The sequence below is a fragment of the Sus scrofa genome, chromosome 5 (assembly GCF_000003025.6).
Source record: "Sus scrofa isolate TJ Tabasco breed Duroc chromosome 5, Sscrofa11.1, whole genome shotgun sequence".
NCBI classification, from domain to species: Eukaryota; Metazoa; Chordata; class Mammalia; order Artiodactyla; family Suidae; genus Sus; species Sus scrofa.
In genome coordinates, this window is record NC_010447.5 from 30,516,289 (window position 1) to 30,660,467 (window position 144,179).

General features: G+C 41.6%; 2 protein-coding genes across 3 annotated transcripts in view; both read left to right on the forward strand.

The window, feature by feature from the left end:
* IRAK3 (interleukin 1 receptor associated kinase 3) lies at window positions 8,416-84,779 on the forward strand. Its single transcript, XM_021091960.1, has 13 exons — window positions 8,416-10,810; window positions 38,677-38,859; window positions 43,840-43,904; window positions 44,532-44,586; window positions 46,085-46,236; window positions 51,179-51,243; window positions 55,290-55,404; window positions 56,122-56,240; window positions 78,076-78,274; window positions 78,603-78,665; window positions 78,754-78,918; window positions 82,148-82,667; window positions 82,801-84,779. Exons 1-12 carry the CDS (start codon window positions 10,252-10,254, stop codon window positions 82,664-82,666), a joined length of 2,259 nt encoding a protein of 752 aa, XP_020947619.1. The 5' UTR covers window positions 8,416-10,251; the 3' UTR covers window position 82,667; window positions 82,801-84,779.
* Window positions 129,090-144,179, forward strand: part of HELB (DNA helicase B) — a 51,111-nt gene continuing 36,021 nt past the window's right edge. The window contains exons 1-6 of one of the 2 annotated variants that reach the window (XM_003126364.4): window positions 129,090-129,572; window positions 131,749-132,159; window positions 133,266-133,435; window positions 137,070-137,948; window positions 141,587-141,761; window positions 143,321-143,462. In XM_003126364.4, coding sequence (XP_003126412.1) covers window positions 129,368-129,572; window positions 131,749-132,159; window positions 133,266-133,435; window positions 137,070-137,948; window positions 141,587-141,761; window positions 143,321-143,462 — 1,982 coding nt within the window. In that variant the 5' untranslated portion in view covers window positions 129,090-129,367. The remainder of the gene's footprint in view (window positions 129,573-131,748; window positions 132,160-133,265; window positions 133,436-137,069; window positions 137,949-141,586; window positions 141,762-143,320; window positions 143,463-144,179) is intronic. The other variant, XM_013997699.2, reaches the window with a different exon arrangement.

Sequence of the window (144,179 nt, forward strand, 5' to 3'; positions counted from 1 at the left end):
TAGGGCTGCACCTGTGGCACATGGAGATTCCTAGGCTAGGGGTCTAATCAGAGCTGTAGCCGCCAGCCTACAACACCGGATCCTTAACCCACTGATCGAACCTGCAACCCCATGGTTCCTAGTCAGATTCATTAACCACTGAGCCATGACAGGAACTCCTTAAATTGTGTTTTAAAAAGTGAAAAAAAAAATGTTATTTGTTCCCTCTCAGTTTAGATAAGAAAGTTATCTTATGATGATAAAGCATTTACTTACAGATATAGAATCTGCATTTACTTACAGATATAGTGTCTTCTATTTCTCTAAAGCTGCAGTTTCAGGGAAAGTGCTTTGTAAATAAAGTTACTAAAGAACTTCTCCAGGGGTTTGAAAGACCTACCTGCATCTTTCTATTCCTGCATCTTTCCTCCTCCTTCTGACCATCTCTTCATCTTTCTCCCCTTCTTTTCATCTATTATAAACCTATTTATATTTACCAACTCCTGGCTAAAATCTCTTCCAGATTATTCTTAGACTATAATAATTCTATCCTTATTCCTGGACTGACTAGAAAATACTTTTTTTTTTTTTTTTTTTTTTTTTTACTTTTAGGTAATAATCTGCATTCGACATCCAAGGAAATGAGAACTTAAGGTACTACTATCTTTAAAAAATTTTTTTTTAATTTTTTTAATTGAGTTTTATCTACAACTCAACTCTAGGGGCCAGAACAGTGGAGGTTTACAAATCTCATGTATTATGGAAAAAGAGCACAGGCTAATTTGAGTCTGAATCCTAGCTCAATCACTCACTATCTTTCAAGCACCCAAACACATGTCTCCGGGTCAAGGTTTTTTTCCTAAGCATCAGAACACCTCAATTGTGGGGTTGTTGGAGAATTAATATAGGTAAAGTTGGCGACAACATACATAAAGCCCTTGGCTCTGTGACAGCAGTTGCTCTACACCCTTTCCCTCACTGACCTAAATAGGTAGGACTTGATAGCTATTGAGGAATGGGGAGAGTATTAGAAAGAGGAAGGAAAAGAAGGTGTCAAGAATGGTCCAAGAGGAGTTCCTGTCGTGGCGCAGCAGAAACGAATCCGACTAGGAGCCATGAGGTTGCAGGTTCGATCCCTGGCCTTGCTCAGTGGGTTAAGGATCCGGCATTGCTGTGAGCTGTGGTGTAGGTCACAGACGCAGCTCAGATCTGGCATTGCTGTGGCTGTGGCTGTGGCTGGCTGCTGTAGCTCCTATTAAACCCCGAGCCTGGGAACTTCCATATGTCACAGGTGAGGCCCTAAAAAAAGGCAAAAAAAAAAAAAAAAAGAAAAAAGAAAAAAAGAAAGAATAGTCCAGGATAAGAATAAACACAACCACCATGAACTAGACTTTAGAAAAACTTTATTATGTAATAGAGAGCCTCTCAGGTTTGTTTGTTTTAAGGAAGTAATGTGATGAAATCTCTGTTTACTGTAGATTAATTTGGAAACAAAATGGATTGAGAGAAAACTGGGTTAGAGAGGCAACCTAGTTTTGAGATTAAGCCTCAGTTTCCTTGTCTGTAAGATGCGGATGGCACTGATCCCTACTTCACGGAGTCCTCGTGAATATACATGAATATATATGTGTGGGATAATAAAAAAAAATGTATTTTGACTTCGTTCTCAGTTCCTGACACAGAGGTTCGAAAACCCTTGGAATTTCTGAAGTGATCAGAGCATCTTTTGTTATTCACAAAGAGCCCCTTTCCTCCATATTTGAATTAATGCTAATTCATGAGGTGACTTTTTGGTGGGCCTTGAGATAGTTATAAGGGAGAGGCTGGCCATGCCCAAAAGATCAAGCATGGGATTAGAAGTTGGAACTTTTAGCCACATCCCCACCCAGATCTTGAATTTAAGCAAGTGGTCAATGTCATCAATCATGCTATGTAACAAAACCCTACTTTAAAAACTTTGACACAGCATTAGTGGGCTGGGAGGATGGTGCACCTGGAGGGGACAGGGAAGCTCGGGACCCTTCTAGACCTTGCCGTGTTTATCTCTTCATCTTTCTATTCATTTATGCCCTTTATAATAAAATGTTCATCATAAGTATAGTGCTTTCCTGAGTTCTGTGAGTTACTCTAGTGACTTATCAAATTGTGTGTGTGTGTCTAGAATTCTAGGAACTCTCAAATGTGTCAAATATGTCAAATAGAAGAACTGGCAGCTTGAGGATACCTGAGACTTGCAGTTGGCATCTGAAGTGGGGGCAGTCATGTGGGACGAAGCCCTGAACTTAAAGAATTTGTATTAATTCTGAGTAGTTAGTGTCAAAAATGAAGGTCTTTGATCTTAACCTGTGGGGTCTGTGTTAACTCCACTAGTGAGTGTTAGAATTAGACTGAACTGTAAGAAACTCAATTGTTATCAGCATATTGTGGTTTGGAACACAGTATATAAAGTATTGACATACTGCCCAGTACACAGTAAGTGCTCAGTAGGTGATAGCGGTAATTATCATTGGCTAGAGGCAAAGTCATCACTATTTTCATTCATGAGATATTTCTTGAGTAATTGCCCTGTGCCAAGCAGTATGCAATGTTCTTAAAGATGACTAGGACTCCCCCTCTACGCTCCAACCTTCAACAAGCCCATGCATATACAAGAACAACAGCAACCAAAAAAGCTAGGATAGAAATAAGTACTGGAATTTTCTTGTGGTACAATGGGTTAAGGATCTGGCATTGTCATTGCAGTGGCTTGAGTTGCTTCTGTGTCGTGGGTTCAGCCCCAGCCTGAAACTTTCACATACCACAAGCATGGCAAAAAGAAGAAAGAGAGAAAGAGAGAAAGAAGGAAGAAGGAAGGAAGGGAGGGAGGGAGGGAGGGAAGGAAGGAAGAGAAAGAAAGGAAGGAAGGAAGGAAGGAAGGAAGGAAGAAAAGAAAGAAAGAAAGAAAGAAAGCAAGAAAGGGGGAGGAAGAAAGGAAGAAGGAAGTACTGTTATAGAATCAAAAAAGAAATGATCAACTTTGGAGAGAGTATAAATGGCTTCACAGAGGGTTTTAGTTTGCTATGGCTACTGTAACAAATTACCACAAACTGGGTGGCTTAAAACAATAGAAATTTATTCTCTCACGGTTCTGGAGGCCATGAGTCTGAAATCAAGGTGTCATCAGGGGTAGTTCCTTTTGGAGGCTCTTGGAGAGAATCTGTTCCATGCGCCTCCAGTGGCTTCTGGTATTTACCAGAAATCCTTGCACTTTCTTGGTGTGTGGCTTCATCACTGCAATCTTTGCCTTCATCGTCACTAGGCCTTCTCCCCTCTGTGTCTCTCTCTTCTTATAAGGACACCAGTCATTGGATTAAAGCCCACCCTCATCCAGTATGACCTTGTCTTAACTTGATTGCATCTGCAAAGACTTTATTTCCAATCAAGGTCACATTTACAGGTAACAAGGGTTAGGATTTAAACACATATTTAGAGATTACACAAGTCAAGTCACAGCGCAGAGATGATTTTTCAATTAGTCTTAGTGGATAAGTAGGGTTTTATTAGGCAGGAGACAGCTGAAAAGATGCAAACATGAAATAACTAGTAAAGACAAATTGGCAAAGACTCAGACACCTACAAGGGGCATTACAGAAGAATCAGATTTGGTGCCTTATTGAGTATAGGCGCCTAGCACAATGTCTGACACAGTAGGTGCTTAGAAAATTTTTTGAATCACTCAATCAATTGAAATTATTAAGCGCTCCCTTGGCCCATGTCACTAGAAACAAGGAAGTTGATTTTTCAGAAAATAATCTGCTTGACCCATGCTGATTTGAGAGGAATGCAAAAAACTGAAATGAATTTTTTCTATAAATACTGGAGGTGGATGTGAGAAGAGCATCTGTAGGAGAGGTTAGGGCTGAAGACACGAATATGAGTATGGTCCTCATAGAAATAACAGATGAAAATGAGGTTATATGAAGTCTCTAGGAACTGGAATAAAAAGATCCAAGAATTCAGCCTGTGGGTGCATAGTATAGACCAGAGGAGGAAACAAGTAGGAAAACAGAAGAAACAATTAGGAACATAAGAAGAAAATACCAAGCATCATCATAGAGGGAAAAAAAAGGCAAAACTTCAAGAGAGATGGTGTGATGAGGGCCTAATGATATGAAACTATCAGAATAAGCCATTTGATCTGAAAAATTAGTAATAGCTTTAGACTCAAATATGCTGGATATTTTCACATACAGACCTTTTACTGCTTTCATCATCAAGGCACCAGATTAACATCCAAGCCTTGGAATTCCTGTCATGGCTCCACGGAAATGAATCCAACTAGGAACCATGAGGTTGTGGGTTCAATCCCTGGCCTTAGAGCTCAGTGGGTTAAGACTCCGGTGTTGCCGTGAGCTGTGGTGTAGATCACAGACACAGCTTGGATCTGTCATTGCTATGGCTCTGGTGTAGGCTGGTGTAGTCTGGGAACCTCCATATGCCGCGGGTGTGGCCCTAAAAAGAAAAAAAAAAAAATCCAAGCTTTTACTTTTATTTTAAAAGTTCAGAACAATGAAATAAATTCAGTACAAGAACAAGAAGAACTATGACCACTATGAAAGACTGGAAGATGTGGATAACTGATTACCAAGTACTGTTAAGATATGTACCCTGAAACCTGATGATGGGACATAATTTCTGGAACTTATGTGCAGAGGGTTTGTCGTGAACTGGTTTGTGTCATCCCCTCCACACCAATTCATGTGTTGAAGTCGTAACCCCCAGTACTGCTGAATTTGGAGAAGGGGCTTCTAAGGAAGTAATTAAGGTTAAATGAGGTCACAGGGTGTGTTGGAGAACGGAGGGGATGAAAAGGACCCACTGAACTAAGAAGGCATCTTGGGACTGAAAAATGAGTCAGGAATCCCCATACAAGGGATGGATCAATAGATTACAGGGTAACTTACTCACAGAGTGGGATCAGTTGGACAAGAATCTGGAATCATTCAAAACTGCATTCCACAAAGCTGAGGGGCCACTGGGGCAATGTTATAATTAGCTTAAGTGCTTAGAAACAGGACGTGCCCTCCTAAATCAAGATTTATGATGAGTATCTAGTCTTGTGGGCCCAGAGAATACATCAGCAACAGTCTTCTTCATTGTTCAGGGACTGAAAGAGTATAGAGGCCACGTAGACCTAATGATCACTAAACAATTTCTATTAACTACAAAGCCATTGATGACAAAGAAGAGATTTACTGCTCAGCACAGTTCCCAGGAGGGTCACTGGTTGAACTGAACAGGCCCAAGATGGCCCAGTGTGCCAACAGCCACACACAAGGTGGAACTGGAGCTGCAGCTGCCTACGCCACAACCATAGATAGCAACATGGGATCCGAGTCACATCTTCGACCTACACCACAGCTCATGGCAATGCCAGGTCCTTAACCCACAGAGCAGGGCCAGGGATTGGAACCACATCCTCATGGATACTAGCTGTTGGGTTCTTAACCCCCTGAGCCATGACAGGAACTCCAGGTTTTGGAGGCTTTGATGCCTGTGCTTAGCTGGGGCGTGGCCACTGACAATGTCATTGTCACCCTGGCCTTCAGTTTTCCTCAGTGTCTCTGTTCGTCTTTGCAGTACATTAGTCTCTTACCTCCAGCTGGGATAGAAAAACGTCCTTCTTCTGGTGTCCACAATTTGGTGAGGGGGAGGGTGGAGTTGGGGAGTATCCCATGGCAAAGGGCTGGGTCACATGGTGAAGGATTCTGAGGTTCCACAACAGCCCTCTCTTCAGCAGAAAGCAGGTATGCTGGCAGTGGGTAGGGTGCGGTGCAGGGTCTGGGGCTGGGTGGATTCTAGGGTACTCTCATGCACAGCTAGAAGTTCACACTGCTTCCACCCATCCTGGCAGAATCATTCTCTACTAACATTTACTTTCTCTCAGGGGCCCTGCTGTCTCTCTCCACAATCCAGTTTCCATGCCCGTCTCACATTCCACAGATAGCGCTGTATATATACACTTGAACTCCAGTTTTGGATGGAGGAAGCTCGTTTCCTTCCCATAGGTTTTATAGGCCCTCGACAAATTAGGGAGTATTACCAAATGTCTCTTCAGCGAATCAGTTAGAATGCATTTAGCTGCAAATGACAACACCCCTGGTTTAAAAACTGACTTAATAGGAGAACTTATGTCATATAATTACAAATCCACAGGCAGGATATTCTCTAGGCATAGAACAAATGAGTTGGCTAATGATCTTATCAAGGGTCTGTTTTTTTTCTCTCATTAGACCATCCCCAGGACTCACTTCGTTCTAATAGTCATCTCTGTGTGGTTGCAAAATGGTTCCAGAGATGGCCAAAGCTGCTGCCTGTTCTTATTCAGATCAAGAGAGAAAGAGAGGGAGAGAAATCTGAATGAGATTTGGTCTCCAGAGCCATAAATTATTATATTATAAAATCAGTATTCTTAGGATCATTGCCAATTCCAGTCACTTATTGCCAATTCCAGTTGCATGCCAGCCTGAATATGAGTACATGGACCATATAAATTTTAAATATGGAAGTCAGGGTAGACAACAGTCACATGGTAAGAGAATTCCAGGCAAGAGAGTAGCAAGGACAATTGATCTAATGTGGGATTCTGCCTGGTGTGTTCCAGGATCAGCAAGGAGTCATTGTCGCTACGCAGAATGAACAAGGAAACACCATCAGAGGGTAACAGAGTGGAGGGGGAGTGGGAAAGAGAATGCAGATCATATGAAGAGTTTGATCTTTCTTCTGAGTGATATTAGAAGCATTGTTGGTTTCTGAACAGAGAGCCATCATCAGATGTGATTTGAAAGGCTCAATCTGGCTGCAAGGTTGATTAAAGCCTGTAGGAGGCGATAGTGAAAGCTTTTAGTTAGGAGACAAGGACAGTAACCTGGACAAGACCGGTGATGGCTCAAACCAGAGTGGCAGTTGTGGAGGTGGAGAAAAGCATCATCAGATTCTAAATGTATTTTGAAGAGAGTCACCAGGATTTGCTGGTGGATTGGACATAAGCTGTGAAGAAGTGGAGGAGTCAAGGATGTCTCTTCTCTCTATAGTTTTTGCTTCAAGCAACTGGAAGGATAGAGTAGATGAGGAAGAATGTCAAAGGGCAGGTCCAGGAGGCATGATCAAGGGTTTGATCGTGGACCTGAGTCTGAAGCTCAAGAGAGAGGTCTGGGCTAAACATGGGTATATGGCAGTCCTGGGAAGATAGTTGCTATTTAAAGTCTCAAAACTGGCTTAGATCACCAAGGGAGTGGGTGTCAAAAGAGAGAACTATGAACTGAGCACTGGGGCATGCCAACACTGAGTTATGGGAGAGCGCCCAACATTATAAATCAACTATACTTGAATAAAAAATGTTTTAAAAGTGTTCAGGGAGAATTGGAGGACCCAATGAAGGGAAGCTGAAGAATAACAAATGCAGCAAGAAAAAATGTAAGAGAATGTGGAAGACAAATGAAAAAAGTGTCCAAGAAGGAAGAGGTGATCAACTGTGACAAAAAAGTACTGGTAGGTCAAATAAGATGGGGACTTACTTGACTATCTTTAGTAATGATGTGGAGATAGGTGACCCTGAAGAGAGTAGTTTCAATGGAGTGAGGGACAGATGGCTTTAGTTACAGTGGGCTTAAGAGAAGATAAAAGGAGAAAAATTAGAGACAGAATAGTCAACCCTTTACTATAAATAGGAGAAAAGAAATGGGATGATTGTGGCATCAAAGAGGAAAATGGCATCAAAATTTTTTTTGGTTTGTTTTAAGAAGGAAAAAATAACAGCATCTTTTCATGCTGATGGAATGGATCCAGAAAAGAGAACTGATGACTTTGCAGAGCATGAGAGAAGATGGGATCTAGTGCCCAAGTAAAGGGATGAGATTTGGGAACCTTGATAATTGATCCACAGAAAAGGGAGGGGGAGGATGAGAGTGTATGTTGACACAGATGATAGTAGGTAGGTTGATGTGGTAAGATTCTGCAAAAGTTTTTCCTGATGCATCAGTACTCTTAAGATCATCAGCCAAGCCTAAGCATGAGGGAGAAGTTTAAGAGATCAAGGAGAAGAAATTGGGCATAAACGACTTATCAAGGAGATCAGCAGAATAAATGAACTAACAGCACTGGTGTTACTGCCTGGCAGCATAAAGGACCCACTTGAGAAACATGGCTTTGATTTTATTTATTTATTTAATTTTCTTTTTGTCTTTTCAGGGCTGCACCCACGGCACATGGAGGTTCCCAGGCTAGGAGTCAAATTGGAGCTGTAGCCGCCGGCCTACACCACAGCCACAGCAACGTAGGATCCGAGCCACGTCTGCAACCTACACCACAGCTCACGGCAACGCCAGATCCTTAACCCACTGAGTAAGGCCAGGGATGGAACCCGCAACCTCATGGTTCCTAGCCAGATTCGTTTCTGCTGCGCCACGACGGGAACTCTTGATTTTAAATTGAGTCCAATTAAAAGATTTTTTTTCCTCCCCACTCCCTCCCAGCTATAATCAGGTGTGTGTGTAGAGCCAAAAACTGGATTTTATCAGGATGATAGATTTGCCAAGAGTTCAACAAAGTGAGGGGGAGCAAGAGAATAGAGAGCATATGCAAGGGAGGGATTAAAATAATTGAGTATAGACTTGATGGATAAAGAGAAAAGTGAAAATGTCCAGAGGGTGGGGCCAGAGAAAAGTTGGCAAGATTTTGGATTTGGAATCCTGGTGGGGGGGTAGGGGTTTGGGGGGTTAGAGTACTAGAGGGAATGCACTAGAAGGATAGGATAGATGTGATCAGAGAGCAGATTGATGAAATAGAATTCACACGTGGGGTGCAGTTATTGCCAATGACAAGTTCTAGTGGACGAGTGAGTGGCTGAAAAAGGACGGAGGACAAAACCACTGAACAAGACAAATCAAGGAACTTAAATAGTTCCTTGTATTAGAAAGATCATCATTTATCTACATGTATTTTAAGTCACCAAGGATTAAGACAGCGTTTGCACTTGAAAGAATTACAGTAAGCAGGAGCTATATGGTCTAAAAATGAGGAGGCAGAATTGAGGAGGGGGAGAGCAGTGGATGACCGCAACAGTGAAGAGTGATGAGTGATACAACCTGATGATATAAAATTGAAAAGTCAAAGGCAGTTTCAGGGAGGGAGCATGATCTGCTACTAACTGACAACAATGAAAACACAAGAATATGCAGTCTATAGAGATTTCACATAATCAGGCTTTCACATAAAATTCTTGCTTCTCTGTAAATCAGAAGATCTGGAAAAGCAGGTCTTGCTGACGGATTCACTCAGCCACAGTGATTTCCTAGCTCCTTTGCGTATTTGAGTTTGGCTCCCCTGTTCCAGCAATTCAAGTACTTAATTGCCTCTGTGTTGCTCAGCTTGTACAAAGCAGTATAAGGTAGTCCCTTTGAGGGGTATAGGGCTTCCTAAGCGTGTAGAGATGGAAAGGAATTTGAGCACTGAAAAAAGGGATATAGAAATTCTCGCCCAAACGATATTAGCTTTACCAATTTCCAAGTATACTTTGTGGAATACTTTGGGTGAGAACGACTAGGAAATTTGAGCAGGTAGGAAATGATGGTGCATCATCACTGTTGACCTCTAGGGCGCGCCATCCTCCCAAGAGTCCGAAATCTGCAAGGTGGCCAATAGGTGTGGCTATTTTTCAGCTGATAGCCATCATCCCACTTTTCATTCCTTTAGGTTGGGATTCTTTTCACCACTGAGCATCTCCTCTTTTTGTCAGTAGTATTTGCATCATGTCTGCGGTGGGATATTACAGCATAAACAGTGGAAGATTTCAAAACAATAGCCAATTTTACTTAAACTCCCTGTTTAAAGCAAGAGGAAGATCCTGTGAAGCACTTTGAGGAAGGAAAAGATGGTTGAAAAATGTTTCATCAGGAAAGCCCGGGGAGAAAAGAAGGTGGTAAAACCAAACAGCAGCATGGAGAAGGGACAGCCTCGTGAAGAAAACGTCCACAATTTTATTCCACTTTATTCTCTCTTCTGTTTTTCCGTTGTTGGTATCCAGGTCCATCTCTTCCAATAATCATTAAGACATGCACATTTATCTGTTTAACTTCGGTGAAAGTTGGGAGGGAAAGGTGCCAAACGTTTAGAGCAGTTGCCTTCAGCTGAATGAGGCTGTAAGTCATTATTTTCCTCTTTCAGTTTTTCTGGGTTTTCCAAATGTTCCTCAAGGAACAGGGTAAAACGAAATACGTTTTTTAAAAAGACGTCATGACAGGTCATCTCATATCCATCCAGGCCAGGCCGAGAGGGTGGCGGACTCTTCATCAGTTCTGCGCTTCTGGTTTTTCTCCAGCTCTCACTCTTCGCTTGGCCTCGTCTGGTCACGTCCCAAAGCCGCAGGAGCGAAAGGACTGTCGAAAACTGAAAGCCCGCGAGAAGGCAGAAGCCGCGACCGGGCGAAACCGCCGCCGAGCCGGCGTCCGCGGGGGCTCTCCCGGGAGCGACGCTGTGCGTCACGGGGGGCCCGCCCCCCGCGCGGCCGGGGCTAGGCGTGTGCGGCTGTCTTGGCCGCCGTCGTGGAAGCAGGATTTCCGCGGTTGTGTAACGGCAACGCGCGGCCGCGGAGAGGCTAGCGCTCCCCATCCCTCCCCGGCCTGGCCCCTGGTCTCCAGCGGCGCAGCCATGGCCTGGACGGCGGCGGGGAGCGGCGGGGCCCGCGGCGCGCTCTCGGCGCACACGCTGCTGTTCGACATGCCGCCCACGCTCCTGGGCGAGTTCTGCGCGGTCCTGGACAGCTGCGACGGCGCGCTCGGGTGGCGCGGTCTTGGTGAGTGCGGCCCGGACCGAGGCTGCGGGGGTTGCGGAGGGCGACGGGGAGCGGCCGGTGTGGGGGCGGGGACGGCCGGGCGGCGCCTCGCACTCTCGGGCCGACGTGCTGGCCGTGGGGCTTGGCGGGCTGGGCGCTGTCCGGGATGGCGCGGCCTCCAGGGGGCCGGGTAGTGAACCTGCCCTCGCCTCGCTCGCCCTGGGAAGGCGGCTGGTACTTCCCGAGACCTACCCCCAGAGTTCCCCCTTGTTTGTCAGAGAAATTTCGAATTTTTCTGGAAGATTAAAGTGAGCAGAGCCTTGGGAAAACAAGCTACTCGCGTGAAACCACCTAATGTTGCCTGCTTTGTTGGTTTGAATATTAATAAGAAACGCCTGTGGGATATTTTCTTGTCATTGCAAAATGACCCCCAGAATATAGTTTTTGTATGAAGATAATGTTTATACCTTTATCCTGTGATGCTTTCAGTGCACGTCCCTTAATTACCTTTCAGGTGAAATGCTAGAGTAAAATATTGTTTGTAATTAACGTTGTTCACAGGTTTCTTATTTAAATATGTCTTGCTTATTTACCCACTCTGGTGGAATGAAGGTTTAGGCTAGAGAATGGCTTTGTAATTTGGAAAGTTGGCTCTGAGGAGTTCCCCTTGTGGTGCAGGGGAACCGAACCGGGTTAGTGTCTATGAGGACTCAGGTTCCATCCCCGGTCTCGCTCAGTGGGTTAAGGATCCAGCGTTGCCATGAGCTGTGGTGTAGGTCCCAGACGCCGCTCGGATCTGACGTAACTGTGGCTGTGGTGTAGACGGGCAGCTGTAGCTCTGATTTGACCCCCTAGGCTGGGAACTTCCATATGCCGCGAGTGCGGCCCCAAAAAGCAAAAAAACAACAAAAACAAAAAGGAAAGTTGGTTCCAAGACTCCTTTTTATGCAGACTTTGGAAAGTTAGCAACTGCCTGTTGGAAATGATCGTCAGAAATAATCCAGATAAAAATCTCTAAGTACATGCAGTTATGACTCAATTTGATACTTGATGATGTCACATGTATTGTTAGTTGAAAATAAACACAAATAATGTCAAAACAACTTAGCCTTAATTTTTCGAAGTACCTGTTCTTCCAAGAATAGCAGAAGACCAAGAAGGAAAAAAGTTTTATTTGTTGTTGAACAATATGGTCACACTTCTGGAATGAGGCATTGGGTTTCTAGTTACTTAAAGATTGTTTACATATTAAAAGCGCTGTAATTTTATGTTATAATCCTTAAGTAAAAAGCAAAACACCGATTTCTGGAAAGCATGGACATTTGCAGTATGCATTTGAGGGATAAGATCCCGCCCACCCTGGATCTTTTAGAAATGGATGATGGCATGGCAGTTTTTGGACCCATTGGTTTTCCTAGAATTACTGAACTTGTGAGAGAAAAATGTTTTATTCCACTCCATGGTTACTGCATGGGCTGACTAGGTACCATAAGTGAGTGAAATAGGTTGGTGTAGACCATGCAAATGGCAGGACGTATGTCTCATCCAAATGGAGCAATTAGTACTCAACCCCAAGCCACAGCTCCTTTTTAGGAAGTTCAGCCCAATGTTGCTGGATCTTTTTTCTCCCACCCCTCTTCTTCCCTCCTTCCCCCCTCTTACGCAGCATTGAAATTGAGATATTCATGCATTACATAGGTTTTCTCATAAACCTTTCTAAGGCCCCTGTCAGATAGGTGCTATTATAATCATCAGGTGAGAAAACTGTTGTAAATTGGTTACAGTAATTGGCCCAACTTGACAGTGCAAACACATGCAAAGCATTTGGCCTGGAAAGTGCAAAGTAAGAACTTGAAGCATAGCCGTCTGGCTCCAGGGCCTGTGCTACCGCCACTTTGCACTTCCCCCCATGACATCCTCGGGGTCACAAGTACTCTGTTCTTTCAGCTACATCTCATAGCCTCCCTAAAGTACAGCCACTTCTGCCATGGAAGTACCATTCACTGAGCCATTTCGAACATGCAGCCGCATTTTCCTAGTAGTGGAAATAAATGAAGACCACCCAAATGAGAACAAGCAAAGGCTATTTATTCAAAGCAAGGGAGTCAGCCACCATCTCTCGTGTTTGACAGAGATACAAAGGCAAGCAGAGGATTGGAAAAGCTTTATAGAGGAAAAAAAGCTTCAGGTATGCCCTGATCGGAGGCTTTGGGCATGGGGAAGCTGTACACAGACCAACCAGAAGTGGGGTATTCTGTGTAATTATTTAAGGGTACATATTTGGCTTTCTCTCCCTGGCCCTAAGTTGAAATCAGGGGCAAAAATTAGGAAAGCTGTTAGCTATTAACGAAGTCCTGACCATTTGGGACCAACTTCTCTAAGGGTTATTGTTTGACTTCCCAAACTGATTAGATAGTACATTGGCTTCCTGGGCTGGTCGATACACTCTTATGGGTCAGAGTTCTATTTTTACATGTAGTCTGGCCATTTTTCCTTTGTATGTTTGAACTTTTGTAGAGGAAGAATCTAAACTGTTTATTCCTTTATACTGCAGCAATCATTCATTGTGCAGGGGTTGTGCCCCTGACTGTCTGGACCACAGTTCTGAAAGGAGACCTGGAACGGATCAGCTGCTTCATGAGTTGTTGCCTCAGCAGAAGGGGAAGGCTGGCTCAGTTCTGGGTGGTTGGGGCAACTGTCTGGGTGACATAGGCTCAGTTTCCCTGTTGGCACGGTAAAGGAAAAAGGAAAGAAAGAGATACAGGGAGGGAAAAGTTGACCTTAGAGGGTGGAGGGAGAATGTCAGAGGACTGAATCAAGGAGACAGTTTCTTTGATGCTCAGGACAGCCTATTGAAAATTCTGTATAGAAAACAGCTGCAGAGTTCCTGTCTTGGCTCAGCAGAAATGAATCTAACTAGCATCTATGAGGACACAGGTTCCATCCCTGGCCTTGCTCAATGGGTTAAGGATCCAGTGGTGTAGGCCAGCAGCTACAGCTCCAGTTCAATCCCCAGGCTAGGAACCTCCATATGCTGTGGGTGCGGCCCTAAAAAGACAAAATCAACAACAATAACCACAACATAAACAGCTGTAATAGTAGTAGGCAGGAGTAGAGAAAAGCAACAGAAAAGATTAACCAAACTAAGCATTGGTTCTCACTTGAGTTAATCATGATTTTTTATGGTGACTATTGAGCTATGTTTACAAAGGTGGCTCTGACAAAGGCAGGTCATATGGTGGCCTATGTGGCAATATCAGTGTATACAGGATAAGGTAGACTGGTCATTAACAAACAGGAGTCACTTGTGCAATCTTTTAAAGCTACAGATGCTCAGGCCCCACCCCTGGAGCTGTTGATTCAGTAGGTCTGGGTCAAGGGTCCAGCATCTTTCTGGGTTGTTGTTGTTTTTGCTGAGCCCCAGGGCTAAATGCATAGCCTAGTTTGGGAGCCCTTTGCAAATTTCTCTTCTTTAATAGCATCTTAGCATCACAGTTACTTTACTATAGTCTTTCACTACTTCGCTTAATTCTTTCTATCCTTAAATACATTTTATATATTCTTTAAAAATTTTGTATTTTTTTTTTTTTTTTTTGTCTTTTTGCTATTTCTTGGGCCGCTCCCACGGCATATGGAGGTTCCCAGGCTAGGGGTCTAATCGGAGCTGTAGCCACCGGCCTACGCCAGAGCCACAGCAACACAGGATCCGAGCCGCGTCTGCAACCTACACCACAGCTCACGGCAACGCCGGATCATTAACCCACTGAGCAAGGGCAGGGACCGAACCCGCAACCTCATGGTTCCTAGTCGGATTTGTTAACCACTGCGCCACGAAGGGAACTCCTGTAATTTATTTTTTAAAGTATAGTTAACTTACAGTGTTGTGCCAATTTATGCTGTACGGCAAAGTAACTCAGTCATATATATATGCACATATATATGTATACACACATACGTGTGTGTGTGTATATATATACACACACACACATACAGTCCTTTTGTTATATTATCTTCAATCATGGTCTATCCCAGGAGACTGGATGTAGTTCCCTGTGCTATACAGTAGGACCTTATTGCTTATCCACTCTAAATGGAGCAGTTTGCAGCTACTAACCCCAAGTTCCCAGCCCATCACATTCCCTCCTCCATCCCCCTTGGCAACCACAAGGCTCTTCTCTATGTATGTGACTTTCTGTTTTGTGGATAGGTTCATTTGTGCCATATTTTAGATTCCACATATAAGTAATAGAGTATTTGTGTTTCTCTTTCTGGGTTACTTAGTTTGAGAATCTCTGGTTGCATCCATGTTGCTTCAAATGTGTTTATTTCATTTTTTTATGGCTGAATAGTATTCCTTTGTATATATGTACCACTTCTTAATCCATTCATTTGTTTATGGACATTTAGGTTGCTTCCATGTCTTGGCTATTGTGAATAGTGCTGCTGTGAACATGCAGGTGTATGTATCTTTTGGATTTATAGTTTTGTCCAGATATAAGCCCAGGAGTGGGACTGCTGGATCATATGGTAGTTCTATATTTAGTTTTCTGAGGAACCTCCATACTGTATTCCATAGTGGTTGTACTTATATTCCCACCAACAGTGTAAGAGGGTTCCCTTGGTCAGGTTTATTCCTAGGTATTTAACTTCTGGGGGTGCAATTTTAAAAGGTATTTTTTATATTTCTTTTCTAATATTTCATTGTTAGTATAGAGAAATACAACTGATTTTTTTTTTTTTTGTGCAACCCATTGCTGAATGATAATCTTGTATTCTGCTACTTTGCTGAATTTATTGAGGAGTTCAAGTCACTTTTGTGTGGAGTCCTTCAGGTTTCCTATATATAGTAGGATATCATCTGCATAGAGTGACAATTTTACCTACTCGCTTCAAATGGAAAAATGGGCAAAAGACCTGAATAGACTCTTCTCCAAGGAAGATGTACAGATGGCCAGCAAACACATGAAAAAATGCTCAACATCGCTGATTATAAGAGAAATGCAAATCGAAACAACCATGAGATACCACCTCACACCAGTCAGAATGGCCATCATTAATAAGTCCACAAATAACAAGTGCTGGAGAGGTTGTGGAAAAAAGGGAACCCTCCTGCACTGTTGGTGGGAATGTAAACTGGTACAGCCACTATGGAGAACAGTTCAGAGATACCTTAGAAATCTATACATAGAACTTCCATATGACCCCGCAATCCCACTCTTGGGCATACATCTGAACAAAACTCTACTTAAAAGAGACGCATGCACCTGCATGTTCATTGCAGCACTATTCACAATAGCCAGGACATGGATATCTTTTATTTCTTTTGTTTGTCTGATTGCTGTGGCTAGGACTTCCAGTATATGTTAAATAAAAGCTGTGAGAGGAGTTTCCGTCGTGGCTCAGTGGTTAACAAATCCGACTAGGAACCATGAGGTTTCGGGTTTGATCCCTGGCCTTGCTCAGTGGGTTAAGGATCCGGCGTTGCCGTGAGCTGTGGTGTAGGTCGCATATGTGGCTTGGATCCTGCATTGCTGTGGCTCTGGTGTAGGCCAGCAGCTACATCTCCGATTAGACCCCTAGCCTGGGACCCTCCATATGCCACGGGAGCAGCCCTAGAAAAGGTAGAAAGGAGGAAAAAAGAAAAAAAAGTCATGAGAGTAGACATCTTTGTCTCACTCCAGATTTTAGCAAGTAGGCTTTCTCCATTGAGGATTATATTGGCTGTGGGTTTGTCATAAGTGACGTTTGTGATATTGAGATATGTTCCTTCTGTGCACACTTTGGTAAGAGGTTTTTTTTTAAATCATAAATGGATGTTAAATTTGGTCACATGCTTTTTCTGCATCTATCAAGATGATCATGTGGTTTTGGACTTTTCTTTGTTAATGTGGTGAATGACATTGCTTTGTGCACATTTGAACCATCCTTGTGAACAAGGGATGAATTCCACTTGGTCGTGATGTATGATCTTTGATGTGTTGTTGGATTTGGTTGGCTAAAATTTTGTTGAGAATTTTTGCGTCTATGTTCCTCCAAAATAATGGTCTATACATTTTGGAAGTATCTTTGGTTTGGGTATTAGGGTGATGGTGGCTTCGTAGAATGTCTTTGGGAGTGTTCCTTCTTTTTCAGTATTTTGGAAGTGTTTAAGAAGGACCTATATAAGTTCTTCTTTGATGTTTATTAGAATTCACCTGTGAAGCAATCTGGTCTTGGGCTTTTGTTTGTAGGTAGTTTTTTTTTATTGCATCTTTAATTTCATTTCTGGTGATTGATCTGTTCAAGTGATCTGTTTCTTTTTGATGAAGTTTTGGTGGACTGTGTGTTTCTATAAAGTTGTCCATTTCTTCTAGGTTATCAAATTTGTTGGCATATAATTGTAGTATTCTCTTATGGTTTTTTTCTATTTCTGTAGTATCAATTTAGATTTCTCCCTTTTCATTTTTTATTTTGGGTTTTTTTTTTGGGGGGGGGGTTCTCTCTTCGTGGTAAGTCTGGCCAGAGGTTTGTCAATTTTGTTTACCCTTTCAAAGCACCAGATCTTGGTTTTATTGTCTTATTTACTTTTAAAAAAACCGCTTTTATTGATTTCCTCTTTGATCTTTATGATTTCCTTCTTTCTGCTGACTTTAGGCTTTGTTTGTTCTTCTTTTTCTAATTCTTTTAAGGTTAGCTTGTTGATTTGAGATTTTTCTTGGTTTTTTGAGGAAGGCCTGTATCACTGTGAACTTCCTTCTAAGAGCTACTTTTGCGGCATCCCATAGATTTTGTATGGTTGTGTATTCATTGTCGTTTGTCTTAAAGTATTTTTATCTCCTTTTTGGTTTCCTCATTGACCTATTGGTTTTTAGTAGTGTGTTTTTTAGTCTCCAGGTAGTCAGTTTTTTCTCCTTTCTTTTGCTGTAGTTGGTTTCTACTTTCATGCCATTGTGGTCAGAGAATACACCAAAATAATTTCTATACTCTTAAGTTTGTTGAGGTTAGTTTTGTGCCCCAGTATGTGGTCAGTCCTAGAGAATGTTCCATGTGCACTTGAAAAGAATGTATATACTGTTTTGAAGGGATGGGGATGAAATGTCCTGAAACTATCAATTAAGTCTAACTGTTCTATTGTGTCGCTTAGGATCTCTGTTGTCTTAGTGATTTTCTGTCTAGAAGATTTTTCCATTAATGTGTGGAGTATTAAAGTCTTCTACTATTATCGTATTCCATCAATTTCTCCTTTATGTCTGATAGTATTTGTTGTATGTGATTGGGTGGTACCATATTAGGGCCATATATATTGACAATTGTAACAGCCACTTGAATTGATCCTTTTACCATGAAATAGTGTCCTTTATCTTTATGGCCTTTGTTTTAAAGTCTGTTTTATCTGATAGTATTTTAACTCCCACTTTCCTGTCATTTCCATTCTCATGGGATATCTTTTTCCATCCCTATGCTTTTAATTTATATCTGTCCTTTGCCCTAAGGTGGGTCTTTTGTAGGCAGCATATTGTCAGTTTTGTTTTTTTTTTTTTTTTAATACAGTCTGCCATTCTATTTCTTTTGATTGGAGCATTCAGTCCATTGACATTTAAGGTAATTATTGGTAGATTTGTGTTTATTGCAATTTTAAACCTTGTTTTTTAGTTGACTCTGTGTCTCCTTTTGCTCTTTCTTTTTTTGTTTCTTTCTTTTGACTGGATGATTTCCTTTTATGCTTGTTCTCTTCTTGGTTTTGGTGAATATATTTGTTTTTGATTTGTGGTTGCCCTGTTTGTCAAGTATGTTAACCCCTTCCCATATCTGCTTGCTTTAGACTGATAGTTATATAGGCTCAAACACATTCTACCAAGAGAGTCTAGATTTTCTTACTCTCCTTCCCCACATTTTATGATTTTGATGTCCTTTTTTAATCTTCATATCTACCCTTTTGCCATTCCTTGTGTTTATCATTGCTTTCTTTTTCTCATTAATCTTTATATTGGCTTATTTCAGTAATTACTTTCCAATTTTGATTTTTTCCATCCTATATCTTTTTACTTATTTCCTATTTAGAGGAGGCATTTCAGTATTTCTTTTAAAATGGGTTTAGTATTGCTGTATTCTTTTAGTTTTTGTTTGTCAGAGAAATTCTTTATTTCTCCTTCTATTTTCAATGATAATCTTCCTGGATAGAGTATTGTAGATTTTTTTCCCTTTTAGAACTTTGAATATATCTTGCTACTACTCTTTTCTGACCTATAGAGTTTCTGTAGAGAAATCAGCCGAGGGTTCCCTTATAATCAACTCTCTGTTTTTTTCTTGCTGCCTTGGTAATTCTCTCCTTTAACTTTTGCCATTTTTATTATAATATGTCTTGGTATAGGTCTGTTTGGGGACCTCTGTGCTTCCTGTATCTGGATGTCTGTTTCCTCCTTCAGATTTGGAAAGTTTTCAGCCATGATTTCTTCAAGTACACTTTCAATCCCTTTTCATTTTCTTCTTCTTGTCCTTCTGGAATCCTATTAGATATAGATTGGCACCCTTTATATTATCCCATAGATCTCTTATGCTGCTTTTCATTTTTTTTTTTTCTTCTCCTTCTGGATTCTGTTATGCTTAGATTGGCACTCTTTGTATTATCCCATAGATCTCACACTGCTTTCATTTTTTTTTTTTCTTTCATTTGTCTTTCTCTCTGCTGTCCTGATTGGGTGATCTCCATTATCCTATCTTTGAAGTCACTTACTTGTTCCTCTGCATTATTCATTCTGCTGTTCAGTGCCTTTAACTCAGCTCGTGTCTCTGCAAAATTTTCTGATTTTTCTTGGCTCCTTCTTATAGTTTCTAGTTCCTTTTTAAAGTAATCTGCATTGCTTTTGATATCTGTTCTTAATTCCTTCAGTATTTCCATTGTCTCCTTTTCGAACCCAGTGTCTGTTAGACTGCAGAGGTCTGTTTCATTGTCTGCTCCCTCAGGGGAGTTTTCCTGTTCTTTTAACTGGGGATGGTTCCTGTGCTTCTTCATTTTGCTTATATTTTTCTTACTCTGGGTTTAAGAGAAACAATCATCTACTATAGTCTTAGAAGGCTATTTCTATGTGGGACTGTCCCTGGGTAGGTTGTAAGGGCTTCCTTTTTTTTTGTTTTTTTGTTTTGTTTTGTTTTGTTTGTTTGTTTGGCATGAGGGATGCTTTTGGTTTGGATGCTTGCTGTCTCTTTCCTCCGTGTGTGCAGGCTGTTATACCCTTGATAAGGGGCATGAAGGTGTGTAGCCTGCCTGTGCTTCCAGGAAGTGGGGGCAGTGGGAGGTGTCTGCAGGCAACTGCTTGCTGGGCCCTTGACAGTGTTGGGGACCCATGGGGAGGTGGGGTGACAGGCTGCTCCTGATTGCAGGGCCCTCAGCAGTGGCAGTGATCCTCAGGGAGTAGGGGATGGTGCCCAGAGCCCTTGGCAGTGGCGGCAGCATGGAGTGTGCATTCATAGGGAGGTGGGAGCAGTGAGTGGTGCTTGGTTGCCAGGCCCTCTGCAGCAGTGACCCCTGAGGTGATTGGAGCTGCAGCCAGTGCCTGTTCGTGAGACCCTTAGTGGTGGTGGGCTGCATCTACCTCGGGAATCTGAGATGGCTGCAGCAGTTGGCACTTGCCCCTGTAGCCCACGCAAGAGGTGCCCTGCTTCCTGAGAGCCCAAGGTGCACAGAGAAAGATGTTCTTATGGGAGTCTCCACACCCTGCCCCCGGCATTCCCCAACAATGGCACCTTGCTTCCCTGGAGGGCCCAGGCTTCCTCCTGCACTCCCTTGGTTGTGATGCACTGTTCCCTGGCCTCCTTTAGGCTGTTTCCACTCAGCCATCCCTAGTCTTCATCCTGGAACTGACCTCTGAACCAGAGTCTGAGGGCCCAGCCCCGGCCTGAGTGTCTCATGCTGTGGTGCCCTGAATGGTGGTACCATCATCTGTGTGGCTCTCTCGGCTTTGCCCTTCTCAGCCTGGCTGCTGCACTTTTCCCTGAGACTTTGAGGCTCCCCCTCTGTCCAGGTTGATCTCTCCAGCAGTTAGGTGAGCCTCAGGGTATGGATTCCTTTTTTCTTTCACAGCTCCCCCTCAGGAGTGCTGGTCCCATCCTGATTGCTTTACCTCCTCTCTCTCTCTTTTTTTCCTTTTGTTCTTCCCAGTTATATGCAGGGTTTCTTCATCTTTTGGAAGTCTGAGGTCTTTTGCCAGCATTCAGTAAATACCCTGTGGGAGTCGTTCTACATGTAAATTGTTTTTTTTTTCTCTTCTCTTGATCTGTTTGTGGGAGAAGGTGAGCTCTACGTTCTTCCCCTCAGCCATCTTGATCCCATCTTTACGTATTCATCTTTAAATCCCTTTTATTTTATTGTTGTTAAACATAGTACAATCGCATAATGTGTTCTCTGGCTGATGTTGATGATTTTTTGGCGAAAACAGAAACCCAAATTAGAAAACACTATGTATCCGCGTTCTCTTGTGGCACAGCAAATTAAAGGTCCAGCATTGTCACTGCTGTGCCTTGGGTCACGACTATGGTGCAAGTGTGACTCCTAGCCTAGGAACTTTTGCATGCCGTAGGCATGGCCAAAAAAGAAAAGGGAAAAAGGTATTTATTTTATACTACCTCAAAGACATCATAACATATATACAGAGCTGCCGGCAACAGCTGATTTCATTAACTTGCACTGGTATTTAAATTGTTTGGAGCATCTTACACTGTAAAACTCCTCTCAATACATGATACAGTAAGAAATGAGAGAGAAGCCCTTCTTACAGATATTATGTAATTATTACAGCTATTATGTAATGTCCTTCCTCTCAAAAAAGAAAGTTATCATAGAAATTTTTGTTAATCACTTTAAAACAAAATAAATGTAAAAATCACATTAAATGTGTATTTGAATATTTAATAAAGATTTAAAATAATAGTAATAATATTACTAATAATTGCCACCCTCTTTGAGTACTTACTATTTGCTAGACTCTGTGTGCTAGCACTTTACATGGATTATCTTATTATTTATCACACAAACTCTATGAGATGGAGACTCTTCCTATTTCCTCTTATGGATAGAAAACTGACTCTCAGACTCGAGGTAATTTATCTCAAATCAGTCTAGTAAGTCACAGACTAGGATTCTAACCAGATTGTCAGACCCTAGAGTCTATGGTTTTTTTTTGTTTTTTTTTTTTAATTTTAGATAGACTTTGTTGTTTAGAACAGTTTTAAATGTACAGAAAAGTTTAGAGTGTGGTGTAGACAATCCCCATATACTCTTATCTTTCCAATATAGGCTGCATCCAGTTTCCCTTATTATTAACACGTGACATTATTAGTACCACACATTTGTTACAATATAGATACATTATTTTTATTTATTCATTTAAAATTTTTTTTTAGGGCTGCGCCTACAGCATATGGAGGTTCCCAGGCTAGGGGTTGAACTGGAGCTATAGCTGCCAGCCTATGCCACAGCCACAGCAATGCAGGATCCGAGCTGCATCTGCAGCCTACACCACAGCTCACAGCTGTGCTGGATCCTTAACCCACTGAATGAGGCCAGGGATTGAACGCATCCCCACGGATCCTAGTCAGATTCGTTTCCGCTGTGCTGCAACGGGAACTCATGGATAATTGTTATTAAATGCAGTTTACGCTTGACTCAGATTTCCTTCATTTTTACCTAGTGTCCCTTTTCCCTTCCAGAATCCCATCCAGGGTATCACATTACATTTAGTGATCATATAGCCTTTGGCTGCTTTTGACTATGATAATTTCTCAGACTTTTCTAGTTTTTCATGACCTTGACAGTTTTGAGGCATACTGGTCACTACTGATCTGTGCTAGTGTACTATTTTATAAAATGTCCCTCAACTGAGATTTTTCTGAGGTTTTTCTCATCACTAGGCTGAAAGTGTGGATTTGGGGGAGGCAGACCATGAGCGGTGGAGTGCCGTTTTCACTATATCATATAGGGAAACAGTATTTACATGCCTTATAACTCTTGATGTTAACCAATGGCTGGAGTGGGGTCTGTCAGTTTTCTACACTGTAAAATCACTTTTTTCTCCCTCTTTCCATATTGCACTCTTGGGAAGGAAATCACCATGTATGGCCCACAGTTAAGGTGTAGAGAGTTATGCTTCTCTTCCCTGAAAGTGAAGTAGAACCTGTGTTCTTTTTATTTTATTTTTTAAAAAAAATTTGGCCTCCCTGTGACATATGGAGTCCCCAGGCCAGGGGTCAGATCCCAGGCACAGTTGGGACCTATGCCAGAGCAGCAGCAATGCTGGGTCCTTATAACCCACTGTGCCGGGCTGGGGATCGAGCCTGTGCCCTGGCGCTGCAGAGATGCCACCAATCCGGTTGCACCACAGTGGGCACTCCAGAACCTGTGTCCTTTTAACCACCATGTTATTTCTCCCCTATTAACAATGTCCTGTCTACTTAACTTTGCTTAAGATACCACCACTTTCTTTGTTCCCCTTAATGGTAAGATTCCTCCAAACGGCTGTTTACACTCCAGTTCCTCCATTCTCCCTTGAACCTGCTCCAGTCAGGCCTCTACTGCCCCTCTGCTCCACTGAAATCCCTCTTGTCCACAGTTATTGTGGCCACATCCAGTGCTCAGTTCTCAGTCTTTATCTTATGTGGCGTAGCTGATCTTTCTTCTCTCCTGAGAGCTTTACCTCTGGAACATTATACTCTCTTCATTTTCTTCTCTTCTTACAGGTTCCTTATCCTCTCTGAGGATGCAGCTGGGATTAGTCCATGGCCCTCTTCTGCTTATCTGCTGTACTCACTATCTTGTTAATTCCGTCTGTGTCCTCATAATTCCCGGATTTCTCACCTGGTGCTCTCTCTCAAACATCAGCACCTGTTTGCCTCTTTGCCTATTTGACAGGCATCTTCCATGTAGCAGTCCAGAGGTGCTCCGTTCCCCCAGAGTCTCTTCCCATCTCAGTTAGTGGCACCTCCATTCTTCATTAGTTCAGGCCGAAAATATTAGTCTTCTTTGACTTCTCACTTTCTTGCACAGACCACATCCTGTCTGTCAGTAAAGACTCTGCCTTCAGGATCTATCTTATAATCTGACCGCTTCTTATCACTGCCACCACAGCCGTCCTGATCCGAACCACCATCAGATCGCACCTGGATAATTTCAGCAGTCTCCCAACTGGTCTCCTCGCTACTGCCCCTGCGTCCACCTTGAGTTTCTTTTCAGCACAGCAGCCAGTGATCTTGTGAAACACGTGAAGTATCTTATACCGTTATCCTATTCAGAAACCCCCAGGAACTTCCCATCTCATAATAAACAACGAAGCCCTGCATTGCTTTTCTCACTTCCTTCTTGTTTGCTCAACTCCAGCTAAATTGGCCTCCGTGGACATTTAAGGAACATTTTCCCTGCAGGTAACCTTGCAGCTTGCTTCTTCACATCCTTCATAGCTTTGATTGATTATTACCCACCCTGGAGTTCCCATTGTGCCTCAGTGGAAAGGAATTTGACCAATATCCATGAGGATGCAGGTTCGATCCCTGGCCTCCCTCAGTGTGTTGGGGATCTGGCATTGCCATGAACTGTGGTGTAGATGTGCTCAGATCCTGAGTTGCTGTGGCTGTGGTGTAGGCCAACACTTACAGCTCCAATTTGACCCCTAGCTTGGGAACTTCCCTTCTATATGCTGCAGGTGTGGCCCTAAAAAGACAAAAAGAAAAAAATTATTACCCACCCTGACTGTGCTTGTAAAATTGATTCTCCTTATGTTCCTTTAACTGCTTTATTTTTCTCTCTATCATGTACCATTCTTTTTATACTTTATATATGTCTATACATATATATGCATATATGTACGTATATATTTTTTTGTTTATTGTGCATCTAGAAATAAGCTTCATGAGGGGAGGGATTTTTGTTTGACTTGTTTTCTGCTTACTCCTCCAACATCTAAAACTGGACCTGGTACCGATTAGGTATTGAGTAAATAACTTATCCAGTGAGTGAATTAATGAATAAACAAATGTCTATTAAATATCCAGAACCTTGTTGGGTAGAATGTTAGACAAAGCATTGTACTAGTTACAGTCCTTGTAAGGACTGTCTGATTTACAGGCAACAGAGCAGTACAGGTGCTATAAAGGTGAGCAACAGAAGGAAGTCTGGGAAAAATAGTACTGGTAATTATCTGAGTGTGGAATTACACAGCTTCTGAGCTCCAGACTGAAACACCGGTGTTGATGGTGAACTATGCTTTAATTATCTCCCAGAGGTCATTACATTTAGGTCCTTCCCTCAGTCTGGGATTAAAACAGCAGGACAAATGGAAGGACTTCTGAAAAACCTCATGTAGGTCTTCCCAGTTATGAGATACAAGTCCTACTCAGGCATGGAGTGAAAAGTACACACAGGTTTAAGTATGGACAAGTATTTAAGTAATTATTTAAGTAATTCTTGTAAAAAAGTTTTTTTGTCTTTTTGATTTTCCTTTTATGGCCACGCCTGTGGCATATGAAAGTTCCTAGGCCAGGGATTGAATCCAAGCCACAGTTGCAACCTGCACCACAGCTATGGCAACACAAGATCCTTAACGCACTGCGCCAGGGTGGGGATTGAACCCACGCCTCTGTAGCAACCTGAATTGCTAGTTGGACTTTTAACCCACAGTGCCACAGCAGAAGCTCCTTAACTCTTGTAAAATGTTTGGCTACTGAGTGTTGATCTTATGGTCTGGTAAGAGGAGTTGAGCTAACTTATACTTTGGAGTTAAAAATATCTTTTCAATCTTAAAGTCTTTTTTTTTTTTTTTTTTAATTGCCTAATTTGTTTGTGGTCTTTGTGGGGAAAAAAAAAGAAAAGCATCTTTTCCTTTTCCCACTTTGTTATCTCAAAACAAACTTTGCAAGAATGCAGACTATTTCCTAAGGGTTTTGGCATGTGGTTATATGCAAATACAGAGGTCCCAAATAGGGTATGTTGCGTTATTCTAAAAAACCCCTTCAGAGATATTTGCATATGGAGAGTGACTTCTGCAGCTGAATTCCCCAGCGGTTAGCACTGCCTAGATAGTCCTGCCCTGTCAAAACAGAGCCTCCAAGAACCTTTGAGCATTGAATGATTATTAAGCGATCAGTATCTTCAGATTAATTTATTTCTGAACTTCTCACGTCAACTTCTTTGGCTTATATTATGCCAAGATCCCTTTCAAACAAAAACAATTTACCTTCCAAAAAGGATTTTAAACAGTGTTTAACTACAGTCTATTGTCTTTCCATTTAGAACATTCTTCATTTTTAACACAGCAGTCACTGAGAAGTTCATTCTTTATTTAGGACTTTAATAATTAAGTTCTATGTTCTGGAAGGAACAAGCAAGGAAGGATTAGAGAAAACTTTGAATGCTAAAGAATCTAACAAGAATCAAAATCGGGCTGCCTTTTTTTTTTTTTTCTTTTTTCGGGCTGTTTTTAAAATAGAATTCGAGCTAAATGAATTATACATTTTATGGATGCTCATAGTACTCCTTTAGTGGTGTTTCTCTTCCCAGTGCATCAGCATTGAAGACAAGCTATTAAGTTTGTCCTGTGAATCACCAGTTAGAGAAAGAGCAAACATTTCGTTTCCAGTCCTGGAAGCAGCCCATGCTTTCAGGGTCCGTTTTCACTGAGCTGGGTCAGTTTCAACACAGTCAACTGTTTACTGATAGAAAAATGCCTTTGTCCAATATAGCTTTCCTTAGACGTAGTACAAACTCAGAAACTTTTGCCCTTGGTCAGTGTTAGGGAGCTATGAAAAGCTCAGCTCATTTGGCATCTGTTCATTCACCCGCGAGCTAAATTTCCTAGATGTGCTGAGAGAGAGCGTCTCATATTAGCAGTGATTCAGCCAAGGCACGGGATGGGAGGACACAGGGTCATGGCCTGTTGCACTTTTAAAAAGGAAATTCCGAAATCTTGAAAAAGGAAAAGAAAAACAGGGAATGGAATTATGTGGGAACTCTGACATCCCCTGGAGCTTGAAAAGTTACCTCAAGATTTCCTTAATAGTTGTAAACTGTTCCTTTTCTACTGTGAGAATTGTGAGCTGTAAAATGTTTATGCCTTTTTATGTGCAAATACTGTCTGTGAGACTCCTGGTAGTTGCCACCAGATGGATCTTCCAAACACTAAAGCTTCCATCTTTGCATCATCTTCTTGGAAGTCTTAGACTGGTCCCATTTACTTTCAGGTTCAAGTATGAAGTCATGCTAACACTCAGGGCCTCTGTCAGCATTCAGCAGGTGTGTATTGAGTATCTGCTGTGTGTTGGCACACTCCTATGAAGGTAACGTGGAGAATTCATGGAGCTCGTTCACCTTTTCTTGTCTTTTTTCCTATTTATTTACTTACTGCTTTTTAAGCCCACACCCGTGGCATATGGAAGTTCTCAGGCTAGGAGTCAAATCAGAGCTGTAGCTGCCGGCCTACGCCACAGCCGCAGCAACACGGGATCCCAGCTGCGTCTGTGACCTATAACACTGCCCAGGGCAACACCCGACCCTTAGCCCACTGAGCGAGGCCAGGAATCGAACCGAACCGCATCCTCATGGTTACTAGTTGGATTCCTTTCCACTGCGCCACAACGGGAGCTTCCACTTTTTCTTTTACTTGAATCCTCTGCTCTGAGCATCCTGGTGTCCTCTTTGCCCCCTCATGCCCTTTTCTTCATTTCTGGAATAATTGCCCCCCTGGCAGGCTCTTCCCTTTTCCTTCATCAGACTGAAACCTTGCTCCAGTCCTCCTCTGTTGCAGAGTCAGCTGCTGTCCCACCACCTCCTGCCCTTTCCCTGGCTGGGGTAGCCCACATGGGCATCTTCTGATTTCACCTCTGCTAAGCCATGTGAAGTCTTATCCCAAGGATTCAAAGTGGAAAGGGAAGTGTTTTGTTAAGCGGGAAAAAAAGTCCTGTTACATGTTATATAAATATTAATTGTTAATTTATATGGTACATTATGCCTAATACTCTATAAATGTTAGCCAGTTGATGTACTAATAGACAAAGTAGAAATCTAAACTTTTGCTTTACTGAAATTTGATATTTAGCATTCCCTTATTGGAATGTTAATTTGGAGCCCGGGAAGTGTTTTAAAGACCAGAGGTGTTTTAAAGTCAGTGCTTATATAATCGTCAGGCCAGCAAAGGGAAACCAAATTTAGTGTCTGTTTTGGGATGGACTGTTTGTTGAAGGACATTAACTGATAGGAAATTTGAGATTGCTCCTTGAAGCATGCCTTGTCTGGAGTTGTACCATAGGCTGGTGACAGATCTACCCCTAAGCCCGCATGTTCCTTCATCTATCCAGGGGGCCACAGTGATGTCTGGACTTACGGCTTTTCTCACTAGAAGACAGTATAATCTATGGGGCTCAGAGTTCCTTCTTTTTTCTTGCTTTCAAGCCCAAACTCTAATGATTTTTTTTTTCTCCCCAGGATAGTATACCTGGTCCAGTTATTTTTGAAGAATTGGCCTCTCTTTAGAAATATTCATGGTTTTAAATTTGGTTCAGGCTCCAGAAACCACTCCTCTAGGAAGCCTTCCATGATGCCCCTATCTTTAGTTAGGGACCCTTCACCCTCCACCCCACACATGTTAAAATGTTTATGAAAAACATGCCTCAACCAAATAGAATTATTATTATTGTGTCTTGCTTCAAAGGTTTCCTTCTGTTTTTTTTAGTGATGCTCATAAATTGGCATTTGGATAGTCCTTGCCTTTTCATGAAACAGCGTCTCTTCAAAGAGATGGGAAATGAAGGTATTCTTGCCAGAACTTAAAATATGGAGGGAGGGCAAAGATAGTCCAACTTATGGATGATGTCAGATATTTTGCAGTAACTTTTTTTTCCCCTGCAGCCTAAGCATGCATTCAAATTAAATGTTTCACCTGTATCTTCCCTTGTTTGACATGTACTCCACACTCACAAGGGCTGCCACATCCTTTCATTATGTTTGGGCACAAGATGTGACTGAAATAACACATCTTGAATTCAAAATGAAAAAACCTCCTGGAGTTCCCACTGCAATGGGGTTGGCACCATCTCTGAAGCGCTGGGATGCAGGTTTGATCCCTTGGCAGGCACAGTGGGTTAGGGATCCCATGTTGCTGCAGCTGCAGTGTGGGTTGCACTGTAGCTTGGATCTGATCCCTGGCCTGAGAATTCCATATGCCACAAGGTGGCTAAAAGATAAAAAAAAGAAAAGAAAAAGCAAAACAAACAAAACTTAGGTTAGATTAAGTTTTACTGCAATAAAATACAGCACCAAAATCTCAGCAGTTAATATAACAGAAGCTTACTTTTTGCTTGTGGGAAGAGTACTGAGAGTCCAGGTTGGCTGATCTCCATATGGTGGTCCAGCATTCCAGGCAGCTTTATCTTGGGGCACCCCATCATGACATGTGCTTCTGTCATTGCAATAGCAGGGATGGGAGCCTGGTGAATTGCACCCTGCTCTTCATTGTTTCTGGCGGGAAGAGACATGTAGGCATAACCGACCTGGAGCAGGAAAATTTCCTCTCTCATGGGATAGAGGACTGGAATATGGTGTGCCCTAGCAGTGTCTACCAAGTCCATTTTTTGCTTGGAAAGAGGGGCAGTAATGGCATCATACTGTGATCACTTTCAACTTTAAGGACTTACAGTCTCAGTAGGAACATAAAATTAAAGGAAATCAAATAGTTCAACAAACCCCTGTAAGACTGAAAATGTAGGGAAAGGGACACGATAGTAAACAAGGCATTTGCCTTTCCGATGTCTTGACTCAAATGCTATAATTGGTATAGTAGTTCCTTAAGAAACTTTAAAAAAACTGGAGTCTGAAACAAACCGAATGAAAGATAATTCTCTAGGGCTCCCTGCTCTTCTCAGATTTGAGACCCTCTCCATCTTTTAAAAGGACGTCAGCCGTTAGAGAACATCACTGGTGGATAAGTATTGAGGTTTCTTTGGTTACTGCTGGAGGGCAGCTTCCAAATCGGTGCGTGGCAGAAGCAAAGGGGGCTGATTCCCATAACCAGTTATGGTGATGTGTTGGGGGGTTCCCATAACTATCTCAGATGACAGTTGAATTTTTATCTATAGACCTGTATCCGGCTTCCTAACTTTGTAAGACTGTCAGGAGGATGAAGGTATAAGGGGGTGCTGCCATCACTATCACTGGCCCTAAAACAGCTTGCTAATTTCAGTGCCCCAGATCACTGGACTGATCTGGGAGTAGTGTCCCGGGGACAAGAAAGATACCATTTCCATCTGTCATTTGCTTGCTTTCTTCCTCCTTTGCCTTAAAATACACTTTAAAAATTGGAAGTTATACAGAAGGGCTGTGTAATTTTTACCTGAAGAACCCTGTTATCTTAGGGTGTCATAAAAAGTCATATACTTTCAGTGCAGCTTGAAGATATTTATATCAGACCCTAAAGAAGTCATAGACAGTTTTTGAGTAATTAAAATCCTGTAGAACATTTCCCTGACCCTACCCAGGTATTAACTTTTAATTGCTCAAAAATGTTCAGCAGCAAGAGAGTCTAGAAAAAAAATTTAAAAAGCATCCCATAAAAGCTTCAGCAAATGAACCTAACTGCATTGTCAGTGAGTAACCCCACTGAAGAGAATGAGAAAGAAAAGAACTAACTTAAGTAACTTTGGAAAACAGGCTCTTCCCAGAATACTCTTATGCTGAGGACAAAAACAATTGTACACAAAATGCTGTAATTTGGTGAGTCAATGTGTTTCTCACAGGGGTATAGATTAGCCATTCTGAAAGTACTTTATGTACATAGTAGAACTGAACAAACAAATATATTGTAGATAATGACAGCAAAGTTTCTCACTGTGGGAGAATGAAGTTATAAATGAGGAAAGACTAAAAGGTGCCATATGGTCTTGACTCAGATCAGCAACACTGGATCCCTAACCCACTGAGCGAGGTCAGGGATCGAACCCTCATCCTCTTGGATAATAGTTGGATTTGTTTCTGCTGCTCCAGAATGGGAACTCCCTCCCATAGACTTTTTGACGATGGCCATTCTGGCTGATGTAAGGTGGTAGGAACCTCATAGTAGTTTTGACTTGCATTTCTCTAATAATTAGTAATGTTGAGCATCTTTTCATGTGTTTTTTGGCCATCTGTGTATCTTCTTTGGAGAAATGTCTATTTAGATATTCTAACCATTTTTTGTTTGGGTTGTTTGGGCTTTTTTGATATTGAGCTTATATGAGTTGTTTGTATATTTTGGAGATTAATCCCTTGTCAGATGCTTCATTTGCAAACTTTTTCTCCCATTCTGTGGGTTGCCTTTTAGTTTTGCTTATAGTTTGCTTTGCTGTGCAAAATCTTTTAAGTTTAATTAGGTCCCATTTGTTTATTTTATTTTTGTTTGGGTTTTTGTTTCTTTTTATGGCTGCACGTGCAGCATATGGAAGTTCCCAGGCTAGGGCTTGAATGGGAGCTGCAGCTGCAGGCCTATGCTGTGGCCACAGTATCACCAGATCCAAGCCACTTCTGCAACCTATGCTGAAGCTTATGGCAACGCTGGATCCTTAACCCACTGAGTGAGGCCTGGGATCAAACCCAGATCCTCAGAGAGACAATGTCAGGTTCTTAACCTGCTGAGCGACAACAGGAACTCCTATTTATTTTATTTTATTTTTATTACTTTTAGGAGGTAGATCTGAGAAGATATTGCCTCACTTTATGTCAGAGAGTGTTTGGCCTATTTTCCTCTAAGAGTTTTATTGTATCTTGTCTTGTATCTTGTATATTTAGGTCTTTAATCCATTTTGAGTTTATTTTTGTGTATAGTGTTAGAGAGGTGTTCTGATTTCATTCTTTTACATGCAGCTGTCCAGTTTTCCCAGCACCACTTGTTGAAGAGACTGTCTTTTCTCCATTGTATGTTCTTGGCTCCTTTGTCAGAGATTAGTTGTCCATAGGTGTGTAAGTTTATTTCTGGGCTTTCTATCTTGTTCCATTGATCTGTATTTCTGTTTTTGTGCCAGTACGGTTTTGATGACTAGTTTTGTAGTATAGCCTGAGGTCAGGGAGCCTGATATTTCCAGCTGCATTTTTCTTTCTCAGGATTGCTTTAGCTATTTGAGGTCTTCTGTGTTTCCAAACAAATTTAAACACTTTTTGTTCTAGTTCTGTAAAAAATGCCATTGCTAATTTGATATGGATTGTGTTGAATCTTGTAGACTGCCTTGGGTATTATAGTCATTGTGACAGTATTGTTTCTTCCAATGCAAGAGCATGGTATATCTTTCCATCTGTTTGTGTCATCTTTGAGTTCTTTGATCAGCATCTTATTGTTTTCAGAGTACATGTCTTTTGTCTCTTTGGGTAGGTTTATTCGTAGGTATTTTATTCTTTTTAATGCAATGGTAAATGGGATTGTTTCCCTAATTTCTCTTTCTGGTCTTTCATTGTTAGTATATAGAAATTCAATAGATTTCTGTGTATTAATTTTACATCCTGCAACTTTACCAGATTCACTGAGGAGTTCTGTAACAGTTTCCTGGTAGTGTCTTTAAGATTTTCTTTATATAGTATCATGTCATCTGCAAACAGTAACAGTTTTACTTCTTCCATTCTAATTTGGATTTCTTTTATTTCTTTTTCTTCTCTGATTGCTGTGGCTAGGACTTCCAAAACTATGTTGAATAAAAGTGGCGAGAGTGGGAGTTCCCCTTGTGGCTTATTGCATTAAGAATCTGACCAGTATCCGTGACGCAGGTTTGATCCCTGGTCTTACTCAGTGGGTTAAGGATCCAGCATTGCCGTGAGCTGTGTGGTATGTGTCCCAAATGTGGCTTGGGTCCCACATTGCTGTGGCTGTAGCTGTGGCTGGCAGCTATAGCTCCAGTTTGACTTAGCATGGGAACTTCTGTATGCCATGGGTGTAGCCCCCCCCCAAAAAAAGGGCGGGGGCAAGAACGGACATCCTTGTCTTGTTCTTGATCTTAGTGGGAATTCTTTCAGCTTTTCACCATTGAGAATGATGTTAGCTGTGGGTTTGTCATATATGGCCTTTATTATGATGACATGGGTTCCCCCTATGCTCACTTTATGGGGGGGTTATCAGAAATGGGTGTTGGATTTTGTCAAAAGCTTTTTCTGCATCTACTGAGATGATCATATGGTTTTCATTCTTCAATTTATTAATGTGGTATATCACACTGATTGATTTGCGGATTTTTAAAAATCCTTGCATCCCTGGGATAAATCCCACTTGATCATGGTGTATGATCCTTTTAATGAATTGCTAGATTCGGTTTGCTAGCATTTTTTTCAGGATTTTTGTACCTATGTTGATCAGTAATATTGGCCTGTAATTTTCTTTTTTGTGGTATCTTTGCATGGTTTTGATATCAGGGTGATGGTGGCCTCCTAGAATGAGTTTGGGAGTATTCCTTCCTCTGGAATTTTTTGGAAGAGTGTCAGAAGAATATGTGTTAACTCTTCTCTAAATGTTTGATGGAATTTGCCCATGAAGCCATCTGGTCCTGGACTTTTGTTAGTTGGAAGTTTTTAAATCACAGTTTCAATTTCAGTACTTGTGATTGGTCTTTTCATCTTTTCTATTCCTTCCTGGTTCAGTCTTGGAAATTCGTACTTTTCTAAGAATCTGTCCATTTTTGCTAGGTTGTTCATTTTATTGGCATATAGTTGCTTGTAGTAGTCTCTTATGATCTTTTGTATTTCTGCGATGTCCATTGTCATTTCTAATTTTACAGATTTGAGCCCTCTCCCTTTTTCCTTGGTGAGTCTGGCTAAGGGTTTATCTTTTTTTTTTTTTTTTTTTTTTTTTTTTTGTCTTTTTAGGGCCACACCTGCAGCATATGGAAGTTCCCAGGCTACGGGTTGAATTGGAACTGTAGCCGCCAGCCTAAGCCACAGCCATAGCAGTGTGGGATCTGAGCTGCATCAGGGACCTACACCATAGCTCACAGCAATTCAGGATCCTTTAACCCACTGAGTGAGGCAAGGGATCAAACCCTTGTTTTCAAGGATACTCGTCGGGTTCATTACTGCTGAGCCACAATGAGAACTCCTGGGTTTATCAATTTTGTTGATTTTTTTCAAAGAATCAGTTTTGTTTCATTGATCTTTTCTATTGTTTTCTTCATTTCTACTTCATTTATTTCTGTTCTGATCTTTATGATTTCTTTCCTTCTACTCACTTTGGGATTTTTTTGTTTTTTTTTGTTTTTTTTGTTTTTTTTTGGTCTTTTTGCCATTTCTTGGGCCGCTCCCGCGGCATATGGAAGTTCCCAGGCTAGGGGTCTAATCGGAGCTGAAGCCGCTGGCCTACACCAGGGCCACAGCAATAGCTGGATCCGAGCCGCGTCTGCGACCTACACCACAGCTCACGGCAACGCTGGATCGTTAACCCACTGAGCAAGGGCAGGGATCGAACCCGCAACCTCATGGTTCCTAGTCGGATTCGTTAACCACTGTGCCACAACGGGAACTCCCTCACTTTGGGTTTTGTTTATTCTTCTTTCTCTAGTTGTTTTAGGTATAAGCTTAGGTTGTTATTTGAGATTTTTCTTGTTTCCTTAAGTAGGCTTGTATTGCTATAAACTTCCCTCATAGAACTGCTTTTGCTGCACCCCATAGGTTTTGGATTGTTTTGTCTTCATTGTCATTTGTCTCTAGGTATTTTTTGGTTTCCTGTTTGATTTCTTCAGTGATCCATTGGTTGTTTAGTCTCCATATGTTTGTGGGGGTTTTTTTTTTACAGTTTTTTCCCTTGTCTTTGATTTCTAGTCTAATAGCATTGTGGTCAGAAAAGATGCCTTATATGATTTCATTTTTCTTAAATTTACTGAGGCTTGATTTGTGGCCCAGAATATGATCTGTCCTAAAGAATGTTTTGTATGCACTTGAGAAGAGTGTGTATTCTCCTGCTTTTGGATTGAATTCTCTATAAATATCTCTTAAATCCTTCCCAGTCTAATGCATCATTTAAGGCCTGTGTTTCCTTGGTGATGTTCTGTCTGTATGATCTGTCCATTGCTTTAAAGTCTCCCACTATTGTGTGATTGTTGATTTCTTCTTCTTCCTTTTTTTTTTCGTTTTAGGGCTGCATCTGCAGCATATGGATGTTCCCACTCTAGGGGTCGAATCTGAGGTATAGCTGCCGGCCTTCACCCCAGCCGCGGCAATGCCAGATCCGAGCTGCAGCTGCAGCCTATACCACAGCTCACAGCAATGCCAGATCCTTAACCCACTGAGCAAGGCCAGGGATTGAACCTGAATCCTCATGGATGCTAGTCAGATTCGTTTTTGCTGAGTCATGATGGGAACTCCGATTTCTTCTTTTATGGCTATTAGCAGTTGCCTTATATATTGAAGTGCTCCTATGGTGGGTACTTATATATTTATAATTGTTATGTATTTTTCTTAGAATTATCATTTGATCATTATATAATAACCTTCTTTGTCTCTTGTAACCATCTTTATTTTAGTCTTTTTTTTCTGATATGAGTATTGCTACTCCAGCTTTTTTCTATTTTCTTTTGCATGGAATATCTTCTTCCATCCTCTCACTTGCAGTTTTGCAGTTTGCATGTGTGCCTAAGTAAGTCTCTCTCTCTCTCCTTTTTTTTTTTTTTTTTTTTTTTTTTTTGCTGCATTTTTAAGGCCTCAGGTCTTAAACTTTTAAGTTCCCAGGCTAGGGGTTGAGTTGGAGCTACAGCTGCTGGCCACAGCCCCAGCCCCAGCCCCAGCCATAGCCACAGCAACAGCAACGTGGGATCTGAGCCGAATCTGTGACCTACACTACAGTTCATGGCAATGCTGGATCCTTAACCCACTGAACAAGGCCCGGGATCAAACCAGCATCCTCATGGATCCTAGTTGGGCTTGCTGAGCCACAAAGGGAACTCCCTGAAGTGAGTCTCTTGTAGACACCACATATATGAATATTGTTTTTGTATCCCTTCAACCACTCTGTGTCTCTTGGTTTAGTACCTTTACATTTAAGATAATTATTGATATGTATGTTCTTACTGCCATTTTGCTATTTGTTTTGGGTTTGTTTTTGTTGGTCTTTTTTCTTTTTCTTTTGTTTTCTCATGGCTTGATGACTATCTTTATTGTTGTGTTTGGATTGCTTTTTGTTTGTGTGTATATTGTAGATTTTTGGTTTGCAGTTACCATGAGGTTTTGATATAGGAGTATGTGTGATACATAGACACACAGGATTGTTTTAAGTTGCCAGTCTCTTAATTTCAAAAACATGTCCAATATCCTGCATTTGTATCCTCCTCTTCTCACAGTTGCTGGTTTTGGTATCATATTTGTGTGTGGATGATTTCCTTCCTTTGCTCTATGTTTGCCTTTACCAGTGAGCCTTCTCATTTGTAATTTTCTTGTTTCTATTTGTGCTTTTTCTTTTCTACCTAGAGAAGTTCCTTTAGGATTTATTGTAAAGCTGGTTTAGTGGTGCTGAGTAATCTTAGCTTTTGCTTGTCTATAAAGCTTTTGATTTCTCCTTCAACTCTGAATGAAAGCCTTGTCAGGTAGAATAATTTTGGTTGTAGGTTTTTTTCTCTCACCAATTTAAGTATATTGTGCCACTCCTTTCTGGCCTGCAGTGTTTGTGCTGAAAAATTAGCTGATAACTTTTTTGGGATTCCCTTCTATATTATTTTGTTATTTTCCCCTATCTGCTTTCAATATATGCTTTTCTTTCATTTTGGTCAGTGTGATTAATATGTGTCTTGGGGTGTTCCTCCTTGGGTTTCTTCTATGTGGTATTCATTGTGATTCTGGATTTGAGCGAGTGATTCCTTTCCCATGTTAGGGATGTTTTGGCTGTTATCGCTTCAGATATTTTCTATAGCCCTTTCTCTCCCTCTTCTCCTTCTGTCACCCCTATAATGTGAATGGTGGTTCATTTAAAGTTGTCCCAGAGTTCTCTTAGACTGTCCTCATTTTTTTCATTCTTTTTTCTTTATTCTGTTCCACATCAGTGATTTACACCAGTCTGTCTTCCATCCTGCTTATTTGTTCTTCTGCTTCCTGTATTATGCTATTGCTTCCTTCTAGTGGAGTTTTTTATTTTGGTCATTGTATTTTGCATCTTTGCTTGTCTAATCTTTAAACCTATTTCTTTGTTCTTGTAATTTATTGATCTTTGCCTCCAATTTTTATCCGAGATCTTGGCTCATCTTTCCTGTCATTACTCTAAAGTTTTTTTCATGGAGGTTCCTTATCTCCAGTTCACATAGCTGTTTTTCTAGGATTTTGTCTTGTTCCTTCATCTGGCTCGTATTTCTGTGCCTTTTCATTTTGTATAGTTTTTTTTTGTGTGTGTGTGGTATCCTTTTGGCAGGCTACAGGGTTGTAGCCTCTTTTGCTTCTGGTGTCTCCCCCTTGTGGGAGAAGTTGATACAGGGGCTTTTGGCAGGAGGGACTAGTGCCTGACCACTGGTAGGTGGAGCTGAGACTTGTCCTTCTGGTGGGTGGGGGTTTGTCTCTAGGTGTGATTAGAGGCACCTGTGTGCCTGGGAAGACTTTAGGTAACCTACCAGCTGATGAGTGGGGCTGTGTTCCCAACATGTTTGTTGTTTGGCCTAGGGCTTCTCAGCCCCAATGGGTGGGGCCAGATTGTTCCAAAATGTCAGCATTCAGGGGAGCTCACACCAGTGAATATTCCTGGGACCTCTGCCTCTAATATCCTGCCCCCACAGTGAGCCAGAGCTGCCCCTTGTTTTCCCAGATAACCCTCCAAGACTGGCACCTGGGTCTGACCCAGATTGTTATGGAGTCCCTCCTTTGCTCTGGGACCCAGAGCACCCTCCAGGAGTGGAGTCTCTCTCCAGTCCTGTGGAGCTCCTGTGCATAAGCGCTGCTGGCCTTCAATACCAAATGCTCTGGGGGCTCCTCCTCCCAATGCCAGACCACCAGGCTGGGGAACCTGACATGGGGTTCAGAGAACCTCTGCGATGTAGTTATTTTTCATTCTGTTGGTCACCCACCCTGTGGGTATGGGACTACTTATATCACAAAAGCACCCCTCATATCATCTTGATGTGGATTCTTCTTTGTCTTTGGGTGTAGGATATCTTTTTTGGTAGTTTCCAGTCTATTTTGTTGATGGTTGTTGAGCAATTAGTTGTTATTCTGGTGTTTTCATCAGAGGAGTAGAGCTAGAGTCCTACTCCCTCATCTTGTCTTTCCAGAAGTGAGATAGCATTTTCTTACTGAAGAAGTACAGTTAATGAACACAGAAGGAAAAAGGGGGAATAGAAAAACACCATTAGGCAAATTCCACAGTAGTAATTATGATGAACAAGAACCATGGATAGGTGCACTTATTTCTGGGCAAAATCTGAGAGGCAGGATATTTCCATTGTTTTAAAGTACCTCCCCCAGCATAGTTATTAGTTACTAATAATGTTTTTATAGCGAAGAAATCTGTAGACACCACCTTCACCAAGGTGTCAAGTTTAACATTACCAGTGATAAGACATGGACATCATGAACCTCTTGATAATTGTGCACCCAGGACACAATAGCATTTCACTGTCCTGTAAGATAAGGAAAGACCAAGGAACATCAGACGACTGGAGACTAAGATTCCCACTACTTGTTGCAATGTGGGAAACTGGATGGGATCTTAGAACAGCAAAAAGACATCAGTAGAAAAATTGGTGAAATTAGAATAAGGTCTACAGTTTAATAATCATGGGGCTGATCATTGTACTGTGTTATGTAAGATGTTAATAGGGGAAGCTGGGTGAGGAGTACCTGCTAAAATTAGTTCAAATAAATGTAAATAAAGTGAAGTAAAATATATAAGTTTCATAAAAACAGAGTCTAGTAAAAGTAAACTATTCTTTGGTTCTTCCTATTAAAATTTCCACAGCGGAGCGACTTTCAAGCAGCTGGCTGGATGTTCGTCACATTGAAAAATATGTAGACCAAGGTAAAAGCGGAACAAGAGAATTGCTTTGGTCCTGGGCGCAGAAAAACAAGACCATCGGTGACCTTTTACAGGTTCTCCAGGAGATGGGACATCATCGAGCTATCCATTTAATTGCAAATTATGGTAATCATTGATTCTTATGATGTGGCTCTTAGTCCATTTTATTTGAATTGTAATTTGTAAATATTGTATTTTATCCAAGACATGGACTGGTCCTGCTCTATGTCATTGATTGCTTACCTATGGCTTTTATCTGAAGGGGTGTTTGTGGCTTCAGTTTTTGTGTGAGACACTTTTTTTCTCATTGCCTAACTCACACAATACGTTCCTTTGTATCCCTCTGTTTCTTTAAATGTTTATTTACAAGTTACACTTTAAAGAATTTTTTCATTCTTAAGAGAATCAGCTCTCTGTCCAAAACTGAAACTCTGAGTCATAATCAGAACCACAATATGAGTAAACTATAAATAATACTTTAATTTGTTTTACCTTCTGACTAAAAGGTAAAATAATTGGATTTTTCAACCTGTGGTTTAGTGAAAATGATATCTCCAGAATAACCACAGGATTTCTCTGTTATTTTCATTGCTGTTTGTCTGCCATGGCCTCTCATACTGTTTTTCTTGTTTACTGTCCATTTCATAGTGGGCTGGTTCTTCTCTCTCTTTGTCTTCAGTTTCTGTTGCTGTATCATGCCTTACATTTAGAGTAACCCGATAAGTAAAGCTCATAAAGTTCATTCTTTGTTAGTAAAAATAATCTCCTAACGTCACTTGTTCTGTTTATTCCACTTTTGGCTTATTCACTTCAATAAGAATGATCTTGAGTGATCTTGGGTTTTATGTTATACACTCGGGGCTCCTAGGTTAGAATTTCTTTTATATCTGTATCCTTGTTCTTTAGTGTTTTCATCCAGACGCACATGTTCTTTGAGAATATGTTTTTCCATTCAGGCTTCTACCTCATCACCCATAGAAGCTTTGGACACACAAAGGAGAAATCCTGAGAGATTTTACTAGAAAACTGTAGCTTCGGATTGACTTCTATTTCATTTTATTATTTTTTTTTTTGGCTGTACCTGTGGCATACGGAAGTTCCTGGGCCAGGAATTAAACTTGTGCCGAAGCAGTGACAATGCTGGATCCTTTAACTACTAGGCCACCAGGGAACATCCAGCCATGAACAGTTAGGTTTTCCAAATAATCTATTTTTGTTTACCTTTCCTTAAAATTGTTTCATTTTGAGGGGGTGGTTTTCATTTTATAGTTTTTTTTTTTTTTTGCCTTTTATATTCCAACCTCCAGAAATCAATTTGTAGATTTGAATTTTCGTATGAGTACTACTGAGAAAGACCTTGTATTTCCTCCCAGGCACTATTCCTGCAATTCAGGTGGCTGCCACTGGGTGGTTTCTTCACATCCATAAAACATTCCCTCAGCTCTCAGGACATAATCAATTTGTTCAAGAAACTAGATTCTTTACTTTTGATCATTACGTTTCTGGCAAGCATGTCCTTACATAACCCATTTGCTGTGTATCTCAATGATCATCAATTGTCTTCTAGTTTTGATGTGAAATTTGCAGCTTTCTGCTGGCTTCTTAGGAGAACCGCTTTGAATCTTCCATTTTATATGACAGTGTCATATTGTCTACAGGTGTTGTCTCTCTCTTTATGAGCAACAAAAGGACAATGGCTTTCAGTGCCTTTTCAGCCCCCAAACTTCAAATTTTGTTTGCACAATAACACCTTTTTCAGGATATTTATTTCTTTTTCTTGTTTAATTGCCCTGGCTGGAACCTCTGGTATAATGTTGAATAGAAGTGACAAAATCAGACATCCTTTACTTGTTCCTGGTCTAAGGGGAAAATATTCACATGATGTTTACAGTAGGTTGTTCACAGATGCCCTTTATCCAATTAAGGAAATTTTCATCTCTCCTTAGGGTTTTATCATGGTAAGTTGTTGGATTTTATAGGTTTTGTCTGTGTTAAAAATGTGGTGTATTACATTGATTGATTTTCAGACACTAAGCAAACTTTGGATTCCTGGAATGAATCCCACTTGGTCATAGTATCTGATCCTTCTGGATTTGGTTTGCTAATATTTTGGTGAGCATTTTTTACATCTATATTCACAGGATGAATATTGGTCTGCAGTTTTCTTGTGATGTTTTGTCTGGCATTGATATTAGGATAATATTGGCCTCAAAGAATAAGGCTTCCTCTTCTGTTTTGGAAGGATTTGTTAAATCTTTTTTAAATGGTAGGATTCACCTGTGAAGCCATTTGGGCCTGTACTTTTCTTTATGAGAAATCTTAAAATATTAATTACATCTCTTTCCTTGTTGCATATCCATTCAGATTGTTTATTATTATTTCTTCTTGAAGTAGTTTTGGTTGTTTGTGCCTTTCTAGAAATCTATCAATATCATTTATTTAGTCCTTTGAGAAATAGTTGTTCAAGGTATTTCCTTGTAACTCTTTTTATTTCTGGAAAGTTGGTAGTTAAGTCGTCTTAATTTTAGTAATTTGAGTCTTCTTTCTTTCTTTCCTTCTTCATTCTAACTAAAGGATTATCCACTTTGTTTATATTTTCAAAGAACCAACTTTGGTTTCAGTGATTTTACCTTCTGTTTTTTAATTCTCTATTTCATTTATTTCAATTCAATTCTTGCTTCCTGCTGCTTCATTCTTTTTTTCTCCCTTAAGGCAGAAGTTTAGTTCTCTCTCTCTCTTTTTTTTATTAAGGCAAAAGTTTAGGCTGCTTAATTGATATCTTTCTTTGGAGTTCTCTTCGTGGCTCAGTGGTTACAAATCTGACTAGCATCCAAGAAGACGTAGGTTCGATCCCTGGCCTTGCTGAATGGATTGAGGATCTGGTGTTGCTGTGAGCTGTGGTGTAGGTCGCAGATGTGGCTCAGATCCTGTGTTGCTGTGGCTGTGGTGAAGGCTGGCAGCTACAGCTCTCATTTGACCACTAGCCTGGGAGCCTCCGTATGCCATGGGTGTGGCCCTAAAAAAAATTTGGTATCTTTCTTCTTTTAAAATGTGGGTATTTACAACAATAAATTTCCCTTTAACCATTGCTTTTGCTGCATGCCCTAAGTTCTGGCATGTTGTTTTTGTTTTCATTCATATCAAAGTATTTTCTAATTTTGCTTGTGTTTTCTTCTTTGACTCATTGGTTATTTATGAGTTTGTTGTTTAAATTCCATGTATTTCTTAATTTCCGAAAGATTTCCTTTTGTTACTGATTTCTACTTTCGTTCCATGTGGTCAGAGAATATGCTTTCAAATTTATAGCGGCTCATTTCATTGTCTGACATATGATCATTTCTGGAGCATGTTCAATGTACACTTGCAAAGTATATGTATATTCTATTTTGGATGTAATGTTTTATATAGATGTCTGTTAGGTCTAATTGGTTTATAGTGTTGCTCAAGATTTGTTTTTAACTGATCATGTGGGATTTTTTGTTTCTTTGTTTTTCCGCTTTTTTTTAAGGTGGCAGCTGTGGCGTATGGAAGTTCCCAGGGCTAGGGGTCAAATAGGCTGGATCTGAGCCACATCTGCAGCCTATATTGCAGATAGTGATAACACTGGATCCTTAACCCTGAGTGAGGCCAGGGATCAAACCTGCATCCTCACAGACACTATGTTGGGTTCTTAACCCAGTGAGCCACGTCAGGAACTCCAATTGATTGTATTTTGTTTCAAGACTTTTAAGCAAAATAATCTTAAGATATGTTAGAAGAAACTCTAAAGAAAAAAAGGAATATAATCTAAGGAAAACTAGAAGATGAAATAAAACTTTTCTAAAGTCTGAATCAGAATGTCAGAAGTAGGAGTTCCCATTGTGGTTCAGCAAGTTAAAGACCTGACATCATCTCCATAAGGATGCAATTTCAATCCCTGGCCTTGCTCACTGGGTTAAGGACTCAGGATTTCTGCAGGCTGCAGCACAGGTCACAGATGTGGTTCGGATCTGGTGTTGCCATGGCTATGGCATAGACCTGCAGCTGCAGCTTTGATTTGACCCCTAGCCCAGAAACTTCCATATGCTGTGGGTATGGCCATGAAAAAGAAAAAAATGTCAGAAGTAAATTCAGCAAAGTATTGCAGAGTTTTAATTTTTTGTAAGAAGGTACATAGACTTCCTTAGTTCAGACAGAACTATAACGGACAGAAGTAATGGGATGGGATGGTGAGTATTTGTGGTTGATCACATGCCACCTCATCTTTAATACCTTATGGCATAAAATGGGATAAAAAGTAAACTAACCCAGAGAGATATAATTCCATAATTGAAAAAATTTTAAATACATGTGCAAAAAAACTGATAATGTTTTTTTCTGTCAATTTTATCCTTCATGCTATTTTTTTTTTTTTTTTTTTAGTGTCGCACATGAGGCATATGGAAGTTCCCAAGCTGGGGTTGAATCAGAGCTGCAGCTCCTGGCCTACGCCTCAGCCACAGCAACATAGGATCCAAGCTGAATCTGCAACCTAGGCCACAGCTCACAGCGATGCTGGATACTCATCCCACTGCAGGGTGAGGCTAGAGATCGAAACCCACATCCTCATGGATACTGGTTGGGTTCATACTGCTGAGCCACAACAGGAACTCCCTCTCCTTCATACTTAAAATTTTTTTTTTAAATTTTATGGCTATACTCACAGCATATTGAATCTGAGTTGCAGCTGCAACCTACACCACAGCTGTGGCAGCGCCAGATCCTTTAACCCACTGTGTCGGGCCAGGAATCAAACCTGCACTTCTGTTAGTGACCCAAGCCACTGCAGTCGGATTCTTAACCCATTGCACCACAGTGGGAATTCTCAGACTTTACAATTTTTAATGATATCAAACAGTAATTTAAGATAGGTATTTACTTTTTAAGTGAACAAAGGTATGTTTATGTACTTGATCATTAGACAGCTGTTTCAGACATGGAAATTTATAGCCATTCAGTGGGAATGAAACTGAGCTTTAGAAAAGAGCTTTAATAGCAAGATATTTATTTTCACAGTGTAAGAAAGGGAAAAAATGTTTATTAAGGGCATGACATTTTTTGTATCTAGCTCCCCTATTTCTCTTTCAGGAGCAGCCTTGAATCCTTCAGAGTGGAATCATCAGGGAAAAAGATTCCCAAACGTGTTATCCAAGGTAGAGTGTGTGCATCGATAATGACCCTTGAAGCGTGTTGCATGTCTAATAGCGCATAAGGAATGAAGTTATCAGGCAGAAAAATGCTGTATTTGCAGGCACCTTTTTAAAGCCAGGGAAGCTTTCTCTCATTATTCTTTATTTATTTAGGGATTCAGGAAATTGGAGGGTCATAAATGTTTGAAAAGTTAAGCGCTCTCTCTTCTCAGTGATGTATCGGAGGTGAAACTTAGAACTTTTTAAGAGTGCCTTGAGTTATGCATTTTATCTTAACTCAGCTTTTAGTTTTCCTGTTTGCATTGGTGTTTTGCATGTTACTGTTAGTTATTGTTAAAGCACATTAGCAGTGACCATTTTTACAGGACTAGAGGTCACTGAAAATTGACTGTAACAGACTATGACATTGATACTTGAGTTTTTACTATTGGTCTGGAAAGCCTAAATATATATGGCAATGAATAGTATTGAATAAAATAAAATAGCTTTGCTTTCTACTAGCTTTCTTCTAAATTAGATTCCACCCTACTGCACTCTGTAGTCCCAGGGGGAGCCTTGGATTTCTGTTGAGGTTCTATTCTTTCCAGACTTATGAAATTGAATTACTTTAATATGTATTTCTTCTCTTAGGAAATAGCCAATGTCACAGTGGCTAATGCTCCTATTCCTGAACGTAATGAAAAAGGTAAAAAAAGAAAACCAAAACAACTTTTCTTTAAATCATTCTTTCCTTTAAGTGAATTCATGAATTCCTTTAAGTAGAATTTAGAAATGTCCAATAAATATAATGACTCTTCATTAATATGCAGGTGCAGGATAAATTTTTCATAGCTATCAAAATATTCTCAATTTTGACTGACACATAGGTCTAATGGATGATATATTATTGTTATATTAAAAATTCACTGACGTGGAGTTCCCATCATGGCTCAGTGGTTAATGAACTCAACTAGCATCTATGGGGACGTGGGTTCAATCCCTGGCCTTTCTCAGTGAGTTAGGGATCCCGCATTGCTGTGGCTGTGGTGTAGGCTGGCAGCTACAGCTCCAATTGGACTCCTAGCCTGGGAACCTCCTTATGCCGTGGGTGCGGCCCTAAAAAGACAAAAAACAAAAAAAAAATTCATTGACTAATACAGAGCATAATTGTGGGCCCTCCGCTTAGGAGAATTTCATGACGTGCTATTTTTATGTGTCATAGGAAGACATTTAAAAACTGTGTTGGGTTTTATATAGTTCTAGAAATTTTCGTAGCACTTGTAGAGAAGTCTTTAGAGATGATTGTAGCACAGTGCTGAAGATTACTGTGAAAATAATTTATTTTCCACACCAGTTTTCCTATTTTATCAATAGGGAGAATAATTTAGTTCTACCTGGGAATCATTCCGATAAACTTTAATGGCTATTTAAGGCTGTCTTGCCTAATCTTCACCACAAGATCTGATGCTTCTTTGGTTCAAAAAATATTAGAAAAGTTAGATAAGGCTATGGTCCTTTAAGGTTTAGCAAGAAGGTCTAAATCAAACATTAAATGTGGAAATATAGCCTAAATCGGTCTCTGAAGGATTTAACCAGGCCTTTCCCTTTGAATTTGTATTTGATTACCTTTGAAATGTTTCCTCTCAGTCTCTGCTTTAGATGATTTTCTTTTTTTTCTTTTTCTTTTTTTTTTTTTTTTTTGAAGCTGAAGCATCTTCCTGATTTACTCTGAGAAAGTTAGCCGTTTATAGGATTCAGCTTGTGAAAAATGATTCTACCAGTCATGCTTAGAGAAGATTATTTGGTCATATTAAGATTTCTACTTCTGTCATTTCTTTTACTGGTTTTAGGTGCGTAGAGGATCAATAGCCGTCTGTTGATCTAGTGACAAAGAAACAGAATCATAGAAAATTTTCCCAACTAAGTTGTCTGGCTGGTCTCTGGAAGGGTGATAGACAATCACAGTGTTTTTGATTGAGTATCTAAAAAGCCATTTGCTCTGTGGGATAGTGGGAGCCAGGCCCAAGTAAATGTACAGACAGCACATGGTGGGCTTCAGTTTTGGTTCCTGGGGCCTTTCTTGATGCTGACTTTCCACTGGGCTCTGGTGTGTTTCTAATATGGAAGTCTTGGTTCTGTGTAATGATGATTGATTCTTAAAAAGAGAAAAGGTAACTTACCGTCTCTCTACTTTCTTTCCTAAGGAATATTGCTTAAGTCCTCCATCAGCTTTCAGAACATCATAGAAGGAACCAAAAATTTCCACCAAGACTTTTTAATCGGAGAAGGGGAAATTTTTGAGGTATACAGAGTGGAAATCCAAAACCGAACATATGCCATTAAATTATTTAAACAGGTATGGAAAGAATTACTATCACAGGATATTGATGCCATTTATTTGCTCATATTTCATATTAAAATGTGTCATTTTTCATCAACATTGAAAGGCGGTGTACTTGAAAATAAAATTTCATAAATGGAAATAAGATATATGACCTCAGGTGACTGGAGAAATGACTGAGAAATGAATGCCTGTCTTGGAGGAATGTGGACGTTAAATCCTCCCGCTCCCCAGATGTGTGGCCTGAGAAAGTCTTTTCTGAAAATCCTTGTAGACCATTGGGACTTTGCCTAATATGATCGGATTGTGCTGGTCTGCTCCAGTTTTCCTGGCTTTTTAGGCTGGGCAGTGCCCTCTCCAGGCAGCTTCACGGGCTTAGCCAGGCTGGTATTCAGTGCTGCTTTATAAGTTGTCTTCAGTCGCAGGAGAGTGGGAAAGAAGAGGCTTCAAGTAGGAGCAGCAAGGCAGCAATCCGAGCAGGAGGTTAGAACACAGCTGAGTGACTGCAGCCAGAATCCTGCAGAAAGGGTATTGGGGGTCTGACCCAGGGGTCAGGAGGAGATAGGTTTTCACCACCCCCCCCAACAACGAGCTGTTCTTCAGTGTTGGTCAGAAATTATTAAACATTTTATTAAATTTCTTCTATGGTCCGGGTGCTGAGTAAAGATGAATAGAGCATCCTCTAGGAGCTCCCAGTCTTATGGGGAAAAAAAGTAGAGAAAGGATTAAATTGAAGTGTGATAAGTACTTTAGCAGAGATTTGCCCAAAAAAGTCAGGGGAGCACATCAAAGATAGCCAGAGAGCAGTACCTCCAGCACCTGGAAGAGTGCCTGGCACAGAGTAACCACTTAATAAACATTTCTGCAATAAACAAAGGATGAAAGGAAGTGATCTTTCAGCTGGATATTTTGAAGGATAATGAGAATTCTAGCAGGCAGTGGGGAATATACTTTCTTGTTGGAAGAGAGAGCAGGTGCCAAGGCCTAGAGGTGCCAGCATGAAAGTATACATCTTACAAATAACATGTCATTTGGTGGAGTAGACCTCAGTGTGGGAGGGTGGGAATGTAGTGGCAGAAGATGATACTGGAAAGACAGGTCAAGTTCATGGATGTTTTCTAAGTAGGGGAGTGAAAGGATAGATTTGTGTTTTGAAGTGTTACTTTGATTACGGGTTGGACGATAGATTGGCATTGGCAGGGCCATTGGAGTAAAGACAGTCAAGAACCAGACTGGAGGTAGAAAGACCTGGTAGAGGAGTAGTTACAGATGTGTAGCCTAAGAAGTGGATCGGGCTGAAACCAATGTTCTCCACTTGCATAATAGTCACCCAGAAAGCTTTCTAAGAACTGAGCCCTGAAGTGTCTGGTTAGGTCAGAGTGGTAGCAGCAGGCACCCCCAGGTGGTTCAGATGTGTGGCCAGTGCAGGTAGAGCAGAGGCCAAGGAGAGGGTCCTTTGTCTAAGAGGTGAGTAGAGCAAATCTAGTTGATCTGTCAGAACTGGGGAAATTGCCGAGAAGGAGGAATCTAAGGGGGCTCCTCTTTTGCAGCTTAGATTACAGGGCCTTTTTTTAAAAAATTTGTCCTTTTCCTCAAGTTGTATTTGCCCCACCAATTCTATATAGACATCTCAAAATTCCTATAAAGATCAATGTCTAATAAAGAAATGAAACAATCTCCTGCTACAACTATTCAACAAAAAGAATGTGGTTACTCTAGAGGTAGCTAAAATTGAAGCAAGGTTCTCAGGACCAGGGTGTCCCTGGCCCCATTTATATATTCTCTTACAGTTGAGCCCTAGACCACCTTTCCAAAGGCTCTATCTGTCTACTTTCCTCTTCTCTGTACCTGCTGCCAACTCATACTCCCTCTTGGGAGTTTTCTTTCTAGGAGTCTGGTTTCAGAATGGGGTGTCTTTGCCTCTTGATCTCCGTATCTTCCCAACCCAAAGACAGTGATCATTTCCTTGATCACTTCTGGCCCCTCCAGGTTAGTTTTGGTGACCCTCCTCTGTGTAGAGCAAAATAGCACTGTCTCATCATAATGATCTCTTCCTCTTTCTCTCCCAGTGGACTGGATGGTTTTCTTTAAAGAGCTCTTATTTATTTTTGTATCACAGTGCCTTATTACAGGGCCTGGCCCACAGCAGTTAGTCAGTCAATGTTTGTGGGATGAATTAAATGAAACACATATGCTCTTTTCATGAATTTAGTTGCTATTCACTATTAGTAAAAAGACAGAAGGTAACAGAGTTACCCAAGACCAAGAGGTCGTGCAGTCACACACACACACAAACACACCAGGAAAAACGAGATAATTTAGTGAATCTTTAGCCATAGAACATTTTTTTTTTTTTTAACGAGAAACATGGTTTTGTAACATTGGGACCTTAACTTCAGTAACCTTTCTTGAAGGGACTGAAACTGGGAAATGCACGAGCTGTGCATCCAAATCACCTGGAGATCTTTTTTTTTCTTTTTTCTTTTTTTCTATTTTTTAAAGTTTTGTTGAAGTATAGCTGATTTACAAGTTTATGATAATTTCTGCTCTGCAACAAAGTGATTCAGTTATACTACATATGCACACATCCATTCTCTTTCAGATTCTTTTCCCACATAGATTACCATAGAATATTAGGTAGAGTTCTCTGTGCTGTGTAGCACTCCATTGACCAATCATTCCATATACCTCAATGTACATATGCCAATCCCAAACCCCAGTCCATCCCTACCCCACCACCTACCCCTTTGATAACCATAAGTTTTTCAAAGTCTGTGAGTCTCTTCTACAAATTAGATCATTTATATCCTTTTTAAAGGTTTCACATTTAAGTGATATCATATGGTGTTTGTCTTTCACTGTCTGCCTAACTTCACTTAGTATGATAATCTCTAGTTCCATCCATGTTGCTGCAAATGACATTATTTCATTCATTTTTATGGCTGTAATATTCCATTGTGTACGTACCACATCTTCTTTATCCATTCATCTATTGATGGACATTTAGGTTGCTTCCATGTCTTGGGTACTGTAGGTAGTGCTGCAGTGAACACTGGGGTGCATGTATCGTTTCTTTTTTTAATAAGATTTAATGTTCATAACCCCTTAGGATATTCTTTTTTGTTAAAGCATAGTTGATTTACAATGTCTCCTCAATTTCTGTTGTGACCTAATCGCACACAGTAGGCGCCCATTGCCCATCCATTCTGAATGGATGGAACTGGAGATCTTATACTAAGTGAAGTAAATCAGAAAGAGAAAAACCATATCTCCTGGCAATCATACAGTGCATATTATGATTCAGCACGTTTGGTTAGGAACCTGAGACTCAGCGTTTCCCACCAGCTCCCAGAGAAGCTGCTGTTCCTTGTCATAGAACACACTTTGAGCAGCAAGAGTGCTAGGTTGGCATGAATACAAAAACTAACCCTTTAAGAAAACCAGGACCCGAGGGAGGGTCAGTGACAAAAAGTCACAAATAATATAAGAGATGGGCCTGAGATCCAATCCACTTGGCTCCCAGGATAGTGGATTTTTAAAATATAAGTTCTCATAATGTGATCCTTGAAAATGATTTGTTGGCCTAGTTTCTTGTTCCTAACTCCCTGGGTTCACTTGGAAAATAGCTTTCCAGAATTCCTGTTGAATTTCTCTTGCTTTATTCCTGAGGACAGAGAGCTTTAGAAACTCTGCCCTGTCTAGCAGTTTGCAAAAGGTAGAAATTTATAACTGATGGGCCCTGGGAGCACCCTTACTTTAACCCTGTCATAGTGGCAGTTAGGAATTTGAGATTCAGAGACATGCGGTGATGTAAGGTGTATAAAGTCATGGAGAACAGGGCCAGAGACACAGGGGCTCCATATAAGATTATTGAACTCATTCCTAAATCAGGCACTGGGATAGCTTCTGAAGCTTCTTTGAAGTAAGGAGTTCCTAGTTGGCCTGTTTTTTCAAAGTGAACGCAAAGGTAAACTCGAGCCAACAGTCAAATGACCCAAGTCATAAATACCAAACTATTGAAATCACTTCTGACCAGAATATAGCTATCACTACCTGGATTCTTTGAGATCAAGTGGGAAGTTTCTGAATACATAAAATATTTTTGAATTCATGTAAATATGTACAAAATGTGAGAAGTGAATATCTTATTTTTAAAAAAGGATTTTATTTTATTTTGTCTCTTTTATAGGGCCCCACTCAGGGCATATGGAAGTTTCCAGGCTAGGGGTTGAATTGGAGCTGCAGCTGCTGGCCTATGCCATCGCCCCAGTGTAGCTCATGGCAATGCCAGATTCTTAACCCACGGAGAGAGGCCAGGGATCAAACCCACGTCCTCATGGGTACTAGTCGGGTTTGTTACCACTGAGCCATGTCAGAAACTCCAAATATTTTATGTTCAGTATAGCATTCAATATCAATGTTGAATATCAACTATGGCAACCTGATACATTTCATGAAAAACTTCTAATTCAGGAGCAGTGGTTCTAAACTCTTTTGGGGTTAGTGGATTTTTGAAAGTCTGATACAAGCTAAGGGTCTTCTCCCCAGAATAATAGTCATATGCGTTTATACCAAATGCCTGTCTAGTTTCAGCAAGACTCTACCCTAGTTTAAGAATCCCAGAAATACGGAGTTTCTGTCGTGGCTCAGCAGTTAACAAACCCAGCTAGCATCCATGAGGACATGGGTTTGATCCCTGGCCTCACTCAGTGAGTTAAGGATCCAGTGTTGCTGTGAGCTGTGATGTAGGTCACAGACTCGGCTCGGATCGTGCATTGCTGTAGCTGAGGTGTAGCCCGGCAGCTACAGCTCTGATTCGACCCCTAGCCTGGGAACCTCCATGTGCCGCGGGAGCGGCCCTAGAAAAGGCAAAAAGACAAAAAAAAAAAAAAAGAATCCCAGAAATAGAGAAATCCTGTCCTTCATTTTTTTTCTTGTTTTTCTGTGTGATATTTAGGAAAAGAAAATGCAGTGTAAGAAACAATGGAAGAGTTTTTTATCTGAGCTTGAAGTTTTACTGCTGTGAGTATATTGCCTGGGATTTCTCCCCGTGTGCCTGGTTTTCATCTCTGTTCATCTTTGATTCTACAGCACAGAGCTTGGCATGGTTGGCATTTAATAAATGCAGGTTGGATGTTAGAACATTGGGTAAATTTCTGACATCTGCTTTACTGTATTCCTTAGAATACATTTTAAAATAGACCATTTACATAATGTACTTGAACATGTTTTAATGAGAAACTGTCACAAGGAAGTGGGTTAAATCATGTGTGACTAACACGACTGAATGTAAAGTAAATCGTCGAACGTTAGACTTGTATATATTTTGCCATTTCCCCCCCTTTCTTCAAGACATTCCAGTCAAGGAACTTTCATCAGTATAAACCTCTTCTGGAAGAGAGCTTTAGACAAAGAAATCCAGTGCTTTTGATGTGCAGATTATTTTCTGGGAATTCATTCACGAGCCTGAGAGTCCTTGGAGACAAACTAAAATGACTTCATTTTCATATATATTCATATCTGCAGCTGTGCAGCCTGCCTCGTGGAAGGCCCCTAACCCTATAGAGTTCAGTCATCACCCTTTACAAATAGAAAATGTTCTTTTCAGATGTTTTCTAAACCAATATGTGATATGGGGGGAGGGGGTATTATCCTAAATCCTCTCCTTTTATACTTAAGACCAGAAATCAAAACATTGAAGGCTAAACCTAAAAATTTACTCTATCATTTAATCAACAAAAAACTAAAATCACAATTGCAATATGAACATCTTTATATTAAAGCCTCATGTCTTTGCTTATGAAGAAATAAGTTCAAACACTTCAAAATTCCAAAAGGGTAAACCAGGAAGAGATTTTCTTCCACTGTTTTCATCTAGCCACCTAACCGATTTTCCCAAAGACCACAGAGTTATCAGTTTCTTGTATATCTTTTCAGAGTTATTTTATGTATAAGTGCATAGGTTTTTTTTTTCTTTCTCTCTTCTTATGCAAGAAATAGCATGCATACAGTGTTTACTTTGGTTATTTTAGTATTCCTTTGTGTGCCATGCTGTAAATTTTTTTGGCCACACCTGCATTGTGTGGAAATTCCCAAGCTGGGGATTGAATCTGAGCCACAGCTATAACTTACTCTTTAGCTTTGGCAACACCCAATTCTTTACCTCCCTGCTCCAGGCCAGGAATCGAACTTGCACCTCTGCAAAGACCGGAGCCACTGCAATCGGAGTGTTGTTTTTTTGTTTTTTGTTTTTTTTTTTTAGGGCTGCATGTGCACCATTTGGAAGTTCCTAAGCTAGGGATCAAATTGGAGCCACAGCAACGCCAGATTTGAGCCATGTCTACAACCTACAGCACAGCTCACTGAGTGAGGCCAGGGATTGAACCTAAATCTTTGTGGATACTAGTCGGGTTCATTACTACTGAGCCACAATGGGAACTCCTGCAGTTGGATTCTTAACCCACTGCATCACAGATGAAACTCCCCATGCTGTAATTTAGTTAACCATTTTCCTGTTAATGGATTTTTACATTTTTCATAGTCTTTTATTTTTAAAAAACATGCTGCAACAAAAAAACCTTGTATATATGTTATTTCATACCTGTTGGTGTATATCTAAGAAAGTTTCTCATCAATGAAATCACAGGGTCAAATGATTATATGTGTCACATGTTACTGAATTGTTCTCCAGTAGAAGCTCTACCTATTTATGCTTATACCAGTCATATAGGAGTGCTTGGTTCCCCATAGTCTTGCCAACATAGTATTTATTCTTTTTAATTTTTTCTGATCTGCTAAGTGGAAATGGTTTCTCGGTGTCGTTTACATTTCTTTTTCTGTGATGACTGAAACTTTTCATATATCTTAATATATATTAAAATATATTTCCTTTTCTTTGAAATATCTGTTCATGTTATTTGCCTTTTTTTAATTAGGCTGTTGGGTTTTTTCCTTAAATGGTTTGTAAGAGCATTTTATATATTAGAGAAAATTAGTCCTGTTTTTATGTTATGAGATACAAATAATTTTTTACCAGATTTTCTTGGCTTATTCTAGTTTTTGCCATGTGGAAATGGCTTTTTTTTTTTTTTAAAGCCACATCTGTGGCATATGGAAATTTCCAGGCTAGGGAATCAAATCAGAACCAAAGCTGCTGGCCTGTGCTGCAGCCGCAGCAATACCAGATCCAAGTACGCCACGACTTGTGGCAACACTGGATCCTTAAGCCACTGAGGGAGGCCAAGGATCGAACCCGCATCCTCACAGAGATTAAGTGGGGTTCTTAACCTGCTGAGCCACAGTGGGAACTCTGGAAATGGTTTTCATGTAATTGAATTTAATCTATATTTTCTTTTATAGATTCTAGGTTTTATACTGTAGTTTAAAAGTCCTTCCCCACTGAGCGGTTATAAAATAATTCTGCCATTTTTTTTTCAAGTACTTTTATGTTTCGCTTTTTACATTTATATATCTGATCCATTTGGATTTATTCTGCTGAGGGATTTATGTATTATTTTAGAGGGAATGAACAACTCAGTGATGTTGAATATTCCTGGTGTGCTGTCATTATCATTTATATTGCTAATATATTTTTAGTTTTAGGGCCTATATCAAATACTTCAAATGCATGAATTCTTTAACTCTCACAATAGTCCTGTGAGGTGAGTCCTTCTCCTGTTTCCATTTTGCAGATGAGGAAACAGGTAGAGCCTACTTTTTTTTTTTTTAAACAAGATCCAATTTATTTCCTGCGTCGTACTCAAACCTCTCTCTTCTCAGACATTTAATAATAAGTCAGTCAGAGGCAGCCTTTTGCTCTTAGAACATACTGTCTGAAGTGGGACTAGGAGAGAAGCACACATTTCAGCAAGTTAAATAATAAGACAAGCAATCAAAGGGGGCTGAGGGAGGAGGAAATGCTGATTTGGGGGGTGCGTAGCAGAGTAGGCTTCTTAGAAAAACATCTTAGCTGAGCTCTGAGGATGAGTTTTTTGGTTTAATATTAAGGGCATTGCTTAAAACATTGTATGTGTGTTTATGTTTGCAAGCACACACGTACACACACACACACACACACACACTCCCTTTACTGAGGAAGGAGAAATATTGGGACTCAGAAGGAGTATGTGTATGTGTGTGTGTGTGTGTGTGTGTATACACGTGCGTGTATTTTATAAGTAAGTTTTGCTACTGAAGAAATGAATAATAGGACTTTATATAGAGAACCATTTATTTTTTAAAAAGCAGCTTTATCTGCTTTAATATCCCCAAGCATGCCTAAAGCATAGGAAGTGTTAAACAAATAATTGTTGCATTGAGCTGAGTTCATAGTATGTGTGAATTACAGGTGTTTTATGTTTCATAGTTGTTATCTGGGTTCCACTGGTTTTCGCCGTGATGACACCTGGACTCAAGAGATAGGGATTTTAAAAAGGAACCTGAAAAATGTATGTGATACTGACATAGAATTCTGCGATTTAAAAATCAGTGATTTGTTTTTCAGCATTAAACTTTACTAGTCACATGGATTTTAGGTAGTAGGACAAGCTTTGTGAAGGCATTGGATGTCTTTTAGCTGAGTGACTGGCAGCTAGTATGTCCCTGACATAGTAGCATTTAATAAGTGGATGAATGAAAGAAGTGTTCTCTTCTGTTTTGATGATTTTAGTTACACATGTATACCCAAAGCAATAGAGTGAGTAATTTCAGTTGCTTCATCTTATGTAATAAATAAGTTGTATTGGGTTTCATGTTGATAAAAATGTATTAATATCAATTTATTTCTATGTGTTGTAAAGTTCCCAACACCCCAAATCCGAAGAACTCTTTACTTTCTTAAACTTTCTGTTTTATATTTGGATATTGGCTAGTACTTGTTAGAACACTTTAGACCAATTTGGAAGGCAAATCTGTGTCCCGTGTCTGGTGAAATTCCTTCTCCCTTGGCCAAATTTGTATTCTGCTTTATAACTATTCCTCAGCCCATCTTACCTCTCACCCAAAAAGGATGTTGTTCCTTTCCTATTTGAGTAAACAGTTTGATGGATTTTAAAATCTTTTATTTCAAGGTTTCATCATCCAAACATTCTGGAGTTGGTTGCATATTTTACGAAGAGTGAGAAGTTTTGCCTGGTTTATCCGTATATGAGGAATGGATCCCTTTTTGACAGATTACAGTGTGTAGTAAGTCACATCCATTACTCTGCCTCTGAGACCCTCTAAAGCCCTGGGGGAGCTGCTGAAACCTTCTGAGAGAACCACAGGGCCAGCCAACCGTGGGTTCCCAAGGAAGTAGAGGTCTTCTCCGTGGATTAATTTCTTAACTATTAGAAGGCTGCGTAAATACCTGAACTATTGTGTATTGTGCCACATGGTGGTCAAAAGAGTTGCTGGGTCTTTATCTTGCTGATAGATATCTCAAAGGAATTTACATCCAGATAATTTCCCAGATAATTTTGGTTGGCATAACTTTACACAAAGTACCACTTTGATGTGGTATAGATACACACAAAAGTGATATGATACAGACTACTTACAGAGAAGGAGGTTGAATAAATGCCATGGTTTCTCTTGTGATGTTTCTGAAAGATAAATTTAAAAATGGATTCCAGATTGGTTAAATTTCAGCCAAGTTGAGAATAAAAATTGATTGTTCTCAATTACCCACACTGTCATGCCACAAGTCATTTAAAATCTTATTTAAGGACTTAAACGTAGTTATCTTATTAGCCATGTTTCAATTATGCTAACATTCAAATTATTATTTTCATTAAATGTTGGTTCCCCTACTTCTCCCCACCTCATCTTCAGCGTTAATTCTGGCAATATTTCTCCGTACTGAGTACAATTGTGGTTTTTACTCAGAAAATACAACCAAACCAACTAGTTTCGTCTTTTCAGGATAACACAGCCCCACTGTCTTGGCACGTCCGCATCAGTGTATTAATAGGAACAGCCAAAGCCATTCAGTACTTGCACAGCAGGGAACCATGCTCCGTCATCTGTGGCAGTGTATCAAGGTAAATGGTCCCAGAGCTGTAGCTTCCCCCTGATCCCTCTGTCCCTTGCATCATCACAGGTGAGTCAGACTTCACCCTGTTTTCTGTCTGTAGTTGCCCTGGTATGTGTGTGTGTGTGTGTGTTAAGAATTCTCGGAGTTCCCGTCGTGGCTCAGTGGTTAACGAATCCGACTAGGAACCATGAGGTTGTGGGTTCGATCCCTGGTCTTGCTCAGTGGGTTAATGATCCGGCGTTGCCGTGAGCTGTGGTGTAGGTTGCAGACGTGGCTCGGATCCTGCGTTGCTGTGGCTCTGGCGTAGGCCAGCAGCTGTAGCTTCAATTAGACCCCTAGCCTGGGAACCTCCATATGCCGTGGGAGCAGCCCAAAGAAATAGCAAAAAGACCAAAAAAAAAAAAAAAACCAACAAAACAACAACAAAAATAAATCTTTAAAAAAAAAAAAAAAGAATTCTCGTTGAAGCATTTAAAATCTCACCTTTTTCACGAAAATGCGCCTACTGCATTTTACAGCTCCATTTATATTGCCAGTGGGAAAGTTGGTATTATCTCTGGGAATTATTAATGAATAAGACAGTTTTGTGTGTTTTATTAAGTATACATCATAGCCAAGTGAAAGGAACTCATCTCACTTAAAACAAAAAAAAAAACAAAACAAAACCCCGAAGTCTAAGGAAAAATTAATTGGCTTATATGGGGAATTCCTCACAAGATAACGTAGTAACCAGCAATTGAAGTTCTCTGTCCTTAAAAAGATGAAAGACAAAAATAAAATATAAAAAGAGAAAAATAAAGTAAGAGTTCCCTTCATGGCCCAGCAGTTAACGAACCCTACTAGCATCCATGAGGACGTGGGTTCGATCCCTGGCCTCTCTCAGTGGATTAAGGATCCTGCGTTGTGATGAGCTGTGGTGTAGGTCACAGACACGGCTCGAATCCCCAGTTGCTGTGGCTCTGGCTTAGGCTGGTGGCCACAGCTCTGATTGGACGCCTAGCCTGGGAACCTCCATATGCTGTGGGTGTGGCCCTAAAAAGACAAAAATAAAGTAAATTCTCTGTCCCTGAGTCTCTAGTGTCTTGCAATTACCACTGAGCCTACTGGCTCCTAGCTTTATGTATTCACTGGTCACAAGCGAAGCAGCCATTCAGTGTTCATTTTGGAAACATGAAAAATTAGAAGCAACATCTTCCGTCTTTTTTTCTTCAGCAGACATAAAGAATCATTCAGACAGAGCGGATACCCTGTAGCAAACTCCCCCTATGAATTTTCCTATGTGCCCTTCATCATGAACCAGTCCCAAGATAGCTAAATGCACCTTTGCTGAATAACAGGGGAGACTGAATTTAAAAGGCTCTGCCTTTCTGAACCATTACCTGGTATCTGGGAAAAGGCTTTTAGTGTGCTTTCTAGTTGGGCAGAAGAGGAACTGATTCCTTATTTACTTCTTTGTTTTTCTGGTGGATTGAACTTCATATAAAATGACTCCAGATTTTACTTTGTCTTGGGAGGCTGGGGGAGGGGGTAACAAGCCATAGGTATCTGCTTCTGCCGCAGTGTGATAATTCATCAACTATCAGTGGCCTATAGAATCAGCATAAAATTGGTTCACCCTCATGGGACCTGGGTCAAAGATGGACAGTGAAAGTCTCAGGTGTCAGTGGAATCAACCATTGGGGTAGGATCCAAAGGGCTGAGGTGGCCACCCCTAGCCTAAAACAATCCCTCTTCCATCCAGCTTGCAGTCAGCTCAGCATAGTAGGTGCACAAATATATGTTCTGGGTAAATAAATAAGCATGTGGAATTTTGCCGTACATAGTCTTCCTTTGGTTTAAACTTAAAAGTGAAAATGAGCTTATTTTTAATCTTAAGACATAATCCATTAATTTAAAAAAATTTCCTGTTGTGTGACTGACTCATCACATCCTTTCCTGAAAGCAGAGCTTGTTAGGAAATGGAGGTGAGAAGGGAGCCAGTGTGGAGATGAGGACAGGGAAGGCCACCGACTGGAACAACAGGAACTTGAGGGTGGAGGACACCCATCAGGCTCTCAGCAGCTAAGGTTGGGCAGGGACATCTGGATACGCCCCTCCAGCATCTCCCTCCTGTTTGTAGGTTAGAGCACAGGCTGTCACCTCGCTTTCTGCTTTCTCTGGATTGGCTAGTGACTTCAAGCAGGTCAGGTTCCCAGAAAATAGGTGGAGAGGCAGATTTGCCTGCAGGGGGATTATTTTGAAAGTGCTCTCAGGAATAACAAAAGTAAGGCAGGGAGGAGGAAGGCCAAACTGGGTAGTTGGGGAAGCTGAGCCAGAAAGTTATAATAGAGGCCTCAGCAAGTGCCTTGGGACAGTCTGCTAAAGCTGGGATGGCCCTTCAGAGCTGTCCCCAAATAAGGCAGCACGCTTGGGTTTTTGACCCCTGTATCCAGCCAGCCCTGAATGGGGCTGTAACAGGATGAGGCAGCTCTCATGCTGGGGCCTAGCTGGGAACCATCAGCAGCCACCTCTCCCTGTTGGGGAATGAGTGCCTCCGTAGACCCCGGAGGAGGGATCAGGCCGCACCACCATGGCCTCCACAGTTACGGAGGATGAGTTGACTGGACTGGCTGGTACTCTGCAAAATGTGACCAAATGACTTTCTTTTTCATACACTTTTCTCCCAACCTTCTTGTCATCCTTTCCTCTTATTAGTATCAACAGTTGTCAGAGAGTTCTGGTTTAGGAAGCTGACTTTCCACTTAACATGGGATTCTGAGCAAATTGCTCTACATCTCCAAGCCTCAGTTTTTTCTTCTGCAAAATGCTAATAAAAGAATAATAGTTTCTGTCTCATAGGGTTAAATGGCTAGAAAGTATATGTGGTGCTTGGCAAAGAGATGCACCTACTGAATGGTAGCCCCTGTTAGAATGGTCAAGGAGTAATAGGAGGAGCAGAGGCTAAGAGATGTGATGGCCAATCAGCCCTTTTACTGATCACTTTTATTTATTGTGGTAGTCCATTTGGGCTGCTATAACAAATTCTATAAATTGAGTGGCTTATAAACAACACCCTTTTTTTTTTTTTCTCATAGTTCTGGAGGCTGGAAAGTTCAAGATCCTGGCACTGGCCAATTCTGTGTCCAGTGAGAGCTCACTTTCTGGTTCACAGATGGCTGCCTTTTTTCTGGTGGAAGGTGTGAGGAGTCTCTCTGGAATATTTTTTTAAGTAAGGGCACTGATGCCATTCATTACAGGAAGCCCTTGTGGCCTAATCACCTCCCAAAGGTTCCACTTCCTAATACCATCATTAGTGGTTAGGATTTCAACGTATGGGTTTGGGGAGGACACAAACATTCAGTCCATAGCATCTGTCATCGGCTCACTCCATCATTCATTTACTGTGTATGAAAGTAGACCCAGAAACTAAGCTCTATGTTAATAAAAATTACTTCTATGTCAGCATGTTTATTGAACATCTTGAAAATTACATTCATTTTAGTTTACAGATATGTGTGGAATGTCTCTTGTGTGCAGAGCATTGTCTTAGGCCATGATAGAGGAAGACATTGATGATCATGGTCTTGACCTTGAAGATTCAACCTGGTGGTCAGACAGATAACACAGAAAATACATAGTGCACTACTGACCGTTTAGCTCAATGTGTAGTTGGTCTGAGACGACTCCTTCTAATTAGGTAGTTCTAATCCAAGTCTTTGAAGAGATGGATTGGTTGAAAGCAGGGAGGAGCATAGTCCTGGCAGAGGCAGTAATTTGTTCATGGGAACAAATAAAGAATTGCCAGGTGTTTAATGGAAGCAAGATGGGTTGGTTGATTGCAGAGGAAAGGATGAGGATGGAGAATAAGGAAAGATAAGACTGGAGAAAAAAGTAAAGCAAACGTTGGGTAGGGGATTGGATGGAGCCTTGAACACTTACCTGGCTGAGGATCTGGGTTTAATAAGCTAGGCTCTTGTGAGGGACTCCGAAGACTCTTTTCTCTTGGGTACAAGTGGAAACGGAAAAGTTCTGGAGTCTTCTAGGTGGTTGCACAAGTTAAAAGGCTATTTCTCCCAGGCCAGCAACCTAGGTACTTGTCTGGCTGTGCTGAGCTATGTAATTACTTAAACAACATTGTTAGAAGGCCCCACAGGTTAATATAGACACAGAATACCCACAGAGGTTGAATCAGAGAAAGGGAGAATTTCATGGAAGATGCAGGGTTTGAATGGGAAATGCAGCTAGCAACGTATTTTATGTTTTTGCTGATTGTTGCTTTTCTGGGTTTTCCAAAGCATTTGAGGACACAAACATAACCAGGTGTGTGGTGTGGTGTGGAATACTGGGGCTGTGGGTGTTGATTTGGCAGTCGTGGTTTCACAGTGGCTCATCAGGGTGTCCCTGTCTGTTCCAGAGCACATTAGCCCCCTCCACCGCCACTGAACTGAACTCCCAGCCTCTCTGTGGAGCCTGCCAGCAGAGATGTTAATTAGTGCCAACTAAAACAGTAGACTTTCCCCCTTTCCTTTGGTCATGTGCACACCTGTTCTCTAGAAACTGGAATGAGACCAACTCATTTCATTCAGGGCATTACACATCTGTCAGATGGTAATGACATTCAGTCCTCAGCAGTCTTGGTCAAACAAGAATTGGCTGACCTAGAATACCCTCCTGAATCTCTTTTAAATGAATCCTTTACTTCACGGTAAACTTGAGCCTCTCTGATTCCTGGTCCCTCTGTGTATAGCCTAGTGCTTTCAGGAAGGTCTGAAATCCCTATTCTCCAGCCTTTGTAGTATTTTCTAATTCATGCAAGGAAAGGCAGTCTCTAGGAGAGATGTCATTTTATTACATAGCCCCAATAATGAGTTAAAAAAGGACATCTAAAATGTGTTAAATGGTGACCTTTTCTGTGGGTAAGTCATGGCTCTTTTTGTTGAAGTGAGAAATGGAAATTATTGTTACTTTTATTTTCTCTTCTGCATTTGGACCTCAGACTGATGAATCACAGAAGAGTTTATCATACATCATTTGATATTGTTAATCAATATCATACATATATTAATACATAATTGGCATTATTTTAAGCAAGGTTTTTAATAGTGTGAAATAATGTGGAATAATATACATAAAGTGACAGTAAGTGAAAAATAGTCAAATTGAAATAAATAGTACACTTTTATTATTAGTTATTCTACAAATAACTTTGTAGAAGTTCATGAATTTAAGAAAAAAGATTAAAAGTGAAACATACCGAAATATAAATAAGACTCTAATTAGATGGAGAGACTATGGCTTTTCATTTAATGGCTTGTTTTTTACTTCTACTTGATGTTAAATTCTTATTTAAGGATTATGTCTACTCTTATAATAAAAATAAAATATATCAGAGAAGACAGCATCAGACCTTTCTATCTCAAACCAGGGAATCAGAAATTCCAAGGAGCCTCTAGTTACTGAGTGAGAGCTCAAAGTTTCAGTCATTCTGTGATTAGTTCTATCTGCTGCGAAGCTTGGTGATCTCACTCCTTTGTGTGTTTTAAGTGGTTTAAGAAATGAAGATTGTAAGGTCATTCTTCAGCAGCTTGGTGCCCAAAGTCTGAGCAAAGTGAAATGGAATCACTGGGAATGCCATGGAAAGAATGCAGGAAGGCTGGGTTCAAGCCCAGGTCCTGCCTCACACTCTCAGGCCATAGTTTTCTCACTTGGACATCAGAGCCAACCAGGATAATCTCAGTTTGGACCTCTTCGTGTTCTCAACTTCTATGCTGTTGCACCTGCCTGTTGTGCTGGGCACTATACTCCCAAATCTAGGGCTTGTGGCAGAATGGTGTGACCCCACATTTAAATCTTGGCCAAGTGTTTCCCTGATCAGCTTTGGCGTGAGGTTGAACTCACCTGTTTCCAGAGGCACCTTAAGGTACCTGCTCCCCCTGGAGCAGGTTAGGCAAAGTCCTGACATTGACATACCTGTTTTCCAGAAATACCCCCTCCCCAGTCTTTTCTCCATTCTCCCCCTTTTCCAGCCACCACCCCAGTTGCTCTCATTGCTGCCCCCATCTCTTGTCACTGGTTAAGGGTGTGGCCTTTGGGGGTTGGGGGTCTCAGATCTCAGGACAAATGCCAGCTTTACTATATTCCAGCAGTCTGATCTTGGGTAGTCTCCTTATCTGGAACTGGCCCAATAAGGAGCTGCTGGAACTAGAGCCACTGCACTTCTTTCCAGGGTTGTAAGCATGAAATGAGATCCTCTCTGTAAAGCGCAGCCCACAGTTTGGTGATGAGTGTGGCTCCTCCTACCTAGTGGAGACTCTGGTGTCTCATCCCACCTGTCCTTGGACCCTGGCACAGCGCATCATTAGAGCTCTCTTTGGGTGCTAACTATTCTGATTATTAGAACTTCCTCTATATTGAGCTTAAATTCTTCCACATTTATTAATATTAATCTGTTAATAGAATATTAATTTTTAAATTTAATTTACTAATTGATGTTCATATAGTAAATTCATCTGTCCTGAGCTGTAGTAGAATTTCCTTTATATTTAGCTAAAGTCTGTCTTCCTGTGACTACCCATTAGCTGTAATTTTGGCCCTAGAATTATGTATATCTAGCTAAGGAGAAGAAGAGATAAAGTTCACTTCATTTTTCCCTTGTAATCAACAGTTTCTTAATCTTGTATGAGTAGCTGAATAAAAAGATTTCATAGTTTCTTCCAGTTAATCAGAGTAAATCAAAAGAGCACTGAACAGGGAAAGAGGAGGGCTAGGCTTTGGTGTAAGCTATTTTGCATAGAACAGGCCATTTCAGCCAGCTGGGCCTCATTTACCTCATCTGAAAAAAAAGCAGTTATACTGTAGCAGCATTGACAAATCAGTTCGTCTCACATTCCGGCTTTGCTTGGTTGGTAATGACTTCCCCTGGGCATTGGTAAAAGGGAGTCTGGGGTGGGTACGTTCTGAACTCAACTAGTGATGTCTGCCAAGAATATGGGAAGGGTTTTTGGCAACACTTGGGCCACATATTTGCCATAAGCTTAGTGGTCTAAGGCTACTTCCAGTTACATATTCTCTTCATTTACAAACTGATTATATCATCAGGTGTTTACTTAGTATCTTCCACGGGTTCAGCCTTACCCTTACCTAGACAACATAACCTGGTCTCTGAGGAAGTGCCGTGTGGTATAGTACAGGCTGGAGAAAGGAGGACCACTGAAATTCAGATCAGGGGAGGGAACACTTTATAGAGGAAGTAAATAAAGATGCATGGAAGATTTGGATAAAAATAAGTGGGAAGGGAGTGCTTTGCAGGTAAGGGGAACAGCATAAAGAAAAGCCCCAAACAGCAATAAGCACACACTATCATGACCGCGTTGGTAAGTGTTAACATAGTCAGGCTAGCTGCTAGGCTGCAGACGTATTTGGGAGCTCGGTGAAAGCCAGGGCACTTCAGACTTGACATAGCAGCCCTCTGAGGAACTTAACGATTTCTCCCAGCACCCCGAGTTTATGCATCATTGCCCTTACCATTGGTTTGACAGAGGAGAAAGCTGAGGCTTACAGAGGTTGGTAACTTGCCGCAGTCACCTGTCTGTAGATGGAGGCGAGGGGGTGGGGTTCCATGCTTGTGTGGTCCAGCAGTCATGCTCTTTCTAGGTAATTAAAGCCTTCCTAGCCAGGACTCCTGGGAGCATGTTGGCTTCAGCAGAGACAGGGAAATGGGGCAGGAGAGAAGAACATAATTAGTACGTGCAAATTTGGAAGTGTTGATGTTGGAGGCCTAGTGAAAAGGGCAGCAGGCGGCCAGCTTTGCGGGGGAGGTTAGGCCTGCTGGGCCGCATTCAGAATCTTCGCCTTTTTCAAGAAGAGAGTAAATGGTCTTCTAAGGAAGACACTGTCAAGGACACAGCTGCAGGACACCCAAGAAGGAAGCCAAGCACACATTTCAAAGGTATTTTCAAGAAGTCTTTTGGTTGAGTTTACCCAGAAATGTCTTAGTAATTTGAACTCTTCAAAGAGAATGTTATAAAAACAAAATTCATTTCCAGATGGTGGAATTTGAGCAGGAAAAGGACTTAAAGAGAAGAATCTTGAAGAGTTGAAGTTTCTGTTCTTGGCAAAGACCCTCATATTTTTATTGCGGGAAGGAAGATGTTTTTAAATTACAGAATCCCATAAAAGCATCTGAAAGCAGTAAACCTTCATGTTATTTCCATCGTATCCCTCGGCGAGCTTAATTGTTTTCACATTTATGAACGATTTTAAATTGAAATGCATTTTATTCCCAGCATTTTTCATCCCAGACCTTCATTCTTGTTCATGTTGCCAAAGCGAGGAGATAATCTTGGGGAACATTTCTAACATTTCCTATATCATGCTCTCTTGCAGTATGGCTGTTTGTCTCCTGCCAAGTGAAACAGTCTTTCATACAAGGGAAGTGGTCTAGGAAAGAAAGGAAGAAGCCATTTGCTTACAGAATGAATTTTTTAGAAGTTCCTGTCATGGTTCAGCAGTTAACAAACCCGACTAGTTATCTATGAGGATGCGGGTTCGATCCCTGGCCCCACTCAGTGGGTTAAAGATCTGGTGTTGCGGTGAGCTCTGGTGTAGGTCACAGATGAGGATCGGATCCTGCATGGCTATGGCATAGGCTGGCCCCTAGAGCTCCAATTTGAGCCGTAGCCTGGGAACTTCCATATGCAGCCCTAAAAAGACAAAAAAAAAAAAAAAAAAAAAAAAAGACTTTTTTTAAAAATGGAAATTGATCAGAGCCTATGGTGATAGTAAGTGCATGGAGAATTTCCTTTGTGAGGGACTAGAAAGACTGAGTGGTTGGGAAGGAGGGTCAGGAGCCACAGTTGGGTTCCTTCCTGTGACTGTGCCACCCTAGCCCATAGCCTAAGCTCCTCCTTACCCCCAGTCCAAGTGTATGTGACAAGGCCACTGGGCTCCAGCTCAGTGTTTAGCAGGGACAGAAAGGCTGCAGGAAATGCAAATGTTTGTTTGACTGATGGTTGAATTAACCAGTTTCCTCCCTCTCTGTCTCTCCTCTCCATCAAAAAACTACTTTTGTTTCTAAGAAGCCTTTTTTTTTTTTTTGCTTTCTTTGCTGCACTTGCAGCAAAGTTCCCGGATCAGGAATGGAGCTTGAGCCACAGTGATGTCAAGTGGCAATACTGAATCTTTAACCACTAGGCCACCAGAGAACTCCTCAGAAACATTTTAGATACAGCAATTCTTTTTCCTCAGATTTTCCTATTTTCCCTCAATGCCTGCCTTCTAAAATATCCAAATATGTTCATTTTTTTTCCTCAGGGATACCAAAACAAATACTACGTAAATTTAAATCTCTCCTGTTAATTTTATTTACCACTACTGTCTCTAAGCTCCAATATTCATTTATTTATATACAAGGATGCATACATGCATGCACACATACATACCAAACAAGGTGTATGTTTTTTTCTCCACAGCCTTAAAATATCTGAAAATATTGGTTTAGTCAGGTTCTTCCAGAACTTCTCTGGATCTGTTTTGAAGCACAGCCGTTATCCCAAGGGTCCTCAGATCTCCAGGCCTATCCTGCAACCCCCTGTACCTTTGTTACATCAGATTGGTGTCCTTGAACTTCTAGAGACATTCAGTCACCTTCTCTGGGGTTTTAAGGTAAGGTGGTGTCGGATGGACAGGGGGCCTACAGCCGTCAAAGCATATTTCGAGGCTCTCCTTGTGTGTAAGGTACTCTGCTTATGTTTTCTCATTTACTCCTGTACCACCCCTGTGAAGTAAGCATTATCAAATCTTTTTACCTTTTTCTTTTTATGATTGCAACTTTGGCTGTGGAAGTTCCTGGGGCTGGAGGTCAAATCAGAGCTTCAGCTGCCAGCCTGCGCCACGGCCATAACAACCAACACCAGATCTGAGCTGCATCTGCCACCTGCACCACAGCTTGTGGCCATGCTGGATCCTTAACCCACTAAGCAGGACTGGGGATTGAACCTGCATCCTCATGGACGCTGCATCCAGTTCTTAACCTGCTGAGCCACAACAGGAATTCCACATTATCAGATCTTTTTTACCTGCAAGGAAACTATGCTTAGGGAAATTATGCTAGTTTGGCCAGAGATGAAATTCCACATTTGAATGAGGAATACCCCTTGTCAACTGGGCCTTTACTCAGAAAGCTTAAGATCATAAGGTACCAGGAAAGCAAAAACAAACTATAATGCTGTCTCTAAGTTCTGCCTAGGTCCAATGGGAAAGGAGAAAGCTCTGTAACCCAAGAGGTGAATAAAGGGTTTCAGCTTCGTCCCATTTTAGGCTGGATACACTGCATGCTGAAATGGGGGAGAATGGGTATGCCTTTCTTCAGTTACCTGCAGGTTCCCAGAGAAATTCTTGCCTCCTCTGGTGAGGGGAAGCAAGATATCTGGTAAAGGGTGTCTTAGTGCTCCAACAGCAGTGTCTGTCATGGAGAGCCCAGTTGGGTGCTCTTTGTCTCCGAGGCCAGTTAAGTGAAGTGTGGACTTTTCCTGAGCATTGCTAGGCACTCAGGGACTGAGCCTGAGTACCACTAACTCTCCCTAAAATTCAAATATAAAGATTTACTTTAAAAACCAGTTACGTACTTACATGTCAAACACATTTGCACTTAAATTCAGATCCTGTGTTACAATCTAGGTGTATCTTGTTGCATTATATTTAAGACCCCAGGGCTTTGACTTTAACTATTTAACTACATTAAGAGACCCATATGACCAAAGGAAGCAATTCTCATATCATTTGGGGGTTTAGGTCCCCTGAAGAATTGTCCTGGAGACATCTAGCAGTAGAGAGATGAAGTGACATCCCCAGAATGTAAATTCACCACTTTGGTGTTTCCCCATCACTTAATGTACCACTACTAGTCTTTCTGCTGGAAGAATTAATTAGAAAGGTTATGGTTTCTCTGCTACAGTAAATAGCCTTGTGAGAAAGAAGAGAAGAAATAGGTTGTTGGAACACTGGATGTTTCTCATCTCTTTGGCTGCCCTTTTGTTGCATTATACTGTTACACGATTTTAGTTATTTTATGTTGTCTTTTTGTTGTTGTTGTTAGTCTGTTTTAACCCACTTAGGATAAATTATTCAGATGACCTGTGAGGTAGCTGAAGGCACTCTTTGAACATTCTGTATAAGATTGAAGAAGGGGAAAGAATTTGGGTAGAATTGATTGTTGAAGGGCCTAAAACAGGACATCCTTCTTCCTCAGCTACTATTAACCTTTATTTAGTACAGAGTAAATCACTGGACTCAAAATTTATGTTATGCACTAAAGTCTGCTAGTAAACAATTGTCTTTTCACCAGATATCATTATTCAAAGTGAAAATGCAATACCCTGGAACAATTTCACATTCTTATTAATGGCCTCTCACTGACCCAAAGTTCTCTGTGGGTTTTATTGTGTAACACCCTGTGGTTATTCAGCTAACCACGGCCTAACGCTTACTTAAGCATGAATCCCCAGTAGCTGAAAACTTTCCAGTTTTTCTGAGGGCCAAATAAATGAATTGGATTGTAAGTATTGTTGCTTTTTTTAAAAAAATTTTAAGGAGTTCCCATCATGGCTCAGTGGAAACAAATCTGACTAGCATCCATGAGGATGCAGGTTCAATCCTGGTCTCTCTCAGTGGGTCAGGGATCAGGCATTGCCGTGAGCTGTGGTGTAGGTTGCAGACACAGCTTGGATCTGGTTTTGCTATAGCTGTGGTATAGGCCAGCAGCTGTAGCTCCAATTCCACCCTTAGCCTAGAAATTTCCATATGTTGCAGGTGTGGCCCTAAAAAGACCAAAGAAAAAATGTTTTTTAATATTTTTAAAACTATAGTTGATTTACAGTGTTGTGCCAAATTCTGCTGTACAGCAAAGCAACCTAGTCATACATGTATATACATACCCTTTCTTATATTAACTTCCATCATGGTCTGTCCCAAGAGACTGGATATAGTTCCCTGTGCTATACAGGAGGACCTCATTGCCCATCCATTCTAAATATAATAGTTTGCATCTACGAACCTCAAACTCACAGTCCATCCTACTCCCTCCCCTCTCCCCCTTGGCAACCACAAGTCTGTTCCCTGTATCTGAGTCTGTTTCTGTTTTTTTGTTAGGTTCATTTGTGCCATATTTTAGATTCCACATATAAGTGATATCATATGGTATTTGTCTTTCTCTATCTGATGTACTTCACTTAGTATGAGAATCTCTAGTTGCATCTGTGTTGTGGAAAATGGCATTATTTCGTTCTTTTTTATGGCTGAGTAGTATTCCATTGTATATATGTACCACATCTTCTTAATTCATTCATCTGTTGATGGACACTTAGGTTGCTTCCATGTCTTGGCTGTTTCGAATAGTGCTGTTCTGAACATACAGGTGCACATGTCTTCTGGAATTACAGTTTTGTCCAGATATATGCCCAAGAGTGGGATTGCCGGATCATATGGTAGTTCCATTTTTAGTTTTCCCGAGGAACCTCCATACTATTTTCCATAGTGGTTGTACCAGTTTACATTCCCACCAATAGTGTAGGAGGGCTCCTTTTTCTCCACACCCTCTCTAGCATTGGTTTTTGTAGACTCACTAATGCTGGCCATTTTGACTGTTGTGAGGTGGCACCTCGTTGTAGTTTTGATTGGTATTTCTCTAATAATTAGTGATATCAAGCATTTTTTCATGTGCCTACTGAGTATCTGTCTTCTTTGAAGAAGTATCTGTCTATGTCTTTGTCCATTTCAGTTGGGTTGTTTGTTTTTTGTTGTTGAGTTGTGTAAGTTGTATATTTTGAAGATTAAATCCTTGTCACTTACATCATTTGCAACTGTTTCTCCCATTCCATAGATTGTACTTTGTTTTTTTATGGTTTACTGTGCTCTGTAAAAGCTTGTGTGTTTGATTTGGTCCTGTTTGTTTATTTTTGTTTTTATTTCTGTTGCCTTGGGAGACTGACCTAAGAAAACATTTGTATGGTTGATATCAGAGAATGTTTTGCCTATCTTCTCTTCTAGGAGTTTTATGGTATCATGTCTTATGTTTAAGTCTTTAAGCCATTTTGAGTTTATTTTTGTGCATGGTGTGAGGATGTGTTCCAGTTTTATTGATTTACGTGCAGCTGTCCTATTTTCCTAGCATCACTTGCTGAAGAGACTGTCTTTTTCCCATTTTATATTCTTGCCTTCTTTGTCAAAGATTAATTGACTATAGTTTATTTCTGGGCTATCTGTTCTATTCCAAAGGTCTGTATGTCTGTTTTTGTACCAGTACCACACTGTCTTGTCTATTGTGACTTTGTAATATTGTCCAAAGTCTGGGAGAGTTGTGCCTCCTGCTTGGTTTTATTTTCCCCTCAGGTTTGCTTTGGCAATTCTGAGTCTTTTATGGTTCCATATACATTTTTGGGTTATTCTAATTTTGTAAAAAATATCATGGGTAATTTGATAGGGATCACATTAAATCTGTAGATTGCTGTGGGTAATGTGGCCATTTTAATAATATTAATTCTTCCAATCCCAGAGCATGGAATATCTTTCCATTTCTTTGAAACCTCTTTAATTTCCTTGATTAATGTTTTATATTTCTCAACACATAAGTCTTTAACCTCCTTGGCAGATTTATTCCTAGGTATTTAAATTTGGGGGTGTGATTTTTTTTTTTTTTTTGGCTTTTTAGGGCTGCACCCATGGCACATGGAGGTTCCCAGGCTAGGGGTCAAATTGGACCTACAGCTGCCAGCCTACGCCACAGCAACGAAGGATCTGAGCTGCGTCTGCGACCTACACTCAGCTCACAGCAACTCTGGATCCTTAACCCACTGAGCAAGGCCAGGGATTGAACCCGCAACTTCATATTTCCTAGTTGGATTCATTTCCACTGCACCACGATGGGAACTCCCTGGGGTGTGATTTTTAAAGGTTTTTTTTTTTTATATTCCTTTTCTAGTATTTCATTGTTAGTATGGAGAAATGGAACTTATTTCTGAGTGTTAATATTGTGTCCTCCTAATGTGCTAAATTTATTGATCAGTTTGGAGTTCTTAGGGTTTTCTATATATATAGTATCATGTTATCTTCATAAGGTGAACTTTTACCTCTTCCAGTTTGGATACCTTTACTTTCTTTTTTTCTTTCTTTCTTTTTCCCTTTTTTTTTTTTTTGGTCTTTTTCTCTTTTAGGGCCACCCCCGTCGCATATGGAAGTTTCCAGGCTAGGGTCCAATTGGAACTGTAGCTGGTGGCCTGTGCCAGAGCCACAGCAATGTTGGATCCAAGCTGTGTCTGCAACCTTCACCACAGTTCATGGCAACTCTGGATCCTTAAGCCACTGAGCAAGGCCAGGGATTGAACCCACATCCTCATGGATACTAGTTGAGTTCACTACCACTGAGCCATGATGCGAACTCCTTTTTTTGGGGGGGGGGGGGTCTGATTGCTGTGACTAGAATTTCCAATATATGTTGAATAAAAGTGGTGAGGAGTTCCTGTTATGTCTCAGTGTTTAGCAAACCCAACTAGCATCCATGAGGACATGCGTTGGATCTTTGGCCTCACTCATTGGGTTAAGGATCCAGCATTGCCATGAGCTCTGGTGTAGGTTGCAGATGCAGCTTGGATCCCACATTGCTGTGTCTGTGGGGTAGGCTGGCAGATAATAGCTCTGATTGGACCCCTAGGCCGGGAACCTCCATATGACGCAGATGTGGTCCTAAAAAGATCAACAGACCAAAAAAAGAAAAGTGGTGAGAGTGGGCATCCTGGTCTTGTTCCAGGTTTTAGTGGGGAGTCTTTCAGCTTTTCTCCATTGAGTTTTATATTGTAGGTTTGTGATAAATGATGTTTATGATGTTGAGATGTATTCCCTCTATATGCACTTTTTTATCTTGAATGGACAGTCTGTCAATGTCTGCATCTATTGATAGGTCCATGTGGTTTTGGACTTCTCTTTTGTTAATGTGGTATATGACATTTATTTGCATATGTTGAACGATTCTTGTGAACTTGGGATGAATCCCACTTGGTTGCGGTGTGAAACCTTTTTTATGTGTTGTTGGATTCAGTTGGCTAAAATTTTGTTGAGAATTTTGCATCTGTGTTCATCAAAGATATGGACCTATAATTTTCTTTTTTGGATTATCTTTGCTTTGGGTATTAGGGTGATGGTGGCTTCATAGAATGACTTTGGAAATATTCCTTCTTCTTTAACCTTTTGGAAAAGCTTGAGAAGTATGGGTATAAGTTCTTTTTATGTTGGATAGAATTTGCCTGTGAAGCCATCTGGTCCTAGACTTTTGTTTGTGGGGAGGTTCTCCCAATTCTGGCTGCACCTGTGGCATATGGAAGGTCTCAAGTTAGGGGTAGAATTGGAGCTGCAGCTACAGGCCTATGCCACAGCCACAGCAGCACTAGGTATGAGCCACATCTGTGACCTGTGCTACAGCTTGTAGCAATGCCAGATCCTTAACCCACTGAGCGAGGCTAAGGATGGAACCTACATCCTTGTGTAGACTGTTAGGTTCTTAACCTACTGACAGCGGGGACTTGGGGAGATTGTTGTTGATGTTTTTTAATTACATCTGTACTTTCATTTTTAGTGATCAGTCTGTTCAAATGATCTATTTCTTCTTGATTCAGTTTTGGTGGGTTGTATGTTTCTAAAAGTTGTCCAGTCTAGGTTGTCAAAGTTGTTGGCATGTAATTATTCATAGCATTCTCTTACGGTTTTTTGTATTTTCACAGTATCCATTGAGATTTCTCCTTTTTCATTTCTCTTTTTGTTTATTTAGATTCTCTCTTTCTTCTTAGTGAGTCCAGAGGTTTGTCAATTTCGTTTACCCTCTCAAAGAACCAGCTCTTGGTTTTATTTATTTTTATTTTTTATTTTTTTATCTGGACCATAAGAACCTGATTTTTGTTTTATTTATTTAAGTCACCTTAAATAATTTACAGAAACATAAAGGAATGGTGTAAACATTATTAGAAGTTTTAATGAGAATTTACACATAATAAACTCAAATTTGTTTCCCATTGTCCAGGTTCTGAAAGTATTGGTCTCTAATTTGAATATAATTAACTATTCTTCATACATCTGTAAACATGGTATTCATCTATACATATGAATTCAAATTTCAAGTGAACTTTTTTCATAATTAGATAGCTTATTTATTGTTGTATGTTCTGTAATACTTTAGACAGTTATATAATCTCCCCCTCTCCTTTTATTTTTATTTTTTTGAAATTTTACTTTTTTTTTTTACAGAATAAAATACAGGAGTTCCCGTCGTGGCGCAGTGGTTAACGAATCCGACTAGGAACCATGAGGTTGCGGGTTCGGTCCCTGCCCTTGCTCAGTGGGTTAACGATCTGGTGTTGCCGTGAGCTGTGGTGTAGGTTGCAGACGCGGCTCGGATCCCGCGTTGCTGTGGCTCTAGCGTAGGCCGGTGGCTACAGCTCCGATTCAACCCCTAGCCTGGGAACCTCCATATGCCGCGGGAGCGGCCCAAGAAATAGCAGCAACAACAACAACAAAAAAGACAAAAAGACAAAAGACAAAAAAAATAAAAATAAAATAAAATACATACATTTAAACACAATTACATTCACACAGATTATTATATCATGGATCTTAAGAAAGAGATTAAGTGACTCCCTCTGGAGAAGTGGAATGGAAAATATACTGAGACAGATAGGAAATCTGTTCTATACTTTATCCCATTTTGTATGGCTTTCATCCTTACTATTTAGTATTATCTATTACATTTCAATTTTTCTTTAAAAATTAGCATTATATTAAAATGGTTGTATTATGCAACTAAAATTTATAAAGAAGAAAGCCTTATATACTATTAAATATTTTATATAGCATAATAAAGAGAATAACTTAACTGGTAAGAATAGCAAAAATATTATACCCTCTGAAAATAAGTAAAATATAAAATGCATAAATTGGTTAAAAAACAGTGTAACTATATAAATATGTCCTCACAATTTGTTACATCTTATTGATTCTTCAGTATAGGCATTATGCCATTCTAGGTGATGTGATAAACAAGACATTATAGACCTTACATTGTACCATGGGGAGAAATGGTTATTAATAATACAGTTGTAGAACTGTATTATTTAATTGTACAGTTGCATTATTTAATTATAATTATCGTAAATTCTTTGATGGAGAGGAAATCAGAATCAGATCTAAGAAGACTTCAGCACTCCAAGAATGATGTCAAATGACCCCCTTCATGGTGGATTATGCACTTGTTTACTATGAGATATATTTCTTCTCCAGAGATTCCTTGTTTGTGTATCAATTGTAGATTTTTGGTTTGCAGTTATTCTGAAGTTTTGATATAAGAGTCTATATGTATATGAGATTGTTTTAAGTTGTTCTCTTAATTGCAAGTTCATCTCCAGTGTCTTGCATTTGTACCCACCTCTTATGATTTCTGATTTTGGTGGTATAATTGTGCATGGATGATTTCGTATCTTTAGTGTATATATACCTTTACTAGTGAGCCTTGTCATTTGTGGAATTTTTGTTTCCTGTTGCTATCTTGTCTTTTCTGCCTAGAGAAGTTCCTTTAGTATTTGTTGTAAGACTGGTTTAGTGTTGCTGAATTCTCTCAACTTTTGCTTATCTGTGAAGGTTTTGATTTCTCCTTCAAATCTGATGAGAGCCTTGCTGGGTAAAATAACCTTGGTTGGAGGTTTTTTCCTTTCATCACATTAAGCACATCATGCCACTCCCTTCTGGCCTGCAGAGTTTCTGCTGAAAAAATCTGCCGATAACCTTATTGGGGTTCCCTTGTATGTTACTTGTTTCTTTTCCCTAGCTGCTTTCAAGATTTTCTCTTCATTAATTTTGGTCAGTTTGATTAATATGTGTCTTGGTGTATTCCTCCTTGGGTTTATTTTATATGGTACTCGTGGTGCTTCCTGGATTTGAGTGAGTGGTTCCTTTCCCATGCGAGGGAAGTTTTTGGCTATTATCTCTTGGAATATTTTTTCTGTCCCCTTCTCTCTCTCTCCTCCTTCTGGCACCCCTGTAATAGGGATGTTGGTGCGTTTAATGTTGTCCCAGAGTTCTCTGAGACTGTCTTCATTTGTTTTCAATCTTTTTTCTCTTTTCTGTTCTGCGTCCGTAATTTCCTCTAATCTGTCCTCCACCTCGCTTATTCGTTTTTCTGCCTCCTGTATTCTGCTGTTAGCTGCTTCTAGTGAGTTTTTTATTTGTTATTGTATTTTGCATCTCTTCTTGTTTAAGTTTGATATCTTGTATCTCTTTGCTCAGTTATTGTATTTTGTATCTCTTCTTGTTTAAGTTTGATATCTTGTATCTCTTTGCTCTTGTATCTTCCTGTAAGTTATCCATCTTTGCCTCCAGTTTATTTCCAATGTCTTGCATCATCTTCAGCATCAATAGTCTAAAGTCTTTTTCCTGGAGGCTGAGAATCTCATCGCTTTCTGGGGTTTTTCCTTTCTCCCTCATCTGAGTTATAGTTCTCTGTCTTTTCATTTTTATAGGTTTTTGGTGTGTTGACCTTTTACAGATAATAGAGCTGTAGCCTCTCTTACTTCTGGTGTCTGCTCCCCTTGTGGCTGAAGTCAGTATGGGGGCTTGCTGTAGGCTTCCTAGTAGGAGGGGCTTATGCCTGCTCCCTGGTAGGTGGAGCTGATTCTAACCCCTCTGCTGGGTGGGGCTTAGTCTCTGGATGGGATTAGAGGCAGCTGTGTGCCTGAGGGGTCCTTAGGCAGCCTGTTCACTGAGGGGCAGGGCTGTGATTCCACCTAGATTGTTGTTTGCCCTGGGGCTTCTCAGCACTGACTGACAGATGGGGCCAGATTTTACCAAAATGGCCACCTCCAGAGAAAGGCAGCTGCTGAATATTCCCAAGAGCTTTGCCTTCAATGTCCCTCCCTCACAACAAGCCACATTCACCCCTGTTTTCCCACGATGTCCTCCAAGAACTGCAGTCAGATTTGACCCAGATTCCCATGGAGCCTTTGCTGTGCCCTGGGACCCAGTGCACGTGAAAGTCCGTGTGCACCTTTTAAGAATGGGGTCTCTGTTTCCCCCAGTCCTGTGGAGCTCCTGCACACAAGCCCCACTGGCCTTCAATGCCAGATGCTCCAGGGGCTCTTTCTCCCAGTGCCAGATCACCGCATGTGAAGGTTTGATGTGGGGCTCAGAACTCTCACTCCTGTAGCTGGGTCTCTGTGAACCAGTTAGTTTTCAGTCCGTGGAGCTTCCCACCCGGGAGTTATGGGGTTGTTTATATCACGAAATTGCCCCTCCTACCTCTTGATGTGGCCTTCTCTTTTTCTTCTGGAGTAGGATATCTTTTTTAAGGTTTCTGGTCCATTTGGGTGGAGATTGCTCAGTCTTTAGTTGTGAATTTTGTTGTTTTTAGGAGGAAAGTTGAGCTCCAGTCCTTCTATTCCGCCATCTTAATCCTGTCTCCCCCCTCCTCAAGTAAACTTCTCCAGCTCTTGGTTTTATTAATTTTTAAATTTTTTTTTCTTGTTACAGCTGCACCTATGGAATATGGACATTCCCAGACTAGGGATCAAGATGGAGCGGCAGCTGCAGGCTTATACCCCAGCCTGTTGTGTGATCCTTGCACTAACAAGGAGAAAAAGTCAACGAGGACCTTGGCCCTCCAGACTTGTGTCAATAAACACAGTCCTTATTTTTCTCCTTGCCTGGTCTGTTCTCCCAGCTACTTCAAACCTGGCAACTTCCAAGACCAGCCTGGGTCTCACTCAGCACCATCTACGTTACTCCTCACCCATTCTTCTCATTTTCTCATTTGAAGAACAGTGTTGATTCTCATGAACCTTTGCGGATGGTGAATACGTTAGAGCCAGATCCTGCTTTTTCTCCAGCTCTAGATAAGAACAGATACTTAGTTCATAAGACTTCTTCCATAGGTGTACATTTCACTTGTTCAGATCAAGCCTGGGGCTTCTAGAGGGTCCTTGATCATTTCAGAGCCCCAGGGAATTTAATGCAGGAATTTTCCAGGTGGGCCAGGAGTTGAGGTAGGCAGAGAAGTTCATACTTAACCCTCATTATCTGGACAAGCTTCTGCCCCTCCAATTTCTGCTACACTGAGATTCTGGCTCTCTTCTTCCCCCCTGCCCTACCACTGCCCCCTACCACTTGGATTTTGCAATTATCTTGCCGCCTGTGGAGGAGGGAGAGTGAAATCAAGTTTCGAGCACATCATTCTCTGTCGTTAAATGGCCCTAGGGAGTCCCATCATTTTGTCTGTTGTCGGCTTAGTCCTAGACAGAGTCTGGACTAGAATTCTCAATGCCTTAGTGTCAGGTCTTTTGTATAAAACTAGGACTCTGAAACTCTAAATTAGAATAAGACCTGTAGTTTAGACCTTAAAACTAGGGTCTGCCTGTGTGAGCCTGCTTGTACAGGGATGACAAGAACTTCTGGAACTTTCTTAAGGTCAGGTATTTGTTCTGGACTAAGAATTTCTTGTTCTTAACCTAAACCTGTTACCACTTTTAATAGCAGCATGCAGTCCTACAAACATCTAATGTGGCATTTTGGATGGGCAGGCTTACTCGTGGAAGCTTTGGTTTCAGGGGACCAAAAGCAAGCTCTGAATAGCCCTGAGTAAAGCGAGAAAATAGATGACTTTCTCATGGTCCAACCAACTCTTTTGTCAGTATCCATCTGCTCTCTTACAGTTGCCAGTCTTCATCTCAGCTACCATTATTGAGCATCACCACATGCCAAGCTATTTATATGCCCCATACCATCATGTGAGCCCTGTTTTCCTAATTTCACATGTGGGGAAAGTTGACATTGAGGTATGCAGAGTAAAGTAACCCACTCATGGTTACAGAGCCAGAAAAGGCAGAGCTGGGACTCACCCCAGGTGTGTGCCCTATGAAAACCTTGTCCTTTCCCATCCCTGCTGAGACCGCCCTTCAAAGATAAAAGAAGCTGCCACTTACTCTCAGCGAAGATGTTGGGTGACTCTGCAGGTTTTATGTGCCAGGCAGCCAAAACTGACTCCAAGCGCTTTGCCTTCGCCTCTGCAGATATTCATATTTTATAAAATAGACTCAAAGACAAAAAAGCCATAGGGATGGAACAACAATAGGATTATCAGGAAGGCAGGGGATACCAAAGATTCCTCGAATTATTGTAGGTTAGTGACTCTGAGCAGAGGATTCCACAGCACAGCCCTGTGCACATAACAGACAATTAGCTGATTAAAATTCAGTTAATATTCTCATTACATGTAAGAAGAGCACAAAGCTGCTTTGCTTACCTTTAGTTTCTTCTATTGACAAACTCCATGCATGTGTCTCTAAATTTGAAATGCCTGCAGTTACTAAGTCAGGTTCCTTTTTTTTTTTTTTTTTCTTTTTTTTTTTAGGGCCGCACCTGTGGCATACGGGGGGTTCCCGGGCTAGGGGTCCAATTGGAGCTACAGTTGCCACCTACACCACAGCCATAGCAATGCAGGATCTAAGCCGCATCTATGACCTACACCACAGCTCACGGCAACGCCAGATCTGTAAGCCACTGAATGAGGCCAGGGATTGAACCTGCAACCTCACGGTTCCTAGTTGGATTTGTTTCCGCTGCACTACAGTGGGAACTCCCTAAGTCAGGTTTTTGTTTTAAGTTTTAACACTTGGGTTTATAATTTAAGAAAAATTAGAAAAGATCCTATAAAAATGTTCATGGAAAATTATGTATGGCTTTATTTGGAATTAATCAGACATGAATATGAGCTAGTCCTGTTTTTCACGGAAATGCCTTTATGATGTTTTTGTCTTGTTGGTCCTTGATCACAATTTCAGTGCCAACATACTTCTGGATGATCAGTTTCAACCCAAACTAACTGATTTTGCCATGGCCCACTTCCGACCCCACCTCGAACATCAGAGCTCTACCATAAGCCTGGCGAGCAGCAGCAGTAAACATTTGTGGTACATGCCAGAAGAGTATATCAGACAGGGCAAACTCTCCATTAAAACAGACGTCTACAGCTTTGGAATTGTAAGTACAGCTGCCAGGTAATAAAGGACAAGAGTTTATTGCCAAGAATGCTCTAAATTCTAAGAGTTACTTGATGGCTTTAAGTTTTAGACCTATTGATTTCCTCTTCTACTCATTATCTTGTACATTAATTTTGTGTAGTCAGTCAAGTAATAAAATATAAATTCATTAATTAGAATGAACTGTGTTCGTTACCAAGGTTAAATAGTCACAACCAATTAGGTGTATATGTTCAATATTTATAATATTGTAATATTTATAATAATTTAATCGTTACCATTATCTAATAGTGATACTATGTAGCTGACTCTCTGTATATTCCTTGTAGGTAATAATGGAGGTTCTGACAGGTTGTAAAGTGGTGTTAGATGAGCCAAAGCATATCCAGCTGGTAAGAAGTGTCTTCATCTCTGCACCTGTCTCTTGGTCATTTTTCTGATAGATTCTGCGTTCTAAATGATTGTCTTCTTTTTTCCTAGAGGGATCTCCTTATCGAATTGATGGAGAAGCGAGGCCTCGATTCATGTATCTCATTTCTAGATAAGAAAGTGCATCCCTGTCCTCAGAATTTTTCCGCCAAGCTGTTCTCTCTGGCAGGCCAGTGTGCGGCAACACGGGCAAAATTAAGACCATCAATGGATGAAGTGCGTATACACATGGTTTTATTAGAAACTGAGCCTGTGGAACCGTGAGAACTCTAAATTATATAAATTTTGAATCTGAGTGAATGTCAGTGAGACAAACCCAGCCTGTAACAGAGAATTCTCAATAGATACAGCTTTTCCAGATCGGAAAGTCACATGATTTGGGAGGTCCCATTGTTGTGCAGTGGAAACAAATTGACTAGTATCCCTGAGGATGCAGCTTTGATCCCTGGCCTCGCTCAGTGGGCTGGAGACCCCGAGTTGCTGTGTCTGTGGTGTAGGCTGGCAGCTGTAGCTCCAATTGGGAACTTCCATATGCTGAGCATGCAGCTCTAAAAATCAAAAAATAAAATAAAATAAAAAACAGTAAGTCACGTTATTTGGTACTCTGGGAGAAAGCATTTTTGGGTGGAACCAGGGTAACCACAAAAAAAATTTAATGAACAGATGTAAGTGAGTATTTTGGAGAGAATATCTTATTCAACTTTCATTAAGAGATCTAGTCCATTAAAAATGCAGCGTGGGAGTTGCTGCTGTGGCAAAATGGGATCGGTGGCATCCATGGAGCGCTGGGATGCAAGTTCGATCCCCAGCCCTGCACAGTGGTTTAGGGATCTGGTGTTGCTGCAGTTGCAGTGTAGGTTGCAGCTGTGGCTCAGATCTGACCCTTGCCCTGGGAGCTCCATATGCCATGGTCCGCCAAAAAAGAAAAAAAAAGTGCAGCGTGTGTGGAATTCCTGCCATGTCACAGTGCGTTAAGAATATGACTGTAGCAGCTCAGAGGTGCAGCTGTAGAGGTGCAGCTTTGCTCTCCAGCCTGACACAGTGGGTTAAAGTATCTGTAATTGTTTCCACTAGGATTCAGTCCCTGACCTGAGAATTTCCATATGCTGAGGGTATGGCCATAAAAAAAAAAAAAAAAGAAAAAATGCAGCATGTATTACCCTTATTGACTTTTTAATTTACTCATCTATCCATCAATTTAATCGTCTAGTCACTTAATTTGTTACAGTAAACATTTATTTAGTGCCTGCTTTTTGCATGTGCCAGACTTTGTACTAGGAGCTGGTGATGCAGCAGTGGCCAGGACACTGAATTGCTGCCTTCAGGCTGACAGTCCAGAGGGAGAGTTATATCATTGAACATGGAATTTAGGGCCAGAAAGATGAGCATAATGATAGATGAAAGCACAGGCCAGTATGGGAGCCTAGAGTCAGAATATGTCCCAGCCTGTGAAGTCAGGGAAATCTCGATGGAGGTGACAGCTGGGCTGTGGTCTAAAGAACGGGTTGGACTTAGGTAGTGTTTAGGATGGAAGGATATTCCAGGCCAAGAGAATCTGCACCTGCTAAGGCTCACAGATGAAATGGATTCCCTGACGCTAAGATGTCAGCAAGTCCCGCATTGTGGAAGTGGGATGGTGGTGAGGGAAAAGCCAGACTGGTTAAAATAACAGAAGATTCTGGGGGAATCTAGGGACATGAATTCCAGTGTAGGAATTTGGATTCCATCCCGAATCTCTTCTAGCACCATGGGACGGTTTATTTGGGGGTTGTTTGTTTGTTTTGTTTTTGTCGTTTTGCCTTTTCCAGGGCCACTTCCCATAGCATATGGAGGTTCCCAGGCTAGGGGTTGAATCGGAGCTGTAGCCGTCAGCTTACACCAGAGCCACAGCAACGAGGGATCTAAGCCGCGACTGCAACCTACACCACAGCTCAGGGCAACACCAGATCCTTAACCCACTGAGCAAGGCCAGGGATCGAACCCTCAGCCTCATGGCTCCTAGTCGGATTCGTTAACCACTGTGCCACGACAGGAACTCCATGGGAGGGTTTTAAACAAGGAATGGACATAATCAGATAATGATGATTGGTCTCAGAGTCAAAAGAGCTATATTCTAGGCCTGACACCACAAGTAAGAGCTGTGTGACCTGTAATCTTGGGCCCAGAGAGGAGCTGTAAGATTTATAGTGCAGGGAACATGAAATTGGGAATCAGGAGATGGGGGGGTCAAGCCGCAGGTCTGTACTTTCTGGCTAATGATTCCCTTCTCTGAGCCTTAGCCTTATCATCCCTAAAGTGAGGATAATAATGTTTGTGTGAATTAAATGAGGCGATGTGTGTGAAAACATGTTGAAAATTCTAATTGTAAAGCTCTCTAGTTTTTTTTTTTAAATTACATGTGTGTGAAGCTATATTATATGTTATTTTATATCAGGTTAATCGTTCTCAATTCAGCTGCACATCCACATCAGCTGGGAATCTTTTATTTATTTATTTTTCCTTTTATTTTTTTTTTCTACTGTGCAGCATGGTGACCCAGTTATACATACATGTATACATTCTATTTTCTCACCTTATCATGCTCCATCATAAGTGACTAGACATAGTTCCCAGTGCTACACAGCAGGGTCTCATTGCTAATCCATTCCAAAGGCAGTAGTCTGCATCTATTAACCCCAAGCTCCCCAGCCACCCCACTCCCTCCCCCTCTCCCTTGGCAACAACAAGTCTATTGGGAAGCTTTTAAATGCAGGTTCTTTGCTGTGGCTGTGGTATAGGCCGGCAGCTGTAGCTCTGATTCGACTCCTAGCCTGGGAACCTCCATATGCTGTGGGTAAGGCCCTAAAAAGCAAATAAATTTTAAAAATACAGGTTCTTGGGCCCCCAGCTCCGTATTTTTGGAATGACTGTCTTTAGGTTGGGGCTAAGGAATCTGGGTTTTTTTTTGTTTTTGTTTTGTTTTTGTTTTTTGGCCATGCCTGCTGTAGCATGTGGAGATTCCCAGGCCAGGGATCAACCAGCACCACAAGGGAACTCTGAGAATCTGTATTTTAAGAAAGCTTCCCTAGGTTGTTCTGGCATTTGAGAACTATGGATTGGGTTCACTTCCCCTCAGCCTCTTCCAATCCTCCATGTATTATTAAGCCTGAAGTAAAAAACGCTAAGAGGTTCATCCAAGGCCACAGAGTAGTCTGTGGCAAATAAAGTCAGGTCTCTTAACACTTAACTCAGTGCGTTTTCTTCTCTACTTTGCTTAAAGTCACTCGCTTTACTTATTAATTTGAAGGAATATAGCTAAGCTTTAATTCCTTCTCATTCCACATTCCTTAGTTGAACTTATTTCATGAAAATAAATGAATATTCCTTAACAAGTGGAGAGAAAGAAAGGTAGGAGGAGAGATTATTCAAACTTCACTTGGTGTTTGTTTACTTCCTGGTTAATCAGGTCCTGACTGTTCTTGAAAGTTCTCAAGCCAGCTTGTATTTTGCGGAAGATCCTCCCACATCCCTGAAGTCCTTCAGGAGTCCTTCTCCTCTGTTCTTCGATAATGTGCCAAGCATTCCAGTGGAAGATGATGAAAACCAGAATAATCCATCACTGCCTCATGATACAGGTTTGAGAAAAGATAGGCTGGCCCAGAAAACTCCATTTGAATGCAGCCAGTCCGAGGTGACGTATCTGGGCTTTGACAGAAAATCAGGGACCAAGAGGAATGAGGATGCCTGCAACGCGGCCAGTTTTCCTTGTGAAGAAAGCTCGTCTTCTGAGCACGCGGCTCCATCCAAGGACTCCAGGGCCAGTCCTGTGCCTATGGACTCTTCTGCAGAAGTGCCAGGCCATTCCTGTAGGAGCAGCAGGCCAGTGCAGACCAGCTCTTCCTCTGAGGTTTCCTGGAGTGAATGCGAACCGTACAGAAAAGCATCGGTTTCCACGGAAGACGGGGAAGAAAGCAAGTGTTGCTGAGGTGCTTGAGTACAGGTCTCGGCTTGGGAAGACTGTCCTTCTGTATCAGTAATGCCAGGAGGATGGGGGTTGGTGGATTTGGGTAATCAGATCAACAATCTGAACACTTCCATTCCTTCCCTTCCGACTCCTAGCACAGAGTGGGCTGACATTTTGTTTTAGCAAGACCATTGCCTCACGATCAAACCTGGGCTAAATTAGAACCAGTCGGAATTACCTAAGGTCACGGACGCTGACTTCAGGCAAACAAAACAATACCTCCCACAAAGGAACTGGATTCCAGTGTCTTCTCCATCAACATTCCCGTGAGTCCTCAGAGCCTCCAGTCTGCAGAGTACGGTCAGTTCAGCTGGGTTCCATTGTTTTGGGTTTGCTTGCTTGAGAAGGTCGTAAGAAATGCCTGATTCGTAAATGTTGATAGATACCTTTTAAAAGAATTGCCTTTTTGCTTGTTTCGGTTGACTCTTAGTCTGTTTCTGTTCATCTCTGTCAAATCTGCCTGTCTGAAGATAAGCCAGGTTCACCCTTGGCCATGACATACCCCAAATCTGTATTTCTGTATTTAAATGCTTAGGATAATTTTATTTCATATAATACAGTTGTTGACTATTATTACAATTATTAAAGCCAACTTAGAGACTACTATATCCCGAGTAAAATGTATAAAATTTTAATCAAGTAATTTTTTGTTCCTAAGAAAATGGCTGATCACAAGGGCCTGGATTGGCTTTTTGTTTGTTTCCAATTTTGTGCCTTCACCTGACTGTTTACTGGATCTCCCCCTTTTGAAATCCCACCCTATCTTTTAGGGTCCACCATAAGTTCCATCCTCCAGAAAGCTTTCCTAATCTCTCCAGCCAGTAGTGCTCACTTTATCAACATTTCTGTAGCAGATTTTTATTTAAAAAGTTTATTGAAGTGTGGTTGATTGACAAATGTTGGTTTCTGGTGTATAGCAAAGTGTTCAGTTGTCCATTCTTCTTCATTATGGTTCATTACAAGATACTGAATCCCGTTCCCTGTGCTATGCAGTAGACCTTGTTTTTTATCTATTTTACATATAGTAGTGTGTCTCTGCTCATCCCAGATTCCTAATTTATCCCTCTCCCACCCCTTTTCCCCTTTGGTAACCATATGTTTGTTTGCTCTGTCTATGGGTCTGTGTCTATTTTGTAAATAAGTTCATTTGTATCATCCATAGCAGTTTCTTTGCGTTTCTGTTTTATACTTGTCATTTTATGAATTATATCAAAGTTGCATGTATTATCTCCCTTACTAAATTATAAACTCCCTGTATGAGCTGCCTATCCTTGCTGTAACAAACCATCACAAATTTAGTGGGTTAAAACAACGTAATTATTTTACAGTTTTGGAGGTCTGAAGTCCTCGGCCTTCCTCCTGGAGACTCTAGGGGAGAATTTGTTCCCTTGCCTTTTCTGGTGTCCAGAGGCTGTCTGAATTCTTTGGTTCGTGACTTCTTCCTCCATCCTCAAAGCCAGCAATGTAGCATCTTTAAGTCTAGATCTCTCTTTCTTTCTCTTGGAACACTTCTTTGTCACCTCTGTCTCTTTGGCCCGCCAAAGGATCCTGGTGATTGCATTGGGGCCACTCAGATAAGAAAATCTCCGTATCTAAAGAGCTTTAATTTAATCACATCTACAATGTCCCTTTTCTCCTATAAAGTCATATATTCACAGGTTTCTGGGATTAGGACATCTTTGGGGGGCCATCACATTTTCTGACTGTGTTGGTCCATCTGTTCGGGGCCTAGCATGTTCACCTGTACAGAGCAGGTGTTTCCTTATAAGTTAAATTAAATTACATAATCTCTATGAACCCACATAATAAAAAAATCAGTTATATTAAACATTCCTGAGTAATAAAGTGAGGATAATGACTGTCTTTATGATGTTGGACAGGACTACTCCTTGAAAATCATTTCCGAGGATTTGCAGAATCTCCCTCTCTGGGATGTTTATAATAAAAGAGCATGGAGTTCCTGTTGTGGCTCAGTGGTTAATGAACCCGACTAGCATCCATGAGGATGTGGGTTTGATCCCTGGCCTTGCTCAGTGGATTGAGGATCTGGCGTTGCCATGAGCTGTGGTGTAGGTAGCAGACATGTCTGGGATCTGGCATTGCTGTGGCTGTGGTGTAGGCTGGCGGCTACAGCTCCTATTCAGCCCCTAGCCCGGGAACCTCCATATGCCGTGGGTGCGGCCCTAAGGAAACAAACAAACGAAAAGGGCAGACTTCTAGTTTTCTCTGCATCAGAGGAATAGGCCCATGCCTCTTTTTTTGTGTGGGTGTTTTTGTTGAGTCAGTATGGTTGGGTTAAAAATCACAGTCAGATTGGAGTCTGGATTCAAGAACAGTTAATCAAAGCAGGAAGTTATCAGAAATCAGGGTCAGGTTAATAGACCAAGGTCAGAAACATGGAGCTACAGTCCTGGGGAAAAGGATCTCCTGGCAGGAAGTGAGATTCAAAACACATTAAGCCTTAGCCTGATTGACCAGCCAAATAAAAGCCCCAGGCTGGCATTTGGGAGAGGCCATGCCCCAGGGCTGGTCTAAGGGGGACCTGGCTGCCTGTCACTTTCTTCCCCTCTGATCATGAGTATGTATTCTCATTGCTCCAAACTGCCTGTGTGCCAAGCCTGTTGGGGAGAGGGTTGCACTAGACATCATATGACTTGACTTTCTGTGACCAGTCCTAGTTTAGCAACTCTTGATTGTACATGTAAATCAAAGGAAGCAGTAAAAGTCTTCAGTATTTGGCTTTATATAGCACCAACCATTCTGAGGTCAATGTAGTGTATTTTAGGTAGTCTGGAAGTATTTTGGCCAAATCCAGCAAATAAGCCTGAAATTGTGTGAAGTTGCCACTGATGATTCAAACGAGGCAATCAAGATAATCAGGAATTGACTCTGTTAAATTAGTCCTCACTTTGAATCTGGCTCCCCAAGGATCTTCAGAGAGAGGTCCTTAGAAAGCCGTGATGGACATCGGGTCCCCGCTGTTAATTCAGAACGTGTGATCTGTTGGTACGGTGTTGATTTGAACTTGCTTAGTTGAAGCAGTGCTTTTGAAACTTTAATGTTCGTCACAATGATGTGGAAGGTTTGGTAAAAACACAGATTGTAGCCCCAACCCTATTATATACAGTTTTGCTTAGCATTGAGTAGAAGCTTTAGAAATATTATTAATCAAGGGTCTCTTTGACTAGATCCTCTTTCTAGGATGTGACTATTTTGGACATCTTCAAGATCTTATTAGCTGGCAATAGCTTGATTAATGGTAAGCAGATACCACTGTGGCTAGACGTTACCAGAATTTGCTATTGAGCAATCCAGTTCTCCTTGCTAGATTTACCTTCTTGTCAAGTGAATAACTGATAGAAATTAAACCTTGAGTCTTGCTATAGGCAGTAAAAAGATCCCTTCGTGGTATCTAAGACACATGAAGAAACCAAGAATGAGCCCCTAAGTGTATTTTCTGATCACCAAACAAATTAATAAAGAATTTCACTCACCTTCTTTCGTATAATTCACCATGGCCAGTCCTCCAGGCAAATCCTATTTACTTGATAGGTTTTTTACAATTCCCTAAAACATGAAGAGTGTGTTTTGTTGTTTGTGAAAATTAGGTATGGGATTTCTGACATAATCAGCTTTATTGGTGTCTGGAGAATTGTTTTAATGATCTGCCTGATAGTGAAGTTTCATGGAATCATCCATCAGCTTGTGTAGAACAGCTTTTATGACCTGAGGGACAATGAGTAGGAAGCAAGGCTTAACTGGGTAGCATGTATGAAGCATCTGCCAGAATCAAGGCCCTGTGTTAGCTGCTGGGTACCAGGTAAGGAGCAAGTGTTATAGTAAGGACAAAAAGGCATCCACCCAAGTTAACCGTTCCGTGGTGTCTGTTATTTGAACTATAATCTAGTGGAACCGAAAGCAAGGGCTGAAAGGCCAGGGGGAGACAGAGATCACTGTGCACTTTTAACGAGATAAGAAGGCTCTTGTGAGGCTCCCTGGAAAGAAGGGATTTAGAGAAAGAGAAGGGTGCCCAGGAAGCACTCCAGGATGGATATCCCGGAACTTGGGGGTGCATAGGTCTACCAGAGCTATTGGCAGCACCCTATCTCTGAGGCCGGAAGCACGGGCAAAGCAAACCAGGTCCAGAGCTGTACATGTTTTTTCCTACTTAACCTTTACCGCCACCCTAAAGTTATGAATCCCATTTTAATAGATGTGGAAACTGACTCAGGGAGGATGGGTAACTTGCCTAAGGGCCTCCCAGATCTGGAGGAGCCAGGATTTGAACCCACAACTGCCTGACTGCAAAGTCCATGCCCTTTCTTATGCTCACCGTGCCACAAAGAAGCCACTGCAGATTCAGGCCCCCAGGAAGAGGTCCTTTGTTGATTCCCGAAATTTTCAGTAGGCATAGGAGCCTTGCTGTGTCTCCTGTCTTTTTCATTATTCTGCCCCTCTGCTTCAGGCACCCACTTTTGCAATCACTTCATGTGAATTAAATGAATTCATTGATCCACTCATTCAATAAATATTTATCAATGGCCTCCTCCGTGTCAGGCACTGTACTAGGAGCAGGGGATACAAGTGAAAACCGAAGCCAACCAAAATTCTTGCCCTCATGGAACTTACATATGAGTGAGTAAATGAATGAGCAGATGGACAGGAAGTGGCTGTGGGAGATTTTTAATCTCAATTCTAACACTAACTGGAAGCTCTCCGTGGGACCAGCCAGGCTAAACCATCTCAGAGTATTCTCTGGACATGGACCCTGGCTTCTCTACCAGCTCTTTTGTAGGGATTCAGAGGGGTTTTCTTCTTGTCTGTAGTATAGCTGCTGTCTCTGTGGTAGGCTATTGCTTTGCTTCTGATGTCTATGGCATACCTTCTGGCAATCATAATAGCACCTGCTCTCCCATTGACCTGTAATTCTTCAGGGCATTCATTGGGCTGCTGATGGCATCTTCAGGAGGCTTCTGCTGAGACGTCTGAAGTGTCTACATGTGCCTCACCTCACCATCACCCATACTGGAACTGCCAGTTGACTCCTCTTTCCTCCCCAAAACTGAATCTTCCCTGAGCACAGAGGCTCATTTTGGTATCCCTAATGGCTAGCACTGTATCTGGTACATAGTATGGCCCAACAAATATTTGTAAAATGAATGAATCAGTTAATCCTTCAAAATGTCTTCAGACTCACTGGTATCAAGTGTATCAACAGTTGCATTTAGATTGTACCCAAACTCTGTCTTTGTGATACCCAGACTGTCATCAGTCATTTACTTAAATGGTTCCTTTTCACCATTCTTGGATGAAGGTGATTAGTTTCAAATATTAATATCTGAGGTATCTTTGAAAAGAGGAACTAGAAGTTGTGTATGTTGCTCATAAATTTGTTTCATGATGAAAAGCATTCCCAAACCATGTCTATGCAATGATAAGCCAACACTTTACAGGGAATAAGCTGATGTTTGTTGTATTTTGCTTGCCTCTTTCTACTCCACATTATTTTTTTTTTTAATTATTTTCCCACTGTACAGCAAGGGGGTCAGGTCATCCTTAGATGTATACATTGCAGTTACAGTTTTTTCCCCCACCCTTTCTTCTGTTGCGACATGAGTATCTAGACATAGTTCTCAATGCTATTCAGCAGGATCTCCTTATAAATCTATTCTAGGTTGTGTCTGATAAGCCCAAGCTCCCGATCCCTCCCACTCCCTCCCCCTCCCATCAGGCAACCACAAGTCTCTTCTCCAAGTCCATGATTTTCTTTTCCGAGGAGATGTTCATTTGTGCTGGATATTAGATTCCAGTTATAAGTGATATCATATGGTATTTGTCTTTGTCTTTCTGGCTCATTTCACTCAGTATGAGATTCTCTAGTTCTATCCATGTTGCTGCAAATGGCATTATGTCATCCTTTTTTATGGCTGAGTAGTATTCCATTGTGTATATATACCACATCTTCCGAATATTGAAGGTTTTTGCCTTTTTATCCACTCAGCCACTCTGTGTCTTTTGATTGGGGCATTCAGTCCATTGACATTTAAGGTGATAATTGATGGATGATTATTTATTACCATTTGAACCTCGTGTTCCAGTTGATTCTATGGTTCTCCATTTTTTTTTTTTTTTTTTTGGTTGGATGGTCTCCTGTTATTATCTGCTTGAGTGGTTTTTTTTTCATTTTTTGCAAATGCAATATTTGGTTTTGGCTTGTGATTGCCCTGTTTTTTAAGTATGCTAACCCCTTCCCATAAATGTGTGTTTTAGCCTGATGGTCCTGTAAGTTCAAACACTTCATTACTATATTAAAATTAAGAAGAGAGACATACATATAAACAAAAAGGGTTATTTACCTCCTGACATCCCTTGCCCACATTTTATGGTTTTTATGACTCTTTTTTTTCTTTTTAATTTTATTTTGTTTGAAGCATGTTCATGATTAAATCTGTATGCTGGCTTATTTGAGTGACTTCTCTCTGATTGCAGTTTCCTCAGTCCTAGTTCTTCCTCTTCTTCTTCTTCTTTTTTTTTTTTTCTTTTCTTTTTTCTTCCCTTTCCTTCCTTTCTTTTTGGTTTAGAGAAGCCCTTTCAATATTTCCTTTAACCTGGGTTTTGTGTTGCTGTATTCTTTAAGTTTTTGTTTGTTGGGGAAAATTTTTATTTCCCCTTCTATTTTAAATGATATTCTTGCTGGATAGAGTATTCTAGGTTGCATATTTTTTCCTTTGAGCACTTTAAATATCTCTTGCCATTCCCTCCTGGCCTGTAGTGTTTCTGTAGAGAAATCAGCTGATATTCTTATGGGGGTTCCCTTGTAGGTAACATTCTGTTTTTCTCTTGCTGCCTTGAGGATCCTCTCTTTATCACTAACTTTTGCCATTTTTATTATGATGTTTCTTGGTGTGGGTCTGTTTGGGTTCAGTTTGTTTGGGGCCCTCTGTGCTTCTTGTATCTTGAATCCAGTATCCTTTAGATTTGGGAAGTTTCCAGCAATAATTTCTTCAAATATATTTTCCATTCCCTTATCTTTTTCTACTCCTTCTGGAATTCCTATTATGCGTAGATTGGCCCGCTTTATATTATCCCATAGGTCTCTTATATTGCTTTCGAGTTTTTTGATTCGGTTTTCTGTCTGTTGACCAGATTGAGTGATTTCCATTATTCTATCTTCCATATCACGGATTCGTTCTGCATTATTCATTCTGGTTTTTACTGCCCCTAGTTCAGTTTGCATCTCTGCAAATGAATGTTCTAGTTTTTCTTGGCTCCTCCTTATATTTTCTAGTTCCTTTCTGAGGGTATCTGCATTACTGTTCATATCTTCTCTTAATTCCTTCAGTATTTTCACTATTTCTCTTTTGAACTCCAGGTCTGTCAGACTGCCGAGATCTGTTTCATTGTTGACTGTTTTAGGTGAGTTCTCCTGTTGGTTTGACTGGGAGTGGTTTCTCAGCTTCTTCATCTTGCTTGTTGTTTTCTTTCTCCTGAGGGAGTTGTACTCTCCGTGACCGGGCAGTGTTTGCCTTGTCACTGCAGTGGAATATTTCCTGAGGGCTGGCGTTGTTGGTCAATCTTTTTTGAGGCAGTGTGGCTTTTCTGGAGTGTTGATGGGGCTAACAGTGTTTCTTTGAAGCAAAGGAGGGCTTCCTGAGGGCAGACAGGACTGGGAGGTCCACCCCACGATGGTAGCAGATTTCACTTGGCCATGCAGAGCTTGCTCTGGTGTTTTTAGGCTGTGGGGTTCTTGCAGGGGGTTGGCGGTGTTGGGCAGCTGCTTTTTAGGGGTGCATCACCCCCTGGGGGCTGGAGCAGCTATCTGGGGCACTGAGAACCTGAGAGGCTCTTCCCTAGGGCAGCCCAACTCAGAAGGACAGCCTGAGAATGTAGGCGGATCTTTTCACAGTCTGGCTGAGCTTGTTGCAGTTTTTCTGGGCTGCAGGGGGTCCTGCCTGGAGCTGGCAGTCCTATGCAGCTGGTCCACTAGAGCATCCCCTGGGGGCTTGGGCGGGTAGCAGGGCCGTTGGAAACTGAAGAGGCTCCTCCCCGGGGCAACCCGACTCAGAAAAACCGTCCGAGAATTAGGCCGATCTATTCACAGCCTGGCTAAGCTTGTTCTAGGTTTTCTAGGCTGCAGGCCTTTTCTCGGGGGCTGGTGCTGTTTGGTGCTGCTCTGCGGAAGTGTAGCCCCTCCAAAGGGCAAGCAGGCCTGTGCAGGGACAGCCCCTGCGGTGGTAGGCTTCAGGCAATTGTTGAGGCCAGCCCTCCTGGATGGCAGGCAGCCCCAGGTCCGTGAGAGCGTAGGGCGTGGCGGGGGTGGGGGGAGGGGATGCACTGGGAAGCAGAGTTTTCAGCTAGCTAGCGGGCCTGTAAGCTTGCTGTGGCGTGGGGGGTATTCTATGGGGACCCACCCCTTCTTCTCTCCCCTCCCCAGCACGGGCGCAGACCAGGCTCTTCTCCCAGGTTCCCTCTGATGTGGCTTTCCCCTTCCCCACTCCTGGAGTATTGCTCCCTTCCTCTGCGACAGCTTTGTTTTCTAGTCTCCCAGGCAGTCTCTGCCCCGTCAACTGGTTTCTAGACCTCCCAAGCAGTTTCCGCTCTGCCCCGCCCCCCTAGCCCGGGGACTAATCTCTGGAGCCGAGGTCTCGGTGCCCAGCCCCCACCCAGGCGGCGCCCCCCGGCCCTTTCTCGGGGACTAACCTTCTGCAGCGAGGTCTCGGTGCCCAGCCGCCCCCCCCCAGGCGTCCCCCGGCCCCCTCTCGGGGACTAACCTTCGGAGGCGAGGTCTCGGTGCCCAGCCCCCACCCAGGCGTCCCCCGGCCCCCTCTCGGGGACTAACCTTCAGAGGCGAGGTCTCGGTGCCCAGCCCCCACCCAGGCGTCTCAATTTTTGGTGACTCTGCCCGTAGTTCAGATGGTCCGTTGGGTTCTTGATCCGTTTTTCCGTACTCCAACTTACTGCTACACTCTTCTCTGCATCTGGAGATTCCTCCGGTTCGTTTGATCTTTCGCCCGGTAGGTGACTTTCCAGGGTGCGGGATCCCTTTCTCCTCCGCAGTTCCCTTTCGGGAGCCCCCATCTCGCTCGGATTCACCTTCTCTCACTCTCCTCTTTTCTCCTGTTCTGCCCAATAACGTCACGAATTTCTTGCCGTTATTGGAGTTTAGGTTCCTCTGCCAGCGATTGGTTGCTGTTCTGTGCGAGTCATTTATTCTGTAGATGTGCTTTTTTTGTTGTGTTTGTGGGAGAGGGCGAGCGTGTCTTCCTACTCCTCCGCCATCTTGTCCTCCCCCTACTCCACATTATTTATGTATGCATGATAGTACATTGGGCTTGATTGCAAGTATTTTCTTGTGAGGCATTTTTATTCCAAATATGCCTACCAAACCTGCATTGCCACCAAACCTTCACTTAAGAGCTTTTTGTTGATGTCATCTGCTTCATTGCAGACTTTTATGATCATCTCTATAAATAGCAAGAGAACATTTCTAATGTTTTTCAGTGGCTCCTTAATTTTAAAATTTTCTTATAGACTAATGTCAATTGGGATTGAGGGCAAGAAGGTACTAGCGGGAGATTCAGACTCAGTCCATATTGACATATTTAGTACTGTGCTAGCTGCATTCACATGACATCTATTGAGCTGGGCTCTGTTACTGTAAGATCAAGGAAAATGAGGTTTAGAGAAGTTGATTCCTTTTTTTATTTTGGGGTGCTCCTGTGGTATGTGAAAATTTCTAGACCAGGGATTGAACCTGTGCCATAGCAGCAACCTAAGCCGCTGAAGTGACACCAGATCCTTAACCTGCTGCACCACAAGGGAACTCCAAAGAAGTTGACTCTTATCCTGAGTCATATTTATGATGGACTGGGGACGCAAACTGAAAATTCTTTATTTAAGCCCAAGAAATATCTGCTGTGAGAAGGAGTAACTTAAAAAAGTAAAAGTATCCCCTATTTGAAAATGAAAACAGCTAATAAATATGTTTTTATTATTTTTAAGTATTAATTTTGTCCTTCCAGATGGGCAAAGATTAAGACAGTTGACAGGAATATGGGCAAATGGGCATTCTCGTCCACTGTTGGCAGGAGTAGGAATTGGCACAACCTCTCTAGAAGGCAACATGTATCAAAACTTTAAACGTTAATACCAGACATAGAGAACAGACTTGGGTTGCCAAGGGAAAGGCGGTGGGAGTGGATGGCCTGGGGGTTTGGGGTTAGTGGATGCAAGCTATTACATTTAGAATGGATAAGCACTGAGGTCCTGCAGTATAGTGCAGGGAACTATATCCAGTCTCTTGGGGTAGACCGTGATGGAAGATAAGAAAGGGTATGTATATGTATATGTGCGTGACTGGGTCTCTTTGCTGTACAGCAGAAATTGGCACAACATTGTACATCCACTATACTTTAATCCAAAAAAAAAAAAACTTTAAATGGTGATACCCTTTTATCCAGCAGTTTATTTAGGAATTTATCCTAATGATTAAAAATATCACAAGTGTGAAAGGTGAAGCTGTACTTTTTAATGTTTATGATGTTAATGTATTGGAAACAGGCTAAATATCCTTCAATAGAAGATGGGTTAAATAAATTATAGCACAAATACATAGTTGTTTGCAACTGTCTAATTAAAAACTATTTAGGTTTGTGTTTATTGCCATGGAAAAATCTATCCCTGAAATATTATTGAATGAAAAGGCAGACCACAGAATAGCATATTTGATATGGCCCCATTTATAACATTAGATATTGTTAAATAATATATTTCAAAGGGAAATCTTTACTAAAAAAATTAATGGTTTGTTTCTGGGCTGTGGTGTCTGGGTGAACTTTACTTTCTTTAGACTTTTGTGTATTTGAAATTTTTTGTAATGAGTATGTATTGCTTTTGTTATCATAAAACAATAAAGCTATTTTTATTTTGGAAAGATATATTCTCTATATTTTATCATTTGCCTGGCTCTTTGCTCAGATGGATGCTTGGTAACAGCTGGCAACTGGTAATAATGCTTTTATTCCAGTGTCCTTAATTATTTCTGTCTTCCAACTTTAGGGACTGAAGTTCCCACATAGTTTGTCTGGTATTCCCTGAGTAACAAGTTTTGAGAGGGCTTGTAAAAAATCAATCCAAGAGGGGAAAACAAGACAAGCTGAAATACAGAAGAATGGCAAAGAGATCACAGTACACCACTGAAAATATTTGTAATTAAGTATTAGTTGACTTTGGTAAAATCTTTAAAAGTTACTCTTAAGATTATACTTACTTCAGGTACTTCAAGAAGTATCCTACAGGGAGTTCCCGTCATGGCTCAGCAGTCACGAACCCAACTAAGATCCCTGAGGATGCAGGTTCGATCCCTGGCCCCACTCAGTGGGTGAAGGATCCAGGGTTGCCATGAGCTGTGGTGTAGGTCACAGACACAGCTTGGATCCTGCATGGTTGTAGCCGTGGTGTAGGCCAGCACCTGCAGCTCTGACTCAGCCCTTAGCCTGAGAACTTCCATATGCCGTGGGTGCAATCAATCAATCAATCAATCAATCAATAAGCCTTAAAAAAAAAAAAAGTAACCTACAGCTAAAGATCTTTGGGGAAATAATTTTTTTACCCTAAAGTATCCATCCCCCAGGCTTGTTCCTCACTATCCCTTTTTAGCCTCCATAAAATTTTTAACTTGCTAAATTTAGTCGACTGGTTACAGTTATCATTTGAAAATAAAACTTTGAGCAGTGCGGAGAAGGTGTGACTGAGTACAATGCTCTCCTCCAGCAGGTAGAGGTGGAAGCTATATAATGATGCTAATGGGATCCATAGTAATGCAGTAATTATAAAGGGGAGAAGCAATGTATTCTCCAGGGTAAAACACAAATTCTAATGAATTCCCTCTGGAGGGACTGTTGTGGACATAACTAAGTTACAAAGCGTGTAAATATGATAAAAACACTTCCTGGGCAAATTCAGCCAAAAGATAAATGAGTGTTGGCGTCTGAAGAACATAACATAACCACAAATTTCTGTTCTTTTTTTTATCAAATTAATGTGCTATTTTTGTGTTTCCTAGAGGGGAAATGACGGGTAAGACCAACGGTACCGTTGTTACAAAGATTTCGACAAAAGAGAAGTTAAGGACTTTGATACGTAAATACAGTGTGAAGTGGAGTCATTCTTAACAGCACATTGGAGTGAGATATAAATAACATCTGGTGGTCTTCTTAATCCCATTATTCACTAATGATCATTTCATGTCATTCTGAAAGTGTACCGGTGAATTATAGTGTACTTGCAGGACCATTAAGCACTGGATCTTCGATTTTTTAAAAAGTGTTTTTGTAATACAGGATTTTTTTTTTTAAAAAGGGGTGCAATGACTTCAGCCAAGGGCAAATATTAATCAATGACCTTTTCTTGTTTTTATTTTATATAGCTGGAGGAAAATAATGTGCTTACCTTCCAGTATGCTTACAAAGCTAAATATGTATGTTCACGTTAACTTGCTGCCAGCAGCTCGTCTAAGGCTATTGCTTGCGACAGGAAGCTGAGCGATCTCTGACATTTTCATTATGCAGTTGTCTGACAGTTTAAAGAGGGGGAAATAATTCATGTGATTACTGTACCCTGTCTTGGCCATTAAAATATATTTCCCTAATAAAAAATTATCACTGTGTTTTAGATGACATAGCTTGACTTGTCTTCATCCTTCTCCCCATTTCATAGCCTGGCATCATCACTCCTGATTTCAGTAGTCATGTGAGTGAACCAAGGAGCATCACTGTATCACAGTTAAAAGATCAATTACATTCAAGTTACACTTAAACTTTCCTTCCGCCACTTTTCCCAAGGCCACACTCTGGACCCTATCACCACCTGAAACTGCTGTACCTCAGTAGTGACAGTATGTTGTCCCTGACTTTATAAAAAATCCCATTATCTGATCTCTACATTTTGTCCTCACCAGTCAGTGACCATCCTCTTCTCCCCCCATCTACTCCATGTTGTTTTCTCTCTTTCTTTCTTTCTTTCTTTCTTTCTTTCTTTCTTTCTTTCTTTCTTTCTTTCTTTCTTTCTTTCCTTTTCTTTTCTTTTCTTTTCTTTTCTTTTCTTTTCTTTTCTTTTCTTTTCTTTCTTCTCTTTCTTTTCTTTCTTTCGTCTTTTTGCCTTTTCTAGGGCCGCTCCCACAGCATGTGGAGGTTCCCAGGCTAGGGGTTGACTCGGAGATGTAGCCACCGGCCTACACCACAGCCACAGCAACCCGGGATCCGAGCCGCATCTGCAACCTACACCACAGCTCACGGCAACACTGGATCCTTAACCCATTGAGTGAGGCCAGGGATCAAACCCGCAATCTCATTATCGGATTCGTTAATCACTGAGCCACTACAGGAACTCCTCCATGTTGTTTTCTTTGCATAGGCTGGGCCATGGATTCATCTATATCAGTGATTGTCTTTGTGGAAGAATAGAACCCCTATTAGTTGTTTCAAATAGAAGGAATTTAATATTGGGAATTGGCTTATTAAAAGGTTGGAAAACCTAGAAGAGGAAAATGTGCAGTTACTTAGAGATAAACAACTGCAGGAAGCCATGCTCACTTTTAACTGGTAAAAGAAAAAAAGGGAAAATGTGTAGCTATGACCACTGTCCTGCTGACGCTGCAGAGAACTTGCCGCTGGTGCTTCTGGAATAGAGTTGCCAAGGGCGAAAGCAGGAATGTGGATGGCACCACCACCTGTGCTGCTGCCACTGTCACTGTCAAGGAAGGGCCCAGTAAGAAGCAGAGAAAGAAAAAGCCTCTATTTCTTCTACATCCAACAATGAGAAGTTAGCTGCCAAGGGCATCTAGGAAATACAGCTTTGTCTGAACTTTAGTGGATTGTTTTTTGGTTTGGGGGGGTGTTGTGGGGTTTTTTTGGCCACGTCTGCAGCATGCAGAAGTTCTCAGGCCAGGAATGAAACCTGCACCACAGCAGTAACAATGCTGGGTCCTTAACTGCTAGGCCATCAGGCGACTCCTGAACTATAGTGGAAAGCACAGAAGGGCAAGCACGGAGATAAGGGCCAACAGACAAATCCTATTCTTTGGCTGTTGAGCATCTATGCTCACCCTTGTACCTTATATTTAAACTCCCAGTAACAATAACAATATCATACAGATATCCTTTAAATAATTCAAGATGCCATCACTCTCCCAAAAGAGGAGACATTAGGTCTCATCAATCATCCTTTCCACATCTAGGTGATCTTTTTTTTTTTCTTTCATTTTAGGGCCTCACCCGCGGCATGTGGAAGTTCCCAAGCTAGGGGTCAAGTCAGAGCTGCGGCTGCCAGCCTACACCACAGTCACAGCAGCGAAGGATCTGAGCTGCGTCTGTAACCTACACCATAGCTCACTGCAACGCTGGATCCCCAAACCACTGAGTTAGGCCAAGGATCCAACCTGCATCCTCATGGATACTAGTTGGATTTGTTTCTGCTGGGCCACAGCAGGAACTCCCTCTAGGTGATCTTAATTTTTCTTCTACCTGGATTTTCTGAGAATAAAGGTAATCATCACTAACAGGTCTTACGTAGGAGAAAAGAGGGAAAAATAAAATTTGATTAAAAATAAATGCAAAACAAAGGAAATATGCATGGCTGCGTCGGTCTTCGTTTCTGTAATTTGTCACAAGGCTATCACTTGTGTTTATAATACGCTTTTTTAAAAATCTCCTTCCTTGTTTCTGTCACCCTCAACCAGCACCCTGGTTGGCTGGGTTTCCTTCCCTGATGATGTGCACCAAACCTTCATCCCCGAAGGCTGAGTCCTCAGCGGCCCCGCCTCTGTTGACGGGTGACAACTGCACGTGAACTTCCACTGCTGGATATGGAACTGTCAGCACTCAGAATTGCCTGGCTTCCAAACTTAAACATTCCTGCCCTTGTTGTGCCCACCGATCCGATTTCCCCTTGATCACTGTCATCAATGCCCAGAGCCAATGTAATATCCTACTTCTTTCTTCTTGATCCAGTGGCACGAAGAGCCCCAAAAGACAGCCCTTCACTTTCCAGTTCAGTAAAACCATGCTTGTGTCTACATGGAATCATTCCTCACTGGAGATCTAGGACCTTTACATGAGTGAAGCTCAGAGTCTGGGAAGAGGAGATGGGAAGCCAAGAACATATGTGAGCGGGTATTTTTATTTTTCACAGCATCCTGGTCATTGAAAAGTGGGAAAAACATTTTAATGCCTTTTTTTAAGGCCACACCTAGGGCATATGAAGTTCCCAGGCTAGGGGTTGAGTCAAAGCTGGAGTTTCCTGCCTGTACCACAGCTCACAGCAGCACCAGATCTGGGCCGGGGATCAAACCCTCGTCCTCATGGATAATAGTTGAGTTCATCATGCTGAACCACAATAGGATCTCCAAAAAAATGGGAAAAATTTTAAATCATTAATAACTCAAAATGTATCATGTCCAATCAAGTGTAATAATTTCAATATATATGGTAGGTAAAAAGAATATTATTTCGTACTGTCATTTAATTTCGGTATGTTGGCTCAATGGGTTAAGGATCCGGTGTTGCCGTGAGCTGTGGTGTAGGTCAAAGACGTGGCTCAGATCCCGCGTTGCTGTGGCTCTGGTGTAGGCCGGTGGCTACAGCTCCGATTAGACCCCTAGCCTAGGATCCTCCATATGCTGTGAGTGCAGCCCTAAAAAGCAATAATAATAATAATAATTTGGGTATGTTACTATTAATTTCTTCTAAGGTTGTGCTAAGGGCGTGTGCATGTGTGTGTGTGTGTGTGTGTGTGTTGTGTGTGTCTCAAATTCATCATTTTATACTGGCTTTTACTGAGCTTATGAACCTACCAAGGTGTTTTTCACAGAAACTGCTGACGGCTCACCTCTCCTTCATTGTTTCCCTGTGTAATTAATTTTATGAAATAAAACCCAGAGCACATTATACTTGTGTTGTTATAACAATATCTAACCATTTGGGGGGGCCACATCCAAGATATGCAGAAGTTCCTAGGCTAGGGATCGAATCTGAGCCACAGCCACAACTTAAGCTGCAGCTGCAGCAATGCTGGATCCTTTAACTCACTGTGCCGGGCCAGGGATAAAACCTGTGCCTCTGCAGGAACCTAAGCTGCTGCCATCAGATTCTTAACCCACCACACCACAGCAGGGGTTCCCATGATAGGTTTTTATAAGATACTGATTATAGTTACTTGTGCTATATACAGTGTATCTTTATGTTATATATCTGTTAATCCCATACTCCTAATTTATCCCTCCCTTCCTTTCCCCTTTGGAAACCATACATTTGTTTTCTATATCTGTGAGTCTCTTTCTGTTTTGTAAATAAGTTCATTTGTACCTTTTTTTTTAAGATCCCACATATAAGTGATATCATATAATATTTGTGTTAAATTTTCTAATTGGATTATCCAAATTTTAAGTGCTTTTCAGACTTGTATAATTTGCCTGTTTGATGAGATTGTTTATTCTATCCACAAAATTGTCGATAAAAAGTGTTCCACAGGATAAGGCCTATTTCAGAACCATGTGACACTCCATCAAGTACTTTCTTTGAGGTTAATATCTTTCCAGTGATTTTTAGAAATTTAGGATAAATTCAACCAGCTCTGATTTCATTATCTCAGTTTCCAATATATATTTCTCTCTCTCTGGAGGGTGTGCGGTTGTGCTCGGGCTATGCAGAAATTCTCAGGCCAGAGACTGAACCCGAGACACTGAACCCTGGTAGGCCACTGAGGGATTCCCATATTTCTCTATCTTAAATGAATATATCCAAAGTTCGTTCTTTCTTTCTTTTTTTCTTCCTTCCTTCCTTCCTTCCTTCTTTCTTTTTTCTTTCTTTCTTGTCTTTTTTAGAGCCGTACCCATGGCATACGGAAATTCCCAGGCTAGGGGTCGAATTAGACCTATAGTTGCCAGCCTACGCCACAGCCACAGCAACACGGGATCTGAGCTGCATGAACGACCTACAACCACAGCTCATGGCAACACTGGATCCTTAACCCACTGAACGAGGCCAGGGATGGAACCCATGTCCTCATGGATACTAATCGGATTTGTTTCCACTGAGCTACGACAGGAACTCCCCAAAGTTCTTTCAGTAGTGCAAGAGGGCCTTCATAAACTGGTCCCCAGCTATTTTTCTGTCATTTATATCCCATCACTACCTGCTTCTTGCCTCCTTTCCATAGACTTTGTATCTATTGTTCTAGCCCCACTGCATTTGTTACGGATCCTGAAGCATATGTTACATCCCTTCTCATCTTCGTGTGTGCCAACCCAGCCATCTGGAATGGCCTTCTCTCCCCACCCCCACCTTCAGCAGGTTCATCCTTATCACTGTCTGCGACTAGTATAAATATCACTTTCTCCATGAATCCTTCCCTTACTTCCCTGAGCGATTCGTCACCTGCTCATCTGTTCTCCCTCAGTAGAGATGTGTGTTCACTTTTGCATTTTGCTTATTGTTTATAATCATTACCCTATTGTTTATAAGTCTCTTTTCAGTATTAAGGCCGTGACCTCCTCCAGGTATGAAGTTAAGATACTCATTGATACCCATTAAATAAATGAAAAATCTAGCTCTTTGCTTATTGCAGTTGAAAGAAAGCAGGTCATACCCAGTAGGACTGGCTTCCATCAGAGTTGGCACTGACCTAGGTGAGATTTTTTTGGTGATCTTTCTTGGCCTCAACCATCTCAGCAACCTGAATTCCTGTCTCTTTGGAATGGACTTTCATTGGCAGGATTGCATTGACCAAGTTCAAGGAGCTTCATAAAACTTAGCATATTAGTTTTTCTACCTTCTAATGAAAAATATAACTGTCTGGAGAACTCACATTTTCAAGTCAACCTATTAGTGGATTTTCTCCCCAAAGGCAGGTTACATTTGAAGCAATGTGATATGGCCCAGGGGAATTTGTCGATCTTAAGTATTTCTCAATGAAGGAAGCTTGAGACTGTCTCATGCACTAGAGGAAGAATCTCCCCAAGGGAACTTGGTGCTTAACCGCAGCTGCCACTCCCTGGGCAGGGCCTGTGGGGTCACCTTCAACTTCCTGTGAAGCTCCATTTCCTGTGCAGCTGTGGTCAACCAACATCTCTTGGCCCAGATAGGACTTAAAGAAAATCACTAAATGACTGGTGACAAAGATATGTTGGTATTTGTGCTCCCATTCTTCCCATTTATATAATCATGCACACTCTCCTGGTTTGTTCCTGTTCATATTTATTGTGTGTCTATTTATCTCCAAGGACAACTGTATTTCCATCTCATTGCCAAACGTGTTTAATGACAACAAGACCTAAAAAAGGTTGAGTGACTAATCAAGATTTTATTAACTTGTCAGTGGAAGAATCAGAAATTCAACCCAGGTCTTACTGCTCTAATCTGGTATGCTTTCTATTATTCTTTTCATGTGGAAATCCCTAGTAATTATTCAAGCAGAACTAGTTCTTAGTCTTTTTGTCTGAATAAAAATATTTTTTTTCAAAAGGCTTAAAAACGTTCACACAGTTCACACTTCTGTGACTCTTTCCTATGGAGATCATATCCAGTAGAGGTGCAAAAAATTATAGCTAGAAGGATGTTCATTGCTACTTGGTTTTCAATAGTAAATAGCTGAAAAGGATCTAAATGTTCAACAGCAGAAATTTTGTAAAATAAATTATAACTAGGAGTTCCCTAGTGGCCTAGGAGTTAAGGATTCTGCTTTGTCACTGCTGTGGATCGGGTTTGATCCTAGGCCTATGGAATTTCTGCATGCTGTGGACACGGCCAAAAAAAATTATAACTAAATATGGCTATTAACATAATGTTACAAAGAATGTTCGTACTACATTGTTAAGCAGGAGAAGGCAGATTATTAAACACTATTCAAATAAGATCCTACTTTTTGCGAAAAGAAAATTTACATAATTTTAGAAAAAGGACTAGAAGAAACTAAAAATACTACAAGAAAGTGGGTAGGAATATAATATCCCAGCCTTTTTTGGTAACAATTTTTTTTCTTCATTTTCTATAATGAACATGTATTACTTTAATTTTTAAATGCTTGCCATGATTAAAACAATTAAAAATTAATTTTCTTAATCTTATTTGATGGGATTTGAATACAAAATAAAAACCATATGCAATAATAATCTCAGTATTTTCGTTATGTAGCTTTCTGTGTAAAAAAGCTGCTTTTATCTTTCAACTTCACATGTTATTAATTTCCTGCAGTGATATTTCACCACAGGAGCTTTTTAGACTTACTAATCGCCTATATTTCTATCCATATAAATGCAGACAAGCCTTTTTTGTTGTTGTTCTCTGGGAGAGACTATTAAAATATAGTAAGTTTAATGACCCCCAAGCAAATATTCAGGGGACTCGGCTGAATTTGCTAGAATACTACAGCGATGTGATAACAATGCTGATTTTGTTTACAGTGTGGGGGAGTACATTGTATGTGAAAGCTACAGAATACACTTCTTCGTAATCCATCCCCCACAAATGTTGCTCAGTTGGAATGGAGACCACAGGATAACAGCATGAAAATATCCTCCTATTGGCCAGTCAGTCATATGTGGGTGAAGTGCAGCAGAGCAGCATCCAGGAATGTTAATGCTCCATTATAACTCAATTGAATATCTGAATTCAGAGGATTTAAGCCAGCATAATTATAAGTAATAAAATGTAAAGTTCTCCGGTATCTATTCTCTCCCATCCTCATACACCCCTGTTCCCTCCAGGGTTTATTTGCTCACTGCCAACCTCCCTCCCAGACAGCTCTGCCCCATCCAGTGGAATGTTCATTTGATTGCAGAGAAATGTCTTTCCATCCTCAACTTGCTCAAAGATGTTGTCACCCCTCCCGTTATCTTATCAGAACCTGGCTCTCATCAAGAATGCTGCTTTTGGAGTGTTCATCATGGCTAGTGGTTAATGAACCTAAGATCCATGAGGATGTGGGGTTCGATTCCTAGCCTCACTCAGTGAGTTAAGGATCAGGCGTTGCAGTGAGCTGTGGTGTAGGCCAGTAGCTACCACTCTGATTTGACCCCTAGCCTGGGAACCTCCGTATGCCGAAGGTGCGGCCCTGAAAAGCAAAAACAAAACAAAACAAAACAAAAACAGAAGAATGCTGCTCTGCTTCCCTTACAGTTCAATCCAGGGAAAGGTGCTCGAGAGGCTTCCATGAACCTGACACCTCCAGGACTAGGAGGAGGTCCGATCCTTCCAGCTGCATACCGCTGCTCCTACACCATTCACCTCCCAGCCCAGGGAGGCTCCGTGGCTGCATGTCCAGTGCAGTCACACAGGGACCCATGCACAGAGGTGTCCCGTGCTTGGGATTTAATGCTCTGCAGTGGTCATCCTGAAAATCTTAATGATTGATATGGGCTGAATTGTTAGCCCCACCCCACCCTGGCCCAAATTCATATTTTGAAATCCTAAGCCTCGACACCTCAGAATCTGACTGTATTTGAAAATAGGGTCCTTTAAAGACCCTTTATTTAAGATTAAATGGGGTCACTGGAGGTGGGCCATAATCCAATATGGCTGGTAAGAAAAGGAGATTCCTAATCTTGAAAGAGTCACTGTAAGAAGAGATGATGAGGACACAGACACAGAAGAAAGACCAGGCAAAGACAGACGGAGAAAATGACCATGTACAAGCCAAGGAGCGAAACCTCAAGATACACTAAAACCTGCCAATATCTTGGTCTCCAACTTCTAGCTTCCAAAAATATGGTGACATAAATGTCTGTTGTTTAGGCCATTCCTTTCTGTAATTCTTTTTATTTATTTATTTATTTATTTTGTCTTATGTCTTTTTAGGGCTACACCGGCGGCCTGTTGAGGTTCCCAAGCTAGGGGCTGGGTCAGAGCTGTAGCTGCTGGCCTATACTACAGCCACAGCAACACAAGATCTGAGCTGCATCTGTGACCTATACCACAGCTCATGGCAATGCCAGATCCTTAACCCACCGAGTGAGGCCAGGGATTGAACCCACAACCTCATGGCTCCTGGTTGGATTCGTTTCCACTGTGCCACAGTGGGAACTCCTATAATTCTTTTTTACAGCATAGGACTAACAACTAACAACAGTTTCATCTTTTTTTTTTTTTTTTTTTTTTTTAAGGGCCACAGCATATGGAAGTTCCCAGACTAGGGGTTGAATTGGAGCTGTAGCTGCTGGCCTATACCACAGCCACAGCAACACAAGATCTGAGCTGCATCTGTGACCTATACCACAGGTCAGGCCACACTGGCTCCTTAACCCACTGAGAGAGGCCAGGAATCGAACCTGCATCATCATGGATACTAGTCAGATTCGTTTCTGCTGAGCTGCGACAGGAACTCCTAATTTGTATTATTAAGTAAGGTCTGACAGAAAGGGGAGCTTGCACCAGGGGCTTGGAGCTGCCGCTCATGGGGGTTCCACCTTTCACTGCCTCCCTCCTTCCCTGGTCAGGTTCTCGGCCTCCCTCTCTCCTCTTCCCAAACTCCCAGTACCCTGGGTCCGAGCCAGCCTCCCCCACTTCTGTCCCCTCCCAGGCGGTGATTGGGTCATGCCACCTGTGCCCTGCTGTTGCCCTCTGCCCCTGGTGAGGGACGGTTTTGAGGCACAAGCAGGGTTGAAGTTGGGGAAGATCACCTTGTGACATCTTTGGGAGGAGGGCATGGAAGCACCGTCTCCTCTCCAGGCTGGCAGGGCCACACCCTTGCGCTTAAGTTCCTCAACCATCCCAATCCAGGCACCAAGGATGGGGTGGTTCCTTCATGGCTGACCTGCTCTGGCCTGGGGTGTTGGGCTGAGGGAAGGGAGGGCTGATTTCTTTGTGTCCAGCTGGGGTGCAGCATCTCAGGGAAGGCAGAACTCCGAAGCTGGGGGCGGGAGCATGCCCCAAGTCATGGGACAGAGCCACCACTGGGGCCTCTGTGACAGTCTGCTCTCATTCTGCAGGCATTCCCTGCGTCCAAGGGCCAGAGCAGGAAATAGATGGTAAATAAAACACCACGACAAGTCAAGAGAGAGCAATTGCAGATAAAAGGGTGTTTTTTTCAGAACATTTAACAATACTGTATTTGAACAAAGGTCCCCCACATTTTCATTTTGCATCAGTCCTACAAATTATAGAGCTAGCCCTGCCCAAACCTTTACAAAAAAGTCAGCACTTTTAGGGCTCATACAATCTGGTCATGTCACCCTCTCTCCTTAACAGTCAACCTGTTTCCTTGGCTGACCTCTTTACCCTCCCACCCCCAACCCCACCCCCAGCCATCATTCTGTGGCAATCCATGACTAATGTGTCAGACCCATCTAAATCTAGCTCTCTGTGTTGCTGGCCTTCCAGCCTAGTCTAGGAGCTCCTGGAGCCCAGCTTCCTGCTTTGGGTTACCCACCTGCTCTACCTCTCAAACTCTGAGCTCTGATTTAATCCACAAACTCTGGGGCAAATCAACCTGCTGTGTGACATTGCACAAGTCAGCTGCTGCGTTTGTTTGTTTTGTCTTTGTGCCTTTTCTAGGGCCACACCCGCAGCATATGGAGGTTCCCAGGCTAGGGGTCGAATCGGAGCTGTCGCTGCCGGCCTACACCAGAGACCCAGCAATGCAGGATCTGAGCCGAGTCTGCAATCTACGCCACAGCTCACTGCAATGCCGGATTCTTAGCCCACCAAGCAAGGCCAGGGGTCGAACCTGCAACCTCATGGTTCCTAGTTGGATTCATTAACCACTGAGCCATGATGGGAACTCCCAGCTGCTATATTTGAACTTCAGTTGCCTCGCCTGTCAAATAAGGAGAGTAGTATTAACTTCCTAGGTTTATTGTCAGGTTAAATAAAATAATATGCAGGGCACGCCTAGCGTGGTGCCCGAAACAGAGGCCTTCTCACAAAACGGCTAGTGTGAGCCCTTGGATCACACCTTCCTGTCCCTCCGGCTCAATCACCCACTCACTCCCATCAGACAGGCTTCCAACAGCAAGATCTGCTGACTCTCAACGTCTCCCTTTTCTGTCAGTGTCTTATCCTCACCCCCATCCCCAGGCTTTGCATCTCAAAAAAAATATATTGCAGTTCCCCTCATGGATCAGCAGAAACAAACCCGGCTAGGATCCCGGAAGACGCAGGTTTGATCCCTGGCCTCACTCAGTGGGTTAAGGATCCGGCTTTGCCGTGAGCTGCGGTGTAGATTGCAGACATGACTCGGATCCTGCGTGGCTGTGGCTATGGTGTAGGCTGGTGGCTGCAGCTCTGATTCAACCCTTAGCCTTAGCCTGGAATCCATGCAGCCCTAAAAAGCAAAACAAAAAAAACAAAACAACACCAGGAACTCCCCTCAGTATGTTTTTGTGCAGTAGTTGTGACAACTGTTTATATCCATCAGACACTGTGTGGGGGACACTATCCAACAGGATAAAGGTCTGGTCTTTGCCTGCTTTTCTATCTTGTCTACCTTCCTGTAAGAGCTCATGCCTTGCCAAATGAACCCACTGACAACTTCCAGAAGGTACCATGCTGCTCCAGCGTCTCTATCTGAAGCCTGTCTCTATCTGCAGTTCTGATCAATCTTCTCTATAAATGTTTGCTCTCAGCTACACTGAACTTCACTTTGAATCATCTTTTGTCCCCAGAGCCTAGCATGATGCCTGGCAAACAGTAGACCTTTTAGCATCTCCACAGGCAGGATTAAAGAAATCAGTGGAAAACACGGGAGAAATACTTCAGTAAAATTCCACTAGGGGGCACTTTCTCTACATTTTAGAGGAAGAAACAGTGCAGGCACTTAGGACATCAATTCTTTATGAAAAATTCAGCTTTGTGTTTAAATGTTTAAAGTCATTTGTTGTTTATTTAATAGAAACTGAAATCCTGCCATGTTGTACAAGCCTTGAAGCCCTGTGCGATGGACAGCTCTTTCTGCTTGTCCGGATAATGTCAATATTCATGGTTGTATAAAAAAACAAAATTGAACATGGCATTTCATTTTGCATATTAGGAATTCAGATCACTGAATTTACATGAAAGTTTCTTCCACACTTTTAGGTTAATATCCTTGAATAATGTGAATGTTGAGTTCGTTCATTTTAAATGTTTATCGATTATCCCAAAGGCCTGTTCTAAACGGTATTTCTTTACCACACTTATTTAATCGCAGTTGCAAAATGAATGGTCTATTCCTACTGATTGTCTTGATCTGCCTGATACCACAGAGACCTTAATTAGGAGAGCAAAAGGGGGGAGAAACCGATTTACTAGCAATTAAGAGCCACTTGAATACAGTGTACATACACTTAGCAGAGATATAATGTTTTAATATTTTGGTCACTTTCTCAAATGTAATATACTTAACTGACCTTCCAAAGCAGCCAGAGTGTCAAGATTCCGTTCTTAAGGGAAAACATTGTTCTTAGCAACTCTGAAAACATCGTAGCACAGCTTTTGATCAGACATTGAGCTTCTCCTGGCTGGCCACCCTCTAGGACACAGAGACATCAATAGATGATAAAGTCCCCTGATGAAGTGCATTGGCAGCAGATGCAACAGGTGCTCTGGGAGCACAGGGGAGGAATTCACAAAAGGACAGTGCTTGATAGAAAGGAGTATTTCTGGTCAGCTTGGGGCAGGTTCATGAAATGTTTCCATCCCGTAATAGAAGCGTCCCCCTCTAATGACTGCAGATGGATGTAGGTCGTTTCTCTAGTCTGTCAGGGAAACTGCATCTACGTGAAGTCAACGTGGTGTGTGTTTAAGTGCATTTCATAGGAGGTTTGGTATCAGGAATGGTCACACCCCTTTGGAAAACCCACAGCATTCCTCCGCTGAAGGAAGGCCTGGCTATTTCAGCTTGGCTTTTTGCCCATCCCTGAGCTGATTCTTGGAGTACCTTGGCCTAAATGGGCACCTCTCACCAGCTCTACTCTGAAGCCCAAAGCATATATTGTTCTCACATAATGGGAAGCTGTTTCCATGCCTTCTGCCTGGAATGCCCTACTGCCCACAATGGAGTGACCTGTTCTTCCTCTGGACCTTAAGCAGAAGGGTGACTTGAGGCTTTGGCTCAATCTTTTCCTTAGAGAAAACCTTCCGTGATTTCTCAGGTTAGGACCAGCTTCTGTTTTAGTTTTCATTTAGCTCTAAATACTTCTCTTTTGCAGCCTTTATGAACTATTGCAATTTTGCATTGCTTTTCTGGTGTTCAAAGATAAACTGAGGCATACTAAACATTTTAAGAGTTTATTTGAGCAAAACTGGATTGGAATCAGGCAGTCACAAGCCAGAAATGGTTAAGAACGCTCCATCTGCAGAATCTGGAGGAGAGATTTTTTTTTTTTTTTAATAGAGAAAAGGTGGAAGCAAAGTCAAGAAATTACTGATTGGTTATAGTTTAAAGCCTAGTTGGCTGTTTGTGATTGGTTGTCCTTGTTTCAGTTTTGTAACATTGAGCATTTCCAGCTTAGATTTTGGTTTTCTTATGCAGGCTGTCATGGCATTAGAACCACCTGGGTCTAATGGCCTCCTTTAATTAATTTAACAGTGGTGGGAGTTCCCGTTGTGGCGCAGGGGTAACAAACCCGACTAGTAAACATGAGGATGTGGGTTCTATCCCTGGCCTCACTCAGCGGGTTGAGGATCCGATGTTGCCGTGAGCTGTGGTAGAGGTCACAGATGCAGCTCAGATCCATTGTGGCTGTGGCTGTGGTCGGCAGCTACAGCTCCAATTTGACCCCTAGCCTGGGAACCTCCATATGCAGTGGGTGCAGCCCTAAAAAGGCAAAAAAAAAAAAAAAAACACAAAAACAAAATTTAACACTGGTAATTTGATTAGTCACTGATTCTCAGATTCAGCTGAAGCTCCAGAAGAGCTCCAGATATTACCCAGCAGTGTCTGATGCGAAATAAGCATTCAATAAATATTTGTTGAATAAATAAATGCAGTTCATTTTAATTTGGCTACTCAACCCCTGACTTTTATTCCTGAGACTCTCTGAGCCTAGCACTATTATCAGTAACTTCCTTTATAAAAGGCTAGAGGGGAACTGAGCAGAGGTACTAAGCAAAAGAAGAAACTTTTGACTCAGATATCAGATGTTCCCCTGCTGGTCTTACCAGATGGCTTCCTGGGCCTCGCCAGAGGGCGTGATGCTAGAAGGGCTCCCATTTACAATACATCTCTTACTTTCTCTCTTCCCCATTTTTTAAGACCCCCAACCCTCTGTCCCCAGCCCCTTTCCCAAATCACGTATCATCTTAAAAAGTCCTCAGTTTCATCTACTTTGGTTGTTTAATATTTCTCATTCTTGCTAGTCTCTGCGTCTTGGCTTTGCACAGCCAAGGATTTCCCCAAAGCTTAGATGAACTCTGCTGCACTTTTCCAATAGTAAATGTTTCCTTCCTGCTGTCTGTACTCTATTTTGATAAGAAAACAGAAACCTGCACCTAAGTGACTTCAAAATTGCATAGCTTTATAGATTTTAGACCAGAATATTTTTCCCCTGAGACTTCTGACTTTGAGTCCAGTATGCTTTCTGTACAGTTCTCTCTTCTCTTCTAGCATGGGAGTTCCTTGAGGGTGTGGAATTGTTAGCTAGCTCAGCCCACTTCCTGGAACATAGTAAGATTATGGGCCATGACGGTTTACTGAATGAACAAACTTCATCGGCTCTCCATCAACTTTCTTTGAGCTTCAAGCTATCCTGTCTTTCCCTGTGGAGTCAGTTACCAACTATGACCGTTAGAGGGCAGCAGAGGTGCAAAATAGGGACTGGTTGAGGTGCTGCAACAAGGTCAAAGTCAGAAACATCAGAAACAGGGGAATACAAAATGCAGGATTGTCATATTTAGTAAGGAAAAATACAGGACACTCTAGATATACTCATATCAAAAAGTGTTTGGAAGTTCCCATCTTGACTGGGCAGTAACAAACTCAACTAGTATCCATGAGGAAGAGGGTTCCATCCGTGGCCTCTCTCAGTGGGTTGGGGGATCCAGTATTGCTGTGAGCTGTGGTGTAGGTCACAGATGCCGCTTGGATCTGGCATTGCTGTGGCTACGGTGTAGGCCCGCAGCTGTAGCTCTGATTCATCCCCTAGCCTGGGAACTTCCATGTGCCTTGGGTATGGCCATAAAAAGAAAAAATAAATAAATAAATAACTGAATGAATGAATTGTGAGCTTGTCTCAATCATGCTATTTAAAAACAGAACAATATTTCATAAATTTGGATGCCCTTTCCTAGGGTCTCTGGAACTTGAGCACTGCCCACCCCCCCACAAAAGTATTTATTGTTCATGTGAAATTCAAATTATATGGGTGTCTTGCATTTCACCTGGCAACTCCAGCAAGTGCCATTGCATGCGAAGCTGACTGATGCTCAAGAAGTGAGCTTGGTCCTTATTAGGAACCTGTTGGAAGGAATTTGATGGGGAAGGTGTTGGTGAGACGACAGAAATCAAATTCAGCTGCTCATCACACAGGGGATGGGTTGATTCAAGGTCGGCCAATGTTCAAGTCTGCCATGGAGAAGACTCTGTAATGGTACATGGAGTGATGGGAGTGACAGGCCCTTCCTGTATCCCTTCCTGCACTGAGATCGAAACAGATGGTAACAGTTGAAAGAGGATGTGCAACATCTCCATTTGTGGGCATAGATTGAGTAATAATCGTTTAACCTCACACACTGGGACAGCTGTATCCTGTATCCACTCTCCCTCTTGAATCTTGTGGTCTCTCAACTTTCCTAACAATCCAATTCTCTTATTCCAGAATCTGCCATGTTCCATATATTTGTCCTATGACATTTCCTCCCCCTTAAGGCTCCCTTTCTTTTTAGAGACCTCCTGAAATTTCGCTTCCTAATTAAGTGGAGACATCCATTCTTAATCCAAGTGATAAACGTGAACTTTAATTCAAGGCCCATTCATTTCAATATACATTTTTGGAGGACATGCTACGTAGCGGAAAGCTTCAGCACTAAGAAATTCTGTCATCTAGTTTATGAAATAAAACTTTGGAAACCAGAGGGAAGATCCTCCCTCTGAGACAAGATTGATCCAGGTGGATGTAGACTAGCTGGTCCCTTTGTAAATCACTGTTCTCATATTCCTATGAATCTACTTTTGGAAGTAACCTCAGTGAATAAGAATTCATGTGTATAAGTGATCTATGAAATTGGGAAAGTTATCAGTAGGGTCTTCTTGAAGTTCCTTCATTTCTCAGAGAACAGTTGTTTGCTTCTTTTGATGTAGGCAGAACTGACAAAATCTAGCTTCAGTTATTATTCTGAATGCAAAAGTTATTGAAACACCCCCTGCCCCCCTCACACAAACACACACACTTACTTCAGCGTGGCTTTAGGAAGAACAGATAGTAGTGGTTCTAGGATGTTAAGGAGGAGGAAGCTTTTTTTTTTTCATTTTTTAAAACTTGTTATTACCCCAACACAATTTTTTTCCTACTGTATAGCGTGGTGACCCAGTTACACATACATGTATACATTCTTTTTTCTCACATTATCATGCTCCATCATAAGTGACTAGACATAGTTCCCAGTGCTACACAGCAGGATCTCATTGCTTATCCATTCCAAATGCAATAGTTTGCATCTATTAACCCCAGACTCCCAGTCCATCCTATTCCCTCCCCCTCCCCCTTGGCAACCACACGTCTGTTCTCCAAGTCCATGAGCTTCTTTTCTATGGAAAGTTTCATTTGTGCCATATATTAGAGTCCAGATATAAGTGATATCATATGGTACATGTCTTTCTCTTTCTGACTTACTTCACTCAGGATGAGAGTCTCTAGTTCCATCCATATTGCTGCAAATGGCATTATTTTGTTCTTTTTTAAGGCTGAGTAGTATTCCATTGTGTATATATACCACATCCTCCTAATCCAGTCATCTGTCGATGGACATTTGGGTTGTTTCCATGTCTTGGCTATTGTGAGTAGTGCTTCAGTGAACAAGCAGGTGCATGTGTCTTTTTTAAGGAAAGTTTTGTCTGGTGGGGTTGCTGGGTCATATGGTAGTTCTATGTATAGATTTCTAAGGTATCTCCAAACTGTTCTCCACAGTGGCTGTACTGGTTTACATTCCCACCAACAGTGCAGGAGGGTTCCCTTTTTTCCACACCCCCTCCAGCATTTGTTATTTGCGGACGTATTCACGATGGCCATTCTGACTAGTGTGAGGTGGTATCTCATGGTAGTTTCAGTTTGCATTTCTCTAATAATCAGGGATGCTGAGCCTTTTTTCATGTGCTTGTTGGCCATCTGTATATCGCGGAGGAGGACGCTTTTAAGAGTTCTAGGATGTTAGTACTTCAAAGACCTTAGACATCTGGTCCAAACTTCTTACTTTCAGATATGGTACCTGAGGCCCAGGATTTAAAGACTTGTCTGAGATTGCACACGCAGCTCGTGCTCAGGCTGGGATGTGAGCCCAAGGCTCCTAGGTGTGTCTAAGACTAGGTTCTGAAGGAGTCGCTATGATGTTCTGTGACGTCTGACCAGGAACCACTGTTTTTTTTTTCCTGGGAAGCTCTTGCAGGTGCTTGGCCTCCACGACAATTTCCCCCCTTGGCTGTTTCCTCCTTCCCCTCATGCTCCTTCTCTGCTTCCTTTGCTAGAGCCCTCCTCTGCTCTACTCTAAAAGGGAATGTTCCTTAGAGTTCACTCTCTCATCCTCCCTCCCTGAACAATCTCATCAACCATCAATGTTTTGGTTAAAAACTACCTGTTTGATTCACAGATCTTTATCTTTCGTTCCGATCATTTTCCTAGGATTTGTATTTTCGACTGTTATCTGGAGCTCTTTTTTCAGATGGTCTACAGATACCTGAAATGGTCCAAAACGGCAGCCTTATCTTTCCCACATTTCCCCTCATTCTTCCTGTGATCCATGCCTTAGACAGTGGCATCGCCACCCATCCCAGGCTCCTTGTCCCTCTCCCCCTCCCTAGTGGGTCACCAAGCCCTCTCAAGTCTGCCCACTTAACATCTCCTTACTCATCACTTCCTCTGCATCCACACAACCCCAGGCTTAGTTGAGACCAGGATTCACAGGTTCAAGTGCCTACAGGAAATGAAGACATGATATAGGGCACAGGCCATTGATAGAGGGTGGTGTGAATTGTGACCAGCTGAAGACAACAGGCCTTATTTGTTTTTGTTTGTTTGTTTATAGGGCCGCACCTGCAGCATATGGAAGTTCCCAGGCTAGGTGTCCAATCGGAGCTACAGCTGCCGGCCTACACCACAGCCACAGCAACACCTGATCTGAGCTGCGTCTATGAACTGTCCCACAGGTCACGGCAACCCCGGATCTTTAACCCACTGAGTGAGGCCAGGGATCGAACCCTCATCCTCACGGATCCTAGTCAGGTGTGTTAACCTCTGAGCCACGAAGGGAACTCCAAGAGGCCTCGTTTAACTGGGGGGGGCGTTGGGGGGGGGGACAAAATACTTAGTTTAAGAAGATTCTAACCATGAGGAAACGCAGGCCCAATATTGACAGATATTCTCAATTTAAGAGAGATCTGTGTTTTTTTAATGTGAAATATTCTGATTTTAATTGGAGGAAATAATTTTATTTGAAAAAACCCAAATATTGGATGGAAAACAAGCACACACCATTCTCCCTCATCTTTTCTTCTTCCTGTGACCCTGCACCTAGTGTAGTACCTGACACCCAACAGGGAATTAGCACATACTTTAGTGAGTGAAAATGGACAATAAGGTTGTAGCAAGCAAGCTAGTACGGAGTTGTTTGCAGTTTAAATCTTTTTTAAAAAACAGTGTATTTACTGAATTGTTACGTGCCCTTTTTAGTGAATGAAACAATGCGAAATTACTTCAAGAAAAGATCTTCCTCGGAGTTCCCTTTGTGGCCCAGTGGTTAACAAAACTGACCAGGATCCATGAGGATGCAGGTTTGATCCCTGGCCTCACTCAGTGGGTTAAGGATCTGGTGTTGCCATGAGCTGTGGTGTAGGTTTGCAGACTTGGCTTTGATCCTGCATTGCTGTGGCTGTGGCTTAGGCTCAGCTGTAGTCAGATTCGACCCCTACCCTGGGAACTTCCATATGCTGAGGTTTCTGCCCTGACAACAACAAAGTGGAGTTCCCATCCTGGCGCAGTGGAAACGAATCCGACTAGGAACCACGAAGTTGCAGATTCGATTCCTGGCCTTGCTCAGTAAGTTAAGGATCCGGTGTTGCCGTGAGCTGTGGTGTAGATTGCAGATGTGGCTCAGATCCCACATTGCTGTGGCTGTGGCATAGGCCAGCAGCTGTAGCTCAGATTAGACCCCTAGCCTGGGAACCTCCATTCTGCCGCAGGTGCAGCCTTAAAAAAAAAAAAGAAGAAGAAAAAAGATCTTCCTGCTCTATTCCCATGCTCTTTAGGTAACTAATGTTAATGGCTTAGTGTGTATCCAGCTATACTTTTCCTGTGGTCTTAAAGCAGAGAGATAGATTTTTTTGCTTCTGTTTCTCAAAAATATAATAATACTTTACTCATTACTCTGCCATGTGCCACTTTGGCTTAATTATGCAGCATTGCCTTGCTTCAGCTTAGTGACTATATATCCAACTTCATTCTTTTGAATAGCTGCATAATGTTCTTCAATATGATTCACCATAATTAATTCAACCATTTTTTTCTATTGATGAGCAATCAGATTGTTTCCAGCTGCTTTTTAGCCTATGAGAAATGGTGTAATGAATATTCTTGTAAATGGATACCTACACCGTGGAGCTTCTATGCTATTTCTGTGGGAGAGATTCCCCCAAATGGAATGGCCGTATTAAGGGATGTGGCTATATATTTTAATAGACACTGTGCAATAACTCTCAAAAGGTTCTGGCAATCCGCATGCCCACTAAAGGCCTTTGGCAGAGTAGGCAGGGAAAAGTCCCATTGAGAAGATGATATATGAGCAAAGACTTAGAGACGGTAAAGGAATTAGCCCCACAGATCAGACAGAGCGAGGATACAGTGCAAGGACCCTAAGGCAGAAACGCGTCTGATGTATTCAAGGAACAAGAAAGAAGCCAGTGTAGCTGGAGCAGAATGAACAAAGGGGAGACCAGGAGGAGAGAATGAAAGCAAGGTGGATGGGCAAGCATGGAGGAACTTTGCTTTTATCATGAGGGGGGTATAGAGCCATTGCAGCATTTTAAGCAAAGGAGTACCACACCGAGACCTGTTTTAAAAGGATCACTATGGCTGCTATATTGAGAAAAGGCTACAGGGAGCAAAGTTGGGAAGCAGGAGATCAGTTAGGAGGTGTTTGCAATAAACTCAGACAGAAAGGAGGGCAGAGGTGAGAGTAGGATGAAAGCAGTGGAGATGGGGAGAAATGCCGTATTCTGGGTGAATGTTGAAAGCAGGGTCAATGGGGTTTGCCGATGGATGGGATATGGGGTACAAGAGACAGAGAAGCTGGGCATGAATCCAAAGAGTGTGGCTAGAGCAACCAAAGGATGCAGTTGCCAAGAACTGAGACTGGGGAAGACTGGAAGAGGAACAATTTGGGGGAGGGGGGGGAGAAAGATTGGGCGTTCATACCTGGCCACATTAAGTTTTAAATGCCTATTAGAGATCTAAATGGAGGTGCTGAGATTTAAGAATCACAGCATATAGATGATATTTAAAGACACAGGACTGATGTTCCCATCATGACGCAGAGGAAATGAATCTGACTAATCTCCATGAGGACGAGGGTTCAGTCCCTGGTCTTGCCTAGTGGGTTAAGGATCCAGCGTTGCTGTGAGCTGTGGTGTAGATTGCAGATGCAGCTCAGATCTGGTATTGCTGTGGCTGTGGTGTAGACCAGTGGCTACAGTTCCAGTTGGACCCCCAGCCTGGGAGCCTCCATATGCCAGGGATGTGGCCCTAAAAGACAAAAAAATTAAAATTTAAATTTAAATTTAAATTAAAAAAAAAAAGGGACATGGGACTGAATGAAAGGAGTCTAGACAGAGAGGAGAAAGATCAAAGACCACGTGGTCAGGGATAACGGAGGAGACCAGTGAGGGAGGTTACTCAGCAGCAGTAACCACAAGAAAGGGAGACACCCAAGAGATGATGGGGTTCCCCAGAACCAGGGGATGAAAGTTTGTCAAGGCAGGAGAGATTGAGGGCATCAAATACTGTTGCTAGGTCAAGGGAGAAAACAACTGACAACGAACTGGGGTAAACGGAGGACTAGCCTCCCCATCCCCCACCCAAAAATGTTCATATCCTGATTTCAGAACCTTGAATATGTTACCAGATACATCAAAAAAGACTTTGTTGATGTGACTTTGTTAAGGCCCTTGAAATGGGAAGATTATTCTGGGTTGTCCAGGGGGGCTCAATGTGATCACAGGTGTCCTTATAAGAAGAGGGCAGGCAGTTCAGAGTCAGAGGTAGAGAAGGGTATTCGATGGTGGAGGCAGAGGTGGGAGTGATGTGGCAAGAAACGCAAACTTGTGTCCTACAGTTTCCAGAAGGAAGTAAGTCCGGATGACCTGTTTTGAATTCCTGACTCCTAGAGCTGAGTGAGAATAAATTGTGTTTTTAATTTAATTTTTAAATGAAGTATAGTTGATTTGCAATGTTGTATTAGTTTCAGCTGTATAGCATAATGGATTCAGTTTTATATATATGTGTGTGTGTGAAAATATATATATTCTTTTTTACATTATTTTCCCTTCTAGATTATTACAAAATATTGAGTATTGTTCCCTGGCTCTACAGTAGGCCTTTGTTGGTTGCCTATTTTATATAGAGTAGTGTGTATATGTTAATCCCAAGTGCCTATATTATCCCTAACCCCGACTTCTCCCTTTGGTAACTATGTCTTCTATGTCTGTGGGTCTGTTTCTGTTTTGTATGCAAGTTCATTTGTCTAAGTTTTTTTAGATTCCACATATAAGTGATATCATATGGTATTTATCACTGACTTACTTCACTTAGTACCATCATCTCTAGGTCCATCCATGTTGCTGCGAATGGCATCGTTTTATTCTTGTTTATGGCTAAATAATATTCTATTGTATATATGTACCACATCGTCTTTATACATTTATCTGTTAATGGACATCGAGGTTGCTTACATGTCTTGGCTATTGTAAACAGTGCTGAAGTGAACATTAGGGTGTATGTATCTTTGAATTATTATTTTTTCCAGGTTTTTTTAATTTTTATTTTTTGTCTTTTTTTTTTTCTCAGGCTGCTCCTGTAGCATATGGAGGTTCCCAGGCTAGGGGTCTAATCAGAGCTGTAGCTGCCAGCCTACAGCGCAGCCACAGCAACGCCAGATCCGAGCTACGTCTGCAACCTACACCACAGCTCACGGCAACGCTGGATCCTCAACCCACTGAGCAAGGCCAGGGATTGAACCTGCAACCCCATGGTTCCTAGTCGGATTCGATAACCACTGCGCCATGATGGGAATTCCTCCAGTTGTATTTTTAAGCCCCTATGTTTGTGGCGATTTATTATGGCAGCTATAGGAAATGAACACCCTAACCATTGGATATAGCTTCGTGGAGGTTGTTGGTGACTTTGGACAAGAGGAATTTCAGAGGAGTGATGGGGGGTAGAAGGCTGACAGAAGTGCATTAACAAAGACCAGGAGAACAGAGCTACGATAAACATATACAGGACCTTTGTGCAAAAAGGAAAAGAAGTCTGCCTTAAGCTGGCCAGTTGGAAATGGTGGCAAATCAATTTCAAAGTGTCATTCCTTCCTCGAGGATGACAAGGTGCTGTGCCAAGATTTCTGCTTGGCAGGCGAAGAATGGACTAGATTTCACCCTCTACCCATGCCTCCTCTATCAACTGCCTTTGCAGAGCACAGCCTGAACTAAAGCCTGGGTCAGCACTGGAAGAGAGGAACAGGGGATAAATAGGAAAAAAAAAAATGTATGCATATATCTATGTGTGACGGGGTCACCTTGCTGTACGGTTGAAAATTGAGAGAACATTGTAAACCAGTTATAATGGAAAAAATAAAAATCATTATTAAAAATTTTTTAAATCCTCACACTGAAAAAAAAAAAAACCAGACAAACTTCAGGAGAGCAAAGAAATGGAAGAGTTGCTGGTGGGGCAAGTGAGAACAATGAGAGGATTTTAAAGATGGCATATTTGTATGCTGATGGAAATAGTTCATTGAGAGAGAGGGGAGAAATGAATGTCATAGGAGGGAGGAGAGAATTTCTGGAGCGAGGTTCCCAAATAGAGGAGCGGGGATTGGATCTAGAGTCTAAATGAGGACTATAGCAAGGGAATTCATAGTTGATAAAATCAGTAAGAAGGAAGAGAGTGCAAAGCAAGACAAGGCAGTAAAATATAATAGTATGTTTGTACTATGAAGGCAGTGACACAAAAAGAGAGAAAGTGGAGGTTTAGAGGCTAACTGGGAAGAAGCTGTAATAAATTCGGTGAAAAGGGTACAGAATAAGGAATTGGTATGACTCAGACTTGGTCAAGCAGGGTTCCTAACAAGGGCCCCAGCCATCAAGGGGGGCTCACTCTTTGAAGAGACTCCCTCAATTCTTTTTAGACCCTCTCTGCTACTTAGGACCAGCTGAGATTGTGTTGGCATCTCTCTGGATGGGGTCCTCTAAGCTAGCCCTGGGGCCCCATATGGGCTCAGTCCCAGTGTCTCTCTTTGGGGATGCTCTGCCACCTGTAGTTCAGTGAGTGGGGTTGACCGCCTGTTCCAAGTTGCTCCATGACTCATGCCTATGCCGTCATCCTGGAGTGCCGTGGCCAGGTCCTAATTCTGAGAGGGTGACCTGGCAAGCTAATCATGCCCACTGGGCAACAGAGTATTTTATTAAAAAAATATTGTGTGAGGTTGGGCTGTCAGAATGGCACTGGCATGCTGATTTAGGGTAGTTTAAATTGTTTATACAGACAGGGGCCCTATAAAAATATTTGTTCAAGGGCTCATACACCCTAGGGCTGACCCTGATGATGACATAGTAATGACGGGATAATCAAAGGGATATTTTAAAGAAAGAGGAAGAATAGACACAATTTGGAGATTAATTAGATGTCCTGATATCTGAATATCTCTTTTTTTTTTTTTTTTTTTTTTTGCTTTTTAGGGCCACACCTGCGGCATATGGAGGTGCCCAGGCTAGGGTCCAATCAGAGCTACAGTTGCTGGCCTACACCACAGCCACAGCAACACCAGATCTGAGCTTCATCTGCAACCTACACCACAGCTCATGGCAAGGCCGATCCTTAACCCACTGAGCGAGACCAGGAATCAACCCCACAACCTCATGGTTCCTGGTCAGATTTGTTTCTGGTGTACCACGACGGGAACTCCTGAAATGTCATCTTTTAAGGTGAATTCCCCCACTATAGAAAGGCCTCACACCTTTTGCTTACCCCCATCATTTGGTAGTCATGTGATTTAGCAAAGAAGTAATAGGTAGAGCTTTTCGAAGAGGATTATGGGAGATGTAAGGAAGTAGTTTTTCTCAAAATGTGAAGTCACAGTCAAGGTGTCAGCCAACAATCATCCCTCCTAAACAGAGCCAGCCAGGAAAGAGATAAAGAGAATTAATTTCTCTTACATGTATGATTCATCTTAGACCCCTGAGTATAGAGTTCTTACAAATTGATCCAGTAGCTATGTGAAAAATAAGTAACCCCCATGTAATTTGAGTTATTTATCACTAATGACATTATGCTGTGGGTAACTTTATAATAGTTTTAAATCTAGACTCTCAGAGAAATACGTGTATGCTTTACAAATCTCAAGCAAGAGAGTTAACAAATCAAGGAGGGGTTTTATTCTGTCGCAATATGTGTCTCCACACCACCTCAGAGTGTCCTGGGTCGTGCATGGAGGCCAAGAGCACAAAGCAGTGCCTGAACAGGTAGCAGCAAAGGGCATGGGTGCTGGAGCCAGACTCCCTCGGTTCAAATCTTGGCTCAGCTACTTCCAACCTCAATCAAGTCATTTTACCTCTCAGTAGCAGTTTCTTCATAATTAAAATGGGCATTTTATTATTATTACTATTATTATTTGAAATATTTGAGTTTTTTTTTTTTGTTTTGTTTTGTTTTGTTTTTTTTTTTTTGGCTGTGCCCGCAGCATGCAGAAATTCCCTGGCCAGGGAAAAAACTTGAGCCATAGCAGTAACCTAAGCCACAGTAGTGACAACACTCAGTCCTTGATCACTAGGCCACCAGGGAACTCCCAATATGTGAACATTTTAATGTAAAATTTTACATCTTTTGAAAAAAAATTTTATTATAGTTGATTTACAATGTTCTGTTAAGTTCTGCTGCGCAACAAAGTGACCCGTTATATACACATATATATATATATTCTTTTTCCCAAATTATCTTCTGTCACAAGTGACTGGATGCATTTCCCTGTGCTAGACAGCAGGAAAGATTTTAAATCTTAATTTAACTACAAAATAAATGGCAATTTTTTTGCCACACCTGCAGCATGTGGAAGTTCCTGGGCCAGAGATTGAACCTGTGCCACACAGCAGCGACCAGAGCCACAGTGGTGAAAACACAGGAGCCTTAACCTGCTAGGCCATCAGAGAACTCCCTAAAATGGCATTTTAATGTTACCCCTGGAGTTTCCATGTGGCGCAGTGGTTATTGAATCCGACTAGGAACCATGAGGCTGCAGGTTCGATCCCTGGCCTCACTCAGTGGGTTAGGAATCCAGCTTTGCCATGAGCTGTGGTGTAGGTCGCAGACGCAGCTCGGACCCCGCGTTGCTGTGGCCCTGGTGTGGGCCGGTGGCTACAGCTCCGATTCGACCCCTAGCCTGAGAACCTCCATACGCCGCAGGAAGCGGCCCTAGAAAAAGGCATATGGAAGGTCCTAGGCTGGGGTCAAATTGGAGCTGTAGCTGCCGGCTTACACCACAGCTACAGCAACTCCAGATTTGAGCTGCATCTGCAACCTACACCACAGCTCATGGCAACGTTGGATCCTTAACCCACTGAGTGAGGCCGGGGATCAAACCTGCGTCCTCATGGATAGTAGTCAGATTCGTTTCCTCTGCAACACAATGGGAACTCCTGTATTTACTTACTTTTTGAATATCTCCTCTCACTGGAATATATAGGGACTTGGTCTGTTTTGTTTACCTTTCTTCTTCAATACCCAGAACAAAGACTGTCCTGAAATCCCTATTTACAGAATAAATGAGTTGTCATCATTTGCTTCTTTGTACGAAGCAAACTTCTGCTGTTTCTTAACTTATTGTACAAGAGTAGATCAATAATTTTCATAAAATGCCTCACAAATTAAGACCAATGTGGCTGACTAGGGATGGAACCCCATCCCCAGTACCACCTGCCTGTTGTGGAAGAGTTGCTATGTTTTTTTGCTTTGGTGCTTATCTCACTCATGGCTTCTAGATGATACGTTTAAGGAGGCAGTGACTTTTTATCAACATGCTCTCCTACAACTTAAAAACTCATATCCTGAAACAGAAATAGTAGGGATTTAGCACAATAATTTAGCTTAAGCAAAAACCAATGTGATAATGCAAACTAAATTGAATTTGCAACTGTGGTAATTGGGGCCATTTCTTTGTCTGTAGTGTTGAGAGACAAGGGCTTAACATCAAAGTCACTTCATTTCGACCACATTTCCATTGAAATGCCCAAATGGCAAAGAAGAGGACTTGGGTGCCTCATGGGGTCTTGAGGTATGGCCCAATTTGTTCCCTCCAAGGTGAAATTTCTTTTAAGTCTTACATATTACCTTAAAAATTCATGCCAACTTTTCATTCTATGCAATATATCCTTATTTTGTAAAATATTAGCACACTATTTAAATAATGTAATATGAGTCAGCTGGACACTTCAGGAAGCCTTTTACCTTAAGTCCTTTTATCCCTTTCTGGCATACCACCCTTTACCTACCAGGAGGCTGGATTCCTGGTTAGAGAATTATACAACTTGATGCCAGTTCTTTGTGGATAAGTCTTTTTGCTTTTTAAATCCACTTTGGGACTGTGCAATGCTATCCCAGTGCTTTCACTTTTAAAGCTCCTCTGAATCAGGACCCCAGTTTTCCAGCCCCATGTCCCACTCACTCTGAATCTATATAGCTTAATTAAATTATGGAAACCTTTGGTAAGGGTCATTATTGTTTCCTTATGTCTCTCATTGTTCTTACCAAACACAGTTATCTGGTATTGTGATCAGTATCATGTTAGGAAGAATTGGCTAGGTTCTGCTGACTTAAGAAACAACTCCACAATCTTAATGGATTAATGCCACAAAGATTACTCTTATTTTTTTCAAACTCTACTTCAGGTCTGTGCACCTGGTCTGTGCCCTGGTCTGTGTTTCAGGTCTGTGCCCAGGTCTCTCCAGGGCTGTTATCCACTAGCTGACGGCTCATTGTCACACTTCACCCTCCCACAATCACCAAGGCAAGGAGAGTTGAGCGCCCAAAATTAAATGCTTCCACCCTAAAGTGAGGCGTTGCTATAATTTTCTCGACCAAAGCAAGTGGGGGGCCATGACTAATTTCACATATATGGGTGGAGAAGTGAGCCCCTACTATGTGCCCAGAAAGAGAGGGGAATGAGATATCAGTGTACACTAGTGCTACCTGCTGCACATATGCATGTCTGTTGACTGAAATAATCTAACACATTTTTGTTGTAATTTCTGCTCTGTATATAATTGTCAATTTCTATGGCAAGCCTCTTATTTAATTCATTTCTTGTCTTAATTCTCCTGTTGCCCTTTGGACCCCGGTTGAATAAACAAAACAGACAAAATGCTAATTTAAACATTCACCTGGATAAATTAATTCGAAGGGCTTTCCGGTAACTGCGAAACCATCATTATCATGAGCACGTCTTAATTGCAGGCTTTACTTCATCATATTAATTAAACAGGTCACTAAACCTTATTCCCTGCCCACTCTCCCAACAGAATGTCTAGGTTTTACTAATGATAACTTCACAGTGTGTTAGCTGCCTTGTTACCATCCAGGCACTAAAACAAATATATTTCCAATGTAACCAGAAAACACATTCCGTGTAACTTAGAGGGAAAACTTCAACATGAGGAGCAATTTGAATAGATACTGAAATTCTTTGCTTCATGATTCAGGTTAATTGATTTGTTTAACAAGCGTTGCCTAGGTTTCAACGGGATATTGAAATGAGAGCTTGGTTTCTGTGAGATGAATAGCTATGCTTTCAGAAGAAAAGGGCTAAGATTCTCTTGACAGCCTTCCCTGGCTTCTCACTGTGGCCTCTGAAGCACGGCCAGTCCTGACTGCAGCCTACCTCTCTCTCTTGCCTCAGCTCCTATCCACTCCTCCTACCCTTGACTTTAGCTCCCAGCCACCACCAATCCCCACATCCCTCTTCTTTCCTGCCTTTTCCTCCATGATATTAACTCTTTGGAAAATCCAGCTCAGTTGTCCTGTAAAATGTCCTATATGTCAAGTGTGAGCATATTGTGGCCTGTCGTTGTATAGCCCTGGAGCTGGGAATGGTTTTTACACTTTAATTAATTTTATTTATTTATTTGTTTGTTTATTTATTGCTTTTTAGGGCCACACCCGTGGCATATGGAGGCTCCCAGGCTAGGGGTCCAGTTGGAGCTATAGCTGCCGGCCTATGCCAGAGCCACAACCACATCAGATCCGAGCCGTGTCTGCGACCTACACCACAGCTCACAGCAACGCCAGATCCTTAACCCACTGAGTGAGGCCAGAGATTGAACCCGCAACCTCATGGTTCCTAGTCGGATTTGTTTCTGCTGCACCACGACGGGCATTCTATATACTCTTAGAGGGTTGTAACAAACAAAAGAAAGAAGAAGGAAATGGAAGAGGAGAAGGACGGGGAGTGTGGGGGGGAAGAGGTCGAATTCTATGATGGAGACCTATGTGGCCCGAAAAGCCTAAAATATGTACTATCTGGCCCGTTACAAAATGAGTTTTCTGGGATTTCCCTTGTGCAGCAAGTTGGGGATCTGTCATTGTCCCTGCAGTGACTCAGGTCACTGTCCTGGTGTGGGTTTGATTCCTGGCCCGGGAGCTTCCCCATGCCTCCGGACCGGCCAAAAAAGGTTTTCTGACCTTCGTTCTGGATCTTATTGTTTCCACATGGTATTATGTAGTTTGTACCTCAGTTCCTTGGATTTGGAGCACATGGGAAAGAGGCTCTAGAACTGTGCTGTCTGATATAAGAGTTGCCAGTCAGATGTGGCTGTTGAGCACTTGAAATGTGGCTAGTTCAAATGTAGGTGTGCTCTAAGGGTAAAATACCTGTCCAGTTTCAAAGATTTAGGATTAAAAAAAGAATGTAAAATATTAATGATTTTTGACTGATCACTATGTTGCCCTAGTATTTTTGTGTTGATTACCATGTTGAAATAATACTTTGGGTATCTCGTATTAAATAACATACCTCGTTAACATCAACATCACTTCTTTCTTTTTAAAATGTAGCTGCTAGAAACATCACATATATTCTTCACATTATATTTCCATTGGATGGTTCTGATCCAGAGCCTTGATTAAAATCAGGTTAAATATTTTTGGCAAGAAGACCTCTTAGCTTATCTTATGTACTTCATATTACATCACAGCATGAGACACACAATATCAGTTTGTCCCATTACTAATGACATTAAGTTTGATCACTTGATTAGGCGGTGACCCAACATGTATCTTTCTTGGAAAGATACATTTTCCCCCTCAGGATTTGTAATTTCCTATAGTCATGATGTAGGAGAAACTGTCCCAATAAGAAGGTAGAAAGGAGAGACCCCGGCCATGATGACTAAGCAAAGGCCAGCCAACTGCCCCAACCACCCCTCCCTGTCACATCTGCCTCGGTAAATTTGTTTCCGCATCTACTACCTTGCCTGACGTCACTCCGGTGCGACTAGCCAAGCATGGACCTGGAAGAGGTACCCCATAAAAGCCTTGTGAATCCCTTCTTTGGGGCTCAGACTCCGGAGATCAATCTCCTCTGAGCCCGCCGGTGTCATAAACCTGAGTTCTCCAACTCTCCCAGTGCTCACTTGGTTTCTCGCCGGGTGAAAGAGCTGATCCACTGCAGCCACAGAGCTGCTGGAGCTACTACACTACAGCCACAGGGCTGTCGCCAGAGCTGATACGCTGTGGTGCAGGGCTGCTGGGCAGCTGCCATAACGAGACTGTGAGTTTCCCAGTGATTTTTCACTTAAGGGCTTTGGTATCCTTCAGTGGTCCTTGCTTAAATCATTTATTACATTGGGGATTGCAAAACAGTATTTTATATTTTAAAATATAAAATATTGAGTTCCTGTTGTGGCTCAGGGGTTAAGAACCCAACATATTGTCTGTGAGGATGCAGGTTTGATCCCTGCCCTCACTCAGTGCATTAAGGATCCGGCGTTGCCACAAGTTGCAGTGTAGGTTGCTGTGGCTGCGGCGTAGGCCCAGCTGCAACTCTGATTTGAAGCCTAGCCCGGGAACTTCCATATGCTGTATATTTGCCCCTAAAAAGAAAAAAAAAAAAAAAAAAAAGAAAAAGTAATAAAAGAAAATATTTTGTATTTTATCACATCTTAAATTTTTTAACTGGCATTCTTTCTTCCTTTCCTTTAAAAGTTTTTTTATTAAGTGAATATTGCAATGGATATCAATTTTTATTTATTCAGTGTGTTACAACCAAGTGCAGTCATTATTCTTTTTGGTACTCAAATCTCCCCAGTTTGGCTAGTAGGAGGCTCTTCAAGCTGTCTCCTAAATTCTTTTATCACAACCCATTGGTTTTTGAGTGCTTCTTTGCCTTCTGGCACAGGAAGTCTCAGGGTCCACCTCATATATTCTCTGTCCCAGAGGTGAAATCAGCCATTTCTTTTTCTTTCTTTCTTTCTTTCTTTCATTCTTTCTTTCTTTCTTTCTTTTCTTTCTTCCTTTCTTCCTTTCTTCCTTTCTTCCTTCCTTCCTTCCTTCCTTCCTTCCTTCCTTCCTTCCTTCCTTCTTTCCATCCTTCCTTCCTTTCTCTCTCTCTCTTTCTTTCTTTCTTTCTTTCTTTCTTTCTTTCTTTCTTTCTTTCTTTCTTGTTGCAGAGCTAAGCTGGATGGATCATTAACCCACTGCACCACAGCAGGAAGTCCATCAGCCATTTCTTAAGAAGTCTCCATTTCTTTTAATAAGAAATTTTCTTCCAAAACCAAGATTAATGTGGTAGATGTGATCAGAATTGCTGGGGTGACACTGCTTTCAGATTCTTTCAGTAGACAGAGCTAGAAAATATATTTTAAGGAATCACAAGCTCATCTTGATATTTCCAACTCAGGTGTAATGCTATAGGAGTTTTTCTTAACTCCTTTTATTCTATGTTTCATGCACATTTAAAACCTTCATTTGAGGAGTTCTCTTGTGCAGCGGGTTAAGGATCCAGTATTGTCACTGCAGCAGCTTGGATTTCCACAAGCTGCAGCCACGGCCAAAAAACCCACCAAAACTTCATTTGATAAAATATAAAGACATTTACTGATTTGCTTTATCCTTTAATACATATCATATTTAAATTACAATAACAATATTACAACTAACATTAACCATAGCTTATGGTAAAATTTGATTACTTTGTAGCTCTTTGTCCTCAGATGACAATCTACCATGGGTATATAGTCAAAGTAACTTCAAATATTTATTCGAAAGTAACTTGAAGTAACTCTTTTCCCTGAGAGATTATGTCATACATTTGATAGAAAGTTTCAGTTGGTTCTGTTTGTGTTTGATTTGGGGTTTTGCTTTTTGATTATTTATTTTTGAATGTGTAAAACATTTACATGATTCAGAAGTCAAATGGGTTATTAAAAGTTACTCAGAGATCTTGTTCATCTTTATCTCCTTTATTCTGTTTCTGCTCTATCTGTAGGTTACTATTTTCATTAAATTCTAGTTTGTTTCCTGTGTTTTTTTGCTTTTGCAAAAACAAGTATATGCATACACACAACACTCTTTGAATTGTTTTGTGTCTTGTTTTTTTTCTTATTTAACATACTGGAAAGTCTCCCTATCAGTTTGTAAAGGTATTCCTCATTCTTCTTTCTTAAAATTGCTGAAGAATAAGCCATCGTGCAGATGTACCATAGTTTATTCAATAAGCCTCTTAATGATGCACATTTCTACTGTTTCCAATCCTTTGCTACCACAAAAGTTAAGAACCATATGACTTTGTTGTCCTGTATTTGTAGAAATGTAGCTTCAGTATAAATTTAGCAATCTCATATTTAGAAACATCCCAAGTGTTTCTGATGAACAGCTAGGTTTGGGTATTGTTGCTTACTCTGTAAGTAAAAATGGTATCCAGAAACCTAGAATTGTTAACATTTTTAAAAAAATCAGGAATCACCAGGTAAAGAAGCCAAGTTCTCATCATCCTGAATCTTAACCTACACGACCTAGTAGAATGCAGTGGAGTTATATGAACAAAAGCTTGATATCTAGAGTTTTGTTCCCACACCATCCTGTTGGTAACAAGGTTATCTTAGGTATAAACACATAAATGACCCACATATGGGTAGCAAGTAACTTTTAGTTTGGATATACTAAGTCTGAAGTAGCCAAGGAGCATCCAGTCCTGGCATCTAATAGGCAGTTGTTTGCACAGGTTTAGAGATTAGATAAGGGGTCATTAGCATGTAGGTGACAGATGGATGATTGAAGGAATGATTACAGGGTGAAAACATTCTTAGGATGGAACGCTGAGGAATATCAGTCTTTAAGAGGTCAGTAGAGGAGCCCAAAGAAACTGTAAGTGTCCAGAGAGGTAGGAAGAAACCTGAGAAGATGAGTCATGAAACCCAGGGAACAGAGTATTACAAGAAGAAAATAGTTAGTGTCAAATGCTGTTGAGAGCTGCAGCAAGACAAAAGCAGAAGGGTATCCAGTGGACTTAGTAACAGAGACAAGTGGTGAGACATTTGTCAGAGCAGATTCCATGTTGTGGTGGCAACAGGAGCCATCGCCACTGTTAAGGAAGGTGACCTTCAACTTCAGAGGAAAAATCCTTGGAAACACTGATGCAAAGGAGAGTTTTTCTCAAAGAAACATAAATTGACATTTGTACCCAAAGGGGGAAAAAATCAATTTTAGTATTTTCTCATGTACATTTTTTAAAAAAGGAACAAAAGCACCTTAAGAAGCACCTTAAGAAAAAAAAAAAAAAAACCTGAAGCATAGTTGATTTACAGTTGTGTTGGTTTCAGGTGCCCTAAGTTTAAAGAAAAATCTTTGGTAGTGGCTGTTGTTTATCTATATTAGAATCTAGAATAAGGTGCTTTGGATTTAGCAGTGTATGTATATTTATTTTAGGTTTATTATTGAGTAATTTCATAATAAATAGCGTTAAAATAGTAATGTAGCAATATATTCTATGGTGTTCCTCAAAGAATACCATGACTTTCAAGTGTGGGAACCATGGCTCCAGAATAACTTTTTATATTATTTTTTGCTGAACCGAAGCATGCAGCAGTTCCCAGGCCAGCGATGGAACCGGAGTCACAGCAGTGAGCGGAGACACAGCAATGACAACCCCGGATCCTTAATCCACTGTGCCACCAGGGAACTTTCCGGTATAACTTTTTAAACCACTTCTACTTGTCTTCTTCCTTTCCTGTCTGTACCCTGGGCTGTTTAGTAGACACACTTTTTTGCCTGACTGTGAGTAGGCAGCAGCCCAACTTGAATAAGTTTGGGCGGCCAGACTGTACTCACAGATGAAATGATAAAGAGGATTTAGAAAGTCATCTTGTCCAGTGCTTTCCAAACCTGGCAGAGCATCAAAATGGACAACTCGAAATATGCGTTAAAACAATCCTGGGTCCCTGTCCTAGATCCCCATACAATGGATATGCAATGGGACCTGAGATCTGTATCTTGATTAAAAGGCCTTTGATCATATAAATTTAATTCCTGAAAGAAATAGTGGCCCAAAGCAGTCACGGCTGGACAGATCTCCCGACGGAGATTCGCGGTTCTCCTCTTTAGAATGCGGCGGAAGGGCATTTGGATTTTTGTTTTGGAGTCGTCGGGAAGGGCTTGCTTTTCCGGGCTTTCTAGGCTCGCTAGATTGGTCTTCTCTCGCGGTTCTCTCTACGCAGGACACGCGGTGCGATAGCGGATCCACAAGCGTCACCTGGGCCGCTGCCCAATTAGTTTCTTCCAAGAACCTGGCGAAGCCTTAGGCAAGGCTGCGGGGCGGAGCCAAGAGAAAGAGCCCCTCCTTCTCTGCCCCGCCCCCTTCTCTGCCTCGCCCTCGCCCTGCTCCATCCTATGCCCATCCTCCGCTGGAGGCTTGGGGCGGAGCTTAGACACCGCCCCATCCACTCGGCGCAAGCCAGCCGCGGGGGGAGGGGAAGCGTTCGGGAAAGCTGTTCGTCTTCTTTTAAAAATATATTTCAGGTGTGCAGCATCAGAGTTCAACATATTTGCACACTGCAGCGTAGTCACCACCTCAAGTCTCTAGCTTCCATCCATTCGTATACATTTAACCCACTTCATGCATTTCACCCACCCCCCTGGAAGCTGATGGTCCTGCGGTCGCAGAGCTGATTGGCTGATCTTGGGCGTCTACGCCGCCCGGTTTTCCGGAATTTGGGTTGAGCTGGGGAAAATCGAGTATGGCCTCGTTTAGTCAGCGTGTCTTGTTGAGTCAGCCCTTGCGCGAGCTGCAGGGACCTCTGCTCCCACCCAAGGACCTGCTGGAGGCGGAAGATGATTATCTGAGGGAGGATGTGGAGGATGATGAAGACACGGTGTTTGTCGATGCTGAGGAACTCTGCAGTGGGGGCATAAAGGCTGGCAGCCTTCCCGGGCGGCTCCGTGGTAAGGACGCAACTCGCCCCGGGGAATGGGATTGGAGGATGAGTGAACTGTTTACTAATACGACCTCCACCTAAGTAAGGCGCCCCCTCGCTGCTAACAGGCTTGTTTTGAGATGGTCTAGGTGTTTCGTCTTGTGTAGGCTAAAATTAACAGTAACAGCAATAATAGTAACAGTGGCTTGAGCAAGTACTCTGTGTTAAGCTTGGGCTCCACGTGCATCTCATTTAGTTCACAACTTTTTGAGGTAGTTTCATAGTCAAGAAAACAATGGATATCCAGCCAGTATTCACACTCAGAATCAGGGCTTTTAACTATTTCCCTGTCTTTTCTGGAGTCGAATACGTGGTTATTTTTCAGCTATTTAGACATACACAAGAAACACGTGAAGGCACTGTTAATTCATTAACCTTGTCTTAACCTTGTGATCTGTGTTTACCTTGTATAGTTTCCTGTCCTATGAATTACACCTACTGTGTGTACCTCGTGACTGATGTTTAAGAATGTTTGAATGTTCAGACCAGAACTGTCAGTACAATTTTCTGTGGCGATGGTATTGCTTTATATTAAACTACCCTCTGCAGTAGCTGCTAGCCAGGTGTAGCTGAGAACTTCAGATGCAGCTTGTGCACCTGAGGAGCTGAATGTTAAAATTTAATTGATTTAAGTTTAAGTAGTTATATGTGAGTGGATCGCACGGGTTTAGACAGAACGTTTTTAAGTATATGTGGAGGGTTTAGTCATTTATCCTAAAGCTGTTAGTGACTGGCTACCACATTCAAGCAGTGTGTTTGTTGCTAGGATATTCTGTAGAGATTAGGTGGAGATTGCTGTCTTAATGGAGTTTACCCTCTCCTGAGTTAAACAGACATTTGGTAAATAATCACAGGAGAGGGAGTTCCCCTTATGACTCAGTAGGTTAAGAACAGGACTAGTATCCTTAAGGATGTGGGTTCTAGTTCTGGCCTCGCTCAGTGGGTTGAGGATCCTGCATTGCCTTGAGCTGTGGTGTTCCAGATGCAGCTGGGCTCCCCCATCGCCGTGGCTGTGGCATAAGCTGGCAGCTGCAGCTCCCATTCAACCCCGTGCCTGGGAACTTCCATATGCTGCAGGTGCGGCCCTAAAAAAAAAAAAAATCACTGAAGTAACTATATTATTACTTAGTGCTTAGAAGGAATAGTATGTAGTGCTGTGAGAAGCTATATTCATGAGATTCAGGGAAGGCTTTCCTGAGGAAGTAACAATTAAGCTGAGGTCTGCAGTAAATGCGGTAAATAGTAAGGAAGAAAATATTTAAGGCAGGTGAAATAGCTTCTGCGAAGGCCCTGTGGTGGGAGGGACCATGTGGTGGGAGGGACCTGAAGTTGGTATTAGCTGAGACCAAAGTAGCAGAGGGAGGACTGCTTTTAGAAGAGGAACAAAAGGAGCTCCCATTGTGGCTCAGTGGAAACAAACCCGACTAGTATCCATGAGGATGTGGGTTCAATCCCTGGCCTCACGCAGTGGGTCAGAGATCTGGGGTTGCTGTGAGCTGTGGTGTAAGCCAGCAGTTGCAGCTCTGATTCGACCCCTAGCCTGGGGTTCCATATGCCACAGGTGTGATGGCACTAAAAAAAGAAAACACAGGAGTTCCTGTCAAGGCGCAGTGGTTAACGAATCCGACTAGGAACCATGAGGTTGTGGGTTCAATCCCCGGCCTTGCTCATTGGGTTAAGGATCTGGTGTTGCCGTGAGCTGTGGTGTAGGTTGCAGACTCGCTTGGATCCTGCATTGCTGTGGCTGTGGCGCAGGCCAGCGGCTACAGCTCCGATTAGACCCCTAGTCTGGGAACCTCCATATGCTGTGGGAGCAGCCCAAGAAATGGAAAAAAGACAAAAAAAAAAAAAAACAAACAAAACAAACAAACAAAAAAAACCCCACAGAAGACAAAGGAGAGACATTTGCCATGTACCAGGTACTTCCCTCCTGTAGAACAAAGACAAATGAGACATTGTCCTATTCTAGAGGACTTACAGTGTAATAGAGGGGGGACAGAAAAGCAGGTAAGTGGAAAACAGACACTGTAATAGATAGCTGCGCAGGTACTGTCCAGGGATTAAAAAGAGTGGTGGATTTGCCAAAACACTGGGGAAGAGGTTTTAAGTTAGCCTAAATTAAACTTTTCTTTTCTTCTTTTAAGTTTCAATTTTGGATGAAAACACTCAACAACAATGTGACGTGTTTGGCCGTTTTCCATTAATGGGGGCTTGGTGGCGAGTGAAGGTACAGGTAAAGCCTGTAGGATCAAGGATCTATCAAGTTCAAGGATATCCATCTTACTTTTTACAGTCCGATATGTCACCACCAAATCAAAAACAGATCTGTTCCCTCTTTCTTAAAGACTGTAATGTCTCCAGTGATAACAGAATGAAATTTTTAGCATGGGTGAATGAGAGATCGAACTATAAAGACCTCAACTTTGCAAATCTTAGGGAAACATTACGAGCTTACCAAGAGGAAGTTGGAAGGAATGGTCAAAAACAATCTACACAAAAAACACAGGACACGTCATCCCCAGATGACAAGGTATCACTTCCTCTGGAAAACACAAGTAAGTGATTTTATCATCAAGTTTTAGTGTAATTGAGATACTTGATGGCTTGTGTGTTTAAAGTATTACCACTTTTCTTTTTTAAAATTGGTTTGGTAAAAATGTGTTTATGTTGTTTTTGGAGTATGTCATTGACATTGTAGGTTCCTCATTGAGAATACGGAGAGATTGGGTGACACAATCTTTAAACACCTTTCCGTTCCTTCCTAGTGCTGAAAGTATGATTCTAGCTCTTTGTCTAACTTTTGTGTCCATAGGATTACCTTGAGTCATTAAAAAAAACTCAGTTGTCAGTTATTCTGTTTAAGAAGGCAGAGCAGAAAGGCAAGAACTTGAACAATCCATTTTGGAAAGATCTCAGTTCAGAATGGTTTAAAATAAAGTTTAAATATGGCTTGCTATCTGGACATTCACATGGATGGAATATTTCATTTCTTAAATCTATCAAATAAATTTGGCTAGGTCATGATTGCAGTAAGAAAAATGACTATAAAGATTAATATGGAAATGATTTTTAATGCTTAGCTGTAAACTTGTCTATATATCATTGAGTTAGAAATTTTACTGTGATTCTTTTGCAAGCCAAAGGAGACAAATGGCTAAGAAGTACTTAGCTAAGCATTTGAAGAACAGCTTTTATTTATTTATTTAATCTGTTTAGGGCTGCAGCCAAAGCGTATGGAAGTTCCCGGGCTAGGGGTCGAATCAGAGCTGCAGCTGCTGGCCTGTGCCACAGCAATGTGGGATCTGAGCCACATCTGTGATCTTTGGTGCAGCTTTCAGCTATACTGGATCCTTAACCCACTGAGCTAGGCCAAGGATTGAACCCACATCGTCATAGATACTAGCCTGGGTCTTAACCCACTGAACCACAACAGGAACTCCTGAAGAACAACTTTTATTGTTAAATACCATGAAAACCATCTTGGTTCAAAAGCAAGTGTTATATAATATGATCAATTTTCTTGCTGGTTAAAGTAAATTTATTACTGTCTCTTTGATTTGGGTTTCTTAAACTGGTTGGGCTAAGTGAGAAAGTCCATCAGATCAGTTGTTCTGTGAACTCATTTGTATGTTTTGATTTTTTCTTTTCTGATATCCTGTAGTTCCATTTATAACTGTAATGAGAGCTTTGCAGTTTCCAAAAATAATGGAATTCCTCCCAGTTCTTCTGCCTCGACACTTTAAACGGCTCATAAGCTTAGATTCTGTACAGGTGTTGGAAAAGATAGAAGAGATTTTAGGTACACAGCCATGGAAACTTGGATTTCATAAGGTAAGTAAGATATTTGCTTAGCATTTAGTAATCTTATATAAGGCAGAACTTCTCAAACTTGACATTTTTTGGCATTTCTACCAAAGGAAAAAAATTCGTTTGGACCTCAGTGTTGATTTTCCTTGCAGTGTTACAACTAAATATCAGCTTCTTATACTTATGGCTTTTACGCTCAATGGGTTAAGGATCTGGCATTGGCGCAAGCTGTGGTGTAGGTCTCAGACACAGCTCAGATCTGGTGTTGCTGTGGCTATGGTGTAGGCTGGCAGCTGTAGCTCTGATTTGACCCTTAGCCTGGAAACTTCCACATGCTGCACTTGTGGCCCTTAAAAAAAATATATATATATATATATAAAGAAAATATAAAAAATATAAAATATATATAAAATAAAAATATAAAATATATATATATAAAGGAAAACAAAATAACAAAATAAATGACAGTCAAAAGATCAGTAATTTAGTTACATTATTTAATATGATGTTTTTTGTAACTGAATTTCCATTAGCAACTTGAATGTAGATCTTTTGAAAAGACAAATTCTTATGAGTTTGGCAAGTCTGTTCTGTGTAAGTGTGCAGTTCCTCACGTTCCTATCTGAGCTTTTGAAAACTTTGATTATTCACATGGTACATCGTGATGTCATTTGGTTTCTTATCTCTGGCACTTCCGTTCTTGTCATTTCGATACCAGGAGTAGTAAAGTGGCACTGTGAGGCTCCAGAGGTGTTGAAAACAGATTACAGCACTTAAATCCTGGTGCTACTTGGTTATAGGTGGTTTTCCAAATGATTTTAAAAATTCTGAGACAGGAGTCCCCATCGTGGCGCAGTGGAAATGAATCCGACTAGGAACCATGTGGTTGCGGGTTCAATCCTGGCCTCGCTCAGTGGGTTAAGGATCCAGCATTGCCGTGAGCTGTGGTGTAGGGTAGTAGACATGGCTCAGATCTGGTGTTGCTGTGGTGTGGGCTGGCAGCAACAGCTCTGATTAGACCCCTAGCCTGGGAACCTCCATATGCCGTGGGTGCAGCCCTAAAAAGACAAAAAACAAAAAATAAAAATTCTGGAGTTCCCGTCGTGGCGCAGTGGTTAATGAATCCGACTAGGAACCATGAGGTTGCGGTTTCGGTCCCTGCTCTTGCTCAGTGGGTTAACGATCCGGCGTTGCCGTGAGCTATGGTGTAGGTTGCAGACTCGGCTCGGATCCTGCGTTGCTGTGGCTCTGGCGTAGGCCATCAGCTACAGCTCCAATAAGACCCCTAGCCTGGGAACCAACATATGCCGCAGGAGTGGCCCTAGAAAAGGCAAAAAGACAAAAAAAAAAAAAAAAAAAAAAAATTCTGAGATAATTGGTAGGATTTCCACCCCCCCAAATGTTTGCAGATCCCACACCTCTGCCCCCCCATTTGAATAATGGATATAATTATTCAAATTACTCAAATAATGAATTTGTTCCCTCTATAAAATTACTGTGATTTCAATACACTTGGAAAAATAAGATTCTGGAACATTAGATTATTATATGTATTTATTCAGTAGAAAAGAGAAGTAGAGCAATGAGCCTTCTGGAATTTGAGTGGGAAAAGGAGGATTGAAGTCCACTGTTGAGCATATAAACCACCACCCAGAATAAAGACTTTTACGAGGTAGTATATTCGTTTGCTAGGGCTGCTGTAACAAATAGCATAGACTGGGTGGCTTCCACAACAGACACTTATTTTCTCATAGTTCTAGAGGCTGTGAATCCAAAGTCAGGGTGTCGGCAGGGTTGATTTCTTCTGAGACTTCTCTCCGTAGCTTGTGGGTGGCTGTCTTCTCCCTGTGTCCTCACATGGTCCCCTCTCTGCTTGTCCGGGTCCCAAACCCTTTTTATAAGGACACCAGTCCTGTTGGATTAGGGCCCACCCCAGTGATCTCATTTTAAGTGAATTACCTCCTTAAGGACCTTATCTCCAAGTATGGTCCCATTGTGGGGTACTGGGTCTTAGAATTTCAGCATTTGCGGGGGACACATTTCAGCCCATAAAATGTATGGAGGGCTCCTGGGGCAATGTCTCCATGAAGAAACAAATGGAGCTGGTAGATGAATCGTGGTGAAGGAAGTTCAGTACCTTTGCAGTTGAGTTTGGGCAGGGTGGTGGGTGACCCACAGAAAATGACAGAATCCAAGAAAATGAGGCTGGCATTAACATCCTAGTACACCTAGGAGCTCAACACACAGTTAATGTAAGCACAGTACATCATATCACTCAGCTCTGAATCCTGTGTGTACTGATTTTTTTGGTTTTTTTTTTTTTGTCTTTTTGCCTTTTTTTCTAGGGCCGCTCTTGTGGCATATGGAGGCTCCCAGGCTAGGGGTCTCATCAGAGCTACAGCCACCGGCCTACACCACAGCCATAGCAATACCAGATCCGAGCCGCATCTGCAATCTACACCACAGCTCACGGCAATGCCGGATCCTTAACCCACTGAGCAAGGCCAGGGATCGAACCTGCATCCTCATGGATGCTAGTCAGATTCGTTAACCACTGCACCATGACAGGAACTCCCTGTGTACTGATTTAACCAAAATCGGTTTTCAAAATGTATACTGTTAAGTTTCTTCAAAGATGGGAGGAGAAGAAGCATGTGTGGAGGTAGTGGTATAGGAGAGAGAGCATCCATGAAAAAGGACTTCCGTAGTAAGGAGTTAACACTAAATATCTAAAATTAAAAAAAAAAATCAAGGGAGTTCCCGTTGTGGCACAGTGGTTAATGAATCCGACTAGGAACCATGAGGTGGCGGGTTTGATACCTGGCCTCGCTCAGTGGGTTAAGAATCTGGCATTGCCGTGAGCTGTGGTGTAGGTTGCAGATGCAGCTCGGATCCTGCGTTGCTGTGGCTCTGGCGTAGGCCATCAGCTACAGCTCCAATAAGACCCCTAGCCTGGGAACCTCCATATGCCGCAGGAGCGACCCTGGAAAAGGCAAAAAGACAAAAAAAAAAAAAAAAAATCAGGAAATAGTGAAAAAGTACTTAGAAATGTGGAGATGAATTCTGGAAAGGCGTGCGAAGGAGGGTAAGTCAAGGGATTCCTATTTTTTTGTAGTGAGATTCATAGTGTTATTCAACTTTTAAAATGTATATGTATTGCTTTGAGAAAGTATAATTTAATTAGAAGATTATATAGATCTCTAATCATAGTATAGTTTTTTTTTTTTTGTCTTTTCAGCGCTGCACCCGTGGCATATGGAGGTTCCCAGGCTAGGTGTCCAATCGGAGCTGTAGCCGCCAGCCTGTGGTACAGCCACAGCAATGTGGGATCCGAGCTGCATCTGCGACCTACACCACAGCTCACGGCAACGCTGGATCCTTAACCTGCTGAGCGAGGCCGGGGATTGAACCTGTATCCTCACGGATGCTAGTCAGGTTCGTTCACCACTGAGCCACATCGGGAACTCCCATCACGGAATAGTTAACTAAAAAAAATTAGTGATGTATTAGATACACAGTTGTTTCTCCAAATTTAGTTGAAGCACATGTCTTCTGGGACTGAAAAAATCATTAACAAATCCTAGAGTTTTCACCGTACTTCTAATACTATTCCTCACCATTTTAAATTTTGATAAGCTTGCACTTTGTTTTCTTAAAGATAACCTACAGAGAATTGAAGCTTTTGCGGTGTGAGGCAAGCTGGACATCATTTTGTCAGTGCAAATCTCTTCTCCAGTTGATGACCGATTTGGAGAAGCATGCATTACTCATATATTTTCAACTGAAGCGCATCTGTAGAGAGCAGGGGCACACGTGCGTTGAGATAGCGGACTTCACTTCTCAGTTGTTAGACTCTATGTCTATTCATGATGCTTGGCAGTCGCTGAAGTTCTTGAAGGATATCGGTGTGGTGACCTATGAGAAGAGCTGTGTCTTTCTCTATGACCTTTACCAGGCAGAAAGAGGCATTGCCTCTTCGATCAGTGACCTCATGACAAGGCCACCATGGCAGTTACATGTCGATGTCAAAAAGGTGCTTGCGTCTCTCTCCACCCCAAGACCTGAGAATCCAGGAAGTGATGATAGACCGAATGAGAGTCAGCCTGATGGAACAAGATCAGAAGAGCCGGTGGACATTCCGAACACCCAGGACCGTGGGGACCAGATTTGTGACAATGGTGAAAATGAAGTTAAGGCAGAAATCAGTGACGTTCAGCTGGATCAGGATCAGGTGGCTGCTTTGGACATGATCTGCGCCCATGCTGTGACAGTCATAAGCGGGAAGGGCGGTTGTGGGAAGACCACAATCGTGAGCCAGCTTTTTAAGCATATAGAGCTATTGGAAGAGCGAGAAGTGAAAAAAGCCTGCGAAGATTTTGAGCAAGACTGGGATGTACCAGATGAATGGATGACCTTCACCGAGCAAAGGCAGCTGCAGGCAGGCAAGGCTATCGAAGTTTTACTTACAGCACCTACAGGGAAAGCAGCTGGCTTACTGAGGCAGAAGACTGGTTTTGATGCTTATACATTACATCAGGTAAAACCTTTTACATTTTTTCTCTATAGAAAACATTTGCCTTAAATACAAAATTTAGGCGTTTATTTTTCGTTTCGTTCTGATGACAATCAGTAGGTATTTAAAGAAAAATTTTTTTGTTAAAGTATGGTTGATTTACAATATTGCGCCAATCTCTGCTGGGCAGCAAAGTGACTCAGCCGTGTGTAATACGTAATATACATACACATTATTTTTTATATTCCTCTCCATCATGTTCTATCCCAGGAGATTGGATATAGTTCCCTGTGCTATATAGTAGGACTTCGTTGTTTAGTAGATATTGATTGATTGATTTTTTGTCTTTTTCCCTTTTCTAGGGCCGCTCCTGCAGCATATGGAGGTTCCCAGGCCGGGGTCCAATTGGAGCTGTAGCCGCTGGCCCACGCCAGAGCCATAGCAACATGGGATCCGAGCCGTGTCTGCGACCTATACCATAGCTCATGGCAATGCCAGATCCCCAACCCACTGAGCAAGGCCAGGGACTGAACCTGCAACCCCATGGTTCCTAGTTGGATTTGTCAACCACTGAGCCGGGAACTCCTAGTAGGTATTTATTGAACGCCTTCTAGATCCCTACCTGGTGGTAGCTAACCACTTAGATCAGTGCCACCCAAAATAGCTGTCTAGAAACTGATACAGCTTTGCAGTGAGATAGGAGCCTGTGCCAGAAAGTGAATCAGTGCACTGCTTCCTTCATTGAAAAAGTCTTATTATGACAAAAAAGTCAACTAAAGTGTATGCTTCATGTTACAGTTAGTTGAGATTCTGGCACCTGCCCTGTTTCTCACTGGGACTGGTTACAAACATGTCAGAGTCCACAGATCATGTTCTGAGAAGCATTGGAGTTGAAAAGGTTTTTCTTTTCTAGAATGAAAGCTCTGTGAAAATGAGGGCTTGGATCATCTGGATTAGTTCTTTATCTCCTTTGCCTCCAGCAGTGTCTAGCAAATGGTAGTTGCCTAATAAAAATTTCAAATGAATTAAGGTACTTGAAAAAGAATAGTTTCAGCTGTAGTTAAGAATCATGAAGTTTTAAACTTGTAAAGAGTTGGAGAGTTTCCTCTAGCCCTTTTATAGATCAAGGAACTTAGAAGATTTCTAAAGGAAAGGTGATTGCATTGGAGTCTAAGGGACAAGGAAGCTCAGGTGAGCTTTTATTTAAGGGAAAGCCCTTCCCAGAGGCATCAAGAGAACGGCCAAGCGTGTATAGAGGGTTTTGAGGTGACTCTCTTTGGAATGAAGTGTATGTATTGTAAAATGATGGAAATTACACCCGGAATTTGAGCCTTAAAGTTTGTATTTTGCAGTTTCATTAAATCCTTGACAGACTGGTGAAAAGTAGGTAAGTGATGTTATTTATCTACATTTTATAAGAAGAGCCAGCTGAAACTTGGGGATGTTAAACATTTGGCTCCAAACCTTAACCAAGTGCAGAACTAGCACTTGGATTCACATTTCCGACCTCCCGGCTTGCTGCTCTTTCTGCGGTGCCATAATTCCCTCATTTATGATAGACCTTTTATACCTAATAAAGAAGCTTTGACTTGACTTACTGGGGAGCCATTTAGGTTCCCAAGCAAGAGAGTGAAATGAAGAAAGAAGTTTACCTAGAATCATAGATCCGTGGGCCACCTCAGAAAATTACTTTTGCATTACTTTTATTTGTCACATGGGTGAACGTAGTGCCAGAGAAATTCCTGCCAGTGTAGCTCATTGGCAGAAGAGTCTTCTGATCAGTTTATGATGTTTGCCAATATGCCTTCATGTCTGATTAGTCTAAAGGACTGAATTAGAAGAGGAAGGGCCAGGGAGGGGATCATTACTAAATTTCATCCTATGGTCCAACTCTGAACCTCCCGAGGCCATGTTTAGGCTCAGAAAGATGTATGGGCACAGGAGTAGCGCTGAGGTGGCACTGTGCCACTTATTTATCATCCTTGGGCTAGGGAATACCAGGTTTAGCAGAATTAATTGCAAATAGTTTTTTAGTGTCCAAGTAGGCACAAAATACTTCATGAGACATATGTTGTTAAAAAAAACAATCATTTGTTGTTTATCTGAAATTCCAGCTTAGCTGGATGTCCTGTATTTTATCTGGCAGTCTCATCTGGGGTTAGTATGTGGGTGAACCTGGCTATAAGGCTATTAGAGTAATGTATTTATTTTTTATTAAGGTATAGTCGATTTACAGTGTAGTGTCAATTTCTGCTATTACAGCAAAGTGACCATCTTCTGTCACAAGAAACTGGATATAGTTCTCTGTGCTATGCAGCAGAACGTCATTGCTTGTCTGTTCTAAATGTAATAGTTCATGTCTACTAATCCCAACCTGGCTGTAAGGCTATTGGAGTAATTTAAATACTCATAGATGGAGCCTGTATTGAGTTGATGGCATTAGAAATACAGAGGAAAGTATCAGTGAGGCATCTCTTAAGATAACTAATTGAATGGATAAAATAAAAGAAAGGAAACAATTAGTGATGATTCCAAATGTGAGCCAAGGCCACTGAGAGAATGGAGAGGGTTTGTTGAAGGGAATTCTTGCATTCGATTGAGAAATGTGAAGGCTTTTACTGAATAGACACAATGAATCTAGTTTCAGTAGAAAAATTAAGATACAACAGCATTTAAAAAGTATATGTATGGGGAGTTCCCATTGTGGCTCAGCTGGTTAAGAACCCGACTAGTATCCATGAGGATGTGGGTTTGATCTCTGGTCTTGCTCAGTGGGTTAAGGATCCGGCATTGCTGCAGGCTGCAAGGTCCCGGTGTGGCTTGGATCTGGTGTGGCTGTGGTTGTGGTGTAGGTTGGTGGCTAAGGCTCTGATTTGACCTCTAGCCTGGGAACTTCCATATACCTCAGTTGCGGCCTTAAAAAGGAAAAAAAAAAGTATGTGTGTGTGTTTGTGTGTGTGTGTGTGTGTGTGTGTATGCACATATATAGAAGCATGCATACAACACAGAAGCATTTCTGGAATGTTATACACCAAAGTACATAACATTGTCTGGTTGTAATTTTGCAAATTTTTTCCCTCATCCGGATTTTTAAAAATGGTAAATATTATTACTTCTGTAACAGTTATTTTAGTTGTTTTGGTGGTGGTGGTGGGGTGGTTTTCTCGATGTTGGGAAAGTCAGGGAGTGTAGAGAGCTAGAAGAAAAAATAGTATTCTCATAGTTTGGGAAGGCAGCCCTTTATTTCCAGAATGAGTATTATCGTTGGGAGAAGAGGGGGCTTAAATGTTTGGGCTATCTCTGAAGGCCAAGAGAAGGTTTAGTGGGGAATGGAAGAGAATAGGAAGCTCTCTCTGGGCAAGAGTAATAAAAGAAGGGTTGGGATTTTTTGCAGTGGAATAGTGCTGGGCAAAGCTTGTAAAACACACCAACCACTCATTAGGAAGCAGTTTTTTGAACTGTTTCCTCTACCTTTTCTGTGGATTCATCTTATAATTTGTGTTTGTTGGTTTTTTTCAACTTTTCCCCTATGTTACTCTACCTCCATCTTCCCTGTCCCTTTCTCATTTAAGAATTTTAGCAGAATTATGTTGTTGAACATTTTTTTTTTTTTTTGGTAAATTTTATAACCTGAATTTAGAAATGCCATGCTTTGCTTGTAGGTCAACTACAGCTTCTATATATGGGAGAAGAAGACGACCAAGGACATGCCATGGAAATTTTCTTCGGTTAGAGTTCTGGTGGTGGATGAAGGGAGTTTGGTATCCGTAGGAATCTTCAAATCGGTTTTAAACTTATTGTGTGAGCACTCCAAACTTTCTAAGCTTATAATCCTTGGTAAGTTAAAATATTGTTGGAGTTCTAATTGTTCAAATAATTGTGGTTGGTAAATTGTTTATACCGTTTCACTGGATTTTTGTGTGTGTTTTGGATCACACCTGCAGCATGTGGAAGTTCCCAGGCCAGGCATGGAACTTGCACCAGAGCAGCAACCCAGGTCTCTGACAACACATTGGTAATGCCAGGTCCTTAACCAACTGTGCCACAAGGAAACTCCCCATTTCACTGTTTTAATATCCATATCCTACAGGTGGGAATCCATTTCTTAGAGCCCGTGCTAAAGCCACACTGAGTTCAGTCTGAGCACTCTTTATTGCTTGGGTGGTTCTTTGTTTTGGCCAAGATATTAGTAGGCTAACAGGTGAATGCAATAGAGTTGTGAGGGAATACTGTGATCCTCTAAATGGTTACTATTAAAATAGTAAAATTACCATAGTCTCAGAGTCTATCAGTATGTAGGTCATTTGGAAGTAATAAAAAGTCTGAATTATAGACCAGTTAAAAGTAATTTTAAACTAATAATGCCAATGAGACCTTAACAACCTCTTAAGTCCTTTACAACTCTGGGAAAATTCAGTTAGATTCTATTGTGTAGACTATATGATTTTAAGAGAGAGAAAATAGAATTACAATGAGAGAATCAAAATATTTATAGATAATTGTTTTAGGTATCTGAGGCTGTTGTATAAGCAATTGATTCTATTGATAGCTTAAGCGTTCTCCCAGTTTCCACCTAGAAAATAGTTTCTCTCTAGGGTTTGCTAGTTTGTTTCAAGTAAAAAAGATTTTTAATAGAGCAAAACATTACCGTTATAATACTGGAATTTATTATCAAATGCATTGGGTTTGTTTTATATTTTATGTTTGCTTATTTGAGGCCATTGATTTTTTTCCATGTTTAATTAATAAGACATTGAGCCAGATTGAATGAGTGACTAAATTCTAGTTGTGTGAGGCTTGGGGTTTTTTTACATTTTGGTGAAAATATATGTCCCTACACAGTTGCCTGTGTTTATAGATATGAAAAAGTTCAATTCAAATTTTACCTTATTGCATTAACGCTATTTTTTTTTTTTTTTTTTTGTCTTTTTGCCTTTTCTAGGTCTGCACCCATGGCATACGGAGGTTCCCAGGCTAGCGGTTGAATTGGAGCTGTAGCCGCTGGCCTATGCCACAGCCATAGCAATGCTAGATCCGAGCCGAGTCTGTGACCTACACCACAGCTCATGGCAACGCCGGATCCCCAACCCACTGCAGGCCAGGAACAGAACCTGCAACCTCATGGTTCCTAGTCAGATTCGTTAACCACTGCGCCACGACGGGAACTCCAACGCTATTTTTTTATCTTATATTGTTTAATTTGAATGTTTTTGTTATCGAATATTGTTTTAAAGACTTAATATTCTTAAGTAATTTTAAAGACTTTTGAGGGCTCTTTTTCTCAGAGTAAGCCTTTATAATTGTAGCATGTGTTAGTAGGAAGAATAAAAATAATTTCTAAATTTAAGGCCCTCAGTTACCTAAAACCTACTGTATTTAATTTTTCTCCCTTTTAGGTGATATTAGACAGTTACCCAGCATTGAACCTGGTAATTTGCTGAAAGATCTTTTTGAGACTCTTAAGACAAGAAATTGTGCTATTGAACTAAAGACAAACCATAGAGCAGAATCTGAACTAATTGTGGACAATGCTACAAGGTATAATCTAACTAAAATTTAGCATTTTCTCTCTGTTGTATTAGAAATAAAAGGTAAAAAGGTAAGTTCCCATTGTGGCTCAGCAATAACAAGCCTGACTAGTATCCATAAGGATGTGGGTTTGATCCTTGGCCTTACACATGGGTTAAGAATTCAGCGTTGCCATGAGCTGTGGAATAGCTCACAGACTCGGCTCGAATCTTGGTGTGGCTGTGGCTGTGATGTAGGCCAGCAGCTATGCTCTGATTTGACCCCTAGCCTGGGAACTTCCATATGCCGCAAGTGCAGTCCTAAAAGGCCAAAAAAAAAAAAGAAAAAAAGAAAAGCTAAAAAGGAGTTCCCGCTGTGGCACAATGGCTTAAGAATCCACTGCAGTGGCTTAGGTTCTAACCCTGGCCCTGCGCAGTAGGTTAAAAGGATCGGCCTTGCTGCAGCTATGGCTTGGATTCAATGATTGGTCTAGGAACTTGCATATGCTGCAGGTGCAGCCATAAAACTTAAAAAACAAAAAATAAATGGAGTTCCCGTCATGGCTCAGTGGTTAATGAATCCGACTAGGAACCATGAGGTTGCAGGTTCGATCCCTGGCCTTGCTCAGTGGGTTAAGGATCCAGCATTGCCGTGAGCTGTGGTGTAGGTCGAAGACCCGGCTCAGATCCCGCGTTGCTGTGGCTGTGGTGTAGGCCCGTGGCTACAGCTCTGATTTGACCTTTAGCC

Bases quoted from the DNA above. Each gene is read 5' to 3' on its own strand.
- IRAK3 (XM_021091960.1), top strand. From the start codon at position 10,252: ATGACAGGTCATCTCATATCCATCCAGGCCAGGCCGAGAGGGTGGCGG. The intron at 55,405-56,121 runs GTAAGTCACATC...TCGTCTTTTCAG, and splicing joins TTGACAGATTACAGTGTGTA to GATAACACAGCCCCACTGTC. The intron at 78,275-78,602 runs GTAAGTACAGCT...TATTCCTTGTAG, and splicing joins ACGTCTACAGCTTTGGAATT to GTAATAATGGAGGTTCTGAC.